At 37.2% G+C, this 109668-nt stretch overlaps 10 protein-coding genes and 1 non-coding gene across 16 annotated transcripts in view; 7 read left to right on the forward strand and 4 right to left on the reverse strand.

Annotated features, from left to right (window-relative positions):
* The window catches only part of LOC110772775 (Acetamidase/Formamidase family protein), a 4880-nt gene extending 4242 nt beyond the window's left edge, over window positions 1–638 (forward strand). For both annotated transcript variants that reach the window (XM_021977240.2, XM_021977241.2), the window contains exon 7: window positions 314–638. In XM_021977240.2, the coding sequence (XP_021832932.2) occupies window positions 314–436 (123 nt within the window). In that variant the 3' untranslated portion in view covers window positions 437–638. The remainder of the gene's footprint in view (window positions 1–313) is intronic.
* Window positions 639–1205: 567 nt separating this feature from the next.
* Window positions 1206–4460, reverse strand: LOC110772777 (uncharacterized). The gene is made up of 7 exons (XM_021977243.2): window positions 4199–4460; window positions 3935–4075; window positions 2906–3004; window positions 2522–2598; window positions 2279–2387; window positions 1848–2176; window positions 1206–1510 (listed from the first exon to the last, which is right to left on the reverse strand). Exons 1-7 carry the CDS (start codon window positions 4266–4268, stop codon window positions 1418–1420), a joined length of 918 nt encoding a protein of 305 aa, XP_021832935.2. The 5' UTR covers window positions 4269–4460; the 3' UTR covers window positions 1206–1417.
* A 30787-nt stretch (window positions 4461–35247) lies between these two features.
* Window positions 35248–35354, forward strand: LOC148293607 (small nucleolar RNA R71). Its single transcript, XR_015836833.1, has one exon. It is a non-coding gene; the product is annotated as a small nucleolar RNA R71 (small nucleolar RNA).
* Window positions 35355–44173: 8819 nt separating this feature from the next.
* On the forward strand, window positions 44174–49922 carry LOC110747554 (casein kinase II subunit alpha). The gene is made up of 10 exons (XM_021947706.2): window positions 44174–44621; window positions 44756–44885; window positions 45225–45419; window positions 46958–47115; window positions 47715–47805; window positions 48195–48260; window positions 48669–48751; window positions 48838–48901; window positions 48984–49052; window positions 49562–49922. The coding sequence occupies exons 1-10, from the start codon at window positions 44266–44268 to the stop codon at window positions 49619–49621; spliced, it is 1272 nt and encodes a 423-aa protein (XP_021803398.2). The 5' UTR covers window positions 44174–44265; the 3' UTR covers window positions 49622–49922.
* Window positions 49923–61016: 11094 nt separating this feature from the next.
* LOC110767199 (putative N-acetyltransferase HLS1) lies at window positions 61017–63520 on the forward strand. Its single transcript, XM_021970677.2, has 3 exons — window positions 61017–61880; window positions 62034–62254; window positions 62391–63520. The coding sequence occupies exons 1-3, from the start codon at window positions 61686–61688 to the stop codon at window positions 63253–63255; spliced, it is 1281 nt and encodes a 426-aa protein (XP_021826369.2). The 5' UTR covers window positions 61017–61685; the 3' UTR covers window positions 63256–63520.
* Window positions 63521–67606: 4086 nt separating this feature from the next.
* Window positions 67607–72679, reverse strand: NPY3 (Phototropic-responsive NPH3 family protein). Of its 3 annotated transcripts, none has more exons than XM_021945600.2 (5): window positions 72428–72679; window positions 71185–71894; window positions 70332–70401; window positions 68712–69878; window positions 67607–68393 (listed from the first exon to the last, which is right to left on the reverse strand). In XM_021945600.2, the coding sequence occupies exons 2-5, from the start codon at window positions 71244–71246 to the stop codon at window positions 67806–67808; spliced, it is 1887 nt and encodes a 628-aa protein (XP_021801292.2). In that variant the 5' UTR covers window positions 71247–71894; window positions 72428–72679; the 3' UTR covers window positions 67607–67805. The 3 variants fall into 3 exon arrangements, with proteins under 3 accessions (XP_021801292.2, XP_021801293.2, XP_088111574.1); XM_021945601.2 differs by lacking the exon at window positions 72428–72679 and adding an exon at window positions 72253–72418; XM_088255448.1 differs by lacking the exon at window positions 70332–70401 and having other exon boundaries at window positions 72428–72676.
* Window positions 72680–78485: 5806 nt separating this feature from the next.
* Window positions 78486–80597, forward strand: LOC110745501 (uncharacterized). Of its 3 annotated transcripts, none has more exons than XM_021945605.2 (5): window positions 78486–78653; window positions 78999–79189; window positions 79272–79344; window positions 79510–79575; window positions 80214–80597. In XM_021945605.2, the coding sequence occupies exons 2-5, from the start codon at window positions 79158–79160 to the stop codon at window positions 80301–80303; spliced, it is 261 nt and encodes an 86-aa protein (XP_021801297.1). In that variant the 5' UTR covers window positions 78486–78653; window positions 78999–79157; the 3' UTR covers window positions 80304–80597. The 3 variants fall into 3 exon arrangements, with proteins under 3 accessions (XP_021801297.1, XP_021801299.1, XP_021801298.1); XM_021945607.2 differs by having other exon boundaries at window positions 79061–79189; XM_021945606.2 differs by having other exon boundaries at window positions 78487–78653; window positions 79032–79189.
* Window positions 80598–80800: 203 nt separating this feature from the next.
* LOC110745500 (O-Glycosyl hydrolases family 17 protein) lies at window positions 80801–82882 on the reverse strand. Its single transcript, XM_021945604.2, has 3 exons — window positions 82685–82882; window positions 81246–82526; window positions 80801–81163 (listed from the first exon to the last, which is right to left on the reverse strand). The coding sequence occupies exons 1-3, from the start codon at window positions 82743–82745 to the stop codon at window positions 81132–81134; spliced, it is 1374 nt and encodes a 457-aa protein (XP_021801296.2). The 5' UTR covers window positions 82746–82882; the 3' UTR covers window positions 80801–81131.
* Window positions 82883–87885: 5003 nt separating this feature from the next.
* FH6 (formin homolog 6) lies at window positions 87886–92991 on the forward strand. Its single transcript, XM_088254212.1, has 4 exons — window positions 87886–89606; window positions 89715–89920; window positions 91245–91486; window positions 91584–92991. The coding sequence occupies exons 1-4, from the start codon at window positions 88159–88161 to the stop codon at window positions 92373–92375; spliced, it is 2688 nt and encodes an 895-aa protein (XP_088110338.1). The 5' UTR covers window positions 87886–88158; the 3' UTR covers window positions 92376–92991.
* A 635-nt stretch (window positions 92992–93626) lies between these two features.
* On the reverse strand, window positions 93627–97444 carry BT4 (BTB and TAZ domain protein 4). Its single transcript, XM_021945603.2, has 6 exons — window positions 97077–97444; window positions 95983–96262; window positions 95518–95648; window positions 94875–95181; window positions 94462–94775; window positions 93627–93812 (listed from the first exon to the last, which is right to left on the reverse strand). Exons 2-6 carry the CDS (start codon window positions 96241–96243, stop codon window positions 93698–93700), a joined length of 1128 nt encoding a protein of 375 aa, XP_021801295.2. The 5' UTR covers window positions 96244–96262; window positions 97077–97444; the 3' UTR covers window positions 93627–93697.
* Window positions 97445–104856: 7412 nt separating this feature from the next.
* CYCD5;1 (cyclin d5;1) lies at window positions 104857–107253 on the forward strand. Its single transcript, XM_088254279.1, is given in 5 exon segments — window positions 104857–105467; window positions 105589–105671; window positions 105790–106081; window positions 106176–106312; window positions 106405–107253. Coding segments are annotated over 5 exon segments (1002 nt in total). The 5' UTR covers window positions 104857–105184; the 3' UTR covers window positions 106612–107253.
* The last annotated feature ends 2415 nt before the right edge of the window (window positions 107254–109668 follow it).

The following is a 109668-nucleotide window of genomic DNA, read 5'->3' on the forward strand; positions in this document are numbered from 1 at the left end:
ATAATTACATGATTCAAGAAGCAAAAATGAGCTCTTACAGGCACAACAAAAGTATCACAATTCACAACGTATAAGAACTCAATTATACAGTAAACTTCCATTTTACTTGTAACTTAGATGATCCCTCAAGGTATAAGCTATTGATAGACCTTTGAAATTGATCAAAAACTTTTTCATGCATAAGGAGAGTCAATATTCTTTCCTGTTACAAAACTCACAAGAAATTACTCTAGTGAACAGTAATGATTGTCATAAAGCCTGCTGATATGTTCAAATCATTTTCTCTACAAATGACAAACGTACATATGCACAGGATATACGTCCAAGAGCAAACAAGGTGCCAGTTGGGCCTCGGATAGTGAGGAAACCAGATGTCCTGAAATGTACTTATGATGGAAATTTGGCAACTACAAGGAACCCTAGCTCAGCAACATAACTATTGTCAAGAGTGCTCAGTAAATAAAAGCAGACACTTCGCCTGTATCTTCCATGCCTACCAAGTCATGCATGTACTGGGATATACAGAAAGTAGAACTGAATTGTCAAAGTAAACCATCCAAATTCTATATAAGCAACACAAACACATTGCACACAGGGGAAAAGATCTTGAATAAATCATGCAGAAAAATTCAACACTATTTAGCCTATCACTTCATGAATAAACCATGCTCTTAGCCATTTTGTCATCACTCCGATGTCAACCAAGCTGCTAATTCTAAGTTCTAATCAGCTGAGTCCACTTACACATTGACTTATATTGGCAATAATTTTTGCAAGCCTGCATCTTATGGTTGATTTTCACTATTCATCTTCTAAAGAGCCTATATATAACAAGTTTATGAATGCTTCTGTGTGTATTGAAACCTTATTGCATTTCATATATATTGCATCTCATATCTAAAATTGGCTACCTTAACAAACTTGAAGGTTGTCAACACAGAACTAACATTCTAAGGATAGATCAGATCCATGATATAATTTTATATGGATGGTAGGCTTTACAGAATATAAACCAAGCTGAGGACCAAACACCTGCAGGAGTTGTGTTCGCACTCACATGATGTGAGATTCAGTGGATTTATAACACAATATAAACAAAAAGCATGCATCAAATTGAACTAGTCAACACCTGCTGCCACATTCATCAAATTTTATATGTTCACTAAAATCAGAATAAAAAGTGACACATAAGGTAAATCACTTAGTTACTATAACATTATAAATTGATATTCATTAGTTCAACAGTAAAATTAGTTGGAATGTGCAAAAAGCCACAACACTTCTAAACGAAAACAGGATGTCAGAAATTGTATATCAAGCTCATCCAAAGACTTTAACTTGAAACTTCAAATCCAAAATCTTTCCTTTATCCGAGTAACAAATATATAGCAAAGGGGTACGATAGAATATGGTGCACTTAATAATATATAGAGAGTGTCCTATGGTGTTGCAGAGTAGGACACTGAATGCCAAAAGACCAAAGCCAAAGGTCTAACTCAATACTCAGCACCTGAAAAAGAAACCCCACAAGTAGAACAATCATATTAGGAAAAAGGGACTGAGTAGTGATGGTAGAGAAAAGGAAAATGAAAATCTACAGATTCAAGAAGATACATGTTTAACCTAGTTTCAAATGCAGAGGAACAAATTGGCCTAAACACAATTCACTTTGGTGGGAACAAAACTGATGCAGGACACTTACAGATAAAATAAATAATCTGAAGGTTTTATTACATAAATGTAGCCATGAGAAGAATCTAAATTTCATAAATAAAACATAACACACTAGGACCACAACAGAAAATAAGCTAATTGGAACTGCTCCAGGCAATAGTCTTTAATCGTACCTGCTTCCCTGATTTCATGCTGATCAACTCCTTCATTTTCTCCACAGCATATATGGAGCAAGCCCGTAGTTCAACTTCCTCCTCACTCCCTGCATCTATTTGACTATTAGCCTCAATCGTGCTGGCAAGGGTTGCACTATATTTCAGTACACCAAGCTGCCGAAGCACAGCTGGAACAATATAATCCGCCATAATAGTAATTGAGCCAATGTCATAAAATTCTCCATATCCTTGGCCACCAAATGCACCCCATAAATCTGCTGCAAATATCTGCGCTCTTTTATACAAGAATACTTGGTGGCCTTTGTATACTGAGTGGTCTCGGAAACCTAGAAAGTTTAACTAATGACAGTCAATATGCTTGTTTCCTGGGGAATAACCCCTACAAACCGTGCAGCCATAAAAAAATTATTTTCAACCCTAAAATATACCAGGAAAGTGACGAGTAACAAGAGCTACAAGCTTAACAGCTGATTTTCCACAGGACTCCACAAGATTGGATGCCTTGCCATCAAAGCTTCTCTCCAGCTCAAACCCAACCTAGGCCACAAAAGTTAACATTTTGGATATTAGGTTAGGTCAAATCATTAGTTTCAGAACCAGACTAATCAAGAAATCAAACAACAAAAGACTTGAAGAATAAAAACTTCTATAAATGTAAAGGTAAATTTCACCTCATGCAACAAACGAACTCTCTCATCCTCCAGAGGTAGTGGCCTAGGCCATTTCAACAGCTCCCGTAGTTCAGGACCTTATAACAGAAACGATTTCAATCAAATTACTATTCAGCAGAAGAGCGTTACAAAGTCAAAATGTAGGATTTAAAAGTGCCAAAACATGTTTAGAAGAGCCCAATCCTCGTCCATAAATTTGAATTTTTACAGAGTCAAGAGTCTACCTATTATTTGATATCTCTGTCTTATTATTATTAATCGTTTTTCTTCTACCAGGGACCCCAAAGTAAACTTGATATATATCCCAATTTGTGTGCACCTCACATTGGATGTGAAATAACATCTGTATGGACATAAGAGATATGTGTTCAAGAAAATAAGTACCAGTGTACTTCTGAAGACGATCCACATCAAACACAGATTTGTCATTTTGTAGAGCTGCCTTTAGACCTGCAGCCAAATTGTCGTAATTTAAGTCCTTATCTGTCAAGAAAAAGTAAATAAAGAAAGAGTCAGCACAGAAATTTAATAGATCAAACTACAAATATTTGTACAAAGATATGAATAAAATGAATCTATAACTCGCCCAAACTTTCATACTACCTCTTGATGTTTGGAAACATTTTCCCTCTATTATAGTTTTTTTTGCAGCCTTGAGGATCCATCTTCTTCATTTTTACATTCTTAATTCTAGTGCTTAAAGTAAACCGAAATTTTTGTTTGCTTACAAGCATGGGTACTTTCAGTTCAATATGATAAACACAAGTCATGTGTAAGCTATTTAAGCCAATGAACAATCAGCTGCTTGTTTTCAATGCATTTAGTATTTGCTGAAAGGGATATAAAGTTATTCGATATATGATCTTTTTCTTCAACTGCATACACTGTCAGCAATTAAAATATGGTTCCATAAGTAACTATATGAAACTGCACAACAAAGAACTCACACGGGGATGGATACACACATTGAAGTATTACTTTAACATGAAAAGACTTCAAATCTTTATAAACGGGCAGCACGGGAAATTAAAATACTCTTTTGTACAATGAAACAAAAGCACAGACAACTTAAGTTCTTAGTTGTAACACAATGGCCAACGGCTTGGCTCAGTCATAAAACAAAATTTGGAAAGGTGGAAAAGCATAAATACCTCTACAATTTATGCTTTGATATGACTACCTCTACATTTTGTTCAGAATTGAATCCACTATTGTAGGCCATTATACTTGACTTAATCATAATTTCTTAAACCAACAAGCAACAAAGTAAAAGTAGTAAACTTGACAAGGAATTAGACTAGCATGTTCAAAAAATGAAAAAAAAGAAGCAAAGAAACCCATAGTTTAATTCAGTCTCATTGGCATCCATAATTAGAATAGAATGATATATGAGACGTGGTTGGTACCACCTACCAGGCCAAAAGCAAAAATTCAAAGCATCCAACACAAACAGGTACTGAACGGTGAGAGGCCCATTGTCAAAATAGTGAATTCCTTCGAAATCCCAATTCACCTTCGGGATTGTGTCTATAGTCTCCGCCACTTTCTCAATCCCTTCACCCCCAAAAAAATTATATTAAAAAAACGGTAAATTAAATGAGAAAGTGCACCAAAGCTAAGAAGCATAAAATGGGACATGCATTAGCTCAGCTGAACAGAGACAGAGTGTGGAGAGACCTGAGGAGTCGACGACGACATGAGAAGAATGGCTTGCGACCCAAGCCGAGCTAGCCCTGACATCGTCCATGGCCGCAACTCAGTGAGTCAATAAGTCTGCTAGTGCCTGTCTGAGTTGAAACCCTAGGAATTTGGATTGCTTTATATATGCGCCGCCAGAGAGAGAGAGAGAGAGAGAGAGAGGGGGGGGGGTGGCTGTGGTGTGGGACTTGTGCTGGTTTTTCCTTGTTCGAAGTTTCCCGCTTTCGTTGGGGGGGCGCCTTTTCGTGCTCCTCAACAGGATAATAACAAATTAATTATAATAAATATATAAATAATAATAATGCCTTTTTTGTATTGGTGGATTTAGTAATTTTTTTTTTTTTTTCCCATTTTAGTTCTCTCTGACCCTGGTTCTGAAATTCCATTCTGGGCCACAGACTTTTCCACGTATAGCCAGAGACCAACTCACGTGTGAAACACCCTACAGGCTATAGGTAGGCAGCGAGACTTTGTGCACGTTTTTCATCTCTCTTTGGGTTGGTTTGGTTCAAAAAATTTATTAAATAAATAAATTCAGCGTGTTGTGCCTTTTCTGGTCAAATTCATGAATAACAGAACTGACCACTCTCTATCGACTGACCCAGGATCGGGACTTGGAATGGAGAGAGTATTGTATCGTCCAATTGTGGGGGGCCTGGTTGTCTTTGTATTGTGGTCCAATTAAGGGCCCCATTTGTTATGGTCCAAGTATGGTCTGGTCGGATTTAGGTCGAACGAGGAATAAATTTGGTCTCATGGGGATGGGTTCGCTTAAATACGGGGTTATTACTTATTATGAAGGCTTATTTACTGTAGTACCCCCTGAAATTTCGGTCAAATCTCACTTTACCCCTTCAAAGTTAAAATGACTCACATAACCTCTTTGACCGTGATTGTGTGTTCCACTTTACCCCCCATCATTAACGTCATCCAAAAAACCGTCAAAAATGCTGACGTGGTTATTTGGTGAGCATAGTTAGCATCTTATGTGGCAAAGTGGACCCCACATGCTTCTAAAATTGAAATTAATAAAAATTCTTTACTTTTAAGTGGAGCCCATGTGTCCAATGACATTGTGCCACGTAGATTTGAATAAATAAATAAAAATTAAAAATCTACAACTTCCACCCTTCCCCTCCATCTCTCTTTGTTCTCACTCCGTCCCTCTGGTCTCTTTCTCATTTAAGAAGGTCTTCGAGTCCAAACCGATTGAAGAGCAAATGGATAGGCGGGTTGAACCCACATACCATATGTCACTATTCCTTCGTCTCTCCCAACCACTAAAACCCTTTCGTTTTCTCATAATATTTCATCTAAAGCTTCAATCTTTTGTGGGTAAATGAAAGGTTGGACCAAAAGATTAGAATGAAGCTCTTGCCCAGCAAAAATGGAAGATCAGTACCCCAATTAGAAAAAGAAAAAATTAAAAAGAGAGCTTCTTTTACAGAAATTGCAAATGGGTTCTTTGGCTCTGCATGTCCTTGTACTTCTTCAACTCCTACCTCATCATCAATCACCCCAATTATAACAACAACAAACCCACCTCTCTCTCCAAAACCCATTTCTCAAGTGTATCCACAACCAATAACATTACACAAAAACAAGGTTAATAACCCAATTTCTTTAATAATAAAAAAACCATTCCTTTTCTTTTTCTAAGTTTTAGACTTGAATTGGATTGAGAGGTTGGTGACTAGGAACAAGCATCTTTGACGGGTTAGTTGTTGGATGATTTTTATTATTGAGGGAGAGGGGGAAGATTAGGGGAGAGAGGAAAGTAGGCTGGGCTGGGAGGGATGGTGGTGGCTATGTAGAGAAGATGGCTACTGTTATTTTTATTCTTTTTTTAATCTAGGCTCTTATAAATATTTCTTTTAATTATTTTAAAAGACTAAGAATATTTTATTATGTTGTGGACTCCATTTTGCCACATCATCCACTCAAATTAGTGGGTAAATAAGCCACATATATGAAATTACTTAAACACATTTGCCATATCAGCATTTTTTACGGTCTTTTGGATGACGTTAATGGTGGGGGGTAAAGTGGAATACAAAATCATGGTCAAGGGGGTTAAGTGGGCCATTTTAACTTTGGGAGGGTAAAGTGAGATTTAACCAAAGTTTCAAGCGATACTACAGTAAATAAGCCTATTATAAATGAGAAAGTTATGAATCGGAAAAATTAGAATTGAATTAACTACTCCCTTAATTAATTCTATTCTGAATTTTAAACGTATATTCCACATAATTCATTTTGAGTTACACAAACACATAGAAAATTATAAATTGAAATCATTACAATACTTATTCATGATAAGTAAATATGTAAGTGTTAAATTTGAGTAAATCTTATGCGCCATCATTATGTAATGTGGTATATAATTTGGTCAAATGTGTTTATCATACATGTTTTATTCTCACCTATAGGAATGATTAATAATAAAATATATAATTACCTTTTTTTTTTATGTATGGGTGCATAAACTAATGAAGCACATAATAATGAGTGACTTTTCGAAAATGACGCGAGCACAGTCAAATTTGCTCCTCTTTTTGGCTTGAGATAATAACATTTGTTTGTTTAATAAGTATTGCAATAATAAAGTATTTGATTGATGATTACAAAGGATTACATTTGAATGTTGGATTAGGTGACATGAGTTGCTAGTTCATGACCGATGTGGCCATCGATGATATGGTCCCAAAGAATTACTTGTTCTAGGGCAGATTCTTGAGATTCTTCTTTCTTGCTCCTGCTCCAATGTGAGTCACTTTAGTGAACCAAGACTTTGATAAAATAGCCTAAGATTTTCACTTATTTTATGGCATATTTACTATTCCATAATCATATTAAAAGGAATTGAATTGAGTAGGAGTCGGATTGAGGAGAATTATATTCTGGATTCCTATTGAAGTTGTTTACTAAACCATTTGAATTGAGGAGAGTTAGATTCCGAATTCCTATTGAAATTTTTTACTAAATAATATGGAATTGGGGTAGGAGTGGTACTAATTACTAAAATGTTCTCGTTGTTGTGGCAAATTTGAAAATTTTGAAATTGTGTGAGGATGTAATGGGTAAAAAAGATGAATTCCTAATGGGTTAGTTCTTCAAGAATCAGAATACCACTTCCTACCCAAGAGGAATTCAATTCCTAATTTTGTGTGGGTCTCACTTACTTTTTAATTCCTTGATACGAAGTAAACACATGAATCCTCCATAATTGGAATTCAATTCTTGATTAGTAAATACACCATTACAGCATCTCCAACAGTCTATTCAATAGCTTTTGAATGCTAAAATAGGTGAGCCACATCAAAACTCGCATTATCAAACTCAGTCATCAAAGCTACAACCTTTTTCTCTCTCTTCAGGATTGGTAAGTTGACCTTGGCTCTTCAAAACGTTTAATTTTACTTTGGAAAAATAAATCCTACCTTGAAAATGTTATCAACATGCATTTTTTTTCTTTTCAAACAATAAATACATAGCCATTTATCACAGGTTTTCATATTTTTCATTCTTTTCCATTAGATTGCATTAATTGAATTGAAGAGTCTGCTCGGACACAACATATTAAAGTAGCAAACAAGGCTTTTCAAATTGCCACGTAGGTCAAACAAACTTCAATTTAAAGAGTTTTGTTTGCTACTACTGTTGGAGATGCTCTTACCAAAGAGATACATGATTGATTAGTTCTCTTTCCTCTGTGTGCTGTTTTTTGTTTTTGCTTAAATGCCAAAATGAACCGTATATTTTATTCATTTGACCAATTTAGACAATGTGTTTGTTTTCACTTTGGCCAATTTAGTTCATATATTTTACTCGGCAAGGTATGGACTTAGGAGCATTACTCTGCCAGACAAACTAACGTAGCAAGTGGAAGGAGTAGGGGGGACCATTAGGTGAAGGAGATCATCGTGGGAGGAAAGAGACTTTGTATATTTGTTAATCAATTATAATTTTTTTTTAAACATCAATTTTCATATTATTTTAATAGTAATATGGCGGAATAGACTAGAGTATTTAATAGTAAATTGAAAATACACGAACTAAATTGGCCAAATGGATCAAACATATGAATAATTTTGATATTTTAGCATATGTTGTCAATTATCTTTGCCATGTTCAAGGTGGTGATTGTTGTTAATATTATGTTAACTCGCAATTGTACGGGGCAATTAGTAGTATAGCAAGACAAGTACGAGGTCGTACCCACGAAGACTGAGAAGTTAAAACTAGTTATGTACTTAGATTACCAAATTCAAGAAAGTAGGAGGTTATGTCTAAAACAGAATTTAAAACAAGAGTGGTTGTGATTGTTGAACAAAAGAAGCAAAATGAAATTGCAAACAAAAACAAGTAAACAAATGTAACAAAGAGTGGTTTTAAGAGTTGGAAAACAGATTTTGAGACTAGGGCATTCGAATCACCATAACAATTCAATTCTGGGTTATAAAGATTCAAGTAACAAGTCTAATTCAGATTCAAAGATTGATTCTAGCTAAAGTATGATTAGGCCATGGTGTTTTGGTCCTAACCTTGTGTTCCTAATTCCCTAATTTGATCATTTGTTGTCTAACCTAAAATTAAGCATTAGGAACCCATTAAGCATAGAAGAACATTTTAAACAACCAAGTATGTATCTAATCCCTGTTGTCGAATGTCCATACATACTCTTCCTATTCATAGTTCAATTCGAATTAAAGCATGGTGTATACTCTTAATTCAAACCAAGATAGTTAACAAACAAGTTCTAATGGTGATCAATCATTCAAACAAGCATGTTAACTTATAAGCATAATGAATAAGAACATGAATCATGAATCAAACTTGAAACTCCAAACTTATAAACCCAGAATATTCATGTTAGGTTACATCGAAGCCCTAGTTATGGATTTAGCTACTCATAATGGAAAAGAGACTTGAACAGAAATGAGAAAACATAATGAATACAATAAGAGTAGAAAAACCCTTTTTCTGAAGTTCTTGTGGTGTCCAAGGCTTCTCCAAGTGCTTCTCCACTTCTAATGCTTCTCCAAGAGCTTCCCCACTTCTAGAAAGATGTATGAAGGATATGGAGGTGATTTGGGATGAGTTTGAGTGAGTGGTGATGGCTAAGGAAGATGAAATTCGTAGGGAAATGGAAGAGAGGTTTGCTGGAGTTGTTTTGGTGATTGTTGGAGTGTTTGGGATTTTGAGAGTGTTTGAGGATGGTTGGAGTGAATTGTGGGGGTTGTGAATCTCAGGATTTGTTGTGTCTTGAATGTGGAATGGATGTGGTATTTATAGGGAGAGGGGAGTGACAAATCTGAATTCAATATGGCTAATGCATACAACACTTGCATTATAAAAGATGAATTGGTTGATGCACTTCACTAATGCATACAACACTTGCATTATAAAATCTGAATTGGTTGATGCACTTCACCAATAGATCCCACCAGCAGCCCTAGCTCATCTTCATGTCACCATGACCAAGCTTCCAACCAGAAATGATAGCTCATACCTAGCTCACCATGACCAAGCATCCAACCAGCACATGCTGAGGTCAGCATAACCAGCAACTTCAAGGGCTTACAACTTGGGCTTCTCTTAATCAAATTAGGACTTTAAGCACTCGAAATTGAAGTTAAGAATGTCTTCTTTCCAGCCATATATCATTTGGGCCAATCCAAGGTCGGAGGAGGAAGTTAAGGCCAAAACAAATTGCTAACTCATTTTGCGCGCTGATAAAATCCATCCTGAGCATGGCTCTGTGTTTGCTAGGTAACAGACTCCATATTTATCCAATGGGGCTGAATTTTGGATATGTTATAGTACACACCCATTGGAACAACTTTCATGAAGAATGCTGCCTCATCCGAGCTGTGTAGGTTGCTGAAACAAAGCTTGCAATATGACCTACGGAACTGGACTGGCAGGGGGCTGTAGCCAAAATGAGTTTGTCTTTTAAGCTCTTCTTCCATTCATCCAAATTAGGCCTTAACATGCTTGAATTGCATGAATTATGCTCTCTTGCTCTATTGGCCTACAAAACACACAAAGGGAGGGAAATAACTTAGAATTATAGGAACTAAGCAAAAGAAGTAAGTAAATTGGGCATGTATATGTATGAAATTATGAGCTTAACACACCCCCAAACTTAGATTTTGCTAGTCCTCGAGCAAAACAAAAGAGAAACAAAGATAAAAACAAAACAAGAAGTTAACTAGACCACTTTCGTAGGTAACTCGATTGCATTGAGCGTATGCAACAAGCCTTTAAACCTCTAGGCATCCCTAGTAGGAGGAGTTGTGTCTCCTGAGGGTTTAACAGATACGATACCCACAAACGTTTTTCTAACTCTACAAAACAAAATGGTTAGAAAAACAACTTTGAAATCAACTAATGAAAATGAAAGAAAGTTTTAGTCATACCTCCAACACCATAGAGTTGCCAAGATAGGTCATCAATCAGTGTGTACAAGTGGAAGCTATAGCTCAAAGACACACAGTTTCAAAGCAAGCACACTCAAACCTTGAATAGAGAACATGCTTCGACTCTAATTCTCACAGATAACACTCAATCACTCAGAACCTATGTTTTAATTCTCTCAAGAAAGCATAAGTGAGTGTATGAAATAGAAGCACAAATTTGGTTAGATCTCATGAAAGGAATTAAATACTAAGAATAGAGATACACACATACTTACCAGCACCCATGAATACATCCTCAAAGATCAGCTAGGTCTTTCACAATGTTGTAATGAAAGGCTAAGGTTTAGGGGAAATGGAAAAATTGGAAGGAAAAACAAATAACTTAAGAACATACCAAGGTTGCATGCTTCATTAATCTGCAAGGCATCATTGATTTAGATTGGCATGGCAGCAAACTTCATGGTATCTCCTGGCATAGACTTCATTTTTCACACTTAGATCAAATCGAAACACTTTCATCTTCGTTGATTTGATCTGCATCTTCATTAACTTCATTGCACAGATTCACATCATCTTTATTTAGGTACATGGCTGCAACTTCCTTGCTTCAAACTTTATCTTGGCACACCTTGGTATATTTCTAAGCTATAGGGTATGGCTACAATAGGTCAAGTATCTCAGATTGAGATACAAAGGTAGGGAAATGATGAGGGTGATAGAAGAAAAGGCTTTAAGTGTTTGGCTTCAAGAGGGTTGATGGAACACACATATAGGTAGGGTGAAAAGAAAGCACATAGAATGGTTATGCACACATAGCCTAGCATCACTTCAATGAGTTCATTCATGAATGAGAGCAAGCACATGATATCTGCAAAAGAGAATCATCCTTAGTATTCAATCAAAATGGAATAATGAGATCAATTAGAGTGAATTGAAGAAAATACGTATGGATGAGAAATAGAACACTTTAAACCCTCTCAAGAAAGCAATTAGGCTCGATATAGCTCACTAGGGTAGTCTCCACTATTTTCCTTCAAGAATTTGAGCGTGGTACTTTAGCCACCAGAATTCTAAGAGCAAAAGCTTTGTGAAGTGCAAAATTCTGATATGAAAACCTCAAATAGCAGCTCCATAGCATTGATTGTATGACATTCTTTAAAAAAATAAAAAATAAAAAATAAAAAATAAAAAATAAATTGTGACAAGAGAACGAAAATTGAAAACACAAATGGATAAGAAAATTGAAATTGAAAACCTTCCCCCCAGACCTGAATTGAACATTGTCCTCAATGTGAAAGCATACAAAAGATGATTGAGAACAAACAAATGATAAAGGGAAAAGTTTAGAAGAAGGTTTAGGAAAAAAAAAAAAAAAAAAAAAAAAAGAATATATAAGCAACTCATGGATGACCAGTTAAGGGCCTCAGAAAACACAGCCAGGGGATCCGGGAAGGTTGGAGGGGTCACAATGGTCCCGCTTAAAACCTAAACTTCTTAGACACCGAAGGTGTCGCCTAAAGAACTCCTAGACACTGTATTGACGGAAGTGCTCACTGGAGTTACCATAAGTTAGCTCATATGAAAAATCTTTTTAAATTTTTAAATTTTTAAATTTTTTTTAAATTTTTATAAAAAAAAAAAACAGAAATTTAAAATAATAACAAGTAAAGAGAAAGGATTGAAATGCTCCCCCTTGATGCGATTAGGTCGATTGCTACCAAGCACCTTCTTCTTGAACACATGGGTTGCCTCCCAAGAAGCGCCTTAGTTACTGTCTTGGCAAGACATTGTGCAATCAGCTAAGTTGATGGTACGAAGGGAAGTTGATCTACCACATGGCCAGTTTGGATGCCAGCTGAAACTCCCTCATAGAATGGCTTTAAACGTTGTCCATTTACTTTGAAAGTCGAGCCATCTTTAGGGTTTTGAATCTCCACAGCTCCATAGGGAGAAACATTGACCACGGTGAATGGGCCTTGCCATCTAGACTTCAATTTTCCTGGAAAGAGACGCAAACGTGAGTTAAACAAAAGAACTAACATACCTTTGGAGAACTCTTTCCGTTGAATGTTTCTGTCATGGTAACTCTTGGTTCGTTCTTTGTAAAGCTTTGCATTCTCATAAGACTCATGTCTAATTTCTTCCAATTCATTCAGCTGAAACTTTCTTGCATGGCCTGCCTTGTCTAGATCAAAATTTAACTTCTTGATGGCCCAAAAAGCATTGTGTTCAAGCTCCATTGGCAGGTGACAAGCTTTCCCAAACACAAGACGATAAGGGCTCATTCCAATGGGAGTCTTATATGCTGTCCTATAAGCCCATAATGCATCATTGAGCTTGGCTGCCCAATCTTTCCTTGTATTGTTCACCACCTTCTCCAGGATGTGCTTAATTTCTTTATTGCTTATTTCCACTTGACCAGAAGTTTGCGGATGATATGGTGTAGAGACTCGATGGGTGATGTTGTACTTCTTCATGAGTGCTTCGAATGGCTTGTTACAGAAGTGGCTGCCTCCATCACTAATGACAGCCCTTGGAGTACCAAACCTTGTGAAAATATTATCCTTCAAGAACTTCAGCACCACCTTATAATCATTGGTTTTGGTGGCTATGGCTTCCACCCATTTAGACACATAATCAACAGCAACAAGTATGTAAGTATAACCAAAGGAAGATGGGAATGGCCCCATGAAATCAATACCCCACACATCGAAGAGCTCCACAACAAGTATGTTATTCAATGGCATTTCATTCCTGCGACTTATGTTCCCCATCCTTTGGCACCTATCACACTTAACACAAAAATTAAATGCATCTTTAAATAGAGTGGGCCAAAAGAAACCAGATTGCAGAATTTTAAGTGCTGTTTTCTTAGCTCCAAAGTGACCTCCACAGGCCAATTCGTGGCTATGCCTAAGTATGCTTTCTTGCTCTTCTTCTGGAACACATCTTCTGATGAGTTGATCCGGGCAATGCTTGAATAAGAAAGGTTCATCCCATACATAATGTTTCACCATGGAAAAGAACTTCTTCTTATCCTGAGAAGTTAGATCATTTCTAAGAATACCACAAGCAAGATAATTAACAAAATCAGCATACCATGGCTCTTTGACTTGGGCAGCATATAGTTGTTCATCAGGGAAAGTCTCATTCAAGGGTAGCACAGCTCCTCCTTTTTCTTCAACCACAATTCTGCTCAAATGATCAGCTACCACATTCTCACATCCCTTCTTATCTCGAATCTCCAAATCGAATTCTTGCAGCAAGAGAATCCATCTAATCAAGCGTGGTTTGGCATCCTTCTTAGTGAGCAAGTATCTAAGGGCTGCATGGTCAGAATAAACAATTACTTTAGAACCAACAAGGTAAGAACGAAATTTTTCTAAAGCAAAAACCACAGCAAGCAACTCCTTCTCTGTTGTGGAGTAGTTGATTTGAGCATCATTCAAGGTCCGGCTAGCATAATGAATCACATGGGGCAGCTTGTTCTTCTTTTGACCTAAAACTGCACCAATAGCAAAGTCAGAGGCATCACACATTATTTCAAATGGTAAAGACCAATCCGGAGCTATGATAATAGGGGCTGAAGTTAGCTCCCTCTTCAAGGTAGAAAAAGCTTCCATGCAAGCTTCATTAAACTCAAAAACAGCATCCTTAGCAAGGAGATTACACAATGGCCTTGTAATTGTTGTGTAGATACAGCTGCACCAAAATGGATTCAGTTGCATCCTCAACTTGTGATACTCGCAAGTGCACGAGCCGTTTGGTAGTATAGCATATGTAAGTGCGAGGTCGATCCCACGAGGATTGGTGATTGAATGATCCAATTCATTTTTCCTACACAAAACAGAAATGAAAAAGAAAGGAAATAAATAAAACAAGGAAGAAAGAAATAACTAACTCAAGCAGATAAGTTCCCAAGTTCAATTAGATTAATGGATTGATTCTAGCTAAAGTATGATTAAGCCATGGTGTTTGGTCATAACCTTGTGTTCCTAATTCCCTAATTTGATCATTTGTTGTCTAACCTAAAATTAAGCATTAGGAACCCATTAAGCATAGAAGAACAATTTAAACAACCAAGCATGTATCTAATCCCTGTTGTCGAATGTCCATACATACTCTTCCTATTCATAGTTCAATTCGAATTAAAGCATGGTGTCTACTCTTAATTCAAACCAAGATAGCTAACATGCAAGCCTAAATGGTGATCAATCATTCAAACTAGCATATTAACTTATAAGCATAATGAATAAGAACAAAAACCATAATTGAAACTTGGAAACTAATCAAACTTGGAACTAAAGAAAAGAATTTACATAACAATGAAAATTAAGTAGAACTTGGAAAAACTTAAGGAGAATTTCAGCACAAAGATCTCATTATAACAATTGAAAACTAGAAAGAGAAACTAAGAGAATTTGAGGGAGAGAAGGGAAGGGAGCTCTAGAGAAGTGTTTGAGAGCTCCCCCCCTTGGGGTGTGTTTACAAGCTTGGGAAACCTCACTATATATAGGCCTAAGGAAGCTGAAAATCTGAATTAAGTATGGCTAATGCATACAACACTTGTTTTATAAAATCTGAAATGGTTGATGCACTTCACTAATGCATACAACACTTCCATTATAAAATCTGAAATGGTTGATGCACTTCACTAATAAATCCCACCAGCAGCCCTAGCTCATCTTCATGTCACCATGACCAAGCTTCCAACCAGAAATAATAGCTCATCCTGAGGTCAGCATGACCAGCAACTTCAAGGGCTTACGAATTGGGCTTCCCTTAAGCAAATTAAGACTTTAAGCACTCAAACTTGAAGTTCAGAATGTCTTCTTTCCAGCCATATATCATTTGGGCCAATCCAAGGTCGGAGGAGGAAGTTAAGGCCAAAACAAATTGCTAACTCATTTTGCGCGCTGATAAAATCCATCCTGAGCATGGCTCTGTGTTTGCTAGGTAACAGACTCCACAATTATCCAATGGGGCTGAATTTCGGATATGTTATAGTATACACCTATTGGAACAACTTTCATGAATAATGTGGCCTCATCCGAGCTATGTAGGTTGCTGAAACAAAGCTTGCAATATGACCTACGAAACTGGGCTGGCAGGAGACTGTAGCCAAAATTGAGTTTGTCTTTAAGCTCTTCATCCATTCATCCAAATTAGGCCCTAACATGCATGGATTGCATCATTTACTATCCAAAGCCCTCATTATTACCTAAAGGTCAATGAACTGAAAGATAAACACAAAAAGGATTAAAAGCACAAGTTTAACTCAAAAACATAACCAAATCATAAGCTAGAAGGGTACAAAATGATATACAATTATGAACCGATCAAATACCCCCAAACCTAGATTTTGCTAGTCCTCGAGCAAAACAACACAAAACAAAGTTAAAAACAAAACAAGAAGTTAACTAGACCACTTTCGTAGGTAACTCGATTGCATTGAGCGAATGCAACAAGCCTTTAAACCTCTAGGCATCCCTAGTAGGAGGAGTTGTGTCTCCTGAGGGTTTAACAGTTACGATACCCACAAACGTTTTTCTAACTCTACAAAACAAAATGGTTAGAAAACTTATTAGATTTGTTAGTTCTTAAGCAAAACCAAAACCAAAAACAAACATAAAAATAAAAACAAAACACAAAACACAAAAAAAAACAAAATCAAAATAAAAACTCAAAACAATCTTTCCGAACATTTTGTGAAGAGAAATGACTCATGCACATGACTTAAACGTTTTGACAATAAAAGCTCAATTTTAGACATTATTCACAAAGCGGCAAAGTTCAAAACATAATATGCTCAAAGTGTAGTAGTGTGATAGCCAAATGCAACAAATTCCCCAATCTTAGTTTTCACACAATTTCAAAAATCATACAAAGCACAAGTTCAACTTCAAATCTCACCAAAGTTGTCCTCTCACAAATGAATCACTCAGAAGAGGGCTATAATGCAACACTCAGTTATAAACATGAGATTAGAGTTAAACCATAAAGACTTAACTCAAAATAGAAAGATGAAGAACTTGCATTAATATGATCTCAAGAAGGATGCCAAACACTTAAAAGCAGAAAATGAATGCAATTCAACCACATGACATTTAAGATCAATTTAGGTCTTTAGTAAAGGTTGTAATTGGGCCAAGGGAGTAAGGTGAGTAAGAAATGAAAGGTATGGATAATACAAAGTCCAAGGAACTCGCAATGTAAGAGCATAAAATAATTGTTTACAAGACTTCGAATCATCACGATTAGATTTTTTCTTTTACATGATCAAAACTCCTTATACCTTCATTTACATTGATTGATACTCCTTTCCTTTAATTGAACAAACACCAATTTATTTTGAAGGCCCAAAAATGAAATTTCAATCAACCACCACTTAAATTTTCTCTTTTCTTTCACCAATTGTGTGATTTTTTTTTTCTTCGAAATGTAACACCCATTCCCAAACTTAGTATGAAAAACACATCCCAATTAAAGCTCATGAGTTCCTTAGAAAGGTAAATATTTGTTTTTCGGGCTAAGGCGAGGAAATAAAATTGGTAAATGAAAGAAAAGGTTTACATGTAGGCTCAAAATGGTTAACAATGGAAAATCATGCTTAAGCATGCATAAGGTTAGCTTGAAAGGCACAAACGATCCAAAGAGGGCCTTAATATCACTTCTTAAATGTCATGAAATCAAATTCCATAAGAATGAATGACTTTTAAGTGTTCAACCAAATCAATGAATAATGAGATCAAACAACAACTTTGATGACAAGAAAATAAGAGTATGTATATAACACTCATGAATTGAAGTACAAGGCTCAAAAGCTCACTTTATATGGTTGGTTATATAAGTCTAATTTATGCTTCATACAATTCTTTAGATCATGCAAATCCTTTAATTGGAAAATTATGAAACAAATGGCAAGTGCAAAGAAGGTTTCGAACATATCATGCTAGAACGATGCCAAATTAATTAATTAATTAATTTTTTTTTTTTACAATAAAAATTTACAAGGAAAACAAAATAAATAATAAATAAAATTCAATTTTCATTTAAGTCATGCAAACATTTATCACAATCTCATCAAATGTGTTCGGAAAGTGAATAAAATCAAAATCAAAATCAAAATCAAAATAAAAGCAAGACTTAACAAAATAAAATAAAAATAAAAACAAGCAAATAAAAAAATAAAAAAATAAATTAAGGAAAAACCAAATTTACATGCTAAACTCCAATACCCCCAAACCTAGAAATGAACATTGTCCTCAATGTTTAAAATTTAGGCACAAGCAATGTCAAACATAACAATTGAAGGTATTAAAGCAAATAAATAAATAAATAAAACAAAAAACAAAAATAAAATAAAATAAAATAATTACAAAATAAAAATTACAAAACAAACAAACAAATAAAAAGAAATGAAACAGTAAAACAGTCGAAACAAAAAGCCCTAAACAGACAGTCTTACGCAAACCAAAACCCAAACGATTGAAAGCCCAACCCAAAAGAAGTTAACACACTTTGAAACCTAACAACGGTGAAAACCCGAAGCCCACAATGAAGTCCGAAGCCCACATGTTATTATTAATTTATTTTATTTATTTATTTATTTTAATTTAATGAAACGTGAATTGGGAGTGCGAAGGCGGGTATTTACGAAACAGAAAAAGTGTGGTCCTTGATGCCTTGGTTCCTGGGAAGTCACGGGGAAAATAGGTGAGGGACGTGTCGGCGTGCAGAGGCCGCTTTCACATCCCCCAAGCCAGAATTATTGGCTTCTTGGGTGAAGCGGGACGACTTTTTCACTAGAAGGTGGTGAAAGGTGAAAATGCAATTAAGGGGGTTGGGAAACGGGTGCGGCGACATATAGAGATAAGCGGTAAGGGCCGCACAGAACTCAGAACCGCAGCGGCTAGGGTTTAGCAGACTAAGTCTATAAAAGGTAAAAAAAAGAAAGGGTAAAAAATACAAACTCAGAAACACACAAAAGAGAAAAGAAAGAAAGAAGATAAGAAGTGAGAAATCAAATGGCCTCTTCCTACCCCTTTTCGTTGGATCTCAACCTAGCTCCACCGACTCAAACACGTGGCCAAGCAGCAGCACCAGTATGGATGCCCTACTTTGCCTCCTCACGGGGGCATGTGACTGTCAATGACTCAATACTCCTGGACAACGATGTTGCCATTGGAGTTGGCAGAAATTTAGTGACTCCCAAAGATATACATGTGTTCAGGACAAGGGATGACAACCAGGTCACGAGTGATGCCCTGGCACTGAGCGTGCAGAGTACAGCATGTGTCGCAAGTTTGGGTCATCGCCTACTTGCGAAGTCCCATGAGGTAGAGGTGCTTAAAGCTCAGTTGGCGGCGGAGCGAAGTATGGTTGAAGAGTGTCAGACTGCTATAAAAAGCTTGAAAAGGGAGAGGTCAAGGATAGTGGAGGTGAATCGACACCAGCTAGAAGTATTGCGGGACGAGAATAGAAACCTATCAAAGATGGTAGAGTTGTACTCTCGCGACATGCGAAAACAATTGGAAGACCTAGACCGACCGGGTAAACGCAAACAAGCAGATCGCGAGAGTAGTTACGCTCAAGCTAAGATTGCGATCTTTGGGAGCTCAAGTGATGAGCCCCAAGAAGCTGTGCGTGAAGCCCCGGAAGAGGACAGCCAGAGGGCCAAACTCAAAGCTCCAATGGTCGAGACACCAAGCACCGAGAAGAAATGATTTCCTACTGCATTATTGTTGTTTTTATTTTATTTTGTTGTTTTTGTATTTTCGTTATTTTGTTTCGGAAATAAAAGAGTAAGGTTGCAGAAAGAAAAAGAAAAAGAAAACACACTTCCCAACTAAAATAAAATAAAGACGACAAACGGAAAAGAAAACACATTTCCCTAACTAAAATAAACTAAAGATGATAGCCGAAAGGGAAAAGCAAAAACACAAAGCTCTAGAAAATGAAAGTAACGGGCAAAAATATTAAACACCAGAAAACACGGAGGAAAAAAAGTAAAGTAAAGTAAAGGTGCTCCCCCTTGAAGCGATTAGGTCGAGCATGCCCGGGAAATCCGAAATGGTGTTGGCTCTCTCTCTCATCAGCGTATGTCTATTTAAACCACACCTCTGCAAGCGGATGATACCCAGCATTTCTTCCTGCAAACTCAAGGAAAAACATCAAAAAATTCAGAAGCAAAACAAATGGCATCCTCATGCACTCACCTTGATGATCTCAACCTTGAGCTCTCACTTGCACCACCGAATGCCCAGACAAGGGCTCCTCCAACTCCTGTCTTCCCAAACTCCACATATCATCACGGTACGGCCTCAAACTTTGCTGAGATAATACCAAACTTTTCTGAGGCAATGCCGAACAGAGCAGCGCTGCTGGGAGGCATGATTGGCAGCAAGCTCACACCGACAGATCATCTGCATGTGGCACAGAGGTCTGACAAGGCAGCGGTGGAGGAGTCCCACAATTTAACTGTGCTCCACGCGGTCTCCGCTACCAATTTGGGCATGCGCCTACTAGCGAGGACAAGGGAGTGTGCCGCGATGAGCGAGGAAATAGCTTCCTTGAAGGCTATGGTGGCGGACTTGCAGAAGCGGCTCTACTGTGCCAATCAGCACGTGGAAGCACTGCAGAGGAAAAATGAGGACCATGTCGAGTTGCTGCAGATTCTGCAAGTAAGAGAAAATAGAGGCAAGCCATGATGATGATGAAGATGAAGAAGAAGAAGAAGAAGTTTTTTTTTTTTTTTTTTTGTTTTTGTTTTTTTTTTTGTTTTTGTTTTTAATGCAGCGTTTGAAATAAAAATGTGTTTTAACACTCAGAAATAAACTAACTAACCATACCACGTAAATAAATACATAAACTAACTAAACAAAACAAAAACAAAGACTTAACAGAAAAGAAAACAAAGAAAATAAAAAAAAAATAAAAAAAACTTAATTTAAAAACACACGAATATACAAGCAACTCATGGATGACCAGTTAAGGGCCTCAGAAAACACAGCCAGGGGATCCGGGAAGGTTGGAGGGGTCACAATGGTCCCGCTTAAAACCCAAACTTCTTAGACACCGAAGGTGTCGCCTATAGAACTCCTAGACACTGTATTGACGGAAGTGCTCACTGGAGTTACCATAAGTCAGCTCATATGAAAAATCTTTTTAAAATTTTTAAGATAAGAAACAAAAACAAATTAAGATAAAATGGAACAACAAACCATAAACGAAAATGAACTAAGTACTCTAAACAAATTCAAACAAACAACATAAATTGTTGTACTAAAATAAACAAACCAATAAACCAAAGAAAAACACAAACAGCACTTTCTATCACCCGTTTATCACCATTTGGACAGATTCGTTTCTATGTTTTTCAGCTTCGACCTCTGTTCAGTTTTTAGGCTATAACTTTCCAACCGTAAGTCCAAATTTTACGTTCTTTATATGGTTGGATTCAGCACAGAAAAACAAAGAACTCAACGCGGACCAAAAGGTAAAAACAATGACGGAAAGAAACATAATTCAAAGAAGAGAAAGGATTGAAATGCTCCCCCTTGAAGCGATTAGGTCGAATGTGATGCACTTGGAGGTCGCGACTTCTCCCATTGCTCCACACTTCCCATTCTTATGATTGAGGTTGCCATCTCTCTCCATTTTTATTAAGCTATCATAAATTGCTAAAACAAACACACAAACTTGAAATGGAATTAAAAGGATTAGGAAATAAAAACTAAAATGAAAAGGAAAATCAACACACATCCAATTCCATGCTTCAAAGCAACAAGCACCAATGGGTTGTGTAAGCTGGGACTTAAACCCAGTTCTCTTGCTTGTTGGGCAATTGTCCTTTTCTGTTGGACTACAAACACAACTTGTCCATTAACGTCATTAACTTTAAAACTTGAAATTGTCTAGAAAAACATGAAAATGAAAAATAAAAATAAAACAAGTAGGGAAAAGAAATAGAACCAAACTATGTTGCCAATCCCCGGCAACGGCGCCAAAAACTTGTTGCGTAGATACAGCTGCACCAAAATGGATTCAGTTGCATCCTCAACTTGTGATACTCGCAAGTGCACGAACCGTTGGTAGTTTAGCGTATGTAAGTGCGAGGTCGATTCCACAGGGATTGGTGATTGAATGATCCAATTCATTTTTCCTACACAAAACAGAAATGAAAAAGAAAGGAAATAAATAAAACAAGGAAGAAAGAAATAACTAACTCAAGCAGATAAGTTCCCAAGTTCAATTAGATTAATGGATTGATTCTAGCTAAAGTATGATTAAGCCATGGTGTTTGGTCATAACCTTGTGTTCCTAATTCCCTAATTTGATCATTTGTTGTCTAACCTAAAATTAAGCATTAGGAACCCATTAAGCATAGAAGAACAATTTAAACAACCAAGCATGTATCTAATCCCTGTTGTCGAATGTCCATACATACTCTTCCTATTCATAGTTCAATTCGAATTAAAGCATGGTGTCTACTCTTAATTCAAACCAAGATAGCTAACATGCAAGCCTAAATGGTGATCAATCATTCAAACTAGCATATTAACTTATAAGCATAATGAATAAGAACAAAAACCATAATTGAAACTTGGAAACTAATCAAACTTGGAACTAAAGAAAAGAATTTACATAACAATGAAAATTAAGTAGAACTTGGAAAAACTTAAGGAGAATTTCAGCACAAAGATCTCATTATAACAATTGAAAACTAGAAAGAGAAACTAAGAGAATTTGAGGGAGAGAAGGGAAGGGAGCTCTAGAGAAGTGTTTGAGAGCTCCCCCCCTTGGGGTGTGTTTACAAGCTTGGGAAACCTCACTATATATAGGCCTAAGGAAGCTGAAAATCTGAATTAAGTATGGCTAATGCATACAACACTTGTTTTATAAAATCTGAAATGGTTGATGCACTTCACTAATGCATACAACACTTCCATTATAAAATCTGAAATGGTTGATGCACTTCACTAATAAATCCCACCAGCAGCCCTAGCTCATCTTCATGTCACCATGACCAAGCTTCCAACCAGAAATAATAGCTCATCCTGAGGTCAGCATGACCAGCAACTTCAAGGGCTTACGAATTGGGCTTCCCTTAAGCAAATTAAGACTTTAAGCACTCAAACTTGAAGTTCAGAATGTCTTCTTTCCAGCCATATATCATTTGGGCCAATCCAAGGTCGGAGGAGGAAGTTAAGGCCAAAACAAATTGCTAACTCATTTTGCGCGCTGATAAAATCCATCCTGAGCATGGCTCTGTGTTTGCTAGGTAACAGACTCCACAATTATCCAATGGGGCTGAATTTCGGATATGTTATAGTATACACCTATTGGAACAACTTTCATGAATAATGTGGCCTCATCCGAGCTATGTAGGTTGCTGAAACAAAGCTTGCAATATGACCTACGAAACTGGGCTGGCAGGAGACTGTAGCCAAAATTGAGTTTGTCTTTAAGCTCTTCATCCATTCATCCAAATTAGGCCCTAACATGCATGGATTGCATCATTTACTATCCAAAGCCCTCATTATTACCTAAAGGTCAATGAACTGAAAGATAAACACAAAAAGGATTAAAAGCACAAGTTTAACTCAAAAACATAACCAAATCATAAGCTAGAAGGGTACAAAATGATATACAATTATGAACCGATCAGTAATGCTTGAGAAATTTTTGATGAACCTTCTATAGAATCCAGCATGACCTAGAAAGCTTCTAATTCCTTTAACAGAGGTAGGGGGTGGAAGATTTGAGATGAGGTCGATCTTGGCTTTATCCACTTCGATTCCCTTGCTTGAAATCACATGGCCTAGTACAATGCCTTGTCTCACCATGAAGTGACACTTCTCCCAATTCAAAATCAGATTTGTTTCCTGGCATCTTTTAAGCACTAGAGACAAGTGGTGAAGACAATTATCAAAAGAGGAACCAAAAACTGAAAAATCATCCATAAATACCTCAATGAATCGTTCCACCATATCTGAAAAGATTGACATCATGCATCTTTGGAAAGTTGCTGGGGCATTGCATAAACCGAATGGCATCCTTCTATAAGCAAACGTACCAAATGGGCATGTGAATGTGGTTTTCTCTTGGTCTTCCGGAGCAATGGGAATTTGATTATAACCTGAAAAACCATCAAGAAAACAATAGTAAGCATGGCCAGATAAACGTTCAAGCATTTGATCAATAAAAGGTAAGGGGAAATGATCTTTTCTAGTGGATGTGTTCAACTTCCTGTAATCAATGCAAACTCTCCAACCAGTGACAGTTCGTGTATGAACTAGCTCATTCTTCTCATTCTTCACAACGGTGATTCCGGACTTCTTTGGAACAACTTGCACAGGGCTCACTGTTGTGTCGATACAGCTGCACCAAAATGGATTCAGCTGCATCCTCAACTTGTGATACTCGCAAGTGCACGAGCCGTTTGGTAGTATAGCATATGTAAGTGCGAGGTCGATCCCACGAGGATTGGTGATTGAATGATCCAATTCATTTTTCCTACACAAAACAGAAATGAAAAAGAAAGGAAATAAATAAAACAAGGAAGAAAGAAAATAACTAACTCAAGCAGATAAGTTCCCAAGTTCAATTAGATTAACGGATTGATTCTAGCTAATGTATGATTAAGCCATGGTGTGTGGTCATAACCTTGTGTTCCTAATTCCCTAATTTGATCATTTGTTGTCTAACCTAAAATTAAGCATTAGGAACCCATTAAGCATAGAAGAACAATTTAAACAACCAAGCATGTATCTAATCCCTGTTGTCGAATGTCCATACATACTCTTCCTATTCATAGTTCAATTCGAATTAAAGCATGGTGTATACTCTTAATTCAAACCAAGATAGCTAACATGCAAGCCTTAATGGTGATCAATCATTCAAACTAGCATATTAACTTATAAGCATAATGAATAAGAACATGAACCATAATTGAAACTTGGAAACTAATCAAACTTGAGACTAAAGAAAAGAATTTACATAATGAAAAGTAAAGTGGAACTAAGAAAAACTTAAGGAAAATTTCACACAAAAGATTTCATTACAACAATTGAAAACTAGAAAGAGAAACTAAGAGAATTTGAGGGAGAGAAGGGAAGGGAGCTCTAGAGAAGTGTTTGAGAGCTCCCCCCCTTGGGGTGTGTTTACAAGCTTGGGAAACCTCACTATATATAGGCCTAAGGAAGCTGAAAATCTGAATTAAGTATGGCTAATGCATACAACACTTGTTTTATAAAATCTGAAATGGTTGATGCACTTCACTAATGCATACAACACTTCCATTATAAAATCTGAAATGGTTGATGCACTTCACTAATAAATCCCACCAGCAGCCCTAGCTCATCTTCATGTCACCATGACCAAGCTTCCAACCAGAAATAATAGCTCATCCTGAGGTCAGCATGACCAGCAACTTCAAGGGCTTACGAATTGGGCTTCCCTTAAGCAAATTAAGACTTTAAGCACTCAAACTTGAAGTTCAGAATGTCTTCTTTCCAGCCATATATCATTTGGGCCAATCCAAGGTCGGAGGAGGAAGTTAAGGCCAAAACAAATTGCTAACTCATTTTGCGCGCTGATAAAATCCATCCTGAGCATGGCTCTGTGTTTGCTAGGTAACAGACTCCATATTTATCCAATGGGGCTGAATTTTGGATATGTTATATTACACACCCATTGGAACAACTTTCATGAAGAATGTGGCCTCATCTGAGCTATGTAGGTTGCTGAAACAAAGCTTGCAATATGACCTACGAAACTGGGCTGGCAGGGGACTGTAGCCAAAATTGAGTTTGTCTCTAAGCTCTTCATCCATTCATCCAAATTAGGCCCTAACATGCATGGATTGCATCATTTACTATCCAAAGCCCTCATTATTACCTAAAGCTCAATGAACTGAAAGATAAACACAAAAAGGATTAAAAGCACAAGTTTAACTCAAAAACATAACCAAATCATAAGCTAGAAGGGTACAAAATGATATGTAAATATGCACCGATCAAATACCCCCAAACCTAGGTTTTGCTAGTCCTCGAGCAAAACAAAAGGAAAACAAAGATAAAAACAAACAAGAAGTTAACTAGACCACTTTCGTAGGTAACTCGATTGCATTGAGCATATGCAACAAGCCTTTAAACCTCTAGGCATCCCTAGTAGGAGGAGTTGTGTCTCCTGAGGGTTTAACAGATACGATACCCACAAACGTTTTACTGACTCTGTAAAACAAGGTAATTAGAAAACTTAAAAGATTGTTAGTCCTTAAGCAAAATAATAATAAAAAATAATAATAATAAAAAATAAAAAATAAAAAAAATTACATTAACAAAAACAAAACAAAACAAAACAAAAAAAAATTACAAAAATAAAAAGAACTCAAAACAATCTTTCCGAACATTTTCTGAAGAGAAATGACTCATGCACATGACTCAAAAGTTTTAACAATAAAAGCTTAATTTTAAACATTATTCACAAAGCGGCAAAGTTCAAAACATAATATGCTCAAAGTGTGGTAGTGTGATAGCCAAATGCAACAAATTCCCCAATCTTAGTTTTCACACAATTTCAAAAATCATACAAAGCACAAGTTCAACTTCAAATCTCACCAAAGTTGTCATCTCACAAATGAATCACTCGGAAGAGGGCTATAATGCAACACTCAGTTATAAACATGAGATTAGAGTTAAACCATAAAGACTTAACTCGAAATAGAAAGATGAAGAACTTGCATTAATATGATCTCAAGAAGGATGTCAAACACTTAAAAGTAGAAAAATGAATGCAATTCAACCACATGACATTTAAGATCAATTTAGGTCTTTAGCATAGGTTGTAATGGGGCCAAGGGTGTAAGGTGAGTAAGAAATGAAGGGTATGGATAAAACAAAGTCCAAGAAACTCAAAATATAAGAGCATAAAACAATTGTTTACAAGACTTCGAATCATCACGATTAGATTTTTTCTTTTACATGATCAAAACTCCTTATACCTTCATTTACAATGATTTAAACTCCTTTCCAAACACCAATGAAACCCAAAAACAAAATTTCATTCAACTACCATTTAATCATAACTTTTTGTTTTCTTTTCTTTCACCAATTGTGTGATTTTCTTTTTTTTCTTTTTTTTTTCTTCTATGTAATATCCCTTCCCAAACTTAGCATGAAAAACACATCCGAATTAGAGCTCATGAGTTCCTTAGAAAGGTAAATATTTGTTTTTCGGGCTAAGGCGAGGAATTATAATTGGTAAAATGAAAGAAAAGGTTTACATGTAGGCTCAAAATGGTTAACAATGGAAAATCATGCTTAAGCATGCATAAGGTTAGCTTGAAAGGCACAAACGATCCAAAGAAGGCCTTAATATCATTTCTTTAAATGTCATGAAATCAAATTGCATAAGAATGAATGACTTTTAAGTGTTCAACCAAATCAATGAATAATGAGATCAAACAACAACTTTGATGACAAGAAAATAAGAGTATGTGTATAACACTCATGAAATGAAGCACAAGGCTCAAAAGCTCACATTATATGGTTATATAAGTCTAATTTATGCTTCATACAATTCTTTGGGTCATGCAAATCCTTTAATTGGAAAATTATGAAACAAATGGCAAGTGCAAAGAAGGTTTCGAACATATCATGCTAGAACGATGCCAAATTAATCAATTAATTAATTTTTTTTTTTTTACAATAAAAATTTACAAGGAAAAAAATAAATAATAAATAAAATTCAATTTTCATTTAAGTCATGCAAACATTTATCACAATCTCATCAAATGTGTTCGGAAAGTGAATAAAATCAAAATCAAAATCAAAATCAAAATAAAAATAAAAGCAAGACTTAACAAAATAAAATAAAAATAAAAACAAGCAAATAAAAAAAATTTAAATAAAATTAAGGAAAAACCAATTTTACATGCTAAACTCCAATACCCCCAAACCTAGAAATGAACATTGTCCTCAATGTTTAAAAATTAGGAACAAGCAATGTCATAATAAGAAATGAAAGGTACTAAATTAAATATAAACCACCAAAAAAAAAAAAAAAAAAAAACACACAAATAAAATAAAATAATTACAAAAATAAAAATTACAAAACAAACAAACAAATAAATAAAAAAGAAAAAAATGAAACAGTAAAACACTCGAAACAGAAAGCCCTAAACAGACAAAACAGTAAGCCCTAAACAGACAGTCTTACGCAAACCAAAACCCAAACAATTGAAAGCCCAACCCAAAAGAAAGTTAACCCACCTTGAAACCTAAACAACGGTGAAAACCCGACCCACAATGAAATCCGAAGCCCACACGTTTTTTTATTATTATTTTTTATTTTTAAGAGAACATGGGTCATGATGTCTCGGTTCAGTGTAAGGGACCAACTGACAGGGCGAGACACGTGTTGACGCGTAGAGGCGCCGCAGACTCCACAAGCAAAAATTACGGGCTCATGGAAAGGCGCGAAGACTTTACTGAACGCGTTCGTTCAGAAAAGACACGTCGTGATAAATGAGTTGGGTATGGTTGGAAGGCGAGAAGGTTGTGGGACTCAAGGAATGCTGGAGATTCAGAAAATGCTCAGATGCTGTAATGGCTAGGGTTTGTCAAAGACTAAGTCTATAAGAAAGGGTGAAAAAAAACGCAAACTCAGAAACACACAAAAGAGAAAAGAAAGAAAGAAGAAAAGAGAGTGAGAAATCAAATGGCCTCTAACTACCCATTTTCGTTGGATCTCAACCTAGCTCCACCGACTCAGACACGAGGCCAAGCAGCGGCACCAGTATGGATGCCCTACTTTGCTTCCGCACGGGGGCCTGTGACAGTAACTGACTCAATACTCCTGGACAACGATGTTGCCATTGGAGTGGCTAGAAATTTAGTGACCCCTAAAGATATACGTGTTCTGGGGACAAGGGATGACAACCGGGTCGTGAGCGATGCCCTGGCACTGAGCGTGCAGAGTACAGCAACAGTCGCAAGTTTGGGTCATCGCCTACTTGCGAAGTCCCATGAGGTAGAGGTGCTGAAAGGTCAGTTGGCGGCGGAGCGAAGTATGGTTGAGGAGTGTCAGACTGCTATAAAAAGCTTGAAAAGGGAGAGGTCAAGGATAGTGGAGGTGAATCGACACCAGCTAGAAATATTGCGGGACGAGAATAGAAACCTATCAAAGATGGTAGAGTTGTACTCTCGCGACATGCGAAAACAGCTGGAAGACCTAGACAGACCGGGTAAACGCAAACAAGCAGATCGCGAGAGTAGTTACGCTCAAGCTAAGATTGCGATCTTTGGGAGCTCAAGTGATGAGCCCCAAGAAGCTGTGCGTGAAGCCCCGGAAGAGGACAGCCAGAGGGCCAAACTCAAAGCTCCAATGGTCGAGACACCAAGCACCAAGAAGAAATGATTTCCTACTGCATTATTGTTGTTTTTATTTTATTTTGTTGTTTTTGTATTTTCGCTATTTTGTTTCGGAAATAAAAGAGTAAGGTTGCAGAAAGAAAAAGAAAAAGAAAAAGAAAACACACTTCCCAACTAAAATAAAACAAAGACGACAAACGGAAAAGAAAACACATTTCCCTAACTAAAATAAACTAAAGATGATAGCCGAAAGGGAAAAGCAAAAACACAAAGCTCTAGAAAATGAAAGTAACGGGCAAAAATATTAAACACCAGAAAACACGGAGGAAAAAAAGTAAAGTAAAGTAAAGGTGCTCCCCCTTGAAGCGATTAGGTCGAGCATGCCCGGGAAATCCGAAATGGTGTTGGCTCTCTCTCTCATCAGCGTATGTCTATTTAAACCACACCTCTGCAAGCGGATGATACCCAGCATTTCTTCCTGCAAACTCAAGGAAAAACATCAAAAAATTCAGAAGCAAAACAAATGGCATCCTCATGCACTCACCTTGATGATCTCAACCTTGAGCTCTCACTTGCACCACCGAATGCCCAGACAAGGGCTCCTCCAACTCCTGTCTTCCCAAACTCCACATATCATCACGGTACGGCCTCAAACTTTGCTGAGATAATACCAAACTTTTCTGAGGCAATGCCGAACAGAGCAGCGCTGCTGGGAGGCATGATTGGCAGCAAGCTCACACCAACAGATCATCTGCATGTGGCACAGAGGTCTGACAAGGCAGCGGTGGAGGAGTCCCACAATTTAACTGTGCTCCACGCGGTCTCCGCTACCAATTTGGGCATGCGCCTACTAGCGAGGACAAGGGAGTGTGCCGCGATGAGCGAGGAAATAGCTTCCTTGAAGGCTATGGTGGCGGACTTGCAGAAGCGGCTCTACTGTGCCAATCAGCACGTGGAAGCACTGCAGAGGAAAAATGAGGACCATGTCGAGCTGCTGCAGATTCTGCAAGTAAGAGAAAATAGAGGCAAGCCATGATGATGATGAAGATGAAGAAGAAGAAGAAGAAGTTTTTTTTTTTTGTTTTTTTTGTTTTTTTTGTTTTTTTGTTTTTAATGCAGCGTTTGAAATAAAAATGTGTTTTAACACTCAGAAATAAACTAACTAACCATACCACGTAAATAAATAAATAAACTAACTTAACAAAACAAAAACAAAGACTATACAGAAAAGAAAACAAAGAAAATAAATAAATAAATAAAACTTAATTTAAAAACACACGAATATACAAGCAACTCACGGATGACCAGTTAAGGGCCTCAGAAAACACAGCCAGGGGATCCGGGAAGGTTGGAGGGGTCACAATGGTCCCGCTTAAAACCCAAACCTCTTAGACACCGAAGGTGTCGCCTAAAGAACTCCTAGACACTGTATTAACGGAAGTGCTCACTGGGGTTACCATAAGTCGGCTCATATGAAAAATAATTTTTTTTTATTTAAATTTTTTTAAAAATATATTCTCGTAAGAAAAAGAAACAAAAACAAATTAAGATAACATGAAACAACAAACCATAAACGAAAATGAACTAAGTACTCTAAACAAACTCAAACAAACGATTTATTGTACTAAAAGAAACAAACCAAGAAACCAAAGAAAAAAAAAAAACAAACAGCACTTTCTATCACCTATTTATCACCATTTGGACAGATTCGTTTCTATGTTTTTCAGCTTCGACCTATGTTCAGTTTTTAGGCTATAACTTTCCAACCGTAAGTCCAAATTTTACGTTCTTTATATGGTTGGATTCAGCATAGAAAAACAAAGAACTCAGCGCGGACCAAAAGGCAAAAACAACTACGGAAATAAACAGAATTCAAAGAAGAGAAAGGATTGAAATGCTCCCCCTTGAAGCGATTAGGTCGAGCATGGATGCACTTGGAGGTTGCGACTTCTCCCACTGCTCCACACTTCCCATTCTTATGATTGAGGTTGCCATCTCTCTCCATTTTTATTAAGCTATCAAAAATTGCTAAAACAAACACACAAACTTGAAAAGGAATTAAAAGGATTAGGAAACAAAAACTAAAATGAAAAGGAAAATCAACACACATCCAATTTCATGCTTCAAAGTAACAAACACCAATGGGTTGTGTAAGCTGGGACTTAAACCCAGTTCTCTTGCTTGTTGGGCAATTGTCCTTTTCTGTTGGACTACAAACACAACTTGTCCATTAACGTCATTAACTTTAAAACTTGAAATTGTTCACAAAAACATGAAAATAAAAAATAAAAATAAAACAAGTAGGGAAAAGAAATAGAACCAAACTATCTTGCCAATCCCCGGCAACGGCGCCAAAAACTTGTTGTGTCGATACAGCTGCACCAAAATGGATTCAGCTGCATCCTCAACTTGTGATACTCGCAAGTGCACGAGCCGTTTGGTAGTATAGCATATGTAAGTGCGAGGTCGATCCCACGAGGATTGGTGATTGAATGATCCAATTCATTTTTCCTACACAAAACAGAAATGAAAAAGAAAGGAAATAAATAAAACAAGGAAGAAAGAAAATAACTAACTCAAGCAGATAAGTTCCCAAGTTCAATTAGATTAACGGATTGATTCTAGCTAATGTATGATTAAGCCATGGTGTGTGGTCATAACCTTGTGTTCCTAATTCCCTAATTTGATCATTTGTTGTCTAACCTAAAATTAAGCATTAGGAACCCATTAAGCATAGAAGAACAATTTAAACAACCAAGCATGTATCTAATCCCTGTTGTCGAATGTCCATACATACTCTTCCTATTCATAGTTCAATTCGAATTAAAGCATGGTGTATACTCTTAATTCAAACCAAGATAGCTAACATGCAAGCCTTAATGGTGATCAATCATTCAAACTAGCATATTAACTTATAAGCATAATGAATAAGAACATGAACCATAATTGAAACTTGGAAACTAATCAAACTTGAGACTAAAGAAAAGAATTTACATAATGAAAAGTAAAGTGGAACTAAGAAAAACTTAAGGAAAATTTCACACAAAAGATTTCATTACAACAATTGAAAACTAGAAAGAGAAACTAAGAGAATTTGAGGGAGAGAAGGGAAGGGAGCTCTAGAGAAGTGTTTGAGAGCTCCCCCCCTTGGGGTGTGTTTACAAGCTTGGGAAACCTCACTATATATAGGCCTAAGGAAGCTGAAAATCTGAATTAAGTATGGCTAATGCATACAACACTTGTTTTATAAAATCTGAAATGGTTGATGCACTTCACTAATGCATACAACACTTCCATTATAAAATCTGAAATGGTTGATGCACTTCACTAATAAATCCCACCAGCAGCCCTAGCTCATCTTCATGTCACCATGACCAAGCTTCCAACCAGAAATAATAGCTCATCCTGAGGTCAGCATGACCAGCAACTTCAAGGGCTTACGAATTGGGCTTCCCTTAAGCAAATTAAGACTTTAAGCACTCAAACTTGAAGTTCAGAATGTCTTCTTTCCAGCCATATATCATTTGGGCCAATCCAAGGTCGGAGGAGGAAGTTAAGGCCAAAACAAATTGCTAACTCATTTTGCGCGCTGATAAAATCCATCCTGAGCATGGCTCTGTGTTTGCTAGGTAACAGACTCCATATTTATCCAATGGGGCTGAATTTTGGATATGTTATATTACACACCCATTGGAACAACTTTCATGAAGAATGTGGCCTCATCTGAGCTATGTAGGTTGCTGAAACAAAGCTTGCAATATGACCTACGAAACTGGGCTGGCAGGGGACTGTAGCCAAAATTGAGTTTGTCTCTAAGCTCTTCATCCATTCATCCAAATTAGGCCCTAACATGCATGGATTGCATCATTTACTATCCAAAGCCCTCATTATTACCTAAAGCTCAATGAACTGAAAGATAAACACAAAAAGGATTAAAAGCACAAGTTTAACTCAAAAACATAACCAAATCATAAGCTAGAAGGGTACAAAATGATATGTAAATATGCACCGATCACTCACCCACTTAGAATCTGAAATTGGGTAGATGATTCCTACATCGAGTAGCTTTAAAACTTCAGCTCTAACCACCTCTTTCATGTTGGGATTTAGCCTCCTTTGGGCATCACGAGATGGTTTGCTGTCTTCTTCCATTAAAATCCGGTGCATGCACATGCTTGGACTAATTCCTTTGATGTCTGCTATGGTCCACCCAATGGCTGTTTTATGCTCTTTTAGAACTTTAATTAAGCTCTCTTCTTCATGTGAGGAGAGACCTGCAGCAATTATACCAGGGAGAGTTTCGTTAGCACCCAAATATGTATATTTAAGATTATTGGGAAGAGGTTTAAGTTCTAGCTTTGGTGGGATGACAATGGATGGCTCCAATTTCGTGGATGATGGTCCAAGAGGCTCGATTGGTGGCCTAAAGGATGGTGGGTATGGCGGAAACACTTCTAAGGCAGCCACCACTTCTTGGAACTCCGGTTCACAAAGATCTTCCTCTTCTTGTGTTAAGACAGCTTCTAGAGCATCATTAGACTTTCTCTGCAAAATTTTGGAAGAAACCTCATGATCCACAACATCAATTGAAAAGCAAGAATCAAGAGAGATAGAAGGTTGAGATAGAGCATTAAGCATTTTAAATTCAACAGTTTCACCCAAAACAGTCATGGAGAGAGTGCTATCTTTCACTTTGATGATTGTGTCTGCAGTGGCCATGAATGGCCTGCCTAGGAGAATGGGATCAACACGATCTCCATTTGGATTGTCTTCCATGTCCATCACTACAAAATCAGCAGGGAGAATTAGTGTATTAACTTGAACTAGAATATCTTCTACAATACCTTTTGGATATTTTATAGAATGATCAGCTAGTTCAAGTCGCATTGAAGTCTTCTTCATCCCTTCTAAGCCAAGCTCTTGATAAACTGAATATGGCAAAACATTGATGCTTGCTCCCAAGTCCAACATGGCTCTTCCAACCTTCTTGCCTCCAATGTTAATGGGAATGTCAAAGCTGCCAGGATCATCTAGTTTTGGTGGAAGCTTCCTTTGCAATACAGCACTTACATTCTGGTCGAGCTTTACTCCTTCATTTGGAGCGAAATTGAGCTTGTGAGTTTTCAAGTCCTTGATGAATTTTCCATATGCAGGAATCTGTTCAATAAGATCAAGCAAAGGCAAATTGATATTAACTTTACTCAAAATATCATAAATCTCTTTAAAAGCCTTATCTTGCTTTGCTTTCTTAAGACGGCCTGGAAATGGAATCTGTGGAACATATGGAGCGGGTGGCACGTATCTATCTTCTTGAAGATGTGGTGGCACAAATTTGTCATCCCTTTTATGCAATTGGAATTGATCGGATTTCTGAGAATCTGATTTGGCCTTAGGAGCAGATTGAGAAGTTTTGAGTTGTTCTCCTTCCGTGGCCATGGTCTCCTCCTCTTCATTTTCTACAATCACAACATCATTTGAAAGATTAGAATCATCTTTATTATCAATGATCTTACCTGATCTGAGCACATGAATGGCCTTGGCTTCTGGGTTCTTTGGATTGATCTCAGTTTGGCTTGGCCATTTCCCAGGCACTCTTTGAGTTATTTCAGCAGCTATTTGGCCTAATTGGACTTCCAATTTGGAGATGGCAGCTTGTGTAGTTTGCTGAAAATTGGATTGGTTGATTGCCATCTGCTTCACTATATCTTCCAATGATGATGATGATTGTTGTGGCCTTTGGAATGAAGGGGGATTTGCTTGATTCTGGGTATTTCTCCATGAAAAGTTTGGATGATTCCTCTAACCTGGATTATAACTTTGAGAGTATGGATCATTTCTTGGACCTTGGTTGTAGGAATTTACCAACTTAGCTTGCTCTTGCACAAATTCTGGATATCCAGCCCCAAGTGGACAAGCTGTGGTAGCATGGTCATGAGATTCACAAATGCTACACACTTCCTTCGGAGGGCTTCTTGAGTTTAATGCAAGAAGAGCATCTAGCTTTTGTTCCAGTTTTGAAATCTGCACACTAGAAGCATCATTAGAACCACTAATAACACGTTTACCTCTTGTATCCGTATGTTGGGTCTCCATTGCTATCTCCTCAAAGAGTTCGTACGTTTCTTCTGGAGTTTTGGTTTTAAAAGAACCACCTGCAAAATTGGTGACTATATTATGACTAGAAGGGGTTAGTCCTTTATAAAACATACGCATTTGAAGCTTCAATGGAATCCCATGATGAGGACATTGGTTGAGCAACCCATTGAATTTCTCCCATGCTTCACAAAACGATTCATCATCTTGCTGTGCAAATAACAAGATCTTGTCCCTAAGCATGTCGGTCTTTTGCGTGGAGAAGTATTTTTCCAGGAACTTCTTTTGAATGGCAGACCATGTAGTGAGTGAACCAGGCTTCAAAGAATTCAACCAATACTTCGCCTTATCCTTTAAAGTGTATGGAAACACTCTCATTCGAAGTTGATCTTCTGTCACACCTGTCAAGGGAAAAGAACTCACAACATTAAAAATATCCTTTATATGAGTCAATGGATCTTCATTAGGTAAACCATAAAAGGAAGGCAGCATATTAAGATGAGAAGATTTAAGCTCATAATTTCGAGCTACAGTGGGCAGCAAAATGCTTGAAGGAGATGCTGGAATTGTTGGGATATCAAGTTCTCCCATGAACTCAATGGCAGCCATCATTTCTTCTTCTTCTTGGTCTGAACTTGCTTCCGAATTTGAAAGTGAAGAACCGGGAAGTTCAGTGTGGAGAGCAAGACTTGTAAATGTAGCAAGAGCTTGCTCTTTTGCAGTTGACAACTCCCTTTCTAGACGATTCTGAATTTCAGAGGTCACTCGTCTGGGTTGCAATGATGGTCCTGCGTTCAAAGATCTAGAACGTTGGAACGAAGACCTCACTTGTTCAAGTAATGGATTTTTAGACATAAACTACCTGAAACAGAAAATTAGATTAATTAGAAACACTAAAAAGAATAGGGTATCCTTGGGCACATAACCAGGGAAGAACTTTCGTTCAGTCCTCGGCAACGGCGCCAAAATTTGTTGTTAATATTATGTTAACTCGCAATTGTACGGGGCAATTAGTAGTATAGCAAGACAAGTACGAGGTCGTACCCATGAAGACTGAGAAGTTAAAACTAGTTATGTACTTAGATTACCAAATTCAAGAAAGTAGGAGGTTATGTCTAAAACAGAATTTAAAACAAGAGTGGTTGTGATTGTTGAACAAAAGAAGCAAAATGAAATTGCAAACAAAAACAAGTAAACAAATGTAACAAAGAGTGGTTTTAAGAGTTGGAAAACAGATTTTGAGACTAGGGCATTCGAATCACCATAACAATTCAATTCTGGGTTATAAAGATTCAAGTAACAAGTCTAATTCAGATTCAAAGATTGATTCTAGCTAAAGTATAATTAGGCCATGGTGTTTTGGTCCTAACCTTGTGTTCCTAATTCCCTAATTTGATCATTTGTTGTCTAACCTAAAATTAAGCATTAGGAACCCATTAAGCATAGAAGAACATTTTAAACAACCAAGTATGTATCTAATCCCTGTTGTCGAATGTCCATACATACTCTTCCTATTCATAGTTCAATTCGAATTAAAGCATGGTGTATACTCTTAATTCAAACCAAGATAGTTAACAAACAAGTTCTAATGGTGATCAATCATTCAAACAAGCATGTTAACTTATAAGCATAATGAATAAGAACATGAATCATGAATCAAACTTGAAACTCCAAACTTATAAACCCAGAATATTCATGTTAGGTTACATCGAAGCCCTAGTTATGGATTTAGCTACTCATAATGGAAAAGAGACTTGAACAGAAATGAGAAAACATAATGAATACAATAAGAGTAGAAAAACCCTTTTTCTGAAGTTCTTGTGGTGTCCAAGGCTTCTCCAAGTGCTTCTCCACTTCTAATGCTTCTCCAAGAGCTTCCCCACTTCTAGAAAGATGTATGAAGGATATGGAGGTGATTTGGGATGAGTTTGAGTGAGTGGTGATGGCTAAGGAAGATGAAATTCGTAGGGAAATGGAAGAGAGGTTTGCTGGAGTTGTTTTGGTGATTGTTGGAGTGTTTGGGATTTTGAGAGTGTTTGAGGATGGTTGGAGTGAATTGTGGGGGTTGTGAATCTCAGGATTTGTTGTGTCTTGAATGTGGAATGGATGTGGTATTTATAGGGAGAGGGGAGTGACAAATCTGAATTCAATATGGCTAATGCATACAACACTTGCATTATAAAAGATGAATTGGTTGATGCACTTCACTAATGCATACAACACTTGCATTATAAAATCTGAATTGGTTGATGCACTTCACCAATAGATCCCACCAGCAGCCCTAGCTCATCTTCATGTCACCATGACCAAGCTTCCAACCAGAAATGATAGCTCATACCTAGCTCACCATGACCAAGCATCCAACCAGCACATGCTGAGGTCAGCATAACCAGCAACTTCAAGGGCTTACAACTTGGGCTTCTCTTAATCAAATTAGGACTTTAAGCACTCGAAATTGAAGTTAAGAATGTCTTCTTTCCAGCCATATATCATTTGGGCCAATCCAAGGTCGGAGGAGGAAGTTAAGGCCAAAACAAATTGCTAACTCATTTTGCGCGCTGATAAAATCCATCCTGAGCATGGCTCTGTGTTTGCTAGGTAACAGACTCCATATTTATCCAATGGGGCTGAATTTTGGATATGTTATAGTACACACCCATTGGAACAACTTTCATGAAGAATGCTGCCTCATCCGAGCTGTGTAGGTTGCTGAAACAAAGCTTGCAATATGACCTACGGAACTGGACTGGCAGGGGGCTGTAGCCAAAATGAGTTTGTCTTTTAAGCTCTTCTTCCATTCATCCAAATTAGGCCTTAACATGCTTGAATTGCATGAATTATGCTCTCTTGCTCTATTGGCCTACAAAACACACAAAGGGAGGGAAATAACTTAGAATTATAGGAACTAAGCAAAAGAAGTAAGTAAATTGGGCATGTATATGTATGAAATTATGAGCTTAACAGTGATTCAGAGTCGGTTCGAAAATTTGCTCCACTAACACCATTAGTTCGATGGACAATGTCGACCTCTCAGCTCGACTTAGTTTGGTACCCTCGATAAAACACATTATTTTTATTTGTAGTCAATTAAGAGCATCTACAATCATGCTTCCTTTTTTTATTTTGGTTAAAATTTAGGATGAAATATTTTTGCTCACTACTTTAACCCAATGTGTACCCTCATCACCCTTCTCAACACTTGACACGTGTCCATAAGTATAACCATAGTTAACTATTTGTTTTGTATTTGTGGAACCATGGTTATGCACATGGACATGTGTCAAATGTTGAGAAGAGGTGAAGGTACACTTTGAGTTAAAGTGGTGAGAAAAAATTCTCTCATTTTAGGAGCTCTTTAACAAATTCGAACTCTAATCATACTCCCTAGTTTAGGGAGTCATAAATACTATAATTATTTTTTAATTCAATATAAATGGTCCATTTCTATAAAATAAATAGGGTTAATTACATTTTTTGTCACTTGGGTTTGGCTCAAAATCAAATTTAGTCACCGTGATTCCAATTTCCCCAATTTCGTCACCATATTTGCAGTAGTTAACAATTTCAGTCCAATGCCTCAATTCCGTCAGTTTGTTTAATTTAAAATTATTTAATATTAAGTTAAGTAACAAAGAGATCTCCAAACGTGTTGGATTTTTAGGTGAGTCTCTCTCACATGTGTTTTGAGATCTTCTACTTGTTGGAGGCCTAAGGGATTAGGTGGTGGTGGGCGCATGGAGAAGGGTGTTGAGGCCCAAAAAATCCAGGGTTGGGCCCAAATAAATTCCCAACCCAGTGCAATACCTTACTGAGAAGAAACCCGATATGGGCATGCGAAAGTTCGTCATACACGCTCGCACGAGACATGATCCACGTACCAAGCCAAATAAATATGTAATTTGTCACGCTGAGAGTTGAAACGAGCCTATAAAATGCACTGGCTCTATGAACCCATGCTAATTATTCCATCAAGCATCATAGCCTTCGAGCATGAGCACGCCAATCGACATGCCATGCCAAGCAGAAAACTATTATTTTGCACCTAGCCACGTTATAAGCTTAAGTGGGCCAAAGCCAAGCAAATGCTCAGGGCTTGTTGAGTGGGTTGTAGTATGGATGGTTACGAGCATTCACGAGGCCCATTGATGGGTCAAGAAGTGGAAGTTTTGGGCTGCTTAGGAGCCCCAAAACTCGAGCCCAAATATGTGGGTAAGCATGAAAGAGAGAAAAAGGTAGCCCATTACCTTAGAAAATTGGCACATTACCTTAGCAAAAATAGTCCATCACTTTAGGAAGTTGGACCATTCCCTTAGTAGACTAACCCATCATCTTAGAAAGGCCCAAATGACTAACAAAATATCTGAAAGTCTCTAGCACATGGCTGGAGACTAAACCACGAAAAAAGCCAAGGGTTACTCATGTATGCAAGCTGCTGGGAGTCTCCAGTACATGGCCAAGAACACAAACCCAAGGTAGACCATTGGAAGAACTAAAGGATATTAGCATGCGCAGCACCCTTCAAACCAACGTTGTTATCCATCTCTTTCTCCTACTAGCTCTTGCCATGAATAAGGGAGGAAAGAAGGAGAAATGGTAACCAAAGATAGGAGATTGCCACTAGAACAGCTGCATGAAGGCTCTAAAGCCTAAAAAAATCTTGTCTTTGAGTGCTTTGACTAAGGAAGATTTCACAAAATAGGGATGAATCAAAGGAAAAGAAGAGAAAGGGAGGGAGAGACTTGGCACATTGGGGAGGAACCATCTAGAGTTTCTTGGGAAGAAGGAGCTTACAGCGCCTATAAAAAGAGGCATTTCCTACCCATCACCACAACCCACATCCAGAGAAAGCAATCATTACCTCTCATCCATGGAACTCTTCAATTTCGAGCCCTATTCCTCCATCTCTTCCCATTTTCTCTTCTGGCAAGCTATTCCAGAGCTTGGCAAAGCTTTCGTCTAGCTACCGGAAGTTGCTCAAACCACCCACTTTTCCTTCCTTTCGAAAATTCTTTCTCCCCTCACTTTAAACCCCTATTTCTCATAGAAAATCTAGTCTATCTCTCTCTCATGCTAAACTCATGAATGCTTAGCTTCCATGCCACATGCTTCTCAAGCCAAGCCAAGAATTTATCTGTAAGCAACTGTTGGTTTTGCTGGTGAAGAAGACCAAGGTGTTTCCTAAGGCTCAGCTGCCCTTTCGAAGCACTCTTGAGGTCTAATTCTTGAACTCATACACAAGGGGCAATTTCACACATTTGGCTCTTTACAGCAAATCAGGCCCATCAGTAGCTGTCGGAACGAAAAAGCCACCACAAAGGGATGGCAGGGTTGGGTACTGTTGGGTAGGTAAGGAAGGGGGACTGATGTCGAAACAAGGGGAACATGGTAGATTTTTATTTTTATTTTTGAAATATTAAATTTATATTGAGGTTAATTATTAACTTAATATTAAATATTTTTTAATTAAACAAACTCACGGAATTGAGGCATTTGACTAAATTTGTTAACTACTGCAAATAGGGTGACAAAATTGGGAAAATTAGAATCACGGTGACCAAATTTGATTTTGAGCCAAACCCAGTGACCAAAAATGTAATTAATCCAAATAAATAAATGGCTTAAGTGCTGCAGTGCCCCTTGAAACATTGGTCAAATCTCACATTGCCCCCTTAAAGTTAAAGTGATCCACTTTACCCCCTTGACCGATGTTTTGTATCTTACTTTGCCCTTCACCGTTGAGTCTGTTAAAAATTCATTTAAAAATGCTGATGTGGCACCAATAGGACCCACGTTTTTGCTAAACTAGATGCCATGTGTGAAGAAAAAAAATTAAAAATTAAAAATTGTCTCTTAAAAAACTTAGTTTAACTTTAAAAATAAAAATAAAACTTTAAATCCAAATAACCCAAAACCCAAAATCCCCTCCTCTCTCACAGACCCAAAACCCAGCCCCCTCCCTAAGCCAAAACCACAGCCCTTATATCCTAACCCAGATCATCATCACCCTTCTCCAACCCTTGGTTGTCTCCATAGTAACCAAAGCCCTTGACCAGGAAATGTTCAAACATGGTATTGGAACTAATGTTCTTCATCATACGGTATCCTGGAATTGGATTCTAATTCATCATCGGATATGGAGGAGGGCGACGAAATGGAAAAGGTTTCTTCATCATCGTCATCGATGTTGGAGAACTCATCGTCTTAGGGCTTCTGGCAAATCGAAATCGAAAAGGCATGTGAAAGAAAAGATGGGTCCAGCAGCGAGGTTATGCAAGATTGAAAATCCCTTATTCTGTTCACTACTGGAACTTTTGGCTTTCACTGAGATGGCATTTTGGCCTTCACCAAAAGTGTGCTTGTATAGACACTCTTTTGTGAAGATTGTGAGACCATAGAATCAAAGAGGGATTTGAGGGTTTGTGAAGAACTTGGGTCCTGGAACTTTTGGTTTGCACAACCCTTGTAAACCAAGTTTGTGAAATCAGCAGAAGTGATGGCAAAGGGAAAGGAAGCAAAGTCTGTGTCGAAAAGCAAAGTAGAGCACATGAAAGGAGATAGCTTGGTGGGCAAATCCATTTGAGGTGCTGGTGTTTCTGCTTTTGGGTTTTTTTTTTTTTTTTTTTTTCCTGATTCCGATGGATGCGAGAGGAGTGTCGTCGATGCAGGGTTTGTGGAGGGAAGACAAAAAATTAGAGATTGAATTTTTCCCCTGATTGAATTGTTCTTCATTTTGTCATTGAGAGTGTGAGTGACAGAGAGAGCGAGTGAGGTTTTTGGGTTTGGAAGCAGAGATCAGTTTCATTAGAGAATTCAATTGGTCTTTTGAAATCAAATTCATGCTGATAACATGATATAGAACTAAGAAAAAAAATTAGAGATCGAATTTTTCTCCTGATTGATTTGTTCTTCATTCTGTCATTGAGCTTTGTTCTATAGGCAAAGTTTAGGTGAACATGTGGATTCCATTAGTTTTACAACAATTTTTTAATTTTTTAATTTTTAATTTTCAACATGGCACTTAGTTTAGCAAAATTTTGAGTCCCATTAGTGCCACATCAGCATTTTTAACAGATTGTTAACAGACTTGACAATGAGGGGCAAAGTGAGACACGAAACATTGATCAAGAAGGTAAAGTGGGTCTTTTAACTTTAAGGGGGCAATGTGAGATTTGACCAATGTTTCAGGGGGCACTGTAGCAGTTAAGCATAAATAAATAGCATTAATTACAAGGCTAAAATATTGGCACTATAGCAGTTAAGCCTAAATAAATAGAATTAATTACAAGGATAAATTATTGGCAAAAAGTCACTTTTGGTCCCTATAGTTTGCCGCTTTTACCACTTTGGTCTTTGTCATTTCAATTTTGTCAATTTTGTCCATGTGGTTTCAATTTAAAGCAATTCAAGGACAATCCTCAATTTCTGTCAAATTTTTTAAACTTCTGTTAGTTGTGGAGGGGCAATTCGATCAATAAATTATTAAAAAAATTCATTCATTAAAAAAAAACTCTCTCCACCTCTTTCTCTCTCATCCCCTCTCTCAACTACCAAAAATCAATTAATATTTTAATTAAGAAAAAAAAAAATCTCTTCTCTACCACTTCCCTACATCCTCACAACCATCACCACCCCACCCCACCGCCCCTACCTCTTCACACCCAGCCACCCCATAATTTAGAATTTGTATAGCCCTTAGATTTAGTAACAAACACACAGAGTTAGAGAAAAAGAGATAGAGAGGTACAAACCCCCCACCCCAAAATTCTTAAAATTACTAAGTTTTCCCGATATATTATCGATTCCTCACAGACTTCAAATCATTTCTCTCTTTCACCACCTTATCTAATTGCTTCAGAATCTCATCCCTCTGCTGCAAAGCCTCTGTGGAGATTTCGTCTGGCGATGGAGTCTTAATCACGACCGACATTGGATAGTCGCCCTGACATAACTGAGCACCGCATCGTTGTCTTGGCCGCTCGAGCTTCTCGTTATGTCCCAGCTCTCGAAGTCTGATTGCACCACATCCAGTTAAATAACGGACGAATTGTCTTCGTCATCGCCAACTCGCGTTGAGATATGGTGCGGATGGTGGGTGGGGTGGGGTTGATGGAGGTCTAAGAATTGGAAGGGAATGAAGGAGATCTCGACATGGAGATGGTGGATTGTAGTTTGGGAGCGGGAGATAGGTGCTAGTGCTGGCGTTGCTTTGCACTCGGCACTGCCATAAATCGGATAAAAGGGCAGCAAAGTACTTTTGACGTTGGGCGTGGGCATGGAGGTGAAGGATGAGGTCGTCTTGGGGCTAGGCGTTGGGGTTGGGAGAAGAAGGGGATATAGGTTTTTTTTTTTTTTTTTTTAAATTTAAATTTGTATTATTTTATTTTAAAAGGAATGCATTATTTTAATAATTTGTAGACCGAATTACTCATCCACAATTAACATAAGTTAAAAAAATTTGATAGAAATTGAGGATTATATTTGAATTGCTTCAAATTAAAATCACAGGGGCAAAATTGACTAAATTAAAACGACATAGACCAAAGTGGTAAAAGTGGCAAATTACAAAGATAAAAAGTAATTTTTTACTTAAAATATTTATAAAATAAAGCAACATTAAATTATAAGAAGTCACTAAGAGCATTCGCAATGCCGATTGTGATGTTATCGCAGAAAGATTGCAATGGGGCCTCACCTAATGCCTATTGTCTTTTTCGAGATGTCCTAGGCCCCTCCATTCTATCCCCCAATCTTAGGTGCGCATGTTATCTATTTTCCATCCATCCATCCATCTAATATGTGACTTAAAGTTATTAGAAAACTATTATTCTCAAAGTTCATCCATCATCATTACTCATCGTTGAGTCATTAGGCAATCAGAGTGTTATTAAATATACATAGTTAGCTCAGCTGCTCCAAATCCCGATTTATGAAAATAAAAATATAAAATTTAATTATAAAAATAATAAAAACAATAAAAACTAATTTGGCTTCTGATATAAGAAATGGTTGTCTTAAAAAGAAATTCAAAATAATAATAATGTGAATAAAAAAGGAATAAATAAAAAAGGAAGAAAAGAGAGAGAGAGAAAGAAAAGGGCAAAGAGGGACTGGGCATCGGTCCTTCTGCTACTTTTTGTATTGGGCGATTTGATTGATGGCCATAAGGCCCTCCTTGGAATTCACCGTCTCTCACCACCACCACAACCTACTCTCTCTCTTTCTCGCACGCCCTCACCCTCCTCTCTCCCCCTCTCACCTACTCTCGGTTTCTCAGTCCTCGCGCCCTCTCGTCCGCCGTATCGCGTCGTCGGCGACTCCCGTTCCTCACCGCCATACGACGTCGCACCGCCCACCGAGGCCACTTCATCCTTTCCCAGAAACCCTGGCGCAGAAGATCTGTAAATCGATTCGCCGCCCTGGCGCCGCCTCCAAGGCTAGGATTTACTCCGATGTCAACGTGATCCGACCCAAGGATTACTGGGACTACGAGTCCCTCACCGTCCAATGGGGGTAACGAACTAACAACCCTTTTCTGTTTCTTGTTTGAATTGCGAGAAAAAAGAAGGAAATTTTGGTTTGGTTGGGGGGAAAATTGATTAATTTAGGGATGTTTTATTGTTCTTTGATTAATTGTGGTTGTACAGGGAGCAGGATGACTACGAGGTGGTGAGGAAGGTTGGGAGAGGAAAATACAGTGAGGTGTTTGAGGGGGTTCACTGCACCGATAACGAGAAATGTGTTATCAAGATTCTCAAACCTGTTAAAAAGAAGAAGGTGAGTTCTGAATGGCATTACCTTTCCCTTCTTATGTGTGTATATAGGGAGGAGATTGACGTTTTGTTCTTATTATTTGGTTGTAAGTAATTGTGCTCCCTTAGTAACCTTTTTTGGTTATTTCTATTGGTTTCTTTCTTGTTGTCATGCGCGTCTGATTTAGAAATCTTGTGATTGTGGAATCTTAATGAAGTTAGAGCTGAAATCTTCTTACAGTTAAGTAAAGAAACCAGTATTATCGCATCCCCCCCCCCCAATATGAAGTAAAGTGCTCTTCTTGTATGACAGATGTCTATAGAATCAGTGAGACTTACATTTTATATTTGGCATTAAATGCAGATTAAGAGGGAGATTAAAATATTGCAGAATCTTTGTGGAGGACCCAACATTGTGAAGTTGCTTGATATCGTCAGGGACCAGCAATCAAAGACCCCTAGTCTCATATTTGAATATGTGAATAATACAGATTTTAAAGTGCTTTATCCGACCCTCTCAGATTATGACATACGATACTATATCTATGAACTTCTCAAGGTAAGCTTTGGCATTCTGGTTCTGAAATTTTAAAAAAGGATGACTTGTGATTATATTTTCATTCACTTAGAAGAAGCATGAATTATATGGCCATAATGATGTGAGATTTAAACTGAGTTAATTCTTTACATTTGCAAGGTTTTAAAGGTCAGTTTCTTTCTAAGGCCATAATAAGGTCGATTTCTTTCTCTTTGTGCCTGGGAGTAATGGTGGAGCTTGTAGCTTCATTCCATTTTTCTTCTTTGCAGTTATATTTCCCACTCTTCAAATTTTGTCAACCAATTTTATAAATAATTGAACTTTAGGCAAACTTGAAGTAACGATCAATATTTTTGGGTTGTAGTATGGATCAATGATATATCAGGCTGGCTGTTACTTAGTTTAAGCAGCTTTGGGGAATGGCCTAGGTGCAATTTAAATGTTTCAATAGTCCTACAAGAAACAGGTGTAGGCTGGGCTAGTGCTGCCATTGCCACTTCTATTTTTGATCCTCATCCCGGCCCCATCAATGCCTTAAAAATGTGGACAGTGGAACTTCTTCACACTGCCCCGCGAGAATATTAGCCCCCCCAACCCTGCCCTGACACATTTTTTATTTTTATTTTGAAAGAATGTAAGTAATAACACTACTTCAAATATGGACAATAACTCTATAAAATACATTTACACAGAACATTTATATAACAATATAATTTCATAAATTAACAAAAAAATTAAACATTAGAATTAGTCATGGAATTTTACCTTACCGCAGCAGTTGTCATTTATTCTCCTGAATCCGGCCCATCAGGGGCATGGCCCTGTGCGGCCTTGGGTTCACGGCTCTAGTCTCCACTTTTAAATTTGGTCGGGAAGAAAATATGGACAGAGGCTGTACATGGCCCCCCTAAGCAAGGTGAGAGCATTCTATCTTTTGAGGTGATCAACACTAAGAGTGTCTATGGAATTTCCATGACGGGGTTGACCTTTCTGCTTTTGATTATGAAAATATTGTAGGAGAACATGCAGATAGCTAGAACTCAGGATGGGGTTGAGGGACCTATAGGGCTAATATTTAGGCAGCTCCCATTCTAGACTTGTTTCTTATCTTGAATGTTCTTTATTGTTTGATCTTGAATTCTACTGCCCTTATACCTTTACCAAATGAGAAACTTATTGAGACACTTATGTTTCAATGTTCCCATACGTAAGGTGCTATTGGGAGAGACTGAGAGATGGACCAACTCAATTACACAGGATTTATATAGGACATCCCATAAGAAAAAGAAAAGAAGGGAATAATCATCTCTTCAGGCTTGGAGAAAATCAGACCTTAATTTAAGGCAATTTAAAATTTAAAATGTGGAGGTATTTCTGTTAAATATTTTGTGAGTTTCTGTTTGAGCCAACTAGCTTCAAGGGCCTGGTGCTTACATGGATACAGGTTTATGTTTTGTTCTCAATGCTCAAAGTGTGCTCTTCCATTTTCCAACTCAAAATTTTAGTTCTTCAGCTTGTAATATTATTTAACTTGGTCATCTATGGATCTCTTTGTGTAGGCTTTGGATTATTGCCACTCGCAAGGTATTATGCATCGAGATGTGAAGCCCCATAATGTTATGATCGATCATGAGCAGCGTAAGCTTCGCCTTATAGATTGGGGCCTTGCCGAGTTCTATCATCCTGAGAAGGAGTATAACGTTCGTGTTGCTTCGAGGTTGTTTTCATATCTTTTACTTCACAGAAGACAATAATATTTATTCACATTTCATACATTCTTATCTCAAACTGTGATAACTTTTTTAAAATTTTCTGTTGTAGAAACTGTTGCTCTTGCCTAAAACCTTCTTATACATAGAGAATTTGATTGTGTGGAAAGTTTAAAATTACAATTCTATATTTGAATGTAGGAATGTGGGAAGACACTTGCTGGACAGAACTTCCCTTATTAAAGCTACCTTGTTTTAGGAAACAAGTCCCCTTCTCCCTCCACGCCCACCCTCTTTTTCTTTATTTTGAGGACTTTTTCCCCCAAAACTACATTCTTTCAACAAAAAAAATCTTTATTCTGACTTGAGGAGTGATATTGGAATAGATTGGATCTGGTATGGAAATTATGCCACATTAGTGTAAAATCATACCTGCAATATTTGGAGTCATTTGGGAACAGGGGAACCACAGCAAAGCAGAAAATAGATGCAGGATGAATGGGATACTTTTAGTTTATATTATGAAATGATGGTTATTATATGTAACATAAATTTTCTGTGTTCAGATTTGTCTTATGCTCTTCCCCCACCCCCCATTTGATTGCAGGTATTTCAAAGGTCCTGAGCTTCTCGTTGATTTACAAGATTATGATTATTCTTTAGACTTGTGGAGTCTTGGTTGCATGTTTGCTGGAATGGTGAGCATTTCCCAACCTATTTTGTTCTATTAAGGCACCTTATATATCACATACTCCTGAGCTCATTATGGTTATGCTTGTATTTGGCCTAAATATATCAAGTGTTGTGTATCCTCTTCCCCATCTAGCCCAAAATCAACCCCTGATATGATGAAATTTATGCATTTAGCGGGGAGTGCTTGAATATTTGCAATAGTTTTTCTATCCCAAAATGAGTACTTCAGATGTGATGGATAAAATTTTTCTTAGTGATGCATGGACAGTGGATCTTGATCTGCTTGCCTATTTATCCATGGGTGGCAGATGGCAAGGAGATTCAAAATTTGATACCATGTCAAAGTATGTGATGCTCTCTTGTGATGCTTATTCTTGAGCCTTGTGCTGTACAGATATTTCGTAAGGAGCCATTCTTCTATGGACATGATAACTATGATCAGCTAGTCAAAATAGCAAAGGTATGCATGCTAGTTAGAAAGCTTCTTTGTCTTTTATTGTTCTTATTGTACTTCAACAGTTAATATTTTGCCTCTACGTTGTCAAATTGATTCATGTGCCCATCACATTGAGAGAACCAATAATGTGGATTACTTGTTTTTTTCTGAGTGGATTCCTTCATCATATGCCTATGTGACTGCATTTGACACTTGTGCAAATAAATGTATTTGTGTGTGTTTCTTGTTGAGGTGTATGTTCAATTCATATAACAAATTATGTAGCTTTCAAGAAGAAAAGAAAATAGTGTGTGTGTGTGTGTGTGTGTGTGTGTGTGTGTGTGAAATATGCTATATCTTAGTGTTGCTTTGAAAAAGAAGAAAAAGCAATTGAAATCAAATTCAATGTCTTGGAATCTTTTGCTCAAACAGGTACTTGGGACAGATGAATTAAATGCTTATCTGCACAAGTACCGAATAGAGTTAGACCCACACCTTGCAGCTCTAGTTGGGAGGTAGGTGGTTTTTCTCAGGGTTTGTTCTTTATTCCCTTGTTACCAGGCATGCTGACTTCCCCCACCTTAAAAAATTTCTGATGTAGGCATAGCAGGAAACCATGGACAAAATTCATTAATGTTGATAATCAGCACTTAGCGGTTCCTGAGGTAAATTCTTTTTCATTGTGTTGGATTCGTTTTGTTTTGAGTTTTTCATGGTCTTTAATTACTTGTGATGTCCTTTCTGTAGGCTATTGACTTCGTAGACAAGTTGCTGCGTTATGATCACCAGGAAAGGCCCACTGCAAAAGAAGCAATGGTAAAATCCTAGTTCTTAATCCGGGACTGTTCAAAGCATGGACCTTGAGTAGGGGCAAGCTCTGTATGGGCCCCGCCCCGCACCCAATTAACTGGCTCTTTCTCTTTCCTACTGTCAGAACCCCACATGTATCCATCCCAATTCATTACACCTGAACCTCTTCCTCACATGATAGATGGTCAGAAGTGAAAAGGCATGATGTTCTTTTCCCAGTAATGGACAGGAAAATCATCTTAAAGAGTACTGCTTCTGTCCATCTGACCAACCATGTGAGGAAGAAGTTACAGTGTACCAAATTGAACTTGATATACATACGAGGTTCTGACTCCCTAGAAGTAGAAAGAGCCAGTCTAGATCTATACAGTTAATGGTGTGTGGGGCAAGGCCCATGCTTTGAAAAGTCGGGGGTTAAGAATCCCTGACCATGGGCACTATGCTTATGGTGTTGCAATAATAATATGTTTCAAACTCAATTGTAAAATGAAGTAAACCTTATTTATGTCATGCAGGCCCATCCTTACTTCTATCCTATCAGAAATGCAGAAAGCAGCAGAACTCGCACCCAGTAGATTTGAGTTCTAGATGCTTGTCTAATCATGGTGAGTTCTTGGTCGGATCTTCCCTCTGTAATCTGCCCTCAGTTTTTATGGCGGTGGTTGAGTTCAGATGTAGGGTTTGCCAGTGTTGGGTTGTTATAAGACCTGTCAGTTTTTTTTGTTTGTTAGATTTCTGTGGACTTGCTTTGTCAATTTTTCATGTGTGTCCCAAACTTGTGAATGGGTTAGTAATCTGATATCAGGCTGGGTTGTGTAATTTGATTTCCTCATTCCTCTTTAATCAATGGAAAATATTTGTATTCTGATTCTGACAGGAGTGGGTGCTTTCCTTCTTCCATTCTTCAATCATATGGAAGATTTGTCACTTTGATTGTTACTCGTAAAAGAATTTTACAAGAAAATGGCAGATAATGTTACTTATAAGTAATTTACTGGCTAATTCTAGCTGATAATTTACTTGAAGCAAACTTTTAACTGGTGATGTTTAGTTGATTGGAATGAATCTTGGAATTGAATAGCATTCTTGAATTACCATTATTCTATTGTTTCCTTCACATAATATAAGCTTGTTCATATTCTTCATTTCATTTTTACTATTCTTGATAGTTCACTTGATCTAGAAGCGTAAATTTCTGAACTCGGACTTGAATCGGGATGTGGTAACTTTGTCTTGTGATGATTGAGATAGATTCATAAGAATCTGTCATGGACTGGTCCGCTATCAGTTTTTTTCAGATTTTAGAAACAGCATATCATGCATTATGGAACTATAGAACAATATCTCTTTCCCTTTGGAGCAAGCCCCCACCCCGCATACATGGTTGAATTATTGAATAATACTTGAATTTCTTTTCTTCATTTTTGTTATCCCCATACTGGCCTACTCTTCGATGGTTGGAATAAATATTTGTGGAGTATTTATCATTTTCAACCATTTATGTTCGTTTTATTCAATCAAATACCGATTTATTTTTGGTACATTTTGCAATTTGATTTGATTTTAATTGATCAGATCAATTTCGGTTTCAATGTTTTTTTTCTAGGGATAAAACAATCGAACAATTTTTTTATTTTTTATTTATCAAATCAAATTCAATCATTGATTGCTGGATTGCTAGGCCTAGCCTAGGGCTGTTGGTATAAGCCCCTTGGGCTAATGGTTCTTCTCTTTCGGCTTCTGCTTTGGCGTTGGACCTCTTTTGTAACCAAAAAAGAACATTTTCATTCAAAAGATTTGATTTTTTGTTGTAAAGTATATATATTTCTCAAATAGTTAGAAGATGAAGGGAGCATGACGTCATCTGAATTAGAACATGTTCGAGTAATCGAACTAATTAACTGACTTTTTTTTTATAGCCAAAGTTAGGAATGGGAGGGGGTTTTTGCCCCGCACACTATCAATGTGCTATGAGGAAATTACTAAGGGTCAATTTGGCATTGCTGTGTTATGAAAATAATTGCTATTAGATTTACTGTGAGAGAAAGTAGTTTGGTGTTTGGTAAAATTTTTTGTTAAAAATATTGTTGGTCTATTCCCACATAATTAGAAAATGATTCCTATATAATCATTAAACACAGCGCCTTTTCAAAACTGATTCCAGCATAATCAGAAAGTGAAAGCACCTCATTAGTTGCTTTCCCTTATAGCTTTCTCTCATATCAATTTTTAATAATAAGTTATTTTCTCATAATTTACCAAACAGGCTGGGCTTCCCAAAGTTTTTAAAAAATCACTTATTACCCCCAAATAAGCAATGCCAAACGGGCACTAAGCTAAACTCGTTACTGAAACTAATTAACTGACTTGAGATTGGCGAAACCACTTAAGCAACAAGTTGAGTCTCCATTAATTTACCTAATAACTCCATCAAGGTGGGGCTAAAATAGCAAAATTGAAAGTCAAAGTAGCAAAGATGGGAGCAAATGTTTGTTGAAATGCCTAAAAAAGGCTAGGCAAGCAAAGTTATCAATGGTAGAAAGCTTTTGGCAACAAATAGCAAAATTGAAAGTCAAAGTAGCAAAGATGGGAGCAAATGTTTGTTGAAATGCCTAAAAAAGGCTAGGCAAGCAAAGTTATCAATGGTAGAAAGCTTTTGGCAACAGAGACTCAGAAGATCCCTCTTAGATGCATTTACGAAAAGTTTTTTTTTTATTTATTAAAAGCGATAGTAATTTTATTGATAACACATAAAAAAGTATAGAGTAGTCGCAATGCCGAATATGAGTACAATATCTCCAGTGACCAAACACAAAAATAAATTGGTTTGATCTGGAGAGAATTACGCATACCAGAAAAACCTAAAACCTCCAATTCGGCAGACAAATGCACTTGTGCTCAGACCTACAATATAGATCCATCGCGCAACGGCAGTAACGGCAAATCCGTATCAAAAAGTCGAACACTAAATACAAACATTAGCAAACTCCTATTGAGTTTCTGAGAGTTATTAGACTAAAATAAACACAAAAACAAAGACATCGCACCACATCCTCTCCAACAAACCAAAGAGACTTGTAGCACCAACATGGCTAAACCTCTTATTTTGCATAGGCAAAACCCGATCCCACACAAGCTGTCAACAATCACTTTTCCAACTCCAAACACTGAACTGGAGCAAAATCCATGTGAGTAGACCAAAAGCTGCAACAAAATCATGGCGTCTACGATGGATTACAGTACTTGCTTCAAAAACACAACGAAAACCAAAGAAAAAAGCTAGGTTGACAAAACCACACCGCATCCATCCTACCGACAGCAAGACACATCCAAGAACAAAAGTCAACCGTCATTTTTTTCTTGTACGTATTAAAGGGTCACTTAGTCGTTCTTACATATTAAATCATCACTTCGTTGTGTCTGGGTAAAGGAGAAATTTTGTGTTGACTTAGTAGTATGGTGTTATTATTTCATATGTTTACATTATTAATTGTATTAAAAAATAATAATTCATTTAAATAAAACATAAATGAATTAGTAAAACCATATAACCATATCACGGTCACCATGTCACTTATACATGCTTTCTTATTTTTCTTTTTCTTTTTTCCATTCCCTCTTACCTGGTATAAACTGGTAAGCTTTTCAGGCATTACCAAAAAAAAAAGTACTATAAAACGACCTAGTCTCCTACCTATAATGCTCCCCCTTGAATGGATGACGGAAAGTTGCCAAAGATAGAGAGAATTCTTTGTAACAGAAAACTTCGATGACCTCATTAAACGAATCCATGAAAATTCTCAAAGATTGAAAAAATGTTTGTAAAAACTTGGAACATCCAAATTCATTACGCACGCAACATAAATGTTCATCCTTGTCAATGGGCGAAGCAATCAAACCGCTTCCCTGAAATCCTTGTAGAGATAGTAAACAGGTTTGAAGGTTACCTAAAAATAGCTTGTTGACCAACACTTAAGAACAAAATTGCACATGCTACAATCCACAACCTTTTGTTACCAGATTGCCATCATGTAGTTATAGCTACATGTATTTATTGCAATTAGTTATGTTTGCATATGCATTCGTTTGATTGTGGGATTCGATAGATAGATAGATATGCTTAAATTTATCAGATACGTGTGGTTTACAAATAATTACATATATTTTAAAATATATTTTGTAGTTTATGTCATAGTTGTTGAACATGTATATATACTTCTTTTAAATTTATTTATCATATAATAGGTGATCTGTCTAGTCAACTTTGGTTACATATTGTAGTTCACCAACTAAAAGGGGTGGAAAATGTATATATTCCCCCTATCAATTTAGAAGATAATTTGGTCAAACTTGAAAGAGAAAGGGCAAAACAAAGAGAAGGGAGATGATCATTGACCCTGAAAAGACAAAGATCCCCCATCCCCACCAATTAGTAATAGAAAGTGAAAGGACATCATCATCTCTAACCCAAGTTTAGATTGAAGGGCATGGTGTCCTTAGTTTGATGGGTCCTAGTGCCCTTTCCTAGAACTTCCAACCCAAAAGAAAAGAAAAAAGAGAGTAGAAAATAGAAAAATGCAAGCTTTTGTTAGATTGCCTTTCTGTCATCACTTCCCCCTATTCTCCCTTCCTATAACTGTTTCTAGGGCTTTGGGGTCCTCCAACCCACCCACAAATCCACCAGCTTAAGGGATATGTCCCAATGTTTTCCAAAGGATATATATACCTTCTCCAATTGAAAATTACCGTTCCACACTTTTGACCACAATGGGGGTGTAATGCACTCACTTTGATTGAGGGTGGGGATGTGCAACATAATAATTGGAGACAAGGTTAAGACATAAAACTTAAGCTTAACTAAGCTAATGAAACATTTGGCATATAATCCGATATTGGGAACTGGTATAGAGGGGACCATACACCACCAGCCTTACAACTCATGCTCACACCATAATTTATTAATTTTCTAATTTGGTGTGAATTTATTTTTCGTATTTTCAGATGATACCCAATATTACATGACATTATTAGGGCATAAGCAACACACCAAACCATTTTTAAAATAAGAGAAAAAGTTTGTTTTCGTTACCCCTTTGAATTAGGTCATCTGATAAGTTGGAATTACAAGGCAATGTCGCTAATTGTCTGTTCATCTGATAATTTTATAATACATGTAAAAGGAAAATGCAAGGGTCCAAGTGAGTCTACATTTCATTATAAAAAAAACTAGTTAGGTATATAATTGTTGTTTAGCATAAATATATTGTGCTAAGGTCAATGACTGGTTGGACACTTGGGTAAAATCCACATGAAACCTTACAAATAATGTGGTAACAAAGATACCCATGATTGGATTGGATGTAAAAATATACGATAGTTAAAATTCTATCTACTCTTTTTGTTTCTTTTGGATAGAATAACTATATGTTTTGGTGAGGAGGAAAAAAATAAACCCAATTGCATCTACCCCTCCATCTCCATATAATTATTCTCCTTTACGGACGTCTGCACATTATTGTAAACGGGTATAATATTATATATATTCATGCATGCATGGAACTGATCATGATGGGTTTTGAATCTTGATGATGATGTACAAGAGTCTTCTGAATTTGTTCTTATCCAGATTCAGAAATAGCTAAGATAGGTCTGAAAATGTCTCATGTTCCATGCTTACCTTTTCAGTACGTTTTGTTTTGTTTTGTTTTTGTTATAAGAGCTCAGCTGATAAACGAGCAAAAGAGATAAAGGATACACGGTAGTATCCAGAAACAGCCATATATATATATATATATATATATATATATATATCACGACTTTGGGGTGATGCGGAGACTCCTATCTATCTATCCCACACTTGGAATCATTTGTAAAAAAATTGTTATTATTTAGATAAAACTTTCTTGCTCTTTAGTGAAGGAAGACAATAATAGCTGTCACTTGGCAGTGGGCAGTAATTTAAAATTAATTTACCACTCAAGTCTGAAGAAGGGTAAGTAGTTTTTTTGTTGTTTCTGCGTTACTGTGTGCTTGTCAAAATGAGCCCTCAATATCCAGCTGTAGCATGTTTTGATTGGACCGACTGGGAAAAAGATGAAAATCAAATTTCAACGCAGTTGTTTGAATTGCATGAGGTTGGCAAAAACAAACTGCATTCAATGCTCTCTTTTTTTCTGCTGTTATTTGTCTAAGATATGCTTCCAGCTTCTAGACGAAGGTTAATTTGTAAATAATAATGAAACCAGATCTACAGACACTAGGTAAATGGTGGTGGGAGTAAAGGAACTTTAATGCAGTGAAACCATGGCTATTATGAAGAAGGGAGTTTGGCATTGGCTTGATTAATCTTGTTTTGCTAGTCTTATACTAGCACACAAATATTTTGCTAATCGTATATATTATGGACAAATGTTACCAATGTATTAGATACTGTAAATTGATTTCCGGAACTAACCAAATCACTCTCGTTTGAAAAACTAGATTTGATTTGCATCAACTTCATCAAATTATTCAATCAAGGTCCTTAGTTGTCTTTATCTTGTCAAATGCATTGACTCAAGCTTCCTGGCAAAGTGAACAAATTATAAGAGATTTGATTGTTTTTTGTTTGGGGCAGAGGTTGGGACAGAATGAAAGGTCTTGTCAAAGCATGAAGATCACCAGATATATATATCGTATATATAAGAGAGAGAGAGAGAGAGAGAGAGAGAGATGGGTGATGGGGCAAAGGCACGTCTGAGTGAGGAGGGGACATGGTGCATAATCTTGGGGATTCGTCTGAGTCTGGGCCGCACCCTAGTGTCGGACTCTTACCATACAAATGCCCAAAACCATACAAATAAAAACAACTGCAAGAAATGACAGCTCCTCCCAATACGTCTCCCCAGCCCTTCAATTTCAAATTCTCCATCTGATCTACCCATTTTACAGCACCACCAAATCTCACCCCTATCTCTCTGCCCTAATTGTCTCCCGCCTCTGCCATACACCCCCAACATTCAAAGCTGTAAACCCAAGCAAATGGACATGGCTCTACTCTGTGGCAGTATAGCACATTTTTCAAATGGAAATAATTTGGCTTCATAAGACAAAATAATAGGGTAAACTGACAACACTACTTTAAACAAAAACAAAAGTAAAAAATTATTTTATGAGCTTCTATATATATGGCATCCATCTGATCATCACATTCACATGAATTCATATGAATTCACAATCATATGGAGCAAGACATGTATAAGCTCGTCATACCACGTAATCATCATGTACTCATTTTCTTCTTATACAAGGGTTTCATATATCTTAAATTTTAGTTGCTATATGGGTTTTTTTTATTAAAGAAAATCCATATTGGGTTTATGATTAAACAGATCATATTAGGTCATCATGGGGTAGAAGCAGAAGGATCAAGCCTCTAGCTTGCAAGTCACCGACCCGAAAAACATGTTACGAGAAGGGAAAAAGGGTCTGTTTAAGGTGGCTCAAATGGCTATAAAAAAATTAGCATTTTCATGTAACTTTTAGACCAGGAAAATCCAGCTTTGCCGGGGTCAATTTAAGGTCTCGATGCCAAAGAAACCTTGGCAGGTTGACTAAGATTGAGTGAGCCTGTCCAAGAACTAACCCAAATGATCATGGCCACCACCACCTGGCCTTTTTTATTCACACAAATTATCAACCTCAGAATAATAAAACGAAGAGGCCATGCCATCAGTGAGTGAGAAGCTGCATGGCAATGGCACGGCTGTTTTCCTCGAGCCACACTCTCCACTTACCAATTATTTTCTCTAATCCAAAAAGATTAAACCTAAAGCCTCAAGGGTCAACTTCAAATTCTACTTTCCAACTGTCCTAATTAGTTTTTAATTAACCCCTAATGACAACTTTGCTATTTGGTCGTTTTCCACTGGGGCAAAAGACAATTTGCTTGATCATCGAGGAGAACATGTTTGCCTAGTTGTACCAATTTTATATGCACCTAGGCCTTCAAAATTTTGACACGATTTCGCCTCTCTCGCTCTGGATTTCCCCATGTGATGTCCAAGATGAGACATGACCTAATTCTGCTAGGACGTGTTTGGCACCGGCCCTACATGTATATATGATTATGGGGTAAAAAGGCATGTACGGAGCGTAAGATTGATGACAATGGAAGGGAACAAGATCCCTAAACACAAATTTTTTCGAGGCAATTGTCGTGGCATTTGTCCCTAACTGTTTTCTTTTCTCCATTTATTTTATCATCTAGGGTGAAACATGTAAACATGATACGTGTCGCAGACCCATGTTCTTCTCTTTGACCAGCCCAATAAGATATTAACTAATGCAAAGTGATTTTGTAGTTTGCGCATGAGAGCCATGAGGAAGGGGAACGGCATATAATCTCTTCAAACAACAATGTGGTCCTGCATATGCCCTAGCTAGCTTCCTAGCCAACTCTTGTTTTGATTTCTTATTGTTATTCTTTTCAAGTTGATTGGCCAAAAATGGTTTAATCAATGAACAAATTGGGGCTTTAATATGCAACAAAAGCCAAAAACTTCGCACGAAATCATGTGTTCATATTTGTATCATACCTATATAATATGTTCATTATCATCTCTTTCGTCATGGGGATCAATTTTATCGAGATCGGATCGAAGCTTAATTCGTGTTTATTCACTAATAAATGAGATTCTGAATAAAATCTTTGGTAAAAGACATTAATCCTCTAAAAAAGAATTATTCTAAAGATTAAGTACTTAGTCAATAATTAAAAGTCCTAATACTTTTTATTAGGATAAAAATCATTTCAAATATTGCCCACGATTCCCAATATTCCAATAGAGGCTCCATAATCGCATTGACAGAATAATATGGTGGATAGATGTACGTAGTTGGATTCTTAGGATCACCCTTAGTTAAGCTACAATAGATAATTTAATGAAGATTAAGGGAATCCCATCATCATCATGGGTTATTTACATCATTGTCACTTTATTCTAATCCCATATATATACAATGTTTTCAAAGTATGTACATGTAATATGCTTCTTCTATTTTGACCAGAAATCATTTGAAAAGAATGAAATAAATTAACAAGCATTTTAAATATTTTAAGCTACAAATCTTATGTGTGGTTAGTTGACCGTATTTTATGGATGTGGATTGATATTTTTCACTTCATGGATGTGATCCTTAGTCTACCATCGTTGATCTCGTCATCTCGTCAAACTTTTATAAATTAATCATCTTCAATCGTTTATTAATTCATTATTGTTAGTCTTTTTTCTATAATAATTATAACAGAAATTGGTCGTTTATGTCACTAATTGTAGCACTAAATATTGCACATATTGTATATATAATGACGATGATTATTATTATTATTTAAAGACCTTCCACATTGAGAGGGACGATAATATACTAAACTCACACACACTACACAAATACTATGACTCAAACTCAGGACTTTTAGTGATTATTAAAAATTAGATGATAGCTAGAACACCAAATTTGGAATCTTTGACAAGATTGACAAGATTAGAAGAACAGAAGGAAGACCCCATTGAAGTAGAACACAATATATAAGTTGATGTGTATTCTTCCTTTTTACAAGCAAAATTGCTAAGATATCTTTCTTTAGCTTTTAGAAGAATCAATGACGTCGAGTGCAAAAAATGGACTGACTATAATAAAATGGAACTTCTGTTGCTGTAATTGGAAGTACATATTGGTTTTTTTTTTCTTTCAAATTTTATTAAGATATTTAGTCATATACCAATTCTTAGCACAAAAAATATAAATAAACCCTACACTATTTAATTTATATAAACAAACCCAAAAAACAACAGTTGGCTCTATTTAATTAAATTTTGATTATTAAATTACTTTGATGCCCTATTGAGTGTTTTAGGTTTTTTTAATGAGATTTTGGGGTTGGGCTTGTTTTAAAAAATCGATGGTAGTTTTGTAATTTATAAGAAATTAAAAGCCTCATTGTTATGTTTTAAATAGGCTTTGAGTGTGTTTCTAAAGTCCATTTTATATATGATATTTTTATAATTTAGGTCTCTATATTGGGTATAATAGTGAATATCCCAATTTTATTTGTATATGTGAACAATATAGATCACTATCCTAACTGCATCAACTACTATTCAAATTTAACATAATATCATAATGAAGCAAATAATCCTTGTCCTACCAAATTAACCTTGCACGTACGAGTGCTCCACATCATCCAATATAATTATACCAGTGTGTTTAACTCAATTTAGACTAGATATTCCAATCGGACCCACAAAAAAGTAGGGTCCCAATACATCGTAATCTAATACCTATGTATCTGTATGTCTCTTTATTTAGCATATCAATCATATATACATTTGTTATATGCACGCCCCCCTCCCCAACTTATACAAAAAATGTCTTTATATGTCTAATATAATTTAATCTAGTGTACAAATTAATGTGTATAAAAAATGCCTCGCGTGCCTATTATAAAAAATGCCTCAATTATTTTAGCCCATTATCAGAAAAGTGAAAACAAATCAAATTTACACTATTCTTTTGTGCCCCCACTTCAACTTCTCATTTCAAAACCCAAAAGAAAATTTTATTTTAATAAAACATGAAAAACTTTATGTGTATTATTAACTTATAATTATACCAAGGTTTTAATTTTAGAGAGAGAGAGAGAGAAGAAAAAAAAGATTGAACTGCCCAATTAATATTAATTTGTACGCCCAATTTATGGTGACGTGTCTACTTCCTTTGAATTACCCAATCATTGTCGAAACCGTTTTATTTTTGCATGCAATCAAATGCTCGCCACGGATTAAAGTGGCAGCACTTCCGTGGTCCGGCGGTCCATCGTCCACGACGCACACTCCACGAAAAATGGAACCGACGGCTGAGATTTGACCGTTGATGCTTCGCATTTTCAAATCAAGTCGATGTCTATTTTTTTAGTATAGCCTCTGCGGATTTATCAATTAGCATCGCCGTAGGCTTCCATCGAGTGTAGTAGGACTGCGCGCCTGCGCCGCTTCGCTGTCCGTGAATCATACAATCGTGGCCGTCCATCTGGATTGATGATGATGATCGAGAAACGCCACGCTATCAGTTGTTAAAAGCGAAAGCCGCTTTTGCAGGGGCCGCAGCACTCACTTCTCACACTCAGACTCGGACGCATCAGTAGGCGTCAGTCAGCTATTAAAATCGACGGCCGAGAATCAAGGGAGTTGCCTTCCGAAAGAAACGGCATCCGTTGCGCCACGTCGTCGAGTTTGCGTTAGAAAAAAAATGGGAATATCTAAAAGCCATTCATCCCATTGGTCATGGGCCTCATTAACATAGAATGACCATACCAACATATTTACTTGTCAGTTAATATGAGTTTAGCCAGTTGGGCAATGCAATACATTCTTTCCATTGCGTTCGAGTTTAGAGAACTTTAGAATATCGCTCTTGCCAAAAAATCAAAAGATCAACCCATTATTTTCCACATGTCAGATGGTATAATGACGATGATGATGGATAGGATAGGGAAAGAGAGGGGCGGGGGACTAAATTTAAAAGGATAATGATTAGAAATGGAGTAATGATGGAGCGCCTCCTTCCTTATGGAATAAATGATTAAAACCCAAAAACAATAAAAACCCACTCTAAGACTGCGCGCAGCCATAGCCGTCATTTCCTCTATTTTCCTTTGCTTTTCCTTATGATTTCTATTTTCCGTATTTATAATTAACTTAAACTCATTATTATTATTTATTTGTATAGTATTGGTAGTGCTAGTGTTGGAAAGAGAGTGAAAAAGCCAAATAGACAGGGACGGAAGAGAAAAGGGATAAAAGAAAAAACACATAAAATAGGTAGCAAGCAAGCAGCAAGCACCGAATTTAATAAAGCTTGCTGGGTTTTTGTCACTAAAATTAACTGAATAAATAAGAGAAATAAAATAAAAAAGAAGGTGGGGGGATTCTAGAGAGAGAGAGAGGAAAAGGAAAAGCCCAAAAATCAGGTATTTAAAGGGGGGCAGAAGGGCACTTGCTGTATCTCTGCAATGATGATCTACTGACCACCTAAATGAGAAAAGGAGACGAACGAACAAGCGCACACCCTTAAAACGCACCCCTCTCTCTCTCTCTCTGTTCAAGTTCCATCCCAATCCCAACCATAACCCCAACCTTTCGTTTTTTTAATTTTTGATTTTTATAAAAGAATTTGGGGTTTTGGGGGTTTTTGATTTGGAGCTGGCTGGGGCCCGCCTCAGCCTCCGGCCTATATATGGTTCTGTTATGATGTGCTGCGAAGCAAAACGTGAGCTGTGAGGCCCTCTCTCTCCTTGATTTTCTCCATTTTCGAAGCTTCAGCTCAGCTTTTCTTGCTTACATCTCACGTTATGCCTCCACCTCACTTACTCCTCCACTCTATTTTGCGCCCTTGAAAAAACTCCAGCCCTCCTCCTTTATATATACACCCTCAAACCCAGAAGAAAACACCAACCCTTTTGTTCTCTGCTGGGTTTTCTGAGCAGTCCGCAACGCTGAGTTTCGTTTTGTTAGGTACACCCACAGAGGAAACCGATATATATATATATATATATATATATATATATATATATATATATACATATAAACATACACATACAATATGGTAGAGGATCATAGCAGGAGGGTTAATAATATAGTGGTGTTGAGAGAGTTCGACCCGAGCAAGGACTGTGAAGTGGTGGAAGATGTCGAGAGGAGATGTGAGGTGGGTCCCGGCGGCGAGCTCTCCCTCTTCACCGACCTCCTCGGCGACCCAATTTGCAGAGTTCGTAACTCTCCTGCTTATCTCATGTTGGTAAGTAAATAATAATCAGCCATATTAACGTGGGTTTTATTTAATATTTGATTTTTTGATGTCCCTTTTTAAAAACAATTTTTAATTTTTGGGTATGTACGAATAATAATATTTGATGGTCGTTTTGTTTTGGATATGTGATTATTTTTGTAGGTGGCTGAGCTGGTGGGGGAGGAAGAAGAGGAGAAAGAGGTAGTGGGAATGATTAGGGGTTGCATCAAAACCGTTACATGTGGCAAGAAGCTCTCCAGAAATGGCAAAAACGTTACCCATCACAACAAAAACGACGACGTACTCGACGACACCCTCAAGCCCCTTCCGGTTTACACCAAGCTCGCTTACATATTAGGCCTCCGCGTCTCTCCTTCTCACAGGTAAATATCCTAACACACCCACCTTTTTCATCATCCCACCCAACACACCCAAAAACAAAAAGTTTTTATTTTTATATTTATGTTTTGATATTTTTCATGTAATAAAGTTATTTATTTATTTAAATTAATTTTACAGGAGGATGGGAATAGGGTTAAAGCTGGTGCACAGAGTGGAGGAGTGGTTCAGAGAAAACGGAGCTGAATATTCGTACATGGCCACAGATAACGACAACAAAGCTTCCATAAACCTCTTCACCGACAAATGCGGCTACTCCAAGTTCCGTACGCCCGCTATCCTCGTCAATCCGGTCTTCGCCCACCGGGTCAAGCTCTCCTCCCGCGTCGACGTCATCAAGCTCTCCCCCTCAGACGCCGAGTCCCTCTACCGCCGCCGATTCGCCACCACTGAGTTCTTCCCCCGCGACATTGACGCCGTCCTCAACAACCGCCTCTCCCTCGGTACCTTCCTCGCCGTGCCACGTGCCACCTTCAACGCCGGAACCTGGCCGGGGTCGGATCAGTTCCTGGCCGATCCGCCCGAGTCCTGGGCCGTCCTCAGCATCTGGAACTGCAAGGACATCTACACTCTCGAGGTCCGCGGTGCGTCGCGCGTGAAGCGGACCCTCGCGAAGACGACCAGGATCGTGGATCGGGCCCTACCATGGCTGCGGCTGCCGTCGGTGCCGGAGCTGTTCAGGCCGTTCGGGTTCCACTTCCTGTACGGGCTCGGAGGGTCCGGCCCACGCGCGGAGAAGTTCCTGAAGGCACTCTGCGGCCACGCGCACAACCTGGCGAAGGAGCGCGGGTGCGGGGTGGTGGCGACGGAGGTGTCGAGCCGCGAGCCGCTGAGGTTAGGAATTCCTCACTGGAAGAGGCTATCGTGCGACGAGGACTTATGGTGCATCAAGCGGCTCGGGGAAGACTACAGTGACGGCTCTGTCGGTGACTGGACCAAATCGGCACCTGGGATGTCCATTTTTGTCGACCCCAGAGAGGTCTAATAACGTAAAGAATCCAAATTAGCTTTTTTTTTTTAATTTTTAGTTCTAACTTTTTCCATTTTGGGTTTTAAATTTTGGGCCTGCCTGGTCCTTGTGGGTAGACTAAGCAAATGTTGGGGTGGGAAGAGAGGAAAAAAGAAGATATGGGTTTTTTCGAGTTGTATAAGGGAATATCCAAAAAAACCGCCTCCAACTTTTTTCTTTTCATTTTTTCTTTTTTTGGGTTAGCCATGTAACTTTTTGTAAATGGATGTGTCTTTTTAGATCCTCTTCCAGCCAAACGCAGCCTGTGGTTTCATGTGGGGTTCCTTATCTATCTTTTACCTACTTTTAAAAGAAAAAAACACAAAGGGTTCTCTATGATCTCAAAATCAGATTGAGGAAATCTTGGCCTGCTTGACACTCACTGTGTTATTATGTAATGGGAATATCCCTTTTTAAAATTATGCATGCAAAAAAGCTCAACCCAAAATCACTTTTTGGGATAGTACCATATCATTTGTCCTTGATTTGATTATATGCTATATTAGCTCTAGGAGGAGTAAGCCTTTTTCCTCAATCACTTTTTGGTTAATTAGGTTCTTATGATTTTGCATCTTTCTAGTTAAGGGGTAGTGGGAATATATTTTTTTCTAAATTTTTTTTAAAAAAGCTTGAAATGGACTAGACTAGGCAGCAAAATGATGAGGGGTAAATTCGTCTCTTTGGCATTTCTAGGATGTGCTACTAATTTCACATATTCATGTTTAGTACTCTTTTTGAGGATGAACTTTCAACTTTTGTGGTTCGGTGGTGTCGGGGGATTCTTCTTTCTTTCTTTTTGGCTTTTTGGCTTTGTTGGTTGTTAATTTTTTTATTTTTTGATATGATGATGATGAAATCGATGGGCGATTTTGGCTTTTAGCTTCTATGTGGGTTTCGCATTATATATATTTGCACTGAAAAGATGATAACGAGTGGTATAAAGTTTTCACTTCGGGAGCTGATGTTCCCACTATTTTTTTTTCTATTTATACTTCTTTTTGTTGAAAATTGTATGTTTTTATTCTTCTTTTGTCCATTTACACGCTCTCTTGTATGTTATAATAACAAATATTAGAAAGAAAGAAAAAAAGAAAAAGAAAAAAAAGCATAAGTGAACAAATCAGCACCTTTCATTTTTAGTTTTATTTATTTATTCTTTTGTTGCTTTCTTGTTCAGTTTATTTTCTCCATAGGAGCATTAAGCAGCAGCCTTCGCTTTCTCTCCTCGTTATGGTGCTTCTGATTTGGACTTTTGGGACATTTTGGTGGGTGCATATCATGCCTTGGATTGTGATATTTTATATATAAAATATAATATTAAAAATAAACAAATAAAAATAGAGATAGAGATCTGATGGTCCATTGTGCATTGATGGGTTGCGTGGCCTTTTCTCTAGCTATAGCAAAAAAAGATGACAAAAAGCTTTTGCATGAAAAGTGATGGTAATTATCCTTGAATATATCAATACGATTATGAATATAGTAATGGCACGCATGCCCCAAGTGTTTGTTAGCAAGTGCTTCAAGATAGCTTGAGGCTAATATATTTTAATTTGATTTCCTCTCTCTTTTGGGTACGACTATTTGACAAATATAAATATTGTTGTTGTTGTTGTTGTTGGTCCACTATCAAAACATATTCAATAGTATTGTGTCTTTCTGTTTGTTTGATTTCTTTTTCGGATGGTGATTTCAAGTGTAACCCTACATGCGATTTCATTTACAGGGAGAGACAAATAATTAAACGTATTGGGGCAGTGAAGAATCCATGAAATGGGAGAGAGAGAGAGAGAGAGAGAGAGAGAGAGAGAGAGATAGGTGTTGCATGCAATGAGTGCCATCAAATGAGTCTTGTGGCCTTCACGGGGTTTATGCTATCAAGATCATATGATTTATGAGGTGATGAGGAGGAGGGTCGGATTGGTTGAATGACAAATTTATGTGAGTGTCTTAAATATCTATATTTAAACTGCATTCTGAATTTTATAGTGGATCATATTTAACCATTGTGAGTATCTTTTTTTCAAACACTTACCCTCACGTTTAAGCCCTAATTAAAATGAACAAGCTATGAAGAAAGTGATTGTTGACACCCAAAAGTATGGCCTCAAAACTGAATCACAATCCTAAAGCTTAAGCATATCCATATTCGTATCCAACCAATATAAGTTGTACGTAGTTTTTGCTTATGTATGTCTACTCTTACGCACATATAATGCATCTTAACGATATAACAGAATCCTTAAAAATATAATTACATGTGAACGAGATTGATTGATTATTTTAGGATTATCAACCGACACTTAGAAAAGTCTGAATTAGGTAAGTTGGATTGAAAATGTTAGGCAAAGTTCTAATCAACCAAGGTTGTTTTGATAGATAGATGTTAAACTTAAACCTAATTGTAATAAAGTAAGATATCTAGGTGGAAGCTCTCACTATCCAATTCTAGTCTTTTCAGTGTAGTAGGAAAAAGATGTTCAAAAGGAAAAGGCATGCAGCTATCGAAAAGGCTAGGAAAGAGATTGAACAGGTGAGAGTTGCTTTTGTCAAGTCATTCTTGGGTTGACCATATATTTTATTTCTTCGTGTGGTTTTGTTTATTTGTAGGTGTGAAGACAGTGATAAAGAAATTACCAATGGAAAATATGGTCAAAAAAAATTTGGTCGGCTTATCTTTGCTGGTCTTCTTGGCAAGTCAATGGCCAAAGGGCTGAAGTCTTTTTTGTTTATGTTAGGTGAAATAGAAAATGAAAGACTGGTTAGAAGAGCATCTTCTTTTGAGGTCTTCCACTTTGTTAAATGGATTTTGCTTTGTTTATTTATGTTTTTTCTTTCTTTCGAATCCCACAAATATTAGGGGAGATGATAAAAACCTACATTGACTAATTGCTTGCCTAACTCCTAATCATAAGAATATTTTTGGATTCTTATGTTAAGATAAATGTTCCCTCGACATATAATTGGACACCATCTTGCCTAACTCCTAATCATAAGAAGATTTTTGGATTCTTATGTTAGGATAAACGTTTTCCTTGAAATATAGTCTAACATATAATGTTGTTTGACTAACAATTTGAATCATTTGGTTAGATGACATTTTATATATTAAATTTATAATTTAAATTAACAATCTCCCGGTATATCATGTCAAATATCTAATAAGAGAACATTATTCATATGTTAAATTAATCGACAACTTTCGTTACTATGTTAGAAGAAGTTTTAAGTTTAAAAATTGATAGACGACAGTTATTGAAAAAGAGAAAAAAGAAAAAGAAAAAGAATAGTCGATAATGAACTTTTGGATGGGGTCATAAGTGGCGGCACTTGGTGGTTGGGCCACACTGCCAAAAGGGGTAAAGTAAGCGTGGGCTAAACAAATTAGGCTCACAGCCTTCCACTGGTCTGATTGAATGGGAACAGTATGACCCATTTAGGTAGAAAATGTAAAAAATGCCAACCTTTTGATTGTGGTGGTCATTGGTCAATAAAGATTTCTTATTCGGTTGCAATCACTTTACACTGGGCTCAACCTTCCAGGGCGCCAACGGGTCAACACAGAAGTACATGAAAACTTCTGATGTTTACCAAACCATAGGACCATCTTGGTCCAAAAGAAAAAGAAAAAGGACCATCTTGGTCTTGGCCTCAAGGCGGGTTTTCTTCGGTGCTTCATTGCACCGAGTGCGAACAACGGTCATCTTTATATTTGAAGTGGTAGTGTATGTGCTTGGAGTGGTAGTGCGTGTGTTGAAGCAGTAGTATTATGCTTGAAGTGGTAATATATTAGTCCCGCGGTGACTCAAGTTACCACTTCGAGGGAGCAATGTACTAGTCGGACGATGTGAAAGTGCGTTTGCACCAAGTGCAGCATTGCACTGAAGAAAATCCGCTCTCAAGGAGGATCGAAAAGAAAAGTTTGAGCAGTTTCACTGACTGATTGGAAGCATCAGGATTTGATCAAAAAGTTGTAAGGCTTAGCCCAATGAACCAAAACTTTTCTATCATGCATGAAGCTTTGGGCCAGGACCAACCAAACTTTGGTTACCAAAGGACTGCAATTTTGGGCCAGAAACCACATAGTGGCAGAGGCTAATCTGGCAATTTTCCCTCACTCAAGGACTGAGGTGTATGAGAATTATATTGCACTAAACAGTTGCTCTTCTCAGTTGCCAATTTACACTGTAGAAAATAAAAGCCCAAGGAAGATGTGCAACTATAAGAAGAAGTTTATTTAGATCATAGTACATCAAAACTGTGTCAGTGTCTGAGCCCACATTAGAAGTTTAGAACTGAAAACCAACAGATAATCTGGGAACAACAATTAGATAATGAACACTTCATATAAGAAATGAAATTTCTGGGCTCTTTTGTTACTCTAACAATATGACCTCTTTTGCTCAAAATCCCGGTGGAAAATCAGCTAAAAACATGTCAGTTGATTCTAACTCCTGATGTCGAATACGCGAGATGGAGTTACAGGTCAAGAATGTATACATTTGATCTACTGAACATGCCTGGAACTAAGATACTGAATGCCTCCTACTCCTCAACCGGGTGGATTTTGTTTCTTCTGCATTGGTAGAAGTAGAACCAGGGCTCTCCGATGTGTTAGAACTGCTAATTTCACCATTTCTTTCTTTGCTTGACCAGAGCTTAGAAAATATCTTTTTTGACATGAGCAAACCTTTCATTTTACTGGCAGCAACTTTTTCAGAATTATTTGTAGCACCGTGATTCGTGTTTCTATCATTGCCTACTCCCCGATTCGCATCACCTAACCTTAGAGTAGCAAGCTCCCCTTTTAAAGCTTTGATTTCCTCTGCTGTTGGCACAGCATCCCAGTCCTCTTCTGTGTTGGTTGTAGTGGACCTTGAGCTCCCATGATACCCACCAGGGAGCAAGGCCCTGATGGACCCTTGTAGATCAGGTGTGCTGTTGCCACCGGATGCTGAAGCCCTAATCTGTTCAAAGAAAAGGACCTGCACAACGACTCTTAAGGGCAGCCGCTCATTTTGTACAGCATGCATGCAGGCATCTGTTGACAACTTCCTGCAATCCATTAATTTGCATATTCTCTTCCTCTCACTCTTGCTGATCCCTGGGTGTTCCTGCACCAACACACAACGTATCTGTTACACAAATGTGTTCAAAACTGAGAAAGTACCCTGCTATATTTGCTTGTATGTAAGTCGCACACATCGACTAGAAATTGGATTTACAAAAATTCAAGTCATGAAACATAATAAACAAATACTAAACATTTGTATTTTTTAAGGTGAGCAATGATTACTGGCAGTTGTGCAGGATGCATTGGAGAAAAAATATACAAAGAAGTCTCAACAACCAAAAAAAGAAAAAAGGGGAGAAATGGGGGAGTAAACAAAATGCAATTTGTTAGTTATGGTTACAGAAGTGTCATGACTAACCTTTAGATACATGTCAATGGCACGATAAAGTCCATCATGGGTTGGTCTTGAGAAGTTTGATACCATTTCAGCAAGCCTGACAAACTTTGATGCAGGTAAGTTGGGATCACGTGAAACTTCAGTAAGGTAGCCATCAACCAGTTTTGCCACCTTCACCTTGGAAGTATCTGATAGGAACCTGGGGCTCCTAATCTCCTGGAATTCAGCTTCCATTGAAGGATCAGTCTGAGCTCTTCGATCAAGTGTCACAAACTCCTCAATTAGGTTTTGCACTATATCAACTTCATACATCAGTGCTTCCTCAGTTGGGGCTTGAATTAAAAGATCAGAAACTGTAGCCTCATCAAGCTGCTGACCAATTTTGCTAATCAATTCACTTTTTTCCATTTCTCCACATTCTAACAATATTGCTGCTTTTAACAACTTAAGTAAGAAACTGCAAGGGACGCTGCCTGCAGGAAGTAAGTGGATTACAGTCTCCACCAATGATCTATTCTTTATGACATCACCACCCTGAATCATACCCTTGCTAAAACCCGATAACCTTCTGGTAGAATATGCCTTTAAGGCTTCCCCTATTACATCACCAGAGAGTTTTCCTTTGGTCTTAATTATATTTATCACCCGCTTGTATAAATCAAGTTGAAGCCCACAGAGGTCTTCTACCCACCAGTCTTTTGGAACTACCTGTTGTTTTCCCACACCATTCCAGTGTTCATTCCCATTACTGGATGGTAGCTTTTTTAGGTTATATGTATATGACCATTCCACCTTGGAGGTATCAATGGAAGCCTTGGAAGCTATGGAATCAAGGCAGTGGCTCACCACCTTAACTTCCTCGGACCATGGAAGAAGAGACCTGGTAGTCTGAAGAACAATAATTGAGTCTTTCCAGCTGCGGAAGATGCTAGAGTTTAGGAAGACTTCAACCTTGTAGACAAGGTTTCCTTTCTCAACAGTTTCATACATCTCCAGGTACTCTGCTGCACATCGAGTTGCAACCACATTGTATGCATTGAGAGTGACCATCATGCCGTAACAGAACTTGGCACATATTTCAAAAGCAGCAGGTCCACCAGGAATATCATGGATGTGGATCTCATCACTGTTTTCATTTGTGGTTGCGACCAGTTTCTGCAGGCGTGCACTCTTGGACAAAAGCGGAAACTACAGAAGCATCAAAGAATATTAGAATGAATGCATTAAGGAGCTTACCAATTCAACTAAAAAATTGTTGGTATCCCAAAACCCCATCACTGTGTCTTAATCCAATGCAAGTTTAGCTTGTTTCGTTTGGCAATCAAACAGATGCCATTGCATTGGTTTGAACCCAGCCTTAACTAGGGTGAAGTAAATGACACAAAGCAATAGTGAAAAATGGGTTTAATAGGATCAAAACCATGTCGCCTTGGAATATAATTAGAGAGAAAATCACGTGACACTGTATATCCCTAGTCAGGCAACTCTGAAATTGGAACAAATTGACCCTCTCACCTAGCTGGGTTATGAGTTCAGAAAAAGTATATTACTGTCAACCCATCAATCCATATTAATGTTTAGAAAATAACAAGCGACTGACCAAAATATAGGATCCTGTTTAAGATCAAACAGATTTAATACCTTGTGCAAATAAAATTTCACATCTCCGACGTTAACAACTATGTCAGTTGCCAACTCAGTTGCGACGTACCTGTATGCATAAATTTTCACATGTCAACCACAAACTTGATGAAAACTACGCCCTTACTTGAATGTGAATAATCTAAGCAAACACATAACAAAAATTAGAAATTACATTGGCTTTGTTAAACAGAAAGTTAATACAGAAATCATGTAAATTTTCTTTTAATTTTAACAGACTTCCCTGACCATAACCTTTTATTTTGACCATAACTTCGCAAATCTAGTTTAGAAAGCAAAAGATTGTTGAACATTAACAGTGAATGATCAACTTTCATGGATGAAATTAATTTCCCTTATCAATGTGGGATGGCACCCAACAAGGAAAAGTAGATGGAGCATACAGAATGTATATGTACGTATGCTCATACATACATATATACATAAATACATTATAAAGTTACATACGTATATTATTCCATCCTCAAAGTCAAAACCTGTAATACGATGACACAGTTGAAGTGAAATCTTAGTTCCTCATGTAGCTACACAGACAACAGATCAACGCTTGAAAAAGTCAATGAGTCTAAACATGAACAGGACTATTAAGACATTTGGAATTGTTACCAAATCTATGTTGAGAAAATTAAGGTCAGAACTGTATTATTCACAGTTCTACTTATAACCTTGTGCCTCCACTAAAGCTTTTAAAATTTACATCTGACTTTTCAGAAAAGTAAATTGATAAATATCTCCCAAACAATGGCGCATATAAATATCAAGGAAAAAGATGAGGAGGGCTAAATATACTAACAAGTTAGCAACTGGGTTACTAGCAAGATCTTATACTCACCTTATATTGTCTCCATCAGTCTGGAAGAAATCAGGTTTGGATCCAAGCTTCATGAACTTCATTTTTGGCAAGAGATCTGCTGCTATGTTTTCCTTCTTCTTGATTTCTACTAAGCCTGCAAATGTCTTCACCGCCAATTCGATATCAAAGTTCCCCAGAAAATATAAGGAAACTCCCAAACCTGGTGATTAAACAGCTGAATGTCTTGGATGTTCAAGGTAAAAAAGAATAGATCTTAGGAAACTTTGGTGTTCTTCTTAGTATGACCGAATCTTTCCCACTAACCAAGGCTAAAGAAACTAAGAGTAAATGGGATTAAGTGATTTTTAACAAATTGTTCACTTGAATGAAAAGAGACCAAAAGGAGGGGTTGCTTCCTGAAATGGCTACACAACCCAAGGACCCCGGAGAAACAGGGCCAGCTCAGGAGACATAAGCCATTACCAACTGACCATCCCAAACATATATAATTCTCAAAGCCAGAAGAAAAAAAAAATTCCCCAACTTGCGTAAAACTGACACCACCGCCCTTGCCTTATTTGTTTATCCTTCTTATTCTATATATTTGCCTTCTCAGTTCCTTGTTTTGTCTTTCCAAAGGGTCAAAAACTACCAAGACCTTTTTCTGGCCCACAAAGTTTCAGAACCCGAAACCCACAATCCTCATTCCTTTACAGAAATGTTCCTTCCTCACTTTGAAGTTAGAACACCTGCAATAGCAAAACAACATATCTCGATCTTAGTTGAATTAACCAACAAAAAAGCATCAATTTTTGGGGTGTACAAGCGAGCATCAGTATCAAATACCAACACGTTTGTCTCTAACCACAAGTGGAACTGAAAGACTATCAGATTTAGAACTCAGAATGTGACACAGAATCCAACCCGAGAACATCCCATGTCGTTTACCAAATAAAGCATTGAAATTCCACCCAAAGCAACACATGCTGTCATGCACAGGTTGAATACGCAAACCAAATACATACCCTTCTGCCATATATTACAATAATGCAAGAAAATCTAGCATAACCCAATATCAAAATAAACAAGGAAGAACCAAAAACCCACCTCAAATGAAGACCAGAGAGACCAAACTGAGCAAAAATTTCTCTACTTTCAGAAACTAAATGACAGTATGAAGCATAATAAAGCATTAAGCAAACAAAGAAAGGAGGAGATAAGGAGAGAAAAGTATGTATTGAATCCAAAGCTAAGAGATTTAGAGAGAGTCTGAAGAACCCACCTTAAAAATGTAGGAGTGGAAGAACTGGTTTCTCCTTGTTCAAATCATTTTGGTAAAGTACCAGGAATCAATCTCAGTGGCACAAACAAACAAACACAATGTGTAGAGACACTGCATGAGATGAAAGCACGATATCCTTAGAGAACCCCACAAAGCTAATAGCCCAGAAAGAGACCACCCATTAAAAGATGAGCTGTTTGCTTATCTTTGACAGCCACCAGAGCTACACAAAACACAAAAAGCCAAGCTCAGTCTGCTACCACTTCCCACTCTCTCTCTCTCTTGTAACCCCCTTTTGAATCAGCACCACCGCCCCCACCAACACATCATTTCCGTTCCCGACACGTCTAAATCAAACGGTTAAATATGGAACCATACAACTTTTTTTTTTTTTTTTTTAAATTTTTATTTCAAGGAAAACATAACCAGTAAACAAGAACGTATAAATGGTCAAAGATTGAGCTTTTCTTATAACATATTCATCGCTTGGTACGTGAAATTTCAAAGTAACACTCTTTTTTGTTTTGTTCTTTGGTTTTAAAATGGCTTTGAAATGTTAGTGAAGTGGTATTTAGCTTTCCCTTAAAAAAAAAATTTATGTTTAGAGAAATTATTGAGTGATAACGAACAAATGAAAATAAATTGGGTGAACATAATTTGGGTACGGCCTTTGGAGTAGGCAATGAGATTTAGATATTCATGTGTTTACTATCACATGGGTATTAGCACTAAGAAATTATTCTTATTCTCAACTTTCATTGCGTTTATTAACACATCAGGAATCAAAACGTATGTAAATTTTATATTAAAATCCACAATTTAATACCTAAAAACCCAGAAATTAGATTAATTAAAGATATTCTCTATCTCATTTTGACCTTTCCTTAGTGTAACTTGCATCCCTTTCTTCTTCAAAGTGAAAAAGAAAGAAAAGGATTATAAATATAAAAAAAGCCTCGTAGCAACTTGGTGGATGTATAGCTAAGAGGTGAATCTCATAGTCCTTGTATTTGTGTACATTTAACTATTTGTTCTCTCTATAGACTATAATTATATGTCTCACTTACCTTCATTCCTATTCATGTGTGGCTATTATTAAATTTCCCATTCAGTGAATGCGCTTGAAATCACAAGGCCAATTGATGCCATTGCTACTGGTTTGCTGATTCAATGAACCAAGAACATAACATTAACTGAAGTCAGTCTTGTATTCTGCAAACATCTGATATCTAGGATTATCTCCATTGTTTATTGTCTGGTCCAATCAAAATCATGGACATTTCTCTTCTTCTCTTTATAGTGGACAATACAAATTGGCCAGAACGTTTTTTTCCCTTATCCAATCTTTTTTGATTCCCTCCACCTTTGCTCACATGTAATGCTCCAAATCCACTTCTCCAATGTCACTGAGAAAAAAGAACCAAACTCTTATTCAGTCACTTGGGTTAATTTTATCATATTCTCCTCGAAACACATCTCGATGATAATGCTTCAATAACTTATTACTTTTACTTTGCATCGAGAATCTAATAACCTGCAAACAACTTCTTTTTTATTTTTATTTTTTATTTTCTATATCTTTGTAATTTGGCACACCTGATCATATACAGCACATGAGCGATTTTAATATCTAATGTGAAAGTTTGCATCTTTATTAAGATCTATGGAGAAGAAGATCTATATGTGCAACAAAATTTGGGTCACAATCTTTGGAAAGATCTTGTACATGAGAATTGGTCGGATTTGAGACAAGCATTACATGGTTTAGTCAAAAGGGTTACATAATCCCACATTGCAAAATTAGGTCCAGCAATCTGCCTATCAAGCTAAGTTTGGACTTCTCAATGGCATACCAAAGAAAAATTTGCAGGGATGTGCCCCACAATTGAAGAAGATAGGGGAAACATTGTGGATGCCAATTGGACATGGATTGGCCTTTGTGAACTGTGTCCCATACCATGTGGTCTTGCTAGTTGAGCTTCTCTGCCCAACATTATCTAATTGTTACTTTTCTTCTTTCTCTGATATTATATTTCCTTCCAGCATGATGGAAAGTTCCCCAGTCTAGGGCAAGGGACCACTTCCTTAACCCTATTTATGGATCTTGTTTCCTGTCTGTTTGATTGAGAGAGTTCAATATTCATCTTCATGTAGATGATAGTGACTTTCCAGATTCCGTAACAACTAGATAATTTTAACACTAGGGTTTCGAGTGGAGACATATGATCCTCAAGCATATAAAATTTCTGGTTCAAAAGCAACCAAATGAAAGCAGAGATGAACTGCACTTACAACTCATCACAGGGCTTGTATTATTTGCAGACAACATAACAAAAGAAGGGAGCTTTATGTGAATTCAGGTAATTATGGCAGGGCACATGGGAAGAGATTCTCATACTAATTTGTGTTAATGGCATTGGAAACTTAATTATCATATACTATTGTGAGGACCATATGGACTCATTATGATAGTTGCTGAGATCTCATGACAATATAACTTTAATTATTTGGAAAAATCTTCCTGACATTCTTTACAAAATTATCAACATGATCGTCATTGATCTGTGTGATTATTACTTTGTTTCTGAAATCTTTTCCAAAATTCATTTTTAATATTGTAATTAACTAAAGCTGTTCCATGAAGCCGTCCTAGCTAGATGATAAAACCAGACCTGCCAAGATTAGGCAACATACAAATTGCAGTTAGAAAACGATAAGTTAAATTCATGCCAACTAGTTTGTTGTTGTTGACCCCAAAAAGACGAATTTAGAATCTTTCCATGTTGGCTGTTGCAATTCAGGCCTCTCTCTCTTAATGTTTGGTTTAGGATGTCTTTTTGGTGTGATGCTTGTTGAGCACATCATTTAGGAACAACTTTTATTTCATTGGCAAGCCAGGCATGAAATGATTATCTTTAATTATATATTGTAAAGTTACTTGAGTATGGCCACAATATTCATTTGTAAGACTGGTTGGCCATAGCTGGTATTGTTTAGCAGTTGGCTCTAGTGACTTTGTGATTATGATCGTGATGATATAAACTAATATACATTATTGGTTCAATCTCTAATAGCTTCTAAATTGATATTGAAATTAGTTTGCAAGAGGTTTTGTGTTCAATCCTCTCATTCCCCACTTTTTTCTTGGTTTGCAGGGTGCATCGTAGGGGTTGCGCTTATATACGATTGTCTCTTTTGGTATGGATAGCCGCTGCAAAAGGGTGAGGCAGGGTGTAAACTTGATATAACATTGTTGACTCATTGTTTAGTGGCTTAAATTTTGGGGGATTAGTGTTGTTGGTCTACTGAACGACATGGTCATTGCTTGGACTCCACATAAAATCACAGCATGCTAATTATGCTAATTAACCCCAAAAAAAAGAACTTTGTTGGATGAATCATGCTAATTAACAACTTGCATGTGAACCATTTAGATTTTATATCGGTATCACAGTGCAATCTCAACCATCTAATGACTGATACGTAAAAGTCTGTCAATTTAAGTTATATGTGTATATTATATCAGGACAGGACAGGATGGTGACAAGAGGAAGAGGGCCCAGCTAGGCTTTTGTTATGTGCTGAAAGCATGCGCGTAGAGAATGTAATAAAGGAAAAGTGAAAAGAATACAAATGGAATCTGTATGGGAAAATTCTTGAATAGAATATTTGCAGCTCTCCTATTGAAGTTTGAAGCAACCCATGAGGAAAATACAACATGATTCTTTTATTATTATTGGTTACTTAGTTGCTTTACATCAAATAACCTTAATTAAGCGTTAAAGCACTCTGTGCTGCTGAACTTTTGCAGGTGTGGTCCAAGTCCTGAAAGTTAGGCTTTCATTTTTAGCTTTATAGCTTTTGTCGAGTGCCAAAGTACTAACCAAGAACATGAACATGGTTTTGTTCTCTTATTAAAGTACAGAATTGCAAAACCTATTGGTCTCGTCTCTGTAATTTGAATTACCCAAGCATTAATTGAATCTTGATCTAAAACATGATAAATAGTTGACTTAAGATCATCATTCTGTCCCAATGGAAAACAGCCTTAACTTGCATATTAAAGGACTCAGGTTCGAATCCCATGATATCTTAGTTGTGCACGTGTGTGTGAGATTCTTGTCCGTGTAATTTAGACTATCACTTGTACTTTAAAAAAAAAAAGAATCTCCCTCTCCAACTTGACATTTTTAGCATGTAGAAAAAATAGTTGAAACTCACTCCAACCATGTTATATCCTCTGTAGAATATAACATTTGTCTCTCATGCTATTATTTTTGGTTGTTTGACTTTGTGATGTTATTTTATTATTTTATTATAATTTTTCAATTAATGTGCCTAAAAAGTAATAATCCAATGGAAATATTTTTTCTCACAATTTTAATTCAAGGTGTGTCATCATCATCCTTCTCAACACTTGACACATGTCTATGAGCCCAGCCATAACTTTTTGCTTTGTATTTGTGGAACCATTGGTATGCTCATGGACACATGTCAAGTGTTGAGAAGGGTGATGATGGTACACCTTGGGTTAAAGTGGTGAGCAAAAAGTAATATTTTAATTTGACATGTCGGGTGGAATGCAAAACTCTATTATATGTCAAATTATCACATAAGCCTACGAATTCAAATTTAATATTTGATATTTGACATCTCCCTTGTAGATAAGGTGTATAGCTACATCAATTAAAAAGTGTCAATAAATCATAAAATAAAAGAAAATATTAAATTAATTTTAATCGATGAGCTTATCTGCCATATAAGGTGATATGAGAATGTGATATACAAATGTGATAAGGGGAGCATTACATAATACTATTTTTAGTACACCTAGGGCTCGTTTAGTACACCGTATTAAATTCTAGATATAAGTAAATAGTCCATGTCAATTATTTGGTGTCAACTTGTATTATGTAATTACCTAACTATTTTAAACAGTTTTGGCTTTTAACATTCTCCATACCTGACTAACTAATACAACACACACACCACGGTTTAGATAATACATGCTTAATTATAAGGCTAGGAAAAAAAGAACACACATTTCATGTGAAAAATCAGACACTATTTTTATCTTCTTCTTCCTAGGGTTCTTCTATGCTACCTTCTCTAATGGTTATTCTCTTCATTGTTCTCTAGGTATCCATCTCTCTCTCATACTCTCTCCAATATGCTTCTCCTCTTCACTCTTCATCTTCTTCAGAGGCTATTTGGTGATTGTTTGTGGAAAACACAAATCAATAATTTGTGTGTGGTGGTTTTTTTGTTTGAATTTCGACACCCAAGTTTGCAGCTTTGCTTAGTGTTGAAATTCATTCTTTTCCATTTATGTTGTCTCGATTCAAAGCTCAACCAAACAAGTTTGGTTCTCAATCCTATTTTAATTTTTAAATTGATGGGTCAATATAATTGGCTTTCAATTCAAAGCTCAGCCAGATTCCAGATTGTTTATATATTAATTTTTTGATCAAAATCCCATATTCCAAATTTCACTTGGGAGGTTTTGCATCAATGATGTGGTGGCATGGCGAGGAAGACAACGAAGGAAGTAGATAGAGGGAAGAGAGAATCGAGAGAGAGGTTTCTTGTTTTAGTATTAGGCAGCTGTTGGATGTATCTAATGGCTAAAATGATTTGTCAATAATTTGGCCCCAAAAAAAAAAAACAATTGTGATATGAATCTTACAAAAAAAATTAGTGTTATTTGAATTTTCAATTTCCACTTAAATTATTAAAGATTTTTTTTTAAAAAATAGTATGATCTGATGTTATCCAACAGAGCTCCAAACACATTAGAACTTAGTCAGACTATTTATCCGGAACAACATCAAACGCCTTATAATATTATGGATAAACAATTAGAACTCTCCGAAATAAATTAATACTATTCGACATAAATTAGTCAGTACTGTCCGACGTACCAAACGAGTCCTAAGTAAAATTTTGGAAGTAAAATTTGGTGATCGGTGTAGTTTGATTAAATTGTTGGGTGCATTTATAAGCCTTCTTTTTGTTTTGGGCCCAAGCATTTGGAAGCCGTAAAGAGTTAAAAGAGGCCCTTTTTCAGTCCAAAAAAGAAAGGCTTTGAGTTTGCAAGCCAAAAACCCTCTCAACCGTCAAAGCGGCCTCTCCGACTAATTCTGATGAAATTGCGCAGTCGTTGAGTTCCCCGCGTCGCCGTCGACCCTCTTGAGCCGCCGTTGAGTTGCATTGGTGCCATCTGCTGGTGAGTTTCAGATTTCATGGAAATTTTCCATTTTACATGATTAATTTGTATAATATTTTTTTTATTTTGTTGTGCAAATTCTGATATGGATGTTTCCGTACAAACTTGTAATTTTTTTCGTCGGTGCAAATTCTGAGTTTCCTTCGTTTTCTCTTTCAATGGAAACAGTTTGATGATATGTGCAGTTCCCATATTTTTCTTTTTCTTTCTTTTTCGTTCAAATCATAATACTTTGAACGAAAGCTCATGTTTTGTTTTTGCAAATTTTGATATGCGCAGCTCCTACCGCCTAGCGATTTTTCGAACATTGCTTTTTACTTTGCTTTTCGTTTGAATCTGTTTCAGGTTTTTCTTTCTTTGCTTAATTGGTGTTTACAGGACTGCACTAAAGTACTTCTGTTCAATAGTATAACCCAGTTGAGACCGACGTACCAAAAGGAGCCTGAATCACAATCTTCATCCGAAGCTCAGATTAGCGCCTAGGATTTCAGATTATTAACTCTAATGGACCCTAGATACACAGGAGAGATATTGAAGTAAGTCTTTTCAATTGATTTTTTTGTATCAATATTAGTTACATGTTTTTGTAATTTTGTTTGTTTTATTTTCTGTATATAGGCATTTGGAGAAGCAAAGTGAGCTCCTTAAGGAAGCCAAAATATCAATGTCTGAAGAATTGCATCAGTTGAAGGTAGTCCCTTAATTCCTCAGTTAGTTTTATGATCATGTGCTGAGTCTAAAATTAAAATTAAAATATGCACGTATGTTCAGATGGGAAAGTATGATGTACAATCTGCAGATGCTAGATGGTATTGATATACTGTGGTACTGAAGATTCTAGATGTACAATTTGCAGGTAGAAGAAGAAATGCTGATGCGCAAGTTCTATGAGATCATGTCAGCTCATGGTAAAGTTAAAAAGGTCAGTTCTTTCTCAGTTCTATCTTTTCGTGGTTTCGTTTACATGATTGCCTGGATTTGGACCAACTATTTTAAATTTTCTGAATTTTCTGAATTGTTCATCTATTTTATTTTACTCTCTTCATAAGGGAACCAATAGTAAGGCTGTAAAAGGGATATCATGAGCATATCCATAAATTATTTTTGAAATTCGTAATGGTTGGCAATGCTGGTGATAGCCTGTAGTTACACAGTGTTGCTTGGAGAGTGGTCACATTTTGATTTTGAGTGGATTTCTTACATATCAAAGAGGAACGCAATAAAATTTTAGGGACTCAGAAATAACTGATATAAACCAAATATATCAGCAACCTTTGATGTCTGGCTAGCGGCAACCTTGTGGTGTATAATCAACCTCTGACAAATTCGTGATTGCAATTGTGGTGGAGAAAAACCAGTAGTTCTTTTTGTTTATTTTTGCTTTTGGTATTTGAACACATAGTTTGTTGTTTAGTCAGCATGTAAGGTTCAAGTTGCTTTTTGCCTGTTTTACCTCTTCCTTGAGTAAGTGAATGCTGTTGTTTTAGTCTTGGCAGTTACTTTGATTTATGCATTTCTTTTTTGCCTGTTGGTTTGTCTGATCTCTGTGCATTTTTGCAGAATGAAGATCCCAGTAAAGTTTCAGATGATGGTGAAATTGGAAACTCCACTGCAATAGTCACTACTACTAACAATGAAGAATGCAGATGACTTGCAAGTTCTGTTTTCACATTCCCAGGTGACTGTAAATATGCCGCACCTCCCTTTACTACTTAAGCAAAGTTTTGATTGATCAAATTGTCGTGGAGAGCGAATGGGACGAGTCAGATCCCACATTGAGGGTTCAAGATCCAAAAATTTACATCACGCTCAGATGATTCTGGTTTCTGTATCTGTACAGTGCACATTGTACACTCTCTTGCTTAAATCAATTGTCTTAGAGACTAATGATTGATAAAATCCCTAATGATAAATATAATCTCTTCCTTTTTTTTTTCTGCTGCACCAATTTTGTTCAATTTGTCAGGCCCACTTATAGCAGCATCAGTGACCTTATAATTGATTTTTTTTTTGTTGTGCCACATAAGTTTTCATTAAGCTCTTCCAGCTTCTTAGTATGCTTTGGTTTATCCTTGGTTGATCACCTCAATAATTTCAGAAGTGGTCAAACCATATCAGTGATTAGGTTCTGTTAGTGCTTCTAACAATGAACACATAAGCTGCATCTCTGATTATAGCAAGAAGAGGGTTACATATCAAGGATTACAAGTCAAAAGAGTCTGCCTATTGTGCATAGAGACCAGATGACTACTGTGAACTAAATAATTTTTCTTCAAATCCAGACTGCTAAATTGTGCATAGATACCAGATGACTACTGTGAACTAAATAATTTTTCTTCAAATCCAGACTGCTAAACTAGTATCAAAATCCAAGGGTTACAAAATTACAAGGTCACCTTAGAATCAGATTTCCTAAAATTCAAGTCCTATCGTGGAAAAGCAGCCAACAGTCTGAGTGAGTTGCCCCTCCTAATGCATTCATGTGAGAACAAAACGACACTGAAGATAACCTGCAATTAAAAAACAATCCTCCATATAAGCAAGCTTGCAAAAGAGGAAAATCACAAACCATTCAACAAGGAAAAGTCTTACTTGGGTCGTTGTTGATTAACATGGCAGTCCCACCAAAACTGCAAGTCCCTCCATTCCTCTTGTTCTTCTGCCAGTAGCTATTGAAGGCATAGGAGGCATGGGCTACAACAGAATCAGGACTGTAACAGTTGCCATCCGGCATAATCGCATTGCAATCGGCACCACCATCTCCGCAAGCATAGTCCATCGCCGCCTGCAGAGTGTCTGCAGGAACAGTAGGCTTAGCCACACACCACAGCTTGTTATGCACCACTCCCACTTGAGGGGCTGGGGCCCCTGCATCATGTCTTGGGTTACATGGGGGCAATGTGAAAGGAGAAGGTGGAGGGGCTTGATCAGCAAAAGGAGGGTTTTCTGGGGCTGAAGAGAAAGACATTGAGGGTGGAGAGGCTATTTGGGTTTCTGGGGAAGGCATTTTTGGTGATGGTGGTGAGGCTACTTGGGCTTTTGGGGAAGGCATTTGTGGTGATGGTGGTGAGGCTATTTGGGGTTGTGGGGAAGACACTTGGAGTGGTGGAGAGACTATTTGGGGTTGTGGGGGATGAGGTTTCTTGGCTACATTGGCAGGAACAGAGAAACCAATAGAAGAGTGAAGTGGGGGTTCAGAGATTTTTGGTAGTGGGGTTGGTCTTGCTGGAAATGGGTCTACAGGTCTGGAATCCATGAAAGAAGAGAGCTTTCTGCTCCAGGGTTTTCTCTCTTCTGGGTTGCTGAGTATGACATTGATCTTGGTGAGGTCCAAAAATCCAAGCTTTTTAAGGGATTCTGAGTGAAAAGACACCAACTTCATGGTTTCATCAGGTAAAGGTGAGAACTTTGGAGGTGGGTTCACAGAGTAGGTTGTGTTTGTACCTCGGAGAAACTCTAGCAGAGGCCTTACAAATTTCTCAGCTACATCCTCTCTATAGAAACCAGAGTTTTGGTTTAAACAGCTGGAAGAGAAAGCAGCTGAGACTTTGATATCTTTCTCAAGACCCCACCTTGTAAGAGAGTGATAAATGTTCTTGAGTGCTGGTAGGACCAAACCCAAGTTGTGCTCTTGCTCTTTCAGGCACAGAACAGTGTTGCCGACGACAATGGTGGTTATGGGAGTGGCAGGGTAGTGAGCCAGAACATGGGTTCTGAGAAAACTTTCAGCCATTAAAACTGAGCTTGATATCTCAGTGATCTCTCCGGCATTTACAGAAACAGCTAGAGGACGGCCGGAGTGAATTGATTCTTGAAGTACCCCAGGGACTGTGTCATAGAGGTTGATGAGTTGAACAGATTCTTCCCCTTCACCTGCAGAGAAATAAAAACCAAGAATGAGGCCTTTGTTGTAGGACAGCAAAAGAAGAAGAGAAAGAGAAAGAACACCCCAAATGGCAGTGACAAGTAACAACTTTGACATTAACAAAAAAAATGGGACATTTATTTGAACTGGTTGAAGCTTTGCTTACCAGTTACACCCAAAGCAAAGAGGAAAAGAAGGTGAAAGATGAACCACACCATCTTCAGCATTGGTGTTGCAGAGACGAAGAATCTGTGAGCAGTGCCTTGAACTCTCTCTCTCTCTCTCGCTCTCTCTCTCTGTGTATATGTGTGTAGTGAAAGACTTGAGTTTTCCCCTACATGACTTGTTCTAGTGGTAAAAACTAGAACAAAGAAAAAGTGGTATCTTTTAGAGAAAGACCAACCTGTCCAATAAAAAGCATAAAAAGCAAAACAAAAAAATGGCAAGAAGCTGTCGAGCAGCAGAGTATCCAATACCAATACATTGCCTAGGGAAGTAGGAACGAAGCAGAACCAAAATTACATAGGAGGGGCCTTTTTGTCCTTCCATTGGGACGCGTGGAAGAAGAAAAAAAGGTGGTGTGGGGAGTGTGAATAGTGACAAAGCCCAGGAATCCAAGACCAACAGAGATGTCTCTCTCCACTGTGCAGCATTAGTAGTTCTCTGTTTTGCTTGAACAAAGAAGAGGAGAAGAATTGCACACGCATTCTTTGTGTTGAAAAATTTGAACGTATGACAATGCATAATTGACTTGAAATTTTTCCCCGTGTAGATAAGTTTTTCTCCCACAAAAGACTTGTGACCAAATAGAGAAAATGTTAATTAGACTGAATGCAAACGGCCCAGCATTTTTGGACATTGGAATTCCTTTGCAGTCACGAGTCAAGAGTGGCCGTTTTCTTTGTAAGGTCAGTGGGACCACTAGGCATAAGAAAGGCACAGGTCCAGTGGGGCCCAACAGTAAAGGACAAAAAAGTATTGGATATCTGGGACCCGCTTGAAAAGTGAACTGACAGCTTGGGGGCCAAGCAAATATCAGACGATAGAGACAAGGGGAGGAGAGGAAACCTGTTTTATTCTCTCTCTTTTTTCACTTTGCCAAAAAAAAAAGAGAGACCAAGAGTTGATTTTGAATTAAACAAGATAACATAGCTGATCACTGTCAAAATAAGAAGATTGCAATATGGTGGTGTTTAAAGGGTGTGAATGTAAAATTTAATCTACGATTTAGATAGCTAATCATAGAGTAAAGTGCATTTTTGGTCACTGTCGTTAACGAAAAATGACTTTGAAATAAAGTGATTTTGTGTGCCTACCTACCTCTACCACCACCTTGTACACAATGTGCGCAACCAAAAGTCAATAGCCATCCAAGCCTTTATGGTTTCTCGGGGAACCATTTATTTAGAGCTATTCCCCAAGTGTCGAAGATGCTGTGGCTCATCCTTCGCATATGAGATGAGGTTCTAGGTTTGATTCAATTATTCAAATAACTATTTCTTTTTCTTTTTATTAAAATTTTAATTAAAAAAAAGTTTGGGCCTCTGTTAAAATAGGACTTGGGTCGTAAAAAAGAAACTTGGGTCATGGGTATGGGCCAAACGAAACTGGGTTTTGGACCTCTAGCTCTTCTTTGGAGTTAAAAAATAAGACCACAGATTATGTGGTGCAAATTGCAGAAACTATTGTACCTGATATAATTCCGGACCCCGCAAGGAAAATCATTAGGGTTGTGACCTAAATCATCAAGGTAATAATGCGCACCTAAAAATACAAAAAAACGAAAGATGATATTGGGACAGACTTGACGTGTGTGTTTAGACTTTCCTTAATGATTAACGTTTGGTGTTTTGTTTTGTTGTTAATGGGAAATTATTGCCTCTCTGCCAATTCACCTTTAATCTTCTGATTGCATGGACATGAAGCAAAGCTAGATCCTTGACTTGGCCTATCAGATTAGAACCCTCTACACTCACTCTACTGCCTCATTTTTAAACCCTAGGTAGGAGGATAGGGCTTTTCGCTTGCCCTTAATCCTTAATTAGTAACGTTGTATTTGTTTAAAGAATATTCTAATTCCTTCTTGGAAATGCTCTTGTTTATGATTATTATTATTATTATTAAATTAAGTCCATAACCACAAGCTTAATATTTTGCTTCCAACACACACTGTAGGACCCAAGTGCCAAAGAAATCCACACTACTTTGCTTGCCTCCACCACATTCTCTGCCTCTAATTATTGATTTCTTTTGTTTGGTAATGCTGTCACAACGACAATATAATTTTTATAATAAAGAATTATAAAATAATTATATATATATATAAATAAATAAAATAAATAAAAAGACTACAGTAAACCTTTTCAATGATTTAAAGGGTGTCATTAGAGGTTCCATGATTAACTATTAACAATAAACTATGGCTAAAGACTAATTTTTAAGACAGATAAACTCAAACACCAAGTAGAATTGTCGGTCAATAGGATCTCATAGCAACTGAAAGAGCCAATCAATTGGTAAATTTGGCCTGTTTTGCAAACATAAAAATATAATTAAGAACTGTCCCTTTGGCCTCTTTCTTTCTTATTGTATCTGTTTACACTCTGTCCGAATCAAAATCTACCATCCCCAAAACATTCATATGCTCTGAGATGGTGACATCTTGTGCGTTTTCACTTGTTGGAGGATCATGTTCTTTCTTTATCAAAAGATATATTACAGGGAGTAGAAAAACAAAAGTTTATGGATACGTGTCGAATGTCAAAATGTTATTTACTCGTAAGCAAAAATAATTCATTACATGTAAGAAGCGATGTAATTTTTTTCTATTTTTATTAGATGATGTAGTAACTCACCTAGTGTGAGAGAGTTGAAAAGAATATTGGGAGAAAAGATAGATTTTTAAGCATCCTAAACATATTATCTGTCATGTTTTGTGGAGAATACATTAATCTAAACCGTTGAATCCACGTCGGCATATAAATGGTGTAGCTTGTCAAATATTAAAAATATATTTTTTTTTTTTTGGTGAAATTAAAAATATTATTTAAGCACATGCAATCCATAACCTTAAATCTTAAATCAATCATTTACATTAAAAGTGTGTCCAAGGATCATGTCCAAGAAACAACAAGACAGAAGAAGGGAGTTGAGAAATTCTAAAGCACTGTTAGAGATTAGGACGTATGAACATTGACAAGGAACTTACAAGAAAGTTTTATTTTATTTTATTTTTAATTCAACAACCGCTACTTACTTACTGGTCTCATATGAACATTGTCCTAAAAATAAATACCACTAGAAAAGAAAAAGGGACAAAAGATGTAAAGTAATAAAGCATATGCTCTTGGGCGTGTGCATGTCTCCCCCCCTCCCCCCACAATAAAAGAGAGACGCATACAAAGATAGGGTCGGTGGATCAATCTATCAGAGAAAGAAACTAAGAAAGCACAAACCAACAAAACGTTAACTTAGCCCATTTCGCTTTGTCCCAAAATGACATTTTAGCCTCATCTCCCAAACCCTAAATTAGAATAACCATAAGTGCTCAAGTTTGCTTCAAATTTTGTACACCCTCTAGAATATAAATGATTACAATATCTGTCTATACGCAAGATATATTCTTCTCTTAAGATATGTAGTGAGGTGAAATAATTTATTGCTTTGTATTTTTTTATATTTCTTGACCGGGCGTTGATTTTCCCATTCCTCTTTTGTTCATTTATGTTCTCTGTTTGTTGTAAATTGTATACTTTCACTTACACTTCATTATTGGAAATTGTATGTTATAGTAAGAAAGAATTAAAAAAACAAAAATGAGTATAAGTGGACAAACAGAGAGTGGGAAAATCAGCACAATTATTGTGATTTCTTTGAGATTTACTCGATATCAACCTTCAAAAGAGGAAAAATGTTTGATTTCCACTAGTATTGATCCGGAATTGAAAGAAAGAAAGAGCAAGAAGGTCATTGAACTCTAATTAGCCTTTAAAATCCCGAATTAAGTCAAATTTAAATCAAATAAACCCTAATAAAGTTACTTGTCTACTAACCAAAAATAGTGACGGCCATTGACATCAAAATTATATATTGAAATATCCCTCTATCTATCCATGAATTCGAGTGTTGATATGATCTACACCGGCCACAGTTTCAACATAAGAAAATAGAATGCCGAGAAAAACTTATAGCAAGAGCACGCACAAACCTTATAGTTATATTGTCGAGAACCCAAATGTGATCGTGTCTAAGTTGACCAATACCCATCAACCAATAACCTAGAACAAGAGACAATATTCCATGAAAGTGCCACTTGGGGGTTGTTCTATGGACCACATTTTGTGGCATTTGCAGTCGCATTGTAGGAGATCTGTGGACTTAAAGGTAGTAAAAGTAAGGGGAGACTCAGGATCCAACGGCACCAAGTGGGAAACATTAATGGAATTTGTGCCTTGCCCCCTTGGGCCTCGGCCTCAACGAAAGGTGAATAACAATTATAAAATAAAAATAAAATAAAAAAATAAAAGGACAACAAAAGACATGAACGTGGTCCTTTTTAAATCAGCACAACATGGTTATCATCGTCCATTTATTTGACTGCAACAACCAGCAAAGTAGATTCTCATTCGTTCCTTACCAGTCACCACACCTAATAAGCCCCCTCCCCCCCCACCGCACTGTAAAATAAATACCTAATCAAGAATAATAGTTTGATATTGTAGGTAAGCATGAAATGTTGAGATCCCAACTGAAGTGGCAATATTCTTATTTTGAAAATCACTGTGAAATCCTCAGATTTCATGCCACTTAGTAACTAAAATTAACTATTACTCTTCATGCCTCTAGTGTTGGGGGTTCTTGATGAAAAAACTCTTTCGCATGTTTAGAAAATTAATTTGTTTTTAGATTTAAAGAGTAAGATAAAGTTTCGATTTAAGAGTCGGGAGGCAAATTAAAATCTTGTATCTCCATCTCTCAACTCTCATTTGCTTGGCTCCTCGCTATCAATGAGAGTTTGATGCTTGTTAGTTGGGTTAGCTTCTTTTATTTGGAATTTGACAAATATCAAAGTCCCATTTATTGCGAAGATGAGCTTCTCCTCAATTTTAAAGAGCTAAAAATAATACTGTTTTAATTATAGTTGAATTTGATTTGCATCATGACATGACCATAACATAGTTCTAAACTAAGTTAAGAAAGTGAATTAGTTTTATAATATGTGGGTTACCTATTATTTTAAAATAACCCCAGTAATAAAATAATTATGTATATTTTACACGTTAAGTTTCTTTAAATATAAATCAATAAGAAAAAAATAAAAAAAGGGAATGCGGCTACTGCTGAGGTCAGCGGCTACTTGGGCATCCGCATCCCAGATCTTGCAGCCAAAGGAAGCTTCCCCACTCACTCACTCAACTCACCCCCTTTCTCTCTCCTCCTCCATCTCCTCCATTTTCTCTCTTTCTCTCTTTCTCTCTCCTATTTCAATTTCTGTCTTTCCAATCCAACCAAAACAACACAAAAACAAATTCCTAAACCCAACAACAAAACCCAACAGCGAAAGAAGAAGAAGATGATGAATTGGGTTTTTCTGAAACAAAAGCAAAACCAGAAAACAACACCCACCCATTAAAATTCAACATGAAATTGAGAGCTCCTGATCATCATCTTCGTCATCATCACTCAGCCCTCTTCTTCTCCATTTTTCTATCACTCTCCCTCTCCCTAACTCCACTCCATGCAGTCACTGCATTTCACAGACGAATTTTGCACCAGCCTCTGTTTCCAGACAATTCATCTCCTCCGCCGGAGATCGAGTCGCCGCCGATTCCACCGCCCCCGCCGCCGGATGTCTCAAGTGTTCCAACCGACCAGCCTTTCTTCCATGAATTGCCATCTGGGTCAACCCCAGATCAGCCCCAATCCCCTCCGCCACCGTCAAACACCACCGTTCCGATCCCACAAGCATCGCAGCCGACCAAGGGAACCAAAAGAGTCGCCATTGCCGCCTCCGTCGGAATTGTCACTCTCGGCATGCTCTCTGCCCTTGCCTTCTTCCTCTACCGCCACCGAGTCAAGCACCCGTCCGAGTCTGAGAAACTCGTCAATGGCGGAGGACCCGATTCCCAGAGATTCGCAGACGACCCGAGAATCCCACCCTCCAGCTTCCTCTACATTGGCACAGTCGAGCCCAGCCGTACGTCGACGACCAGCAGCGAAGCCGTGAGTGGACCCACAACAGCCGAATTGAACCGGTCGCCGTACCATAGGCTCAACTCGGTCAAAAGATCGGATCGGTATCGGCCGAGTCCCGAGTTGCAGCCGCTGCCTCCTCTGTCCAAGCCTCCCCAGAACCTCAACTCGCCTTCTCCCGTGTCGTCTTCCGACGAAGAGAGCCATGAAACCGCGTTTCATTCGCCGAACTGCTCTTCTATCAGCTATGACGACAGCTACTACACGCCGAGGCAAGGCAGTGTCAATGGAGGCGCCAATTGTGCTCCGATTCATGTGGCAAATTCAATTCCCCATTCCAAAAGAACTTCTCCAAAATCGCGCCTTTCGGTTTCTTCTACCACAAGGAACCAGGTTGCTCCGCCACCACCGCCGCCTCCGCCGCCACCACCGCCACCGCCGCCACCAATGCCAATTCAGACGCAAGCCAGCGATGCGCAACAAAGAGCTCCATCTTATTCTCATAAGAAGCCGAAATTCTCTTCCCCTCCGCCACCGCCACCAAATTTAGCACGGGTATCTAGAGCTCCCGTTCCACCTCCGCCGCCACCTCCACCGTCTCGACCGCCGATATTGAGACAGCAGGAAGTTGGGGATTCGGAGAGAGTTAAAACGGTTTCTGCAATGTCAGCAAAGACACAATCATCCTATGCATCAATACCAATAGGGTCTTTTGAAAATGGGACTAGAAAAACTGCTGAGCCAGTTGCTGATGAGAGTTTGGTGTCTTCGGAGAGTTTTGAAGCTGATGATGCTGGAGGGGCAAAGCCCAAGTTGAAGCCTCTGCACTGGGATAAGGTTCGGGCAACCTCGGACCGAGCCACAGTATGGGACCAGCTGAAATCAAGCTCATTCCAGTGAGTAGTTTCGGTTCAGTTGGCATTGCTGCATATTGTTTAGTTTTTGTTGTTTTTAGGCTCTGGTATGCAAATTCTGATTTTGGTGATGTATTGGTTTCTCTGTAGATTAAATGAAGACATGATGGAGACTCTTTTTGGCTGCAATTCGGCGAATTCGGTCCCGAAAGCGAAAGAGCCTATTAGAAGATCAGTTCTACCTCCTGTTGAACAAGAAAACAGGGTTTTGGATCCAAAGAAGTCACAGAACATAGCTATACTATTGAGAGCACTGAATGTAGCAAGAGATGAGGTCACTGATTCTCTTTTAGATGGTAAGTGATTTCTTCTTCTTTCCCTTTTAGGATGAGTAATTAGCTCCTTCATTCTCCTTGGTGATAAAGAAATTTCAACAAATTCAGTTAATATTTTACTCAATTTACTGAAAACATAGCAATGTCTACCAAGAACAGCTAACCATGTGTCTGTAGATTCACTTTCCATTGTTCCTGACTCATAAAACTCATAGATATTGTAAGTTCTATTTTGTGTGGATATCGTGAATTCTTAAAGCATTTCAAAATAATGAATTAAATAAGTTTCTAGTAACACAAATTATTTTGAGGTACGCACTATATTTTAAGCCAATTTTTGGGAAAGAGAATAAGGAGATGGAGGAGGATTTCAAAAACAGAAGTCGGAGTTAAAAGTTTAAGTGAGAAGAAGGCATTATTGTTACTTGAATAAGAGTAAAAGCAGTTTAACAAGTTACCCTATAAGATCGGATAAGAGTAATCCTTGAAAGCAGCAAAAGGGTAGTCATACCCTAAAGCCATAAGACCAAGTTACTAGCATCAGGCATCATTAGTGGGCTCACTGTTGATTGGTTCCAAATCCTACCATTAACCATTCATCATCATAGGGCTCCAGCTTCTGATTCTTTTTTTATCCTCGAAGTTGACATTTAATAAACCAGTAATTTTTCCAACAAAGTTTTTTCAATTCCCTACAACCTCCCTTGTGAGATATAATCTGTTGTCTTAAGAGTTTTGCATTGGAAGCAATAGGTTCATGCATCCATGTGTAATCTTTGTCAACAGGAATACATTGCCCTGTTGGATGAAAGCGTTCAATACTTTGAAGTTTTATCCTATATTTTAACTGCAAAAGCAATAATTACTGCCACTGATGTTTAAACTAGCCTGTAGTGCTACCAATGGCTTTCTTAAAGGTATCTGGGTGCGAGTGAGTCTTGGTTTACTTATAATTATAGCCTCATAGAATTTAGATTGACGTGTGACATTCAATTTGTACAAGCAGCTTAACCCATTATGTATCACATTCAGATAAACATGGTCAATCTTTGAAACATTCCTATTCATTAGAACTCAAAATACAATTATACAAGCACACATAAAAGCTATATCCAGATGTCACCTTTTGCATGAGTCACAGGTGGATAGTAATCCAACAAATAATTTTTTTTTCTTCTCATTTATCCTTGCATATTCACCCCGTGAAAGTTCCATTACGTGATGTCAACATATAGCAGTTACTACAGGCTGTAAGAGTTTGTTAACTTTCTCTCTCCCCTCCCATGTTTCGATGGTATTATTTACATTTGCTGCATCTTGTGCATTATGTGCTTGTACATAACAGGTAACCCAGAAGGCTTGGGCGCCGAGCTGTTGGAAACTCTGGTAAAGATGGCTCCAACAAAGGAAGAAGAAATTAAACTTCGAGACTACCAGGGTGACGTCTCAAAATTAGGGACTGCTGAACGCTTTTTGAAGGCAGTGCTTGATATCCCATTTGCCTTTAAGAGAGTTGAAGCAATGCTATACAGAGCTAACTTTAATACAGAAGTGAAGTACTTGAGGAAGTCTTTTCAAACGCTGGAGGTATTTTTTCTGAAATTGACAATTATTGCTTTCTTGATTACTTAATTCCATGAACATTGACGTAAAAACTCACACCCAAGATCTTGCCATTCTTCAGGAAGCAAGCGAAGAACTAAAGAACAGTCGATTATTCCTTAAACTCCTCGAAGCTGTTCTCAGGACAGGGAACCGAATGAATGTTGGGACCAACCGTGGTGATGCTAAATCTTTTAAACTTGATACACTATTAAAACTAGTAGACATAAAGGGAACAGATGGAAAGACCACATTGCTCCATTTTGTGGTCCAAGAGATTATAAGATCTGAAGGTTCAGTGGTTGACTCCACAAATGAGAATGCCAAAAAAATGCCCATCAATACGAAGGAAGATGATTTCAAAAAACAAGGATTGCAAATTGTGGCAGGGCTGGGCAGAGACCTCAGCAACGTAAAAAATGCAGCAGGAATGGACTCGGATGTCCTAAGTGGCTATGTGTCGAAGCTTGAAATGGGGCTTGAGAAGGTCAAACTGGTTTTACAATATGAGAAACCAGATATGCAAGGGAAATTCTTCAACTCGATGAAGATATTTCTAAAAGAGGCGGAGGAGGAAATTCTTAGGATCAAGGCTGATGAAAGAAAGGCATTATATATGGTGAAAGAGGTCACCGAGTATTTTCATGGGGATACAGCAAAGGAGGAAGCCCATCCTTTCAGAATCTTCATGATCGTGAGAGATTTTCTAAACGTTTTGGACCAAGTGTGCAAGGAAGTGGGGAGGATGCAGGATAGAACATTGGTGGGCTCTGCTAGATCATTTCGGATAGCTGCAACTGCTTCTCTACCAGTTCTCAACAGGTATAATGTGAGACAAGATAACAGTTCAGATGATGAAAGCTTGTCACCGTGAAGTTTGTGTATATGAAGCACATGAACCTTTTAGGAGGATACGTAAATTATTAGGTGGATACTACCACGGCCGTCGATGATACGTCCAATTGAAGAAGCAGCAGGACAGCACCCGTATATTGGTTTTGTTTGTTACAAGCACGTCAAAGGAGTAGAAGAATGCAGAAGGGAAGGCACTTTTGAAAGTCTTCCAATATAAAGAAGATCCCATTCCACATAGAGAGAGTTCCAGCCAGTTACCCAGGGGAAGCAACAGATTTTGTATGAGAATCGGGTATGCATAGTCCAACAAGTTAAATATTGAATAATATTTAGAAGAGCATATGCTATGGGAAGGATCATCCAACTAAAAGAAAAGGCATCAAATGAGAACATGTACAACAGATGAAAAAAGGAAAAGAAAAGTTACAAATATTTAGATTTTTTGTTTTTTGTTTTGGGTTTTTTCTGCTCCAACACATATGCGATAGATAGGCTTAGGTTTCTTCATCTAGATCCAGAGTCCCACACATTTTGAAGGAAGCATAATGTTTTGATGTCGGTGGTCATGATGTTGGTTGGGGTCTGCATTTATTTGATAAATTATAAAATCAACAATAAGTAGCTATTCTTCAGCATTGTTGTCTTCTTTAATTCTTTTCCCTACCCCACTTGGATAATATGTCAAATCTATTTGAAGAAATGAGCAAGGAGAAGAGACATATTGTCAAAGTTCAGATATTTAAGGACAACCCAAGTTCGATCACTACTTAAACATAAGCCCACTTTAAGAAAAGCAAACAAAGACTAACCATCAATGTAAACACCTTTAGGCTTTATGAAAGCCAAATAAATCTAGAAATCAATGGCGCAAAATTTTCAATCTTAGATGGCTTTATGTTCCATTTTTATCGCGCATGGGGAACGTAAATGGTTAGGGATGACAAAACAATATTATTCCTATGATATACAAGATTTTCCCCTGATGATGAGCTCGTGACTGTAAATATGCTGCTCTTATATTTATCCATTTGATTGCCAAGGAGAATGGTAAGCTACAAAAGTGACCTATAATAAATGGAAAATGCTCGGAGAGAACATTGATTTTCAAGACTGAAAAGACTAATAAATATGGTTGTTCAAGATTTAAGTTCTTAGATATAACTTTTACTTTCCCAAATATACTTAAAACTAAACATGATCCTTTTTTTTTTTCTAGAACCAAAATACACATTGAAGTCTTTATATTTGTGAGTTAACTAGGATTCCGGAATTTCTTGAACAGACAGGAAGTGATTCTTTGCTTGTTATAAATTACAGATTGAGATACAAAGGAACACTGGTTTAATCAATACAAATGTACTCTGCGATTCTCTTTGTTGTCAAAATCTTCTTCACCAACATTTTCCACCTAATCTCGTCTTTCTTACTCTGTTTCTTAATTCTCTCCTTAAAATTCCTGAAATGAAATTTTTTCCCAGAGTGAGTGAAAAAGTTCAGAACCTAGTGTAAGAGTAAGACATAGCATGCAGTCTAAAACAAAACAAAACCATTCAGAACGTCAACCATCAAACCTATATAGACAACTGGCCTATGATATCTCCTACTTAAATCAATAAAGCAGTGTATTCCATGCCTCTGTTAGCTAAATTTGTCGAGAGTACAAAATCTCACGTCAGGAACTTTAAGCTTTGCGACACAATACATAAGGTCTTAGACCTTTCCACCCATTGTCAACTGGTTTGAGGAGTTGAATGCTCTTAATTCTACATGGTACTAAAACAGACAATCCACGTAGGCCCAAATCTGAGCCACACATGATCCACGTCACTAAATATAAGTTGTCTACGTGTTTGGCTCAAGTCCTACAGCACATTAGGGGGCTTGTTGCCTTTCCACCCATTGCCAATTGGTTTTGGGTTGGACGCTCTAACCTCAAGTCTGCAACGGTTATTGAAACTAAATGGGAAAAGGATGGGGGCTTATAGCTCTAGGGATTAGAGCACTTACTCTCACACCCATGGCAGGAGTTCGACCATTGTGTCCCCCTCCCCATAATCAAAAGAAATAAAAAGGAAAAAAAAACAAAGAAAGATTAGTAGGCACACCTGCACAAAGGAACCCTGCAAGTATGGGAATTAGCACAAAGGCGGGAGTGTAACTCCAGCAGCTGCCACATCCTCTTGCAATGAATGCAACCACCAGGGACTCTCAACTTACAACCAGCAAAATGACGAACCAGCAATTCCAGTCCTTTACAGGCTACATACTTACAAGGAGCCTGGTTCTCTTTAAAGTCCTTATCAGATGGTCCAATTGTTTGACAACCATCTTTGTATATATGAACAAGAGCCTCCATTGCCTCATATAATAGCAAATATATTTTCCTCTCATTTACTTTTTTGATCCTCTCCTTTTGCCTCTGAAAAAGAATTCAAACATGAATGAACTTTAGCATGACTTTCCATGGTGCTACATAAAGATACAGAAAACAGAAGAAGAAGCCAATCAGATCCCTTACATTATCTTCTTCAATCATGGACTCCACGAGCTCCTTTTCTAGTGCAGGGTGACTCTTCTTCATCACTTTCCATCCTGTAGTTGTACAAACAGTTTTAAAGTTCTTCAGGATCATACGGTGACAAATGAGGCTAAGTCGAGGGGCATCACACAGTAATGCCAATTGAAATATGTCAACTACATTCTCTTTGGTAAGCAAGCCATGCTCCAGCTTCTTCTCACACTCTTGCTTCAACTGAGGAACCAAGTAGACATGAGAAAGCACTAACAAGTGCACGACAAACTCCTCCATTTCCCTTTTTTCATAACTAAACAGGAAACACCAGTAACAATCAGTACACAAAGTATTGTTCCAACTTGGAATTGCAACAAATTTCAAAACTTGTGTCAATAACATCCTTTAATGGATTAAGTGTCACTGCTAGTTTGAAAATGGAGAAATGTTCTAATATTCTAGTAGTATTGTTCAAGTTTTATTGGTCTTGGTATTGTTCAGCTACTAGCTAGAACCTGTTAAAAGATGAAGTTTCACATCCTCTCCTACGTTCAGGTATGAAGTCTCACTTAATGGCCAATTCCTAGGCATCACATTAACTCCAAGAAATTCAGTAAAAGAGAAGCACCCATGGGGGAAAAATCATTACCAGGAAGAATACAAGAATCGAATAAAAACTCGAACTGCATCATGTGGAACTCCAAGAATTGAGATTGATCGTTGACGACGAAACCGGCTTGATTGCTTCAACAAGCCTTTCATTGCAGGAGAAGCCATGCCCTGTAAGAATAGCATCCAAATACAATGTTAGCATGCCTAATATCAACTCCATTGTCATATCTTACTGACAAGCAACAATGTCAATCTGGAAAGCAATGTCTACTTACAATTAGTTTGACTGTGTTTACAAGTTTCATATGATACGACTACATCATTTTGTGGTAAAGCAATTTATAAATAAGTGACTTACAAAATCATCTATTAAACCCTGAATAGTTTGGCCTTTCTCTCCAACAACACATCTATTATCAAATTAAGGCTCTAGGAGGACTGCAACAGAATTTAGAGAAGATCACTTCACATATCTTAATCGATGTTGAATAACTAAACTTACAAGAATGTTAGCATGGGCATAGATAATGCCACCATCATCAGTATTAACAGAAACATCTGCTCTATAACCTTCGTCAAAGAGGCGCTCCCATGAATCTTTTGTTGCTGTAGAAACACAGCTGTACCCCCTTTGTGGTGATCCATCAATTGATAACCCCTTATGAAAATTGTTTGTCACAGGACCAGGCCATGGAGGAATCGTTCGGGAAACTTCCTTGGAAACTGGGGCAGATCCCTCATGAATGGTGTCTACCTTACACATTAGTGTCTAAGCTCGGGTTCTGCAGAAGTATGATAACCAGTTTAAGAGATATATCTAAGATCAAAAGGATTCAATATGCATAATTAATTGCATATTTATAAACTATTTTACAGAGGTGGTATCTTTTTTTCCCCTTTTGGTGAGAGTATTTATCAATTTTGTATTAGAGAATTACCATAAGAAATGGCCTGTTTCTGAGATTAGGTCAGTTAAGGCATTGTTTTCAAGGAGGAAAGCAAGGGTACCAGTGGATCAAAGGTTTTGAGGTTCTAACGTAATACATAACCCACGAAACTAAGCATATAAGAACCAGATCATCTTTTGCTAAAAAGTAAACACAATACAAATAGATCCAACAGCACAATAAGATCTCTCCCATATACAATGGAGAGTGCAGGACCTTTTGGATGTCTTCTAGAAAAGACATCCGGCCGCAAAGAACCAATCAAACAATCAACAACAATATTCAAGTGCCCAAGAAGGGGCAATTCAACTTGCCTAATGCAAGTCAATTCTTGGATCTGATAGATCCAACAAAAGTTTAATTATGCAAGTGGACAAAAATAATGAAGCCACCACCATTCATATACAATCTAAAGACAACCCTCTCTCTCACTTTCTTTAATACAATAGTGAATATCAAAGTTTCCTCTTTTTGTATTCAAAAATTTCAAAACAACCCACCTATTATCATCAAGTTCTTTTTTTTTTTTTTTTTTTTTTGAGCTCAAGAAGATCACAACCCAATAACCCATAAACCCATTTCTTTCCAGTCATTCAATTTAATTCTCAGAAGAACAAAAGAAAATACAAAAAACAAAAATACCACATACCCTTTTGAAAAGATGGATTTTAGGAAGCAGAGCAGTGGAAGAATCACTTTCCCAACGACGATGTCGTTTCCTCTGAGAAGCGTCACCCAAAGAACCAAGCCCTTTTGTTTGATTTTTTCCTCCTCTTTGGGTGTTCTTCCTCTCACTCTCTGTTTTTCTCCCTCTGTGTTGAGAGGGAGGCTGGGACTTGGGCACGACACGTGAGATTTCTGCAACATCCCAAGCTCCTATATATAAGAATGGAGGGCCTCCTCTTTCTCTCTCTCTCTCTCTCTTCCTCTCTTTGTCTAACTGTCAGCTCAGTCTTCCTCATTGCACCCCAAAAATATCGGGCGGTGAGAGACTCCCCGAAACGCGGCCGTTTTTGGGCATTTGCTGAATCACTTACACCTCAGGTCAGGAGGACCGTGCATTTTTCCAGTCTGCTTTAGGCGCCTCCCGCGTTTTGCCCTTCAACGTTCCCAACTGCTTTAACTGTCATTATCAAAACAGGGGAAAGACAAAGATGTTTTGTTTTGCATAAAAAAAATCTGCATTGCTCAACTATTTTGGATAAATACAGCTCCTCGTGATTTTTTGGGTACTAATAAATCAAACAATTTTTTTTAATTTTGTCGAAGGGAAAAAAAAGTTGGCATGAAATAAATATATATTAGTTGGTTGGTGGTGAAGATCTGTCTTCCGTCATAACATATGTGCATGCATGGGATGGATGCCAATTTGGCAATTGAATAAAAGTGGACGATAGAGACGTGCCTCATTATCAACCACACGACAAGGACACGTCTCATTTTCCACCGTTAGTTTTATGTGTACAATTACAAATTCGAAACCTCATAATAGGTTAGGTATGAAAGAAAATGAAGTTAACTACAAATTACAATCATGATGATTTGGTCTAGTTGCATAAAATTTCTACCATAATCTCTGTTTTGTTGGTCGTTTACAAAAAGGAATAATACTAAGGAGACCGCATATAAAGACCATCTTAAAAAGGATCGGCTCCATGAGGCAACCGGCTCTGGAAGTCAAACTATTTTTCGAACCCCAACCCATATATATTATCCTAAGCCCAATAACTATTAAACCCAAATTAAAGCTCTAATTCACATGATTATATGAGCCCAACTCAATAGGCTCAACACTTTTACAAGAATTCTACAGTGAGGGCCTTATATATGGCCCTTAAGTGAGGCCATATCTCTTAATAGTTGGATCAAATTAGTTAGTTATTGGATCAAATTGGTTAGCCTGATCCAACGGCTAGAAAATAAGACATCACCTAAGAACCATATATAAGACCCACACTATAGAATGACTCAACCACTTATTGAAGCTATAGCGCAAGAACTCAAATACCAAATAACATAAAAGAAAATACAATAGTGAAACTATCCTAACATAAGTTCAGCCTAAGAGAAGGAATAAAAAAAAACAAACCAACCAATGTGATTCTGATTCTCTCTGTTAGATGATTAGGAGGGTCATAATCACTTGTGGGGAAAAGCACTTCCACGTGTTTCTCTATAGAAGTGATTATTTGCCTATCTAGAATCAATTCTAAACGAGTCCTTGCTTTCCAATTTTCTTTTTATTGTTACATATGTTTTAGTTTACAGTTTTTAAATTTAGCAAGCTATTGTTGAAATAATGAACTTATGAGAGGCCTCCGCGGGAAACCGTTGGACGACTACACTCAAACCAATATGGGCTGAGAACCCATTTTTAGGCCCAATAGTTTGGGACGGTGGTTAGCTGTAGTTGGGCTTTTCCATTGTTTGTTCAAGCCTTTGCCATTGGGCTATGCTTCCTGAAAATATAATATATTATTTTAAATTGTTTTTTGTTTTAATCTTTTGTTGAACTATTTGTGGACTTGATTTTTTTTTTTTTTTTTCTGAAAATGAAAGAAAATTATAAAGAGGATCCACGTTGGATCCCTATATTATGGACATCAAACTTGACTTTACAAGTTACAAAAAAAGAAGAAGGAAGATTCGTAAACCAAATGACTGTATTCCGATACGAATGCCCGAAGTTGGCCAAAACGTCAGCTACCATATTTGCTTAACGGAAAGTATTTTGGAAGTTTGGTGCCAATACTTGTGAGCAGAGATTTCGTATATCAACAAGAAGTGAGAATAAACGAGCGCCAAGGAGGAGAAGAGTCTTTGTTGAGAAGAAACTTGAAATGTATTTATTAATGAGGGCCAGAGCCAGATATTGCAGTTTCATTGAGAAAATGATTTTGGGCCTGCAGGTGAGGCTTACTGCAAAAAGCACTTTCGTGAAAGTTGCATACCTCAGGAAGCATATAGATGGAGAGAGGGACAACATAACATGTGGCATGCAAAGCTATTTCCCTCTTTTAAGGTGTAAAGAGGCAACAACAATCTCATACAAGGAGCGAAAATCATGATGGAGTTTTTACCAAATGCAATCCCAAGCATGAGAGTTGCATACTCAAAGGGGCATGGCTTCAACTTCCGCCTTCATGAGTATCATGTACTCATGTAACAGGCATCGAAATCTTATGCTTACCACATATGGATGAAATCTCATACTCATTTCTATATATGTAATCCGCAAACAAAACCGGCCTTTAGAGCTTTTTGTATAAAGTTTTTCGTTCTTAAACGTCGCATTACTAACTAAAGTATCATATGGTGTTTGATGGATGCTACACGCAGGGGCCAACCCTAAAAGTGTGCAAGTGGTGCACCGCACAGCATGACCAACCAAACAGCATTATCATACTTTACTATTAAACTATGCTATGTCTTCATGAAAAATAGTTGTGTTCATTAGTTTCATTGTTCTATATACAGTATTTTCATGTCAAATGATAGAGAGAAAATCTCAATTTAAATTTCGCATAGGACTCTCAAAATCTCAGAACCAACCTTGGTTACATGGTTGTCCCTTTTGACCATGAAAATGTTTTCCACTCATTGCATTGCAGGGCAATTTCGTCCTTTTTGATCAGGGGAGTATGGAATTACTAGACGTAAGAAGGAATAATAATAATAAAGAAACAAAAGAACTCGCAATTTGATGGTGAAAAACCCTGGTCTTGGAACCATGATTTTCCCCACCTTGTCTGCATATGTAAGCAATGAAAAACAACAACAAAGAGCAACACAATAAACGGTCAAAGCTAGTTGCTGACCATCTTGGGCTTGCAGATTTTTGCAGGGTCAAAGGTTCCCTTCCTCCTCCTGCCCTGCCCTATAACCAAGACCCAAGTTTGCTGCCAGCCACCTTGCAAAATGCAAGTAGTAATATTATATTATATATATATAAATATTTTTATTTATTTATTATTGATTTGATTATTATCGATCATATTGTATTACGAGTGGGTGGCAACTTTGGATAGATGAGGTCCTCAGAGGAGCGTCTTCTTCTTCTTCATGCTGCTACCACTGACTGGAGTGGTCCAGCTTTTCCACACGTGAAGACGCTCCTCCCTCTGCAATTATAATTTTTATTCACGTGTGCCCTTCTTCAATCTTTATTTATTTTCTTAAGTCCCCTCTACTCTCTTTTCTAATTGTGGCCCAAACCAAAATTTTATTTTCTATATGTATATGTGTTTCAATTCAAAGTGATAAAGTTTTGTATATGATGATGATGATGTGAAAATTAAAAGGGTCAAAAACTTGGTCTTAGAGCTGGAATTTATTAATTGGATAATGTAACCTTTTTGAACATGCTCCTTTACTTACTTATCTTCATATGCATTGCTTAACTTTTAATCTCAGTCTTGTATCACCAATTCAACAGTTATATATCCTTTTATCTTTCAATTCTACTATTAATCTTAACTTACATACTCAAACACGAATTAATGTATATAACATGTTAAATTGTCTGACAAACATTTTTTTTTTTTTTGAAATCTTATTTTGTGAGACAACTTAACAAATTATGTTGATGAAGTATATTTGATACGGTGCAATTATATTTGTATGTATAAGTGTACTGCTATTTTCACCTCTTATTTTATTTTCTTATTTACCTTATCTTCCCACTCACCACGTAAATTTGAAGAGACAAAAAAAAAAAAGACAGCAACACTCTCTTTCTTTGCATCTTGAAGATAATAGCTTCTGATTTTCCCATCATATAATGGAAGAAGAGATTTTGACTCCATCCCTGCCCAAGCTATAGGTTGTTGATAGCTTTCATTGGCCATTGCTTCAATTGCAGTTTTTTGCTCAAGTTCTGTGATTGTTTCATCAAATGCCTTCTTTTTGAGCATGAGAAAACACGCGCTAGGATTGTATTTTCATCAAATTTACATGGTGGATAAAAGGAAAGATAAGATGGGTAAGGAAATAGCAGCACTCATGTATAATCCCAATTTATATTCTCGCAACTTTGACATGTAAGGTATCTAGGAGGAAAATATTACTATTCAGTTTTTATATTGAGGATTTGAGCTATTTATTTGGTGAGACTGGATTAATATTCTTATCTAATTATCAGTTGCATTTAACCAATTTTACTGACAGACCAGATTTTGGATCTTGCGTCATTTATCATTTTTGCTTTAGAGCTAAGATTACCCTGCAGTTTTCCTTGTAAAAGAAATGCATGTCCATCATAACCTTACACTTTGTAAAATAACTCACTTCAGCTTTTGCCTTTTGGCCATACTTAGTGTTGCCTAGCTAACTAATAATTAATTTCACTTATAGACATTTTGTTACCAAAAAATTTATTACTTATGTAAAGATAGGTGCAACAAAACATATGAATATTCACAAATTAAGAATGGTTACTTATTAAGAATGGTTATTGGAATGATTCCAATTTATGATTCTTCTGTGTTTACTAAGATATGGGTATTGAAATTATTTCAATTCATATACTTCCTTGTGTTTACAACACATAAGGAATAAAAAATTATGTGGGATTCACCTTAAAATCCGTAATCAAATACCCTTAAAATCGAGAATGAGATCAACTAGGGGCATAGTCGATTCTAATATTTTGATTCCCTGATCTAAAAATTCTCTGATGCATGGTTTTCCCCATTCCTGGTAAGTAAAAATGCCCTAAAAGGTTATACCATTTTCTTTTTCTTTTTCCAGTGATAGAAATTAGATTTGAAAGCCATGTAATGTTGATATAGACAAATGCCTTTAAGTTTTAATATATTAGAAGTTAAATAATGCTAGGACCCTAAAAAAACCCAATTGTTTAGTCAGAAACCTTTTGCAAATAAAGTTGCAAATGGTTCATCAAATCCTAAGTGTCCAGAGAGAATCAGTGATTAATTAAAAGTATCCTTAACAAAAGGGACAAAAAGTAAGAAAACCCCAAAGATTAAAAGTTATTAAAATTGTTGTTATCATGTTTGGACCATCATTCTTTCAAACTCGTGTGCTTATACGAATACAAGCACGTACGCTCATAGAATTTACCTTCTCCATGAATTTTAAGAATAAATACAAAAATATTTACTAAATTCTTTAGAGAAAGGGAAAAAAAACTGTTTGAATATTGAACTTATGATCAACTTAAAAATGCTTTCCTAATTAATTTTGTATAATGAGGAAAGCTATCACAACCTACTTCCGTATGGAATACATACAATATTGTTTTATGGTAAACTCTACATGCAATCATTATAAATGGAGCCTTGTGGAAATGAAGGAAACAAGCCAATCAATAAAACAATAGATGTGGACAAAGCAAATAAGCAAAATTTACTTACCAATTAATAATAATGTCTTCACAAATATGTGTTGCCTTTTTTTTTCCTTTCCTTTGGAATATATATTGGAATTATGTGTTGTACCATGACAATAATTTGGCATGACATTACACAACAAAGGCAGACAATAATTCCAGCTGGTACAAACAAGTAAGGTACAAGGTGTGTGTGTGTTTTTTTTATCTTTCTATTTTCGATTCACAAGTTAAGCGAAAAAAGAGTGTTCTTTTTGGTACAATAAGTTTATTGAACGAAAAAGAAAAAGAAAAAGAAAAAAAGAAGAGCAATCTTCCATTAGGATCTATAATGCTTAACTTCAATTCTTTTTTCTTTTTTTTTGGTTCTACATGTTCAACTTCATACCTAAACACCAACGACATACATTCTGTCATTCTCCAACCCTTTGGACCCTCCCTTGGAAGAAAAGAAGAAGGAACTCAGAGAGAGAAGAACTGTCGATGATGATGAACCTTAGGACCAAAGGGCCAAATGAGACCCTTTTAATCAGATAGGACAAAGCTTCCCATCCTACAGCTGTCCAAAATTTAAGGGTACGTACGTACCCCAAAACTAGTAGAAATAGTATCTCTATTTATATTTTGAGTTTCTTCATAAAATGATTCGTTTGCATAACCCATTAGAAAAACTAATTGTTTAAAACTTAACAAACTAACAAAGTTTGAATTGAAATGACCAGGATAAGTGCATGCAAGTCAAGATATGGATTCTTTTCCTATATTATCATCTTAATTTCTATTTCAACCCATCTCTTTGAGAAAAATGATGGACAGTTCTCTACACATGACAAGTACCGTCATGTTAAAATATATAACGTGTTATAAAACTTGAATTATAAATAAAAACATGTAACATATGTTATATTTTTTTATTCAAACCCTAGACATATCGTAATCCTCACTCATTACTCAACTCTTCCTCACCATTTTGGGCTAACTCCAAATGTTAATGATAGATTGACAATGCAATGTCAAAACTGCATTAATCTACATGGAAGGAGATTAAACTTGAGTGCAAGGAGATGGGCACAATGGCCAATTGACCTATCTCACGTGAATTAGGCCATCTCCAGTCATGGGCTATATCCCAAATATAACCCTAAAATAATGCAAAACCCATCTCCAGCTATGGGCTAAACAAAATTTTAGCCAAATTTGGAGAGGCCACATTTGGCCTTTTAGCCCTCTAACTGGGCCACATGTAGCCCAGCTTTGGCCTAGGCTAAATTTTGTGTGGGCCACATGCATGTGCTTTTCAACAGACAACATTAAAGCACGCTGACGTCATCACAGCTGGATATATATATATAAATGTTGGAGGTTAGACCATTGAAACCCATATTTTTAATATATATATAAATAAATAAAAAAAGTGGTCACCTTTTTAAATGTTTTCAATTCATGTTATTTAAGAAAAAATTATAAAAAAATTTATTGGTCATGACCATTGGAGGTCAGATTATTGAAACCCATCCCCTTTTTTTTATATAAATATTTTATTTATTTATAAATGTGGTCACCTTTTTAAATGTTTTCAGGTGTTGTTTAAAAAAAATTATAAAAATCTTGTTCTTATCAACGTATTCGTGTCATATATGGAACATTGTCTCTAAATAGTAGTTTAATTAAATTAAACAATATATAATTGTGGAATGTATGAGTGTTGTACCATAGTTTTTCTCAAAATAATAAAATATGAAGGACCCTAAAATATAGCTCTGCATGATTGGAGATGGAAAAATTTAGCCTTGCATTATTCTTTAAAAAATTAATATTTTGGAGGATTACATTTAGCCATATGATTGGCGATGGCCTTAGAGCTCCCCACCCCTATGGATTTGATCCTTTTATTTTATTTAATATTTTATGAAATATGGAGTTGATCCTTTGACATAACCTAAAGCAATTTTAATTTTGGTCTTTAAAGTGCCATTATTGAATAAGAAATTTTGACTTCCATAAAACGAGGGTATTAAATTGGAATTTAAAACCAGAATCTCCTAAAATTTGGAGAGAATGAGAAATCATAGGACTACTACTACCAGTATATAACTACAGTATACTGTGTAGTGGTAGTCTATACCCACTAAACTCCCAAACCGCTAATTTGACTCCCCCTCTATATCTCATCCGGTCATTTTGGCGGCACCAAAACCGCCACTTTTCCTTCTCACTCCCCACATTCCACTTTCTTTAGTCGTCCTCTCTCTCTCTCTCTCTCTCTCTCTAAAGATTTTGCACAATTTCATCACCGTGGATTTAGCAGTTGCTTAATATATACTGTGAATATACACGTTCTGTTGACAGTTTTAATTTGTTGATTGTTATTTCTTGCATCATAGATAGATGTTCAGAGACTGAGGAGAATGAGGGACTCTGCAGACACTTCTTCGTTTTCTCTCTCCAGCCTCCTCTGCCATGAAGATCAAACTTGCTTGAATCAATTGGAAGTTGAATCAAACACTTGCGTAGATTCAAACCCATGTTTTGTTTCTGTGGATGAAGATGAGTATGTTGAGAACTTGGTCCGCAGAGAAGCTCATTGCTTTGGATCCAAAGGCTTTGTACCCTTTACTGATTGCTCTGCCTCTGACATATGCTGGTTGAAAAATGCTCGCTTGGATTCGATTGAATGGATTTTCAATGCATGTTACTCTTCTAAAGCTCTTAACTTTTCCAGATTCTTGTTTCTTTTTTCTATCTCTCTCTTTTTTGTTCTCGAATCGGTCCCTGAATGTTTGTGCATTCTCTATTTTGATTTTGCAGACAGGAAGAGTTTTTGGGTTCCAATTGCAAACAGCTTATTTATCTGTCACTTACTTTGATGGGTTTCTTTCAAAGCGATCCATTGATGTAAGTAACCCAACATTCATCATGTTTTGATCAATGGGTTTCTTTCCTTCTTTTTCTTTTTTTTGATGTTTGGCTATGGTATGGTAATAATATTTGGATTTTATTGGTTTTCATATAGGATGGGAAATTGTGGGCTATTCGACTATTATCAGTGGCATGTTTATCCTTGGCAGCTAAGATGGAAGAATGTCGAGTGCCAGCTTTATCAGAGTTCCAAGTCCAAGATTATAACTTTGAAAGCAAGGTGATTCAGAGAATGGAGCTATTGGTCTTGAACACATTGGAATGGAAATTGGGTTCAATCACTCCTTTTGCTTATCTGCATTACTTCATCAATAAATTATGTGCTGAATCTAGACCCGAAGGACTATTCTCTGATGCTATAAGACTCATTGTGGCAATGGCAAAAGGTAATCCATAACATTATAATATCCCAAATTCCCAATCTAATTAAATCTGCTTAATTTGTTATATTTCCTAATCAATCTCCTTCCTCTAATGCAGAGATTGATTTAATGGATACTCGGCCGTCTATCATCGCAGCAGCTGCAGTTTTAGCAGCATCTGATGGTCAGTTAACTAGAAAAATGCTGGAGCTAAAGATGAGTGTGGTCTCATTCTTGCAGTCCCGAGAAAATTATGTGAGTCTACTAATTGTAATTTGTTCATTGATTTGTGTGACTCTGCCACTTGTTACTGTTCATTAATCTTAATTATGTTACCATTGCAACAGGAACATATATTTTCCTGCTATAATCTTATGCAGGAAATGGTGGAAAGAAAAGATAAGACACCGCCCAAGTTTTCAATTTCCCCTAGTGTGTTACCAATCCATTCAAGCTCAATGGATGTGCTTGAAAATTCAGTTGGGACTAAGAGAAGGCTTACTTTCAGTGACTCTGATCACTGTTGTCCAACAAAGAAAAATCACAGGCCATAGTTAGCAGATATTCTTCAGCAAAGGGTTGATTTGGGCAATTTTTTTATTGGATTATAGAGATTTTACAACTGAAAAAATGATTCTTGGTATTAGATGGGGTTTAGAGGTCTAATGAGTGTGTGTTATCTACCAATTTATGGTATATATGATTTGGAATTTGATGATTGGGGTTCCAATTTCCAATACCAAACAAAAGGTTTCAGCAGGTGACAACCAAGAGCATAGAGAAAAAGGGAAAGTAAATAAATAAAAGAGGACAAGTACTACTTTAGCCTACAGTAAGAAGTTAAGAAGCTGACTGATGTCCAAAGCCATTAAGAAGGGAATGAATTCGAAGGCCAAGAGAGTGGTAGAAGGCCATTGATGACCCTTTTGTCTATATTAAATCTTTAGTAATATTTGCTGTCATAGTGCCAGTATTGCTCACCCACTTTTTTCTTTCTTTCCTTCATTCAATTTTGGTGTAATTTTTTCTTGTTATTATTTTATTATTTCTATGTTTCATGAAAGTGAACATTTATTTATGTACTTATACATCACTTGCTAACCCTACTTTTATGGGGGGCGCTTGGGATGCTTCCTATCTGTCTTTCAAAAGGCTGAAAGCCATGAGGAATGAAGAATTGTTTTTGTTTGATTTGATATATCTGTGTTGCATTTGGGCCATTGAAAGTTATATAAAGGTGAGTGTGATTATATTTGCTGGGAATGTTGTGTTTCCCTTTTGATGAGTGGGAAACTTCTTTGATGAATAGGAAAATACTTCCTTTCACTATTAAGATTGTACTTTGGGATGGCGCTTTTTTTTCTCTCTCTTTTAATTCAAGGTCCTAGTGGAAGATTAAGAATCAAACTTTTACCTTGAATGTGAGGATAAGTACTCTATTAACTTCGTGTCCGCTATTATTTAACAACAAGAAATCTGCATAACTAAATGATTTGAATAAAGGGTAGGCTTGTTTTAGGTTCTAGATGAATGGCTTGAGATTGGTTTTGCAGATTAGTTAAGTGAGGACCAGGAGCAAGTTCATTCAACCATGGAGGGCCAATATTGCTTTCACCGGCAAATGCAAATGCTGATTTCTGCACTGCACCCTTTTACTGATGCTGTAGGACCCAATTGAACCATAATTATGAACCTAAGGACCCTTGTTTTGGGGTGGGGGTGGTGGGATTGGGGCATGAGATTCATGGCAAAATGGTGTCAGAGGCTCCACACATCCACATGCCTTCTTAGGGTTCATAGGCCAGTCTGGCACGGTACACTATTGTAATTTAGCCCGAAGCAGTAGATATTATAATTGTGTATTGTGTAGCTCTTTCTCAGGAGGAGCCACAAGGCCCACACCTCTCTGCGCCCTCTGATCCAGAAAATAAGATTATAATTGTATCCAAAAAAAAAAAAAAGAAGAAGAAAGGCTGAGAAGTGATGCATATTTGGGACACACTCATCTTCTGGTCAAGAAGCCTCAGGGGAAAGAGAACCAACCAAATCAATGAAAGCATAATCGGTAGGTTTAAAGTCTATGTTTCATTTTACCACTAGGGTTTTGGCTACCATGTTTTTATCTTCATTTTTAGTACCTCTATTTAATCCAAAGTTGGGTACATTTCAACTTCACCCCAAAAACAAAGAAGCCTTCTGTTTAATCTTCTGCATAATTGGGGTACACAGACTCTACCCACAAAGTCAAATGTATTTGGTCTAAAGACTAGTCTTGGATTCTGTTCTGCCCAAACAGACCTCAAAAATTACAAATTTCAATTAAACTAAACTGTGGTTTTGTGTGATTAGTGATTTATTATGAGAATAGGCTCTCAAAACCAATAATGCAGGGGGAAAAAACTACTTGGTTTTTCCATATTAGTGCAATAATGAACTTCCATTATGTTGTTTTTTACCATATTAAGATGGTTTATGCAATTTGGACACCATATTTACAGAATTGCAGTCTAGGATGCTCAGAAATATAAAAGGACCACGCTTTACATCCACATCATACAGACGGATCTTGTTGGTTTATGGTATGAAAACAACATTTCACTCCTTTTAAGAAGAGAAAATGACCTGGGAACCAAAGGGTAGAAAGAAAAAAGAAAAAAGAAAATTGTTGGACATTATATTACCATCTTCAGAGCATGGTAGTTAGAGAGAGAGAGCCAAAAGTTACTTTCACCTAGCTAGGCCTAAGATGGCATAATAACATTAAGTTTCACAAATATAATTCAATATACACTTTTCATTTTACCCAAAAAAGGCAATGAGAGCACTAGTGTACTGATTTGGAGTAATTGCTTCCTCATGCGAAGTCTTGAGTTCAAGTCCTAGCATCCGTTTAGTGTGTGCGAGTTTAATATATTATCGCCCCTCTCAATATGAAAGGTTTTCAACAAAAAAAAGACAAAACAGTATAGGCATGTAATGTGTATTTTCTCCTCTCTCTTGGTTTTGGAAGAGGCAAACCCATAGCAAACAAGCTGAACCCAATTGATTTTCCATCACCCCATTCCTATTGCTCCCACCAAGGCTTACAAGCTCCTTAAACTCAAGGGTTGGAGTGATAGTGCCTCATAAAGCACATTGTATCCTGAGTTGGAAGGCCAACTTTAGTTGGTACCAATCCCTGCTGCACAACACTTTATTAGCAAAAGGAGTCCAATCTGTTGACTGCTTGAGCAAAGACATAAACCAAGTTTTCACCAAAAAAAAAAAAAACATAAACCAAGTTTTAATATCATCAATTAGCAGCAAAAAGATTGTGAAGTTGAGTTGCACCCACCAACCAAATAAAATTGCAAATTTTTTATTTTTATTTTAGCACTACATATGATGATTTTTTAAAATAATGTAGTATGACTGAAAAAATAAATAACTGATTAAAACTTCAAAATAAAAAATTATTCACACATGTCAAATTGTGATTTGTGTATAAAGAGCTAAGTCATGGTTGCTTGATTTTTAATTTTTAATTACTGTGGGGGTCTTTTTGTTCCAGCAGCCTGACAAATGGGCTGGGCTGCTGTAAGGAGTGAAAATGGGTGAAATTACCCCCAGTG

The sequence above is a fragment of the Prunus avium genome, chromosome 6, assembly GCF_965620075.1.
Source record: "Prunus avium chromosome 6, drPruAviu1.hap1.1, whole genome shotgun sequence".
NCBI lineage: Eukaryota > Viridiplantae > Streptophyta > Magnoliopsida > Rosales > Rosaceae > Prunus > Prunus avium.

What these genes read in the sequence shown, in the direction of transcription:
- LOC110772777 (XM_021977243.2), bottom strand. Translation starts at nt 4,268, where the DNA reads ATGGACGATGTCAGGGCTAGCTCGGCTTGGGTCGCAAGCCATTCTTCT. An exon ending in GAATTTTTGCTTTTGGCCTG is followed by an intron (nt 3,005 to 3,934) that starts GTAGGTGGTACC and finishes TTTTCTTGACAG; the next exon opens with ATAAGGACTTAAATTACGAC. An exon ending in TGTTACTCGTCACTTTCCTG is followed by an intron (nt 2,177 to 2,278) that starts GTATATTTTAGG and finishes TAAACTTTCTAG; the next exon opens with GTTTCCGAGACCACTCAGTA.
- LOC110747554 (XM_021947706.2), top strand. Translation starts at nt 44,266, where the DNA reads ATGGCCATAAGGCCCTCCTTGGAATTCACCGTCTCTCACCACCACCAC. An exon ending in AACCTGTTAAAAAGAAGAAG is followed by an intron (nt 44,886 to 45,224) that starts GTGAGTTCTGAA and finishes CATTAAATGCAG; the next exon opens with ATTAAGAGGGAGATTAAAAT. An exon ending in AACGTTCGTGTTGCTTCGAG is followed by an intron (nt 47,116 to 47,714) that starts GTTGTTTTCATA and finishes ATTTGATTGCAG; the next exon opens with GTATTTCAAAGGTCCTGAGC.
- LOC110767199 (XM_021970677.2), top strand. Translation starts at nt 61,686, where the DNA reads ATGGTAGAGGATCATAGCAGGAGGGTTAATAATATAGTGGTGTTGAGA. An exon ending in CTCCTGCTTATCTCATGTTG is followed by an intron (nt 61,881 to 62,033) that starts GTAAGTAAATAA and finishes TTATTTTTGTAG; the next exon opens with GTGGCTGAGCTGGTGGGGGA. An exon ending in CGCGTCTCTCCTTCTCACAG is followed by an intron (nt 62,255 to 62,390) that starts GTAAATATCCTA and finishes TTAATTTTACAG; the next exon opens with GAGGATGGGAATAGGGTTAA.
- NPY3 (XM_021945600.2), bottom strand. Translation starts at nt 71,246, where the DNA reads ATGAAGTTCATGAAGCTTGGATCCAAACCTGATTTCTTCCAGACTGAT. An exon ending in ACTGATGGAGACAATATAAG is followed by an intron (nt 70,402 to 71,184) that starts GTGAGTATAAGA and finishes TTATGCATACAG; the next exon opens with GTACGTCGCAACTGAGTTGG. An exon ending in TGAAATTTTATTTGCACAAG is followed by an intron (nt 69,879 to 70,331) that starts GTATTAAATCTG and finishes ATGCTTCTGTAG; the next exon opens with TTTCCGCTTTTGTCCAAGAG.
- LOC110745501 (XM_021945605.2), top strand. Translation starts at nt 79,158, where the DNA reads ATGGACCCTAGATACACAGGAGAGATATTGAA. An exon ending in TACACAGGAGAGATATTGAA is followed by an intron (nt 79,190 to 79,271) that starts GTAAGTCTTTTC and finishes TTCTGTATATAG; the next exon opens with GCATTTGGAGAAGCAAAGTG. An exon ending in CTCATGGTAAAGTTAAAAAG is followed by an intron (nt 79,576 to 80,213) that starts GTCAGTTCTTTC and finishes GCATTTTTGCAG; the next exon opens with AATGAAGATCCCAGTAAAGT.
- LOC110745500 (XM_021945604.2), bottom strand. Translation starts at nt 82,745, where the DNA reads ATGCTGAAGATGGTGTGGTTCATCTTTCACCTTCTTTTCCTCTTTGCT. An exon ending in CTTTGCTTTGGGTGTAACTG is followed by an intron (nt 82,527 to 82,684) that starts GTAAGCAAAGCT and finishes ATTTCTCTGCAG; the next exon opens with GTGAAGGGGAAGAATCTGTT. An exon ending in GTTAATCAACAACGACCCAA is followed by an intron (nt 81,164 to 81,245) that starts GTAAGACTTTTC and finishes TTTTAATTGCAG; the next exon opens with GTTATCTTCAGTGTCGTTTT.
- FH6 (XM_088254212.1), top strand. Translation starts at nt 88,159, where the DNA reads ATGAAATTGAGAGCTCCTGATCATCATCTTCGTCATCATCACTCAGCC. An exon ending in CACTGATTCTCTTTTAGATG is followed by an intron (nt 89,921 to 91,244) that starts GTAAGTGATTTC and finishes TGTACATAACAG; the next exon opens with GTAACCCAGAAGGCTTGGGC. An exon ending in AGTCTTTTCAAACGCTGGAG is followed by an intron (nt 91,487 to 91,583) that starts GTATTTTTTCTG and finishes GCCATTCTTCAG; the next exon opens with GAAGCAAGCGAAGAACTAAA.
- BT4 (XM_021945603.2), bottom strand. Translation starts at nt 96,243, where the DNA reads ATGTGTAAGGTAGACACCATTCATGAGGGATCTGCCCCAGTTTCCAAG. An exon ending in CGATTCTTGTATTCTTCCTG is followed by an intron (nt 95,182 to 95,517) that starts GTAATGATTTTT and finishes TTTCCTGTTTAG; the next exon opens with TTATGAAAAAAGGGAAATGG. An exon ending in TGCAGGGTTCCTTTGTGCAG is followed by an intron (nt 93,813 to 94,461) that starts GTGTGCCTACTA and finishes ATTTCATTTCAG; the next exon opens with GAATTTTAAGGAGAGAATTA.